General features: G+C 44.0%; 1 protein-coding gene across 1 annotated transcript; it reads right to left on the bottom strand.

Annotated features, from left to right (window-relative positions):
* Positions 1-58,203: 58,203 nt before the first annotated feature.
* On the bottom strand, positions 58,204-120,604 carry LOC147668828 (methionine-R-sulfoxide reductase B3-like; the record flags this gene model as incomplete). The annotated part of the gene is made up of 3 exons (XM_086948424.1): positions 58,204-61,991; positions 102,388-102,465; positions 120,496-120,604. Coding segments are annotated over 3 exons (251 nt in total), but the record flags the coding sequence as incomplete, so codon positions are not given.
* Positions 120,605-128,003: the final 7,399 nt, after the last annotated feature.

Raw genomic sequence — 128,003 nt, 5'->3', positions numbered from 1 at the left:
GGTTAGATGCATGTTATAGTTAGTTGCAAAGTCACACACACTGTAATGTTTAAAAACAAGAAAAAATCACTGAAATCTACTAGTTACAGTTCAGCGTGCTAACAATAAGCTGTGCCCCCACCATGCACTGTGTATGACCTCAAATATTATATCACTCATGACATGTTAAATGACATAATTAATGACATTACACAAGGTACTGCTACTCAAATTACTCTATAAATCACCATATTTTAGAAAACAAAGTGATTGTGATTGTGATTGTGTTCTTATATAGCGCACTACCACTCCAAGGAGTATCTTGGCGCTGCGATTCCAAGATGGTTAATAGAGATGAGAGGTAATGATGATTTAGTGAGCGTGCAGGGAGATGATTATACCAATGCTTTGTAGTCTGATTCTGAAAGGGAGTAGATCCAGGTTTTTAGGTTTTTCCTGAAACTAAGTTCTGTTGTGTTATGGCGTAGAGACAAGGGGAGGTTGTTCCAGGCCTTTGCTCCGATGACAGCAAGAGATTTTCCTCCTTTGGTCGTTAACCTAAATCTGGGGATTTGAAGTTGGTTAGTGGTAGATGACCTGAGGGTTCGTTTCGGCTGATATGCTTGAAAGTACTTCCTCAAGTACAGCGGGCCTTGGTTGTGGTAGGCTCTGTAGGTGATGGTAAGTACCTTAAAGAGGATGCGTTTATGCACCGGGAGCCAGTGCAGTGCATTTAGTGCTGCCGATGCTGAGGACCTTCTGGGTAGTTTCAGTACAAGCCTGGCTGCTGCGTGCTGGACCATTTGCAGTCTGTGCAGGGCCGATTTATTCAGCCCTGCATACAGACTGTTGCAATAGTCCAGTCTGGACGTTATAAGCGCTACAGCCACTGTCCGCCTAGCACTTAGGGGAAGGAAATCAAAGAATTTCCTGAGGCTTTTGATGGTTCTGAAACAAGTCCCCGCTACTTCTTTGGCTTGTAAACTGAAAGAGAGGGTATTGTCGAACTTAATGCCCAGGTTTCGAACAGAATTAGTTGTCTTGGGGGGGGCTTCCACCATTTCCGGCCACCAGTCCTTTGGGGAGAAACAGTTATTGAGGCCAAAAGGAACAATCTCAGTTTTGGCTGAGTTACATTTTAGATGATTTTGGGTCATCCACTTAAAGGTTGCTGTTAAGCACTCTTTCAGAGTTTGTTCAGCGTCAGTTTGATTTTTGTCAAGGGTCAACACGAGTTGGGTGTCATCAGCGTAGGCAATAGTACTGATGTTAAAGGTGGAGATAAGTTCCAGTAAGGGTACCATATAAAGGTTAAAAAGGGTAGGGCTCAGGCTTGAGCCCTGCGGCACCCCAGATGTCAGGAGCTTCTCCTCAGAACGGAAATTGCCTAGCATGACAACCTGTCGTCTCTGCTCCAGATAGTTCTTGAGCCATTTGAACACGGTTCCTGCTATGCCAGCTTTGGTCAGGCGGTGTAACAGGATAGCGTGTGACACCGTGTCGAAAGCCGCAGAGAGGTCCAATAGGATCAGGACAGCCATTTTTCCCTGATCTAAGGCAGCACGAAGGGTTTCTGCTGATGATAGTAGCGCTGACTCAGTGGAGTGGTGAGCCCTGAAACCAGCTTGGCACGGATGTAATAAGTTGTTGTTTTCTATGTGGGCCATCAGTTGTTTGTTAACAAGGGATTCGGTGACTTTGCATATTGCGGGGAGGAGGGAGATGGGGCGCAGGTTAGACAGTGTCGTAGGGTCAGGTATTACTTTTTTCTGTAGTGGTCTGACTGCGGCCAGTTTCCATTGAGAAGGAATATCCCCTGTTTGCAGGGACGCATTAATAATAGAATTAATGCAGGGGTTGACCTCGTGTATTATGGTTCTCAGAAGTGTTGGAGGACAGGGGTCAAACGGGGAACCCGATTTGGTGGCCAATATCCTTTGGTGGGATTCTTCCAGCGTAATATGGTTGAACTTTGTCCACCAAGGATGGGCTGGATCGGTGCCAGGCTCTGCCTCAAAGTTTTTTAGGACTGGTTGTGGGAAGTCTTTCGTCAGGGTGTCGATTTTTTGGGCAAAGTAGTTTGCGATGTCATTGCACAGGGTCTGGGACGGTGGAATTTCTCGTGATAGAGCTTTAGGTTTGTTGAAGCTGTTGACTATTTTAAAGATGTCCTTATGTTTGTTTTTGGATGCTTCAATGCAGGAGGTGAAGTAGGTTTTCTTTGCGTTTTTAATCATAGAATGATAGAGTCTCCTGGCATTTTTATAGTCCTCTTTTGCTTCGTTCGCATACGTCCGGCGCCATTTTCGTTCCAGGTGTCTAACGCCGACTAGATGCTCTTTGAGTTTATCGGAGAACCATGGGGCAGTTGGTAGTAAAGGGCCCACAAACATATAAGGCAATGATTGAATCTTTGGACATTTGAATGTAGGAAAATGAGTAGTGCAGTCCTGGAGACGTAGTCGGATGTACTATTTTTTATGTAAGATAAAGTGTTTTTTCCATACCTAACTAAATTCACTTCCACCTTTGGTCTTTGTCAGTGACTTCATTGAAATGTTTTCTGTTATAAAGGGCCACAGGAATGATGTGATTAGGCAGTGTCTGCGTTTTCCGCATAGTTATGAATATGCCACATTTGCCATATAAGCCATCATCTACTGCATAATCTACAGATTTTAACAAAATAACATTTGTTTCTAGGTCAAACCTATCAAAAGTTACTAAAAACATGGCAAAATGTGTTCCCACCCTGTAGAAGGCATTGGTAAGCTGGTCATTTTCTAGTTGCGTATTACTGTATTTTGTTATCAAACTAGTACTACGGAGGTGAAACATTTGCACAGACAGTGTTACCATGTGCAAAAAGTACAAAATAATGAAGTAACAGTGCATTAAAGTGTGCTGTATTACGCTGAATAATTTTCCTTTACTTGCCACATAAATTAGTCAACCCTTTATATATATATGTATTCACTGAAAAAACAAAGGGTAAAGGGTAGTTATAGTTAGGTATTGTAATAATATTTTACTTTCCAATAGAAAAAAACTCAAAAATTCACTGAAACAACAAAGGTTAAAGTGACTTTATAGTTAGGTGCAAATGCCTGTTTAAAAGTAAACATTTAAACAAAAAAAGAAAAAACACTAAAATTCACTAGTTATAGTTATTTGAAGTAATTATAACTTGTGCCTTCTCCATTCACAGCTTATGACCTGACATATTACATCGGTCATGGCATGTTCTTTGACATCATTGATAGTATCACTGATAACATCTGATATTACATCATTAATGATAACATTTTGCCTTCAGGGGTGCGACTTATAGTTACTTGAAATAACCACAACTGGTGAATTTCAGTGCTTCCTTAATCTTTAACATTTTAGTCTTTGTTTTTTCAAGTGAATTTCTATTTTTTCTATCATAAAGCCATATGCTATAACCATATGTCACTATGCCAACCCCTATGTCATGCTACAGCCAACTGTAGGAAACTGGCTCTCTATATAGTGCAATAAAACGAAGTACACTGTGCAGAGGTAAAAGAAGATAAAACTAATGCTCTTTTTGTGGTAGAGTGGGCCAGCAGTTAGGCTTGTCAGAGGGTAGTGCTAAGCATTTGCTGCACTCACAGAGGCAATAAACGAGGCACACACTCAAGAATAAATCCAAGACCAATTGTATAAATGACATTGATCAGTATTTTTTAAGTTATGAATTTTTAAAGTTTGCAAAAGAAATAACTGTTCTGCGCAATGACGCAAAATAGAAGTCAATGGGAGAAAACAGGAAAAATCATAGAAAATCACAGTGGGTTCTCGAAATTCAGGAGTGTCCTGGATTTGGCTGGGAGTAGGGTGCTGAGGTCAATGGTAGCAGTCACGCTACGAAGAGGGGCCCCATTCGAGGGAGCAGGTCGCAATGGCCTCAGGACAATGGGAGCAAAGCTGGTTTGTTGTTACCCAGGCAGGACCGGCTACGTACCTAGCAGAACGAGCATTTGTGTGTCAAGATGGTCCTCGCTCTCAGGGGCAGGCAGGTTGCAGAGGTGTTTCAGGGACAGCTGGACCACTCACGGAGCATGTCTTATGGGTCTTGCAGTCCCTCAAAGGGTGTCTGTACCCTGCGTCGTTGGAGTCTGGATTGGGCTTTTTCTTCTAGGTCTTTGGTGTAGGTGGTCTGGTACCCAGAGTATTTGCATGGCTCCAGTCATTTCTGGTGCCCTCTCACTAGGTGGGGGGACAGATCTGACCCTTTGGAGCTGATGTACCTCTTCTTGCTTGGGGGCTGACTTCCAGATCAGTGCAGGTTAGCAGGGGAGTAGCTCCTCTACTCCAAGGGAGGTTCTCGGCAATTTGCCAAAGGGTGGAGGTGCGCTGGGGTTCTTGGAAGCCTCACAGTTGCAGGATTAGACAGAACACCACAGATATGAAGTCCTGAAAGCAGCCGGCAGGGTTTTGCTCCAATTTTCTACAGTAGGTCTTCGGCTCTTGGGTGAGCAGCTCTTCTTTGTACGTTGCTCTTCTTATGTCAGTTGAATCTAAGTTGCAGGGTGCAGGGATGCCACCTAAATATAAAGTTTTGGGGCATTAACGGGGGGATAGGTAGTAGACAATGGGCTACCTACCATTTAGATGTCTACACCCTCTAAGTGACAACTTCCTATGGAAAGGGGCACTACCCTAGCCCTTATAGGTTAATTCCTGCCATCTCAAGAGGAAGGCATTGCAAAAGTAGTGTCCACATCACATGCCCCACCTTAGGGGTGGTGCTGGCTAAATGTGGGTACACCTCCTAATCTAACACAATTTTTCACCTGTCCTCTTGCCAAATGTGGAGTAGGACAGGGAGGTTGGCATCCTCCACTATCTGGAAATGCCTGGCTTGCACTTCAAAGGCAGCAGAGCCTTTGAAGCATCCTGCCTTGGAATTTCTTTTCTGCCTGAAGGTGGTGTGAAGCACCTCCCACAGCAGGGATTGTTCCTGGCCTCTGAGAGCATGGCTCTCACCCCTTGAGGACAGAAACATGTCTGGTGATAGCAAGCTGACCAAGACTCATCAGATACCACACCAGTGCTTGTTAGGTTTTCAGGGGACTCTCTAAAATGTCCCCTTTGTGCATTTATTAATAAGTCAAACACTAATAAATCCTCACTGATGCCAATGTGTGGTGTGGAGCGGTATAGAGTGGCATAGGAGACCTGGATGAACGCGTCCTCAGCGCCCGACATCGCCATAGCCATCCCGGGCGGATACAAGATCACCCGGAGGGATCGCATCAACCAGACGGGAGGAGGCATCGCCATCATACACAAGAACACCATCCGCATCTCTACTAACTCCAACGAAACCTTCACCGCCGCCGAACACCTTCACTTCCAGATACACACTGACCCCAAGACCACCCTCCGAGGCACCCTCATCTACAGACCACCAGGACCACGCACACAATTCAGCGAAGACATCGCGGACTTCATCAACCCACACGCCCTGCCCTCCGCCGACTACATCCTCCTAGGGGACCTCAACTTCCACCTGGAAAACAACAACGACAGAAACACCTCCACCCTGCTGGACAACCTCGCCAACCTCGGACTCAAGCAACTGGTGAACACTCCCACCCACTACGCCGGCCACACGCTTGACCCCGTCTTCTCATCCAGCAAGCACATCTCCTTCAGCCACACCACCGGACTCCACTGGACCGACCACAGCTGCATCCACTTCAGCTTCAGGAAAACGGCGACCCACCACCACCCGCAACAGGTTCCCCGCCGAAGCTGGAGCAAGATCACCGCCGAGCAGCTCTCCACCTCCCTCAGCCAGAACACACCCACCTACACAGCGGACCCAAACGAAGCAGCCAGCAACCTCGCCAAGTGGCTGACCGCCTGCGCCGACGATCTTGCACCACTAAAGAACCCTCCCAGCAGAACCGGTAGCAAGAAAACCCCCTGGTTCACCGACGAACTCAAGGAATCCAAGAAGAACTGCCGCACCCTCGAGAAAGCCTGGCGGCTCTACCAGACCACAGTCAACAGGACCGCCCTCAAGAACGCCACCCGCAAACACCACCAGCTGATCCACGCCACCAAGAAGGCGGCACTCAAAGAACGACTGGAAAACAACGCCCACGACAGCAAGGAACTCTTCTGCATCGTCAAAGAGTTCTCCAACCCCAGCACCGGAAACAACGACATCACTCCCTCGCAAGACCTCTGCGACTCACTCACCTCATTCTTCCACAGCAAGATCGCAGACCTACACAACAGCTTCGACACACAGACCACGCACCCTACCGCCGAACCAACGCCCGCCACCTCCACCCTCTGCAACTGGACCCCGATCAACACCGAAGACACCTCCTGCACGATGAACTCCATCCACTCTGGATCACCAACCGACCCCTGCCCACACCACGTCTTCAACAAAGCCGACGCCATCATCGCAACCCAGCTCCGGGACATCATCAACTCCTCCTTCCACACCGCTACCTTCCCGGAGAGCTGGAAGCACGCCAAGCTCACCGCCCTCCTGAAGAAACCAACGGCGGACCCCACCGACCTCAAGAACTACTGCCCCATCTCGCTCCTTCCCTTTCCGGCCAAAGTCATCGAGAAGACCGTCAACAGACAGCTGGCCGCCTTCCTCGAGACGAATGGATCCCTCGACCTCTCACAATCCGGGTTTCGGGCCAACCACAGCACCGAGACCGCCCTAATCGCAGCCACCGACGACATCAGAACCCAGATCGACAACGGGGAAACAGCGGCCCTCATCCTCTTGGACCTCTCTGCGGCGTTCGACACAGTCTGCCACCGCACCCTAGCGGAGCACCTCAGCAACATCGGAATCCGAGAGAAAGCACTGGAATGGATCATCTCGTTCCTCGCCGGAAGAACCCAGAGTGTCCGCCTCCCCCCGTTCAGATCCGAGGCCACCAAAGTCATCTGCGGCATTCCTCAAGGATCTTCACTGAGTCCAACCCTCTTCAACGTCTACATGAGCCCCCTTGCAGCCATCGCACACCAACACAACCTCAACATCATCTCCTACGCCGACAACACCCAGCTGATCCTCTCCCTCACCAACGACCCCACCACCGCCAAGGCCAACCTACACGAAGGGATGAAAAACGTCGCCGACTGGATGAGGAGCAGCCGCCTTAAACTGAACTCAGACAAGACGGAAGTCCTCATCCTGGGATCATCACCCTCCGCCTGGGATGACTCCTGGTGGCCCACGGCCCTGGGCACCGCTCCCAAACCAACAGACCACGCACGCAACCTGGGCTTCATCCTGGACTCCTCCCTGTCGATGACCAGACAAGTCAACGCCGTCTCATCCTCATGCTTCAACACCCTGCGCATGCTCCGCAAAATCTTCAGATGGATCCCTACCGAAACCAGGAAGACCGTCACCCAGGCACTCGTCACCAGCCGACTGGACTACGGGAACACTCTCTACGCCGGAACCACAGTCAAACTTCAAAAAAGACTCCAGCGCATCCAGAACGCCTCCACACGACTCATCCTGAACATCCCCCGACACAGCCACATCACCGGACACCTGAGAGACCTGCACTGGCTCCCCGTCAGCAAGAGAATCACGTTCAGACTCCTGACCCACGCACACAAGGCTCTCCACGACCTGGGCCCCAAGTACCTCAACGACCGCATGACCTTCTACACGCCCGCCCGCCAGCTTCTTTCAACCAGCCACGCCACAGTACCGCAAATCCGCAGAGCCACCGCCGGAGGAAGATCCTTCTCCTACCTGGCGGTAAAGACCTGGAACTCCCTCCCCACCCACCTTCGGCGAACCCAGGACCATCTCTCCTTCAGGAAGCAGCTCCAGACCTGGCTGTTCGAGCAGTAACTTACCCCCGCCCCCAGCGCCTTGAGACCCTCCCGGGTGAGTAGCGCGCTCTATAAATGCATTGATTGATTGATTGATTGATTGATAGTGTGTCATAGACTGGGGTGACTGAGGGGCATACAGTGGAGTGCTGTAGAGAGGGTAGAGTGGAGTAGTGTGTCGTAGAGTAGAGTAGAATAGAGTGGCATAGAGCAGAGTAAGGGGACATTGAGTGGCATAGAGGATGTTGTGTAAAGGGGGAAAGAGTGTAGTAGAGTGTCATGGAGTGGCACAGAGTGGAGTAGTGGACTCTCTGCCCCCTGCTCAGAGATATGGGTGGTGATGCAAAATGTGAGTGGCAATTTAGCAGGCCAATGGATGAAGCCTGCTGATCAAAAGCACTCTATGCATGTATATTATGTATGATATTTTGAGAAAAACAGTAGTCTGAAGAAGCAGACCTCAAAATGTGGATTCGTTTTTATAAATCCTGATACCTGACCTCACCATTTCCAGTCTTTCAAGACAAATGTGACAACTAAAAATGCTAACTTAAGCACATTAACACCTAGGGGTCGATTCCGATTTGGGAAAAACCGCTCCGAATAGCCGTACGGAATGGTTTTCCCATACGAATCGTACCCTGCAGCGTCCCCGTACGTACGACGAAGTACGATTCGTACCAGGAGCTGGACTCCGTACGAATCGTACAGAGACCGTACAAATCAAATCCCCGTACGAATCTCCCTCGGAACCCGCTGTACGCGACATCCGTACGGTTCGCGGCTGCTTTTTCCAACCCGGCAAGTACGATTTGTGTGGGGTATGCACCGTACACCGCTTTTTCTACGGGAGCCGAAAACATCCGGAGAAGCAGAGTTTGCCTCAAAACAGGTACGGAACGCCACCTCCCGGGTACAGCGCATACACCCCATGATCACAGGGGTACGCACTGTACCCCGTGATCTTGGGGTGTACGCACCATACCCCATGTTCGCTGGGTGTATGGTGTGTACACCCTGCGATCGTGGGGTACGGTGCGTACTCCCCATGATCGCAGGGGTATGCACTGTACCCCTGCGAACTTGGGGTGTACGCACCGTTCGGTGTGTATGTGATTGTGTGCTTTTCCGTACGAATCGCCCTTACCTGACGTGGACCGTACGAACCGCGTCCTCATACCCTGGTCCGGATCGTACTCGTCGGGTCGTACGGCATGTGTACCAGTCGTACGGTTCACGGTATCAGCCTTGCAATACGTACAGATCGCGAAGATTCGTACGGATTGACGAAATACGGATCGTACTACGTGACTCGGATGGACGGGTATGATTCGTACGGAGAGGGCTCCGGATACAAATCATACGGACGTTTTTTTTCCAGGATCGGAATCGGCCCCCTAATGTCACCTGTTGCACTCATTACATTTCTATGAATTAGGTTTGTTTTTTTGCACAGTTATTTCTTGTATCTTTCCTAATCAATGAAGGAGAAATTAAGTTTTCAAATGCCCATTTATTAATAATTCTATAGATTAAAAATGCTATTGGAATTAAATATTTATTTTCTTTATACTCTTCCATATTGAGGACAAATATGTTGAAGTCCACCAAGAATTTGAATTTGTCATCATCATATCTCTGGGTGAACACATACAAATTGTGCTAGTATACCACTTAGCATCTGTTTCATTATTCGAGCAAAGATTCTCTGGCAAACACAGAATGCAATCTCCAATATATGTTTTTGAATGTTAAAGTTATATCACACGGGGCACTTTTGTGTCGCAAGTGTGCAAAGTTATGAAGTCAAAAGGACAGCAACTACCCACTTTGGTGAGCTTGTGAAGTGCAAATTCTGCAGATTTATAACATTGGTGAAAAAAAGACTCCTTCAAGGCTGCCAGCCACCCAAGGTGTAACTTTTCAGCAGCCCATGGTCTTTGGTCACACGTTCCCTTGAACATGTGTGGGTAGAGTGGCAGGTCCCAGGGACAGCACAGGATTTTCAGTTGTAGGCTGCCCTGTCTATGTCCTGTCCATAGGACATCCTGCAGGAGGTTGTCCTACAGACAAGTTTGAATATTACCCACTCCTAAATAAAAGTAGCATCCTCATGCATTGCTACTCTGAAATCTAATAAAATATTGTTATGTCAGATGCATGCATTGCATAATGTAATGGCAATTTATACTGAAACTTGAAGAAATGCAATTATGGTAACACTATGACATACTTTGGAACGGCCTTCAACAACATTGTCAGTATTTCATAAGAGTGTTCACCATCGTAGTGTGTACCATTGAGTAATTTATAGTGTGTTACGAGGCACCAATTTAATGCCTCCTTTATGGATTGAGAGAGCAACTGTCATTTTGTGATATCGTCTGTTGTGATCTATTATTTAGTTTAAATCAGCTGTGCTTGAAAGATGTGAACCTATTACTCAGGATCCCCTGTCTGGCCTGTTGGTTAAAGTTATATCATGCCCTCTAGGTCCACTCTGCTTACTCCCATCATTACAGCACTGTGTAACTTATTGTTAACCTTAGCTGCGGTACCTTAGGAGTGGACATCTGCACATGGTATACTCATCCTAAAAAAACAACGCAGATCCGAAGGAGCCTGCCAACTATTGCCCTATCTCTCTTCTCCCTTTGCTACTTGGAGGACTATAATCTTTTAAATTCCTCACAATCTGGTTTTAGGGCCTTTCACAGAATCTGAAAATGCATTACTGACAGTAGTCAATTCTACTAGAATATCTTTAGATGCTGGAACCCCAGAAATGTTGGTCCTTCTTGACCAGTCAGCAGCATTTGCTACCGTCTCACATTCCATCTTGATTCAACGTCATTTTGAGATAGGTATCCAAAGAACAGCCCTAGCCTTGCTCAAAGATTTTCTTAACAACAGGAGCTAAATGGTAGCTTTCAGCAACTTTCAATCAAAGATCCTTTCTCTCTGCAAGGGGGTCACACAAGGCACGTTCTTGAGCCCCACTCTTTTTAGCATCTATAAATGTAAATGTAAATGTCAAGGTATTTCTAGAGCGCACTGTCACCAAGCGGTTTCCTGGCGCTATTACTCATACCGCTGTAGAACCCTTCCTGGCTTTCCCTGTGAAGTGTCCACTCCTGGGCACCCCCAGGCATCCTAGCGCTGTTGGGGCCGGTGTGGAGGTTAAGCAAGCTATTACCCAGAGTTGCAAAGTGGGGCCCATGATTAGAATAGGCACTGAGGCGAGAATTGTCAGGTCCGAGGAAATTGAGCCCAAGATCTATCGAGGCGGGAATTGAACCCTGGTCCCGGGCCAGAACTCTGCATCAGGGTCTGCCGCTCTAACCATTGAGCCACACTCCTCCACTATGTGGTACCCCTTTCCCAGATGGTCAAGTCCTGTGGTTTTAAAATATTTTCCTATGCAGATGGCACCCAACTAGTCATCTCCTTTGGGCATGAAGTTGAAAATGTCAAACAGAGATTTATCATCTGCATGAGGAAAATTGCTACATGGATGACCCTAAATTGTCTTCAGTTAAACGGAGACAAGACAGAGATCTTTTGTTTGGAAAAGCTTAGTTACAATGGTCAGAGGAATGGTGGCCCTCCAAGTTAGATCTTGAGCCTTCTTGTAGTAGAATGGTGAGAAATGTCGGTGTTGTTCTTGATGAAAACCTATCCATGAGAGTTCATGTTATATCCACATGTGGTAACTTTCGAAACTATGCCCATTCTTAAGAGAGGATTTCAGTGGCTTCCAATGAGATCGAGGAGAACTACTACTAGGCATTAATAATGAGTACTATGGAAATTCCCGCTTGGTTAACAAACTTCTGCCAGGCGTGCCATCAACTCGATTCGCTTATAGCCCTTTATTGGCTCCCAATCAAGAAAAGGTCCTTGTTCAAACTGCTTTGCCTGACCCTTAAGTACTTGATTGGTAAATGCCCAGTATACTTACAGGAGAAACACACTTACTAATGTCCTAGCAGTATACTAAAATCTAAAAACAAATTGTTATTACGCCCCCGCCGCATCTGAATGACAAGATACAGCGGTCATTTATCAAGCACGGACTGGCCTTTACCGGGCATTGGCGTGCGCCAGGAGGCTGGAAGGGTGGGGGGCCAGTTTTGCCAGTGGGGGCTCATTTTGTAGCAGTGAAGCAGTTTTAAAAGCACTACAAAGTTCATTTTATATCCAGCAGTTCACAGGCTACAGTTTAAGTGTCAAGATAACTCTGGTGATTATTGTACCTGCTGGTGAGAGATAAGAGTTTTGTCTAGTGGCAGTTTTGACTCATATAAGGTAGTGCAGAGGGTTAATATGCCTGCTGCAAAGAACATGTACCATGCATATCAAAGAACTGTATTTTATGTGCATATCTCAGTGGGTTACTGCTTTTGTCACAGAGATTATTTTGTTACTGTGCAGTTCATATGTTATAACCATAATATAGCACAGTGAGATATGAATTGCCTCCAAAAAGCTGCATGCAAACTGCATGGTACAGTTTAGGAAGTTATGTTTTGCCTAGTCTTTCATTATTCTGATGTTGCTAAAAAAGGTTTGTTTGGGTAGAAATACATTCCTATTATTAGAGTCAACACTAACTACTCTGTTATGTTCTGAATCCCGAGTTTGTGCTTCTCCAGACCAAGCACTTTTACAAAATGCCTACTAGTATGAATAACATGTAAATCCTACACCTTTTACCCCCCCCCCTTTGCCTTATGTAACATATTCTATACACTGTTTTACTCATGTATTATTCATTGTCTTGGTACGTGATGCAAAGTGTGCTGTCACTCTGCAATGGAATAATAGATGCTATAAAACAAATGAATTACATTTGAGAGGGGCTATGGAAAGATGAGAAGCACTGTTGGAAGATGATAGCGAGGGAATCATTGAAGAGCCCCAACAAAGATTGTCGTATACTGGTGCACAATAAGGGCATCATTTACAATGCTTCAAAAGCTAATACAATTATATACATTAAGACAAATGTGTTGTAGAATGCAACATTTACCCAAAGAAATTCCATGGGGGTGGGGGGGCCAAATCCTCCCTTTGTAGTGGTCACGCTCGCACGCAGCACTCTCTATGCAACGTTTGGGGGCTGGTCTGACAAAATCTGCCAGGGCTGCTTTGGGTTCCCTGTCTGGCCCTGCCATTCGTTTTCTTACCTTACCCCTTACCACTGGTACAGGCTCCACTTATGCATTTGTTCATGCACTGATTTCACAAGTAAAAAAAAAAATCCCAAAACTTGGTTGTTTTGATTTGCCGCTTGAAACTTACCTTGCTACAGCGCCTAGATGCACCTCCGGGGGTTAGTGACTGCGCTATATTAAGTGCCCATTAATATAACCTAATATAACAAATCACACTTGAAACAACAGGTAGGAGTGAACTTTTGCAAGGAGCAGACACAAAGCGAAAGAAAAGCTGTTGGTTATTTCAATCAATCAATCAATCAGAGTACTTGTAAAGGGCGCTACTCACCCGTGAGGGCCTCAAGGCGCTGAGGGGAGGGGGTGCCGCTACTGCTCGAAGAGCCAGGTCTTGAGGAGTCTTCTGAAGTCTAGTAGGTCTTCGGTCTGCTGTAGGTGGGCAGGGAGGGTGTTCCAGGTCTTGGTGGCGAGGTAGGAGAAGGATCTGCCGCCGCAGGTCATTAGTTGGATACGGGGGGACAGCGGGGAGGGCGAGGCTGGCGGAGCGGAGCTGTCGGGTGGGATTGTAGAAGCTGAATCTGCTGTTCAGGTAGGTTGGTCCGGTGTTGTGGAGTGCTTTGTGTGCGTGGGTGAAGAGCTTGAAGGTGATCCTCTTGTTGACGTGGAGCCAGTGTAGGTCTCTCAGGTGGGGGGTGATGTGGCTGCAGCGGGGGACGTTGAGGATCAGTCGGGCGGAGGCGTTTTGGATGCGTTGTAGTCATCGTAGGTGTTTGGCTGGGATTCCTGCGTAGAGTGCGTTGCTGTATTCCAGTCTGCTGCTGACAAGGGCCTGTGTCACCGTTCTTCTGGTTTCGGTCGGCATCCACTTGTAGATCCTGTGCAGTATGCGGAGGGTGTTGTAGCTGGAGGAAGAGGCGGCGTTGACCTGTTTGGACATGGAGAGGGAGGAGTCGAGGATGAATCCTAGGTTGCGTGCATGGTCGGTGGGTGTCGGTGCTGGTCCCAGTGTGGTCGGCCACCAGGAGTCGTCCCAGGCTGAGGGGGTGGGTTCGAGGATGAGGACTTCCGTCTTGTCCGAGTTCAGTTTCAGACGGCTGCTTCTTATCCAGTCAGCGACAGCCTTCATTCCCTCGTGGAGGTTGGTTTTGGCAGTGGGTGGGTCCTTGGTGAGGGAGAGGATGAGCTGGGTGTCGTCGGCGTAGGAGATGATGTTGAGGTCGTGGTGGCGGGCCACTTGTGCGAGGTGGGCCATTAAGACGTTGAACAGCGTCGGGCTGAGGGATGAGCCCTGGGGGACGCTGCAGATGATGTTGGTGGCTTCGGATCGGAAGTGTGGGAGGCGGACGCTCTGGGTTCTGCCGGAGAGGAAGGACGTGATCCAGTCGAGGGCCTCCTCTTGGATTCCGGCTTCTTGGAGGCGTGTCTTTAGGGTGCGATGGCAGACAGTGTCGAAGGCGGCTGACAGGTCCAGGAGGATGAGGGCTGATGTTTCGCCGTTGTCTAGTTGGCGCCTGATGTCGTCTGTGGCAGCGATGAGGGCTGTCTCAGTGCTGTGGTTTCGTCTAAATCCGGACTGGGACGGGTCCAAGATGTTGTTGTCTTCTAGGTGGTGGGCCAATTGTATGTTGACTATTTTTTCGATGACCTTCGCCGGGAACGGGAGCAGGGAGATGGGCCGGAAGTTCTTGAGGTCCTTGGGGTCTGCCTTGGGCTTCTTGAGGAGGGCGTTGATTTCGGCGTGCTTCCAGCTTTCCGGGAATGTCGCTGTTTCGAAGGAGATGTTGATGACCTTCCATAGTTGGGATGCGATGGCTGAGTCTGCTTTGTTGAATAAGTGGTGTGGGCACGGGTTTCTATTAATTCATATGGATGATCAGCAGCGTTATACAATGGCAGAGATTTTCAATTTGCTTTAAAAACAAATAACAAGTTGGCGATGCATCACTGTAAATGATGTCACTCCAACTGTTGCCATATACCCGGCCCGTTGTAAAGAAACTGGGACCTACCACCAGCACTGATAGTATAAGTGACCATTACAATGGGTAAAGTAGCTATGTATAGTGCATATTACAGTTGACCCCCTCTAAACCCGCACAGGTTAACGATCCCTCGTATTAGGCTCACAGTGTGCAACCTGTTTGATGGTGAAGAAAGAAGACATTTCATTATATCCCACCAACGAAACATAAAAGGCCAATATGTCCTTGCGGAAGACAGTGCTATTATGTGTGTAGGGCTCTAGTCCAAACAGAGGACTCGGTTTTGCATTGCAGAAAATAATCCTGTGTTTAGGTCCATAGGGCTACCAACATAATGGAAGAAGTATCTTCATATGTCAATCTTATGCCCTATTTTTTCAGGTTGCTAGATTGACCATTGTGCATTTTGTGCGACCACCACCAGCTCAGCTGCAAAATAAGTGGAGATGCACCAGGGTGAAAACCGGGTATAACTGGTATCCCAAGGCACATTTAACATGGCTGCAAGTCTGGCCTTCGTCTTTTCTGTAATGCACTAAAATCCGATATCAATTTTGTTGGGTGAAATGTGGGAATGCATTACGGGTGCATTTAAAATACAAGTTGTTGTTCTATTGAATATTAGATATAAGCACGCGTGTGTGCTTTTTACAAACGCTGCAAATTTAAAAGCATTATTCGAGGAAAACACATGCTCAACTGAGGAGAGAAGTAAATGGGACATGCGAGGTATCATATATCACAGATGCAGAGGTGTCACGATCATCTCTAATACAGTATAACAAGTTCCTCTGGATGGCGTTTCACAAGAAAATATAATTTCTCTCCATAATGGTGCAAAAAACATTACCGTAAATTAAATTTGTACGATATTCATTTCAGTTTTATCTCTTATATGACATAAAATGTGCAGCTTAACTGGTCTCTTCATAGCTTAGGTCTCCCATCCAAAGTTTTGTTATTTCATGTTCAGGCCATAGATTTCTTCTAATTACTGTTTTTCTACTTTAGCTGAATGGAGGTTTTCCGATACATACATATATAATTATATGACAGAAAAAGCCCCATACATAAATCAAAAACAACAGAAGCATAGGGCACAAAAAACATACAGAGAATTCTTAAATGGAAACGATTGTATATCTTCTAGATAGAGTTCTGACAGATCAAGAACTATTAATCATATTAAATTGGATGACTTAAAAGACTTGCATATTTGGGCAGGAGCGTAAGCTTTAACGCTCCCATTGCCGCTGCCTCTGGTTAGGTCAGCATGTAAGGAAAGGAGCATGGGCTTCTAGAACATTCGTCTGAAGAAGAACAGAATAAAAATAATGTCTTGCTGATAGTAATGTAGTAGATGCTTCACAGAAGGCGCAAAAACATTCCTCGCAATTAAAATATTCTGAATGTAGTGTTCACTCCAAGGAACTTGGGCAAGTCATCAGAGAAAGAAGCAGGGTTCAACGATTAGAGTCTATGGGTCACCAGCCCATTTACAGAATACAGAACTCGGACCAATAGCACGCAGGCCCCCGAACTCTCAAAATCTGCAGAAGGAACCACTGGAAACAGGCTCTTATATTAATGCACACATTTTATAGCCAATATAAATTCCATAGTAATCTCTTTTAGGGATTGATGCTTTGTCTGTGTTTAGGTCTTAAGCCCTTTCTCTCCTACATTAAACAACAGAACACATCATGTCACCTTTGCTGTATATATACATAATATACACATATATATATATTATATTCACTCAAAAAAGCAAAGGTTATAGGGACGTTATAGTTAGGGTCATATTTTACTCATATAAAACCAGAGAAATTGAGCCGTTATACTTACCTGAGCTAACTAAAAATCGCTCCACCTGCAATTCACTGCTTATGACCTCACATATTACATCACGCATGACATGGTCAGTGACATCACTGTTGACATCACTGGTGATATCTCAAGTGACATCCCCCGGGGCCAGGCCATTTCTTTTTTGTTTTTAATGGGAGAGAGGACAAGTGGCCCCCTACCGGGTCATTTTTGGCCAGGGGACCCCTTCCCCCGGGCTAGCCAGCTAGTTGAGGTACACGGAGAGCCTGAAGGCCTTCGCGGTACTGACTGGGCATAGCTTTTCACACCCAGGGAGCTGCTGACATGCAGCTCCTTGCGTGTAAAAAGCAAAGTGTGCTCTGCTTTGAACAAGCGAGAGCAAAATGCTCTCACTTGTTCCCTTGCTTCGCTGCATTCGATAAGTTTGTAATCAATCTGAAATTATTGTTCACATCAATCTTATTTGTTCTTGACTCTTCTTTCAAAAGATCTATTCTGCTTTAACCTTGTATTCTTTTCATCTCTCTATTCAAAACTCCTTTCTGGTACACCCTCACTTTAAATCTCAGTATGTTTTCATGTGCATTTCCTATTTCCATTTGTGTCTGAACCAGCATCGTAAACCAGGGATACGAAGGATTTTCTAAAACACATCGAGGGGATCATATGGGATTCTTAAATAAGATCGATGTGAACAACAATTTCAGATTGATTACAAACTTCTCGAATGCAGCGAAGCAAGTGAGAAGGATTATGCAGGCAAATTGGCGCATATTGAAATCTAACATAGTGATAGGAAAAAATCTACCGTCCTATTCATCTATGACTTTCAGAAAAACTTGCTCCATAAAAGACCAGAGTTACCTAACCCCAACGAAGATGCAGAAAGGACTAAAACAAATATCTGGCTTTTATCCTTGCGGTAAATGCAAGGGTTGTGCATCTAGTAATAAAGTCACCTCGTATGAGATCCGTGGTCTACAAGACCCGGTTCACATTACTAAGTTCATGAATTGCAATACACCCTATGTAGTATATTGCCTAACCTACCCGTTTAATTTAGGGTACAATCAATCAAGTTGATCTGGCGGTCCATTTTGACCTCTGAGTCCAGGATGATTCCCAAGGTACGTGGGGAGTACTATCCACCCTGCAAAGATACGTATTTTAGAACATCAAAGAACAATCAACAATAAAGATCCCAGCTACCCAGTTGCGAGACATTTTCAAACCCATCATCAGAGCAATAGGAACCTGCTCAGATTTTTCTGTGTGGATCATGTGCCAGGGGACATAAGAGGGGGTAATGGAGAAAAAAGGTTACGCAGATTGGAATTACGACATATATTGGATATGGTAAACAAGTCACCTTTAGGATTGAATGTTGGGGAGGAACTGGGGGTGCACCTATTATTGAGAAAGAGGCAGGCAGCAAGAAAGTCGATTAGATACATGAGTAGGCCAAGTGTTTCTATGAAAATGTAAATTTGAATGATAACAGGCTGAATTGGATGTAACGCCCATTCAGGGCTGAATTATGTGAGAATAAGTTTTTCCATGACATATAAATTCGAATGACAAGAGGTTGATTTAGATATAATGCCCATTCAGGGCTGAACTGTGTGAGAACAATTGATTGCATATCTATAATTAGCAGTCATTGCCCATACAGGGCATAATCCATTTTAATTTGAGTTCTTGGCCATTGAATCCGCCATCATATGATTAATATGAATAATGAACAGAAAATGAATTTAATAATTTACCGCTATAATATGGCGGGACCCGGTATCCAATTTTAGTGACGCTTTATAATCATGTGGAAATGACATTTGCGTAATATATCAAAATGTATAGGATACTTGTTGAACAATGTCATTGCCGGTTTTTAAGTAATTGGAAGTAAACAAATGTTGCATGATGAAATATTGGATGAATTATCACTCCAAGATGGTGGCTACAATACTGCCGGACCTGTAATTAAAACAGATGATGTACAAAGAATAAAAGAGGTACCAACGCGGCGCTCGCTGACACTGAAAAAGGAGGGCAGCGAGCAAGAGAAATAGGACTACACATAATGTAGCCATGTATATTGTCCTATACCAAAACTAATCATTAGGCTGAAAGTCAAGTGGTTTGCAAAGGTCACACGAACCCCAAGATAGTAGTAACACGTTGTGAAAGGTTACCTTTTATGAGTTTTTCAGAATACATGTTTAATTGAGACATTTACCATCAAAAGGTTGTTTTAAAAAAAAATTAACAAAAGTAAATGGTTGTTGAACACAGTCATTGAAACACTAGGCTATACCATGTTGATGACTGCAGTAACAAGATAAAATTGCAAATTTAAGTAGTTAGGATTGTAGCGTTTTAGAAACAAGCACAAGCTTAGCTTTATTAAAGCACATTCTGTCTGTAGAATGAAAACATGTTGAAGCTGGCTCTGCAAGGTGCATCTAACACTGGGTTTTAATAGAAATTTGAATGCTCAGGTTTTATTTATCCTTCATGAATAGAATCTGGATTAACCATTGGACAATGATAAAGTTCTGCAGAAGGGTTGTCATTTCTTTGAAATACTGAAAATATTTAATTTAACAGGCATGTTATCTTGTGAAATGCAAGGTTTTATACTGATGCATTTTGTGCAACAGATGCAGCCAAACAGAATTACGGGATGCTATTTTTTAAACATTTTTATTGGAGAGTTGATATTCATGCAAACATCTTACGTAACAACTGCACCTTGCAAAATTTAGTGAATCTGTGTAAGTAACACGAGATCAATTATCCACGAGGTGAGAAGACCCTTTAGGGTGAAATGCTTGCTACACACAAGAGGGAATAACTTAAGCAGTACTTATAAGACAAGAATAGACCTACAGTACTGCTTTTACAATCAACAATATGAAACACAACAAAGTCAACCAGACTCGGAGGACAAAACTAAAGTACAGAAGCAGTGTAGCCACAGAGCCACCAACCTGATGCTAGACCTCGCACTATGGAAGTTGGTCAAACAGCGGATAGTTTAATGAAGGTCTGCTGCAGTAGACGGAAGTAGAAGAGGATGCAAAGAAACAAAAATGTAGATTAGGAATTGTGTTAGCATGGTCGGATCTACGGTGGTAACATATCATCTTTGATGATGTCTCTGAGATGTAATAACACCTCATCCAAATCCAAAGCAATCATGTGTTTCCTTAGACCCCTAGCTTCCTCTCTATGAATGGCCATACATTCAGCCTCAGCCTATTTTGCGATGTCATTAGAGAGCTCACCAGTGATGCCACTGACAATGTCATGAGTGTAGTAATATGTGAGGCCATAGGCAGCGCATTGTGGGAGTGTAAATTCTAGTTAGATCAGGTAACTAGAACTGCTGAATTTCACTGGTGTTGTAAGAGTGAAATCTAAGGCAAACCATAATGTCGCTGTAACCTTTAATTTTTTTCAGTGAATTTCTCAGGTTTTGTTAATTCTGTTTCCTAGCTATAACGTCCCTATGGCCTTTGCTTCAGAATTGAGGAAAGTCAGAATGTTTGTCTAGACTTCAATACGGTACTTACTGTTGGCAAGCAGTGTGTTGCTGTAGTTTTGAGACAGCAAAACATCACACAGTAATTTTTTATTATTACTTATGCCACTAGTTACATTGTTTTTGAATTTCTGGAGATATTGTTTTTTTCCAAGTTAACATTTTATTTAAGAAAACAAATACAAAAGGTTTGAGAACTAAAAAAAAAAAGTTCAAGAAAAAAAGAAGAAAAAAGGGTAGGTGTTAGAACCACCTTCATGTAAAAAAAAAGAGATAAACATATGTCTGTGTATATATAAGAAAGAGTGACTATGTAAGTACATGACTGGGTGTTTAAGTGGCTGCGTGAGTGAGTGACTGCCTCTGTAAGTGGCTGTATGAGTGAGTGAATGGCTGTGTGAGTGCCTATATGATTGAGTGAGTGTTCGTGTTAGTGGCTGAATAGGAGAGTGAGTGGGTATAATATGAGTGACTGACTGGGTGGGTTAGTGCCTGTATAAGTGAGCGACAGGGTGTGCGAGTGACTAGGTGTGAGTGGCTTTAGGAGTGAGCGACTGTGTTTGTGGATAGTTATATGGATGAGTGAATGTCTGTGTGAGTGCTTGTATGATTGAGTGAGTAGTTATGTGAGTGGCCATATAGGTGAGAGACTGGGTGTGTTAGTGCCTGTGTGACTGAGTGACTCTGCATGAGAGTGTCTATATGGCTGAGTGACTTGGTGTGTGTGACTGCTTGTGTAATTGAGTGAGTGGTTGTCTGAGTGTCTGTATGGGTGTGTGACTGGGTTTGTGAATGGATGTGTGAGTGAGTAATTGGGTGTGCGAGTGGATATATCAGTGTGTGAGTGGCAGTATGAGTGAATAAGTGGCTGTGTGAGTGGGTTTATGAGTTAACAAGTGGGCGCGTGAGCTGCTGTATGAGTGAGATAGTGGGTATGTGAGTGGCTGTATGAGTGATTGGCTGCAAGAGTGGCTGTATAGGTGACTGAATGTCTGTGTGAATGATTGACTGAGTGAATGGTTGTGTGATTGGCTGCATAGGTGACAGATTGTGTGTGTTGTTACCTGTGTGAGTGCCTGGGTGTGAGAGTGTCTATTTGGGTGAATGAGTTGGTGTGTGAGTGCCTGTATGATTCAGTGACTAGTCGTGTAACTGGCTGTATGGTTGAATAACTGGGTTTGGTAATGCCTGTATGAGCTAGTAACTGGGTGGGTGAGTGTCTGTGTAAGTGAGTGACTGGGTATGTTAGTGGCTGTAGGGGTGATTGAATGGATGGGTAAGTGTATGTATGTTGGTCACTGGGGTGTAAGGGGTTGCATATTTGACTGAATGGGTATGTAAGTGACTGTATGAGTCAGTGACTGGCAGTGTCAGCAGCTGTGTGGTTGAATAAATAACGGTGTGAGTAGCTATAGGGGTGAGTGAATGTCTATGTGAGTAGCTGCTTCAAAGAGTGAGTGGCTATGTCAGTGTGTGTGGATGTCTCAGTGGCTGTATTATTGTGTATGTGGGTGTAAGAGTGTATAGAACAGTGTGTGCCTAAGTGTAACAGTGTATACACAAGAGTGTGTCTGTGTGTGTCAGTGAATGCCTGGGTGCTTTACTGTATCAGTGTGTGGGTGGATGCATTAGTGTATTAACGAGTGTGTTTTTGGGTGTGTCAGTCTTTGCATGAGTGTGTGTGGGGGTATGTTAGTGTCTGCATCAGTGTGTGCCTGTGTGTGGTAGTGCATACAACACTGTATGACTGGGAGTATCACAGTCTCTATCTGTGTGTAAATGGATGTGTGAGTATCTATATAGATGAATAAGTGGGTGTGCAAGTGTCTGTATCAATGAATAATTGACTGTGTGAGTGACTGTACAAGTGAGTCAGTGACTTAGTCAGTGCCTAATATTGAATATGTATGGTAGTACCTGGGTAAGTGACTGACTGGCAATGCTAGTAGCTGTTTAGGTGAGTAAGTATGTGCCACTGTTTAGAGGCGTGAGTGTATGTCTTTCTAGCTGCATGGTGAGTGATTGGGTGTATTAGAAGTTATATGGGATAGTGACTGAGTATGTTAGTGATTGTATGTATGTCTGACTGGTTGTATAAGGTACTGTATAGGTGAGTGAGTGCATGTTTAGTGCCTGTATCAAAAAGTAACTACGTAGATTAATATCTGTATGGGTAAGTAAGATCATGTAGTAGTAGAAATATTCATAAGTAAGACAGGGTGTTATTGTGTCAGTGAGATAGTGGGTGAGTGAGTGGTTGAATGGATGAGTGGCTGGGTGTATGAGTTGTATAATCAGTGTGTCTGTGAATGTGTCCGTGGCTGTATAAGACTCTACCTTGGTGTATAGTTTTACAGTATACAATTGCTGAACTACACTGAAAGTAATAATTAGTACATCAGCAAAACAAAGTGGTGGCAAGGTATGGCAAGTGCTGTTCATGCATAAAAACACTCTCCAGGGGTATGACTAAGAAAGATTTCTTTGGTACAACACTATTTTGAGACATCTAAAGATGTAGCACTCCTGTCACTATTAAAAAAGAACATAAATATATGTTAATATTTAATTTTCAAAATTGGAGAAACATAACAATACACATTGGTTATGCTCAGGCCTCTGGAATTATGTGATTGTGGGGCTGGGCGATTTTTGCATAGTTATAGATTTGCCGCATTTGCAACATACTCCATCATCTGCTGCATAATCTGTAGATTTGAACAAAAAGCAAAAAAACAAATTGTTTCTCAGGGCTTGGAGTCTTACCAGTGGCCAGAGAACAAATGGCCTTCTGAATACCAAAGAGGGTAAGGAGGCCACTGAGTTCTGTTTTCTATTCTAGCATCATTTAGGGGACAACAATACCAGATAAGAACATGTACACATCAACTGCAGTGGCAGTGGTCGCTGACTTATATAGGAGTGAGCAGTGTTTTGTTAACTCAGCATGTATGATGATTTGTATATGGAGGGTATCCCCATGGGCTGCGCATAGTTCCATTATTGGTTGACAGGGCTTTTCCTCTTCTCTAATAAGCCAAGCCAGGAAGGACCCGGATTTGTCTGCCCCGGCATGTGTCCTGCCCGAATGAGCCGCATAGTTGAAACAACAAAGGCTCTCCAACAGTGCAGTGTGCTCCTGTTGTGCATGTGTCAAGTGAACCCGGTGGGCAGGAGTCCGCAACGCATGGGTCTCATGGCTGAGCATATCGTGCTTGATCCTCGTGATGCCTCTATCCAATTGGCAGCGGATTTTCCAGGTAGTGCCAATACACTGGCCCCTTATTGCCAATTTCAAAGCATCCCACTGAATTAGATAGGACGACGAAGTGTTACAGTTGACATTAAAGTATTCAGTAATGGCAGTGTCTAAAAAAAGTACGAAAGGGGGGTCCTCCAGTGCCACTGGTTGCATGCCTATGAGGGAATGGGGAATTTCCCAGTCAATTTGTAGTAGCTGGGAATTATGGTTGAAATGTGTATGCCCCAAATAATCAATGTATGTGGCATGTGGAAATAAATCGGGGAGCCAATGATGTGATTGATGAAAATGTGCAAATCATGTGGAAATTAATATTTGGTGTAAACTGTGGTAAAAGCATTGCGTATGCACCAGGCGTCAGCCAAATGCCAGTCTCCGAGACAGTCCGTAATGTTTTGGCCATTTGTTGCAGTAACCATGTGCGGGGAAGAGCAATCCAAGTCAAGTTGCAGTGCACAATTAAAGAATCCCCAACGGACCCAGGGTGGTCTGCTCCAACTTGATAGGACATCAGACAGAGATACCCAGGAATGCTACTTGATCTGTATTGGGGCATAAATGCTATCCAGTACCATGTAGTGCCCATCCAACCTACCCTTGAAGAAGGCATACCTGCCGTCTTGATCAACTCTGATGGTCTCCCCCTGGAAGGGAACACCAGCTGATGCACACCAGTACTTCCCTTGCATGCGTTTAAATGTTGGTGGAAAACACCTGATCTTGCCATTGTTTCTGCAATTTAACAGGTTTAGTGGCAATTAAGTGAGATTCTTGTAAACAAGCAATGAGGGTGTGGTAGCGACTCAGGTAAAAATATACTGCGTACCTGCGAGAAGAGGTATGCATTCTCCAAATGTTCCATGTTATAATAATGCTGGTGCCTGCCATGTCAATAACTGTGGTGTGTTAAGGGGTCTGCCCGTGCCCGGAAGGGCAGAAGCCAATATTTGTGTAAAGTGCATGTCGTCAGGGTGTGAACAAAAAAGCCAAACAGAAAACAAAAAAAAGAAAAACTATGTAAATCAAATGCAAAATACCATGGGGTGGATCAGCAATATGCATCAATCCAAACTACATAATGTTGCATACATGAAGTAACTGACTAACCATCTAGGTCAGGCCAATGTGTGGGGTGCAAGCGAGTGAGACCACCCTTACTTGCAATAGCATGGTTGACCTTTTACACAAGTGCGTGCAGTTCCCATGGCAAAAGTAACATAGCTACAATGTATGCTCATCAGGCTGATTGTCAGGTAAATGTGCTGGATAGCAGAAAGGGGAGTGTAGCAGGCAAAGTTGGAAAAGGGAGAAAGGGAGGAAGAAAGGAGGGGAGAAAAAGGGGAAATAGAGAAGGAGAAAGGGGTCAAAGAAAGGGAATGGGGAAGAAGGAGATGAAACCAACAGGGTTAATCCTAGTAATAGCCAACAACCAAGTAACAGTAAATGGTAAAAAGACACTCTGCCACAGATTGTGGGAAGAGGTCAGGAGGTAAGCAGCATCAGATGTCCGGCGACTTCAGATGAGTTCATCAGCTGTTTGTGGAATCACATCTGGTGGTGCTATGGTGTCTGGTTTAGAAAGCCAAGTGGCAGATGAGCTGTCTTCACTTGAGGACCCAGCTGAGTCCCTGTCAGCATCAGACTGGAGTGTGCTGTCACACATGGTGGCAGTCATCTGCACTGCATGCTGCTTCTCCTGAATCATCTGCTCCAGATTAGGTGTGGATTGAATTTGCGGGGGGCTCTCCTCCCTGTGGTGTTTCCAGCGGTGTCTGTCTATTTTCGGGAGCACCAGCACCTTGTCACCAGGATGTGAAGGGTGGTACGATGAAGGTCCAGTCATGACGATTCCATCCAGGGCCCACTTGGGGTCCATGAGGAAACAGGACTTTCCATCCATAAGGATCCTGAGTTTGGACAGGAACAGGATAGAGTACTTCACATCAAGCTCACACAGTGAGCGTTTGACTGATGAGAATGAGCCCCTCTGGTGCTGCTCAGTCAACGTACAATCTGGGAAAAGCATTATACTGACATTGTCTACAGTGAGGTTGATTAATATATAAGCTTCTCTGAAGATAAGTTTGCAGGCATAATAATACAGCACCCTAAAGACCAAAGGTCTAGGATGGGCTCCTGGCGGAGGTCTCCGGGCCGGCACTCTGTGTGCCCGTTCAACTGAGAAGAATGGCGATAAGGCTGAGGGAGGAGAATTCCACAGATCCATTGTTTGATGTAGGAAATGGCATCTTGGCCCTCAGAGTTTTTAAGGAGGCCCACAACTCAGATATTGTTCAGCTTGGAGTTGCACTCTGTATCCTTTGCCCTCTCCTCTAGTATATGTATCTGGCCAGTAAGTTGATGGGCTTGCGCTCCTGTCGCTTGCGCCTGAGGTTGCAGCATTGTGAGTTATTGTTCTGTTTTGTGTATTCTGATGATTAGCATGCAGGAGAGTAAGGTCTGCTATAACTGTGTCAATCTTGTTTTCAAGAGAGATTCTAGATTTTTCAATAGCTGCTAATACAATATCCATCAGTGCGGGTTGAAGGGTCAGTTGTATCAGACATCAATCCAAAGACAAAAGTTAAGTGGCACACCCGTGGTGTCAGAGCATGGCGGCCCATGTGTGTTGCAGGCAATTTGGTGATGCAGGGGTACAGATGTGCAGTGAGGGTGGGTCCGCTTGCTAGTGTCTGGGAGTAAGTTACTACACAGCAGCATGAGCAGCACACATGCCGGCTTTAGACATATGGTCTCGGAGAAAGGCCCTGCAGGATCTGCAATTTCAAGACAGCAATGAGGAGTAGGAGTGAAGGTGTTAGTGCTTGGCGGGGCAAGATTGAGAAGATCAATGGTGTAGCCATAAAAGAAGTAGCGATGTGTGGGGCATGCTTGCATGCTGGAGGCTGTGCTGCATGAGCAGTCCCAGTATATCAGGCAGTGTAGAGTGATGGTACACCCCCTCGATGATGAATCTAAAGCATCAGTTGACCGAGCCAGAATCTCAGTTCAGAGCACATGCTTGGTAGGAAGAGTGAGTCTTAGCCACCTAATAACCAGGTGCATGGTTGAGGTCCACAATATAAGCGATCCCAAGGATCAGCACAAGAATGCAAGGTGAGTAGGCCAGAGCGCAGCAGCAGGGTGCCTGAGCTGGCATAATGGGTGAAAATTGGCAGGGAGCAAGTTCCTAGGCAGTACTGAAGGGCAACAATCCCAATAAAGTTAGAGTGGCAAGGGTCTCAACTGGAGGCAAAGCATGCCTGGGAGTGCTTACAAGGTGCAGGTGATTGCCAAAAATGGTACAGGGTCCGCCAACAGTTTCTCAACCACATTTATAGCAGGGTAGGGGATCGAGCGCGTAAGTGGTGACCACAGTTGCAGCCCATGTCCCAACGACAGCTAGGCAGTTGGATTATGGATGTGCTCATGTCTCATCCTGACTCCTTGCCAGCCAGATTTTTGTGAGGGAAGAGAAAACAGAGTTAAAGAGCATCTGCCATCTTGGACTCTCAAGCCACGCCCCCCTACTGTTCTTACTCATACCGGAGTGTTACTGTCTTAAGTTGAAAAATCAGTAGTAAGCTGGCCTCATCTGTGCTTCTGCAGTTTAGTGGCCTTTGCTTGTATGACGTAGGACAATTGGATCAAGTCTAATGGGATCCCCTTGTGCTTACGTGGGGACTACATTCTGTGTCATTTATTTCTCAAGGATATCCACCTGATATTCCATGTTATAAAAGAAAAAACAATTAAGTGTGCTATGAGGAAGATAATATATGAGTCCATGCCCTAACTCCATCTCCACTGCTTATAGAAGCACTATAACATCTCTCCTGAGTCAAGCAATGCTTTTGTGTGACCTCCAAGCATAGAACCTGAGACAACTGTAATCTTAATAGCAACATTAAGGATGGGAGGCAAATTGCGGAACATCCAGAAAAAAAGGAAAAGAAAGATAGCATTTGGTTTTTTAGGGTCATTGAGCAGCCTTTCCAAATTACCGAACTTGGCCCAATGAACCCCTGAGATTCAGAAAAAGTGTAGGTTCATGGCCTCTCACCAGCAGGGAACAGCTGCTGCAGCCAGCAGCCTACCATGGAACAGGACCCCAGTCGACCTATGGCTAGTGAAGAAAGAAGGGAGGTATGGATCCTGGAAAAGGAGTGGGAAGAATCAGCTGGAGGAGCCCAACATTGAAGCTAATATAATAGGTCCCTTTGGTGTGGGCCCAAAAAAGGGATATAGCTTGGCACATTCAGGATGGAAATGTTCAACATTAGATCGAAGTGAAGAAAAAAGTATCGGCTTGAGCAGGATAATATAAGGAAGGAGAGACTCCCATTCATATAAAGTCATCTGCTGTTTGTCGAGTCAAAGCCGGAGGGATTTCGGTTCCCAGAGGAGGGGATCGGGAAGGACAAGTCAAGATCCTCCTCAGAGGCTTAGGATGAGCTGACCTTTAGTGCCTCAGTAAGATCACAGAATGAGGCTACCACTACCAAAGCCCACAGTCTGCCTTCACGTGCCTGTTTCCATGACACAACCACAGCTATGATAAGGGGCATCCCATGTCTTACCCTTGAATGTCTGTGTTGATATCTAGTCATCTTGTGTCACCATTTGAAGAGTGAATCTGCTTGCAAGGTAGCTCCCTGACTCTTGGCCCAGTCCCAGGCTGTTTCCTGCTCAGTGAAGAAGAAGCTGTCAAGAATGATCTTGAGTTTGACTGAGAACAGTAGGGGATAATTTAGCCCCATTTCTCGAAGTTTCCTCATTACATCCAGGAAAGATGTCCTGTGATGCTGAGTGGCTAAAGTGTAGTCTAGGACAACAGTATTTGGTGCTTGTCAATCTTGCGGGCCCCACCTTCCACACCAATCATCAGTATTTCATTTCGATCTTTGTAGCGAAACGGTTTGGAGATAACTGGCCTCAGCAAAGTACCAGGTGGAGGGAGGGGAACCGGAACCTGTGATCTCTTTATATAGAGGAAGAGTATATATGCCACAACAAAGTTCTTTATCCAAGTTTCAAGGAATGGGATGGGGTCCAGTCCCTTACAGCCCTCTGGCATGCCCACTACCTTGTCATTGCTAGGCCATGAGTGATACTCCACTTCCTCCACTAAACCTTTAAGGAAACTGACTGGTTCTCTGACTTTAACTTACTGTTGTAAGACTAAGTCTGGGGTTACAAGTATTTTAGCATCCACTCTGACAGGGTGACTCATTTGGTCATCCACTTATGATCATCCCACAGCCCGCTGACGTCGATGACGAAAGGTTTTACTTGAGGGGTCCTGGTCATTCCTATGGCCTCCACAATCATTTTGAGTTGATCTGGCTCAGTAGCTCTGGGGTCCTCCACCGAGAAATAATGTGGGACTCAGGTTTTGTTCACAGGTGAGTCCAACAAGGACTGTGGGGTAGAAGCAGAAATAGTGTGACGCCCCCAGGAACTCCAACAATGTTAGTAAGATGAGCAGTGTATCTGTTATGGTGATCCAACACCTAGGGTTCACCTGTACTGAGCCAAGTCAGCTGGGGTCACATGGGCTGTGGAAGGAGTAACACGTCTATAGGTCAACTTCCCAATACTTTACAGAGAGGTGGAGGCACTAAACCTGCTTGCTATCCGTGGCACAACTAGTGATCGCAGCACAAGCAGTCCAGCCTGGATAAACACTAGATTTGAGGAATCGTCATTGTGAGGTAACCACATAAACTGTATATCAATTGGCCAGTTCATAGTTTATTTGGGGCATCTTGTGACCTCACATTGATGGCACCTCGTGGCCCCTCCATCCCAGTGAAACAAGTTCCATCGAGGACTGTGCCCCCTGCCACTGCCTCTCAGTTTAGGCCAATTATCACTAGCGTCCAGCTGTGAGGCATGAGAAGAATTCTCAATGTGGGTTGAAACATCCAGAGTAATGTGGCTCGGTTAGTCAGGCCAATAGTTTTCGTCAGTGGATGGAAGCTCTGATGGTAATGTACACCCAGCCTCGGTCACCCCCACTCCCTGCCATCAGTGATCTTGCTTTTCCTTTGGCCTCTGCAGGGGACCTTCCACAAGTGCCACCCAGGACCTCTCCAGCAAGAAAAAAAGGAAAAAGTCTCTTCCACCTCCCAGCAATAGCCAAGTCACCCCCAAGCAGCCAAGCACTGGTATATGGGGGTGGAGATTGAGGCGACTCTGCTTCTTCCAAGGACCCTATGAGTCCAACAAGCACCTACCACAAGGCGGTGTAAGCACAGCCTCCACGCCTGCCACACTACAATTCATTCGGCCACCGTACCCCCAGGGGGGCACATCGGTCAGTGCACAATCTTCCTCTTCCAAGGCATAGAGTATGCAGGTGGATGTGGTGTGGCTGTATTGACTTTCTGGGGCACAGGGTCCAGAGCTCGATCAAGGTGCATCTGCCATGTTGGCCTTCGTGGCCACTTCTCCTTAAGTGGATCCACCAAAAATCACCATCACAAAATAATTGCATGTACCAGGCAAGATGTTCTAAATCAGGGAACCCTTTCTACGGGTGCACTCTGGCAGCACTCTTTTTCCTGGACCTTTGTGCAACATTTTATACTGTAGAACATAAAACATGGCACATCTGAGTACTAGAATGATGGAGGTGAAAGACACCATTCTATTCTTTTTATTATTCAATATCTACATGCCTGTGCAGGATAAGATGATCGAACAGCACCATATGAAGTTACAAATGCATTCAGGCAGCATTCAGCTCTACAAACTGATACAAGAAGGCCATACTGGAAATTTCACATGCTCCCCATGATTGAATGAACACAAAACAAATTTGAAGGAAGTGGAAAAGGGAAACATAAATAACTCCACTAAAACTGACTTCCATAGCTACGCAGTATACATATATCCTCACACCCCTTCCAAAAATCAATCTTGAATTCAATTCAGAACTTCTGTTCACCCAACAGATGAATCAGTTGTGAAAGTAATAATTATTCAGTTAAACACCAGCTCCTGCATTGAGTGGTGGTCACAAAATCATTGGCAATGCTGAGGCTGGACTCCTGCAGCACCTTCCACATAGGCCCAGCCATGAACTTGGACCACAAACTTCAGAGGGTATCATATTAGGCAGGGATCACAAGACATCAGCCTCCAAATGGCTCTACTGACTGCAGTGCATAATTTATAAAAGAAAAAAAGTAAGTGCCAGGAGGTCACTGGAATTTGCACCACCGATTACCCTTGCCAATGACAGTGCCAACACTATTAATAACCATCACACTCTTACAAGTTTAACAATTCAGGCTATTCCTGGCTTTCAAAGCTTTAAGAATAGCTTGAGTATCACCTATTAGTCATTTTTTAAATATATTGAATTAATAAACAACTGTAGTTGTGCTGATCTCTGACTCAGGCAGACAGTGCCACCATGTGGCAGACTGTAATATGTCCTGGTGGTGGCAATTAAGTGCGGTTCCGGGCACCGGAAAGCACAGGCTCAAATTAAACACTGACTGACTTCCAGGGGTGTACTTGGGAATGTTGCAAATAATGTTTGCCATCACCAAAGAGCTGTGAGGCACAAACTCTTTCTAGAACCAGCAGCACCTGTGCCGTGTTGCATTCCATCAAGGAACTTCAGAATCACTTGTTCCTTTCAACACGCAAAATTCAAATTGGCAATGCATACAAATGCAAGTCCCCGCAGGCACTGAGGTGTTAACAGACCTTCTAATCTTCACAAGGCAGTGTGAGTGCCCATACTTAACAGATCTCGAAAGCAGTAAAGCGCACTTCACACTGCATTTTAAACAATGTAATCCTTTTTGTACTTTTAGTTTCCTAGAAGTCAATATCTTATCTTTTGCAGTTGTGTTATCTTTCAATCAATGACAGTCAAGCCTGCTCTGGCTCCACATCACAACTACTGCCAGTCTGAAGCACATCTACCTATCTCAATCAGATGACAAACTTTACTGGGAGTTTGATTTCTTGCTCCCTTCAGGTACTCAAAGTTTGATATTATTAAATGCTTTTCACTTGAGATATTCCTGGTGCATGTTAATTAAAACCGTGATGGATATGGATCATTGTGAACATTCTGATTAGATTGTGTTACCATACCGAGGTATGTCTTATTCTTTGTTTTCAGAATATGTCTGGAATTTCTAACATTAGGCGAGGGTAGGCATTATAACAGATTGGGCTTCATTGGTATGAAGGCCCACAATATGCCTACAATTACCACATGACTACAAGAACCGCATTTATGCCATGGGTGTCCATTATTATAAATGGCAGGCCCACAACATGTAAAGAATTACGGTCAATCTCTCCTGGCTAGCATTACATCAAAGGAAAGCAACATCATAATCAATGCCAACTATATGCTTAGTGTTATTACCATTATCCCAGGTCCAGCATAATGCTCTGGTTAGACAATGAGAAGCAGTCCCCAAGCATGCATTCACTCCACTAGACATCAGGTATCTCTTTGAGGTGGGAGAGTGACCTTTCACCCTAACCCCCTGCCTCCCACCAGCACTGAAAATCTTTCTGACCCCTAGGGGATGGATGAGGGTACATACCTTCAATGAACCCCCGTGGAGGCAGAAAGCCCACTAGACACCATGGATGAGTCATGCAAATTATTCAGAAAGGCTGAGGGTGGGCATAGGGTAATTCCCCCATAACAAAGGGGGAAATACAGACGCTAGGCATCTCCCAGGAATGCAGGTAGTTTACCCCCATCCTCACCACCACCACCAGGAAGGGAGGTGGGGAGAAGGTCCACTAGACACCAGTCACATGTTTAAAAATATAAACCAATAAGAGGTGCAATAAGGCCATGCCCCCACCTCAAAGATCACAATACGGTGTGTCTCTCTCTTGGGAGGTGTATTGGGAGGTGTACCCCATTCTGCCAATGAGGGTGCAGAAATATTGCTGGACACCAGGGATTTGTCATGTAAATTATTTGGAAGGGGTGAGAGCTGCTCATCTTGGCATTTCTGAAAACTATACACCCAGGGGAGCCAGAGAGGTGTGACTTGCATGGATCCCCTAATATTTTCGTACACATTTTCCTCACGTTTTGCAAAGAACAAATGATGTGTAGCATGGTTGAAAGTTTTAAAAAGTTATGACAGAGCCAGCATTGACCTCGTCATTGCGATTTAAAAAACAAAACTTCAGCCACAGGTGCAGTCACATCCTGGTTTCTCCTGTAGGGGTGTAAGCATGTCCACCTACATGGTATTATACTCAGCCATGGCCTGGGGAAGAAGTGCTTCTGGCATTGCATGAAGAGTAGCACATGAGTGTTCATGGGGCACCAGAATGACTGGATATTAACCTCCAGTATGTGACATTATCACTAGTAGCCATCTATTAGAGGCATTAAGAAACATTTTCTTTGCATACGTGGACTCTGAATTCAAAAGAAGGTCATAATGAAGGGACATAGTACAGCTGTTTATAAGAAAAATACTATACACCATGTCTTATCAGACCATAACACCTGGTTGCCCATACATCACCTAAATTCTAAAGCAATCTATCTACTCGAGTTGGTCAGCATCCCTTATCATTCAACTTGTATAGCAGTTTTATAACAACCATATTTAACAATCAATACAATACATTTTATGATGATTGCATGACATCTTTGGAATTTCCATATATAACATATTGTATGATAATTTACAGATGACAAAACTGTGTGTCGAACAACATAACAGAATGTAATTCCAGTTACATGTCAAATTCTATTATGTTGTGCACATTCAACAGAGTAGCTTGCTATCCATCTGCAAAGTGCTTGATAAACTCATCGGTGGTAGTACCCTAAACATCCATGTGACACTTTTTAGAGCAAAACATGAGTTTAGCCAGACACCCACATACTTGATGTGAAGCTATGCACAGGTTTTGACAAATCATTTGTGTCTATCTGCTTTAAGGTAGTGGGGACTTGTATTAGCTAATATTTAGAAGTGAATCTCAGCTTAGTGCTATAAAGTTGGGAAAGGGCTACATCACAGCGTTTGGCAAAGTACGTCTCTTAAACACCGAAAACAACCTTACCAGTCATGAAAAATTAATCGAGTCATGCCATGTGAAATCCAACCCTTTTAAGAGCAAAAAAAAAGGGTATCCCAATTCACAAGGTCAAATGCTTTTTCATCATCGACCATCATTAAAGATGCAGGTATCAGGTTAGTATTAAACAAATCATTAGCATGTATTAAAAAAGTGGTATTAGCAGACATTTGCAGCACTGGCAAGAAGCCAGTCTGACCTTTATGAATAATTTTCTGGGCGGCAGGCGTGATTCTGTTGGCCCAGACTTTCATTAAGATTTTAGAATCTAAATTTAAGTGACTGATAGGTCTATATGAATTGACGTTAAACAAAACTAACAATAATTGATTCCTTAAATATTTGGGGGACCTCTTCACCATTTTTTACCACATTAAAGAGCTCAACTAGAAACAATATTAACTCTTCCTGAAAAACTTTTTTAAAACTCATTTGGAAAACCATAGTTTCTGCAGGCCTTTCCTGATGGCATTGCGAGAATCAATTAAAGAATTTCTAATGCTGTAATATTGCCATTAAGGGCTAGATGTAGGTAAAATAGATTTACCGATTTTTAATTACAGAATTTTACCGATTCGGTAATTAAAAATCGGTAAATCTAAGCTGTGGACATGTAGGTATTCCAGATGTGCTGGATTACCGAATCGGAAGTATTCGGTCTTTACCGATTCGGTAAATACTGAATCGGTAATGCCCATTCATTCCTATGGGCTTTGAAGCCCATAGGAATGAATGGGCATTACCGATTCGGTATTTGCCGAATCCGTAAATACCGATTTCCACAAGGGTGCAGGGGGTGTCACTTTGACACCCTCTGGCACCCCCAAAACAGGCTCGGGTGCCATGTGGCAGGCATACATGCCCTAAGGGCAGGTCTGCCTGTCACATGGCACAGGTGTGCATGCACACATGTGCATGCACACCGGAATCGGTATTTTACCATCAAATTGGATTTGATGGTAAAATACCGATTCTGTAAGGCCTCTGGGACTCAGAAGAGTCCCACCTACATCTGGGAGCCTCAGATTCGGTAAATTTACTGAATTTTTATTTTACCGATTCGGTAAAATTACCGATTCGGTAATTTTACCGAATCGGTAAAAAAATGCCCCCTACATACCTGTCACCCATTTACCGATCGGTAACAGCCAAAATCGGCCGTTACCAATCGGTAAATGGCCTGAAACGGTCACCTACATCTGGCCCTAAGTCCTCAGCTTGATTAGTGAATATTTCCGGTAAATTGATATCTGGAAAATACTGATGTACGGCTTCTTGTGAAACTGTATATTTAGTGGCATAGGGTTTTTTATAGTGGGCAAAATATATTTCTGCAACCTCCTCCTTATCAGAGTTCAGAAGCCGCGAGCTGGGTTGCTGTAATTCAGTTACTAAAGCAGCTTCCTGCTTCATCCTGGATGACCAAGCCAAAAATCTTCTCACCATCTGGCTTTCTTCATAAACTTGTTGTTGTTAAAAGTGAGAATGCTTTCATCTCTTACAGGACAAATAATTTCCTCAGTTCTTGTTTAGCACTAGACTGGTGCTGCTCCGTAACAGTTTGCTCGGATAGAAGAGTTTGCCCTTAACTGAACAGCAGTGTCAAATGCAAGTTGCAGTTCCTAAATATGTGCCCTCCGCATCTTAGATTGAGCAGCTGTCAAAGCCATCATCTGCCCGTGGATAGCTGCCTTGAAGACACCCCAAACAGGAAAAATTATTTAATCCATATTTTCATATTTATGAGCCATTCCTGGTTGAAAAGAAGGAGACGATCCTGGTTGAAAAGAAGGAGACGATCCATCTGCCACCTGGATCTTTCCTCTCGCCTAACGTCTAATTCTATCTTAATAGAGATGGCAGAGTGGGCGAAAAAAGAGTTTGCCATTATTTGACAATCAAGACACTTAAGAGAATGAGAAATAAGAAAGTAGTCAATGCGCAAGGCCGACTGGAATTGCTGAGAATAATAGGTATATTGTGACATTTCTGAGTGGGCTCTACGCCAAGGATCGATTAATTGATAATCTTGAATCGTAATATCCAATACCTTCTGTTATATCCTTCATTCTTTGTATTTCCCTTTTAAATCTGTTTCCCTTTTATGCATATTGTTTTCCTTTAATTATGGCACATGCCTTACAGTTGTGTATGACATCACTCAGAACTGTATTGAAACCATTCTGTTTGTGAACCTGGCTGTATGAAGTACTGTGCTCCCGAAGATTAAAACCTATTTCAATTTTTCTTGGATTTATCTTCTTCATTGGAATTAATGGATTTTGCTTCTAGTCTGTTTATACTCTACAGTAGGAGCAATATCATCCTTACTCAGCTGTGAACACTTATCCTTAACAACCTTCTTAAACCACCAAGGACATAGTTTAGAAACTGGATCTCTACCTCTGAGTAAACGGAAAGGTGAGACCTCAGTGGTGGTATGGGGAGTTTTCCGATACAACCACAACGTCACCCTTAATTTGTTTTTCCATCAGCACCAAAGTTTCGCGCCCAAAGTATATCCTGCTTAAGAACTGTATTATACCTCTCAACTTGCCCATTTCCTTGAGGTTCATACAAGGGTGTGGTTATGTGACGAACATTTTGTGATTTAAGAAATTCTTGCATCTCACAGGACTTCAACTGCACGCCATTGTCAGAAATAATCACTTCTGGATTACCTTCCCTGGCAAAAACTTCTTTCAAAAACAAAATAACATTACTAGTTGTGACTCTTGGGACTAGTTTGACTTCTGGCCACTTAGAATGGTAATCCACCATAACAATGGCGAAGCTAGAATCTTGTGGCAAAAAATTAAAAGGCCCTGCAAAATCTATACCAATTTTCTGCCACGGAAACTCAGTCCACTTAACAGGAATAAGAGGAGCAGGACTGCATCTGAGAGATTTCTCGCTACTAACACACTCCGGGCACTCTCTAACCAACTTGTCAACAAACCTGTCAACTCCTGGCCACCAAAACAAAGATCTAATAAGTCTTTTCATTAAGGAGATACCAACATGGCTTTCATGACTCAAATTCAAAATGGTATCACGTAAAGAAACTGGCGGAATACACTTTCCTTGTCTGTAAATGAAATCACACTCTATAAAATTTCATCTGAGACTTTCCAAAATGGGAACAACTCCTCTGGAACATCACTCTTAGAAGGCCATCCTTCATGACAGTACTCCATAACCTTCTTTAAAACTTTGTCTTCTACCATACTTTTTTTCCACAATTCCTCTGAAATATTTCCAAAATTCCCAGGCATCACATCAGCAATTCCAGCAACAATCTCAACATTGTCCAAAACTTCACTATACACACAAGGAAGACGCGACAAACAATCTGCAGTAACATTGACTTTTCCAGGAACATATTCCACAGTAAATGTGTATTCTTGTACTCGTGACATTACCCTAGCAATTCTTGCTGTGGCATTCAAACCTCCTCCAGGAGACAAAATGGAAACCAAAGGCTTATGATCAGTCTTGATAATAAATCTTGCTCCCCAAATATAATTTCGAAAGTGTTCCAGTGCCCACACACACGCTAACAACTCTTTTTCAATCACTGCATAGCGTGTCTCTGTTGAATTAAGTGTGCGTGAGGCAAACGCCACATTCCACTCCTCTTTACCAGAAAACTGAGAAAGAACACAGCCTAAGCCATACAGGCTAGCATCGACAGTAAGAACACATGTCTTTCCAACACAAAATGCTTTAAGAGATGGCGCAGCAATCATGTCTGCTTTAATCTTTTCAAATGCTTTTTGTTGACTATCTCCCCATTCAAATACAACATTCTTCCTTATCAATTCCCTTAAAGGTTCCATTTTTGACGCAAAGTCTTTAATGAACTTACTGTAATATTCACAAAGACCAGCAAAAGAAAGAAGTTTCTCTTTAGAATCTGGCGCAGGTGCTTTGAGAATGACATCAACTAAAGATTTCTTTGGAACTACGCCATTTTTAGAGAGAGTATGTCCTAAGTATTCAACAGACTCTTGGAAAAATTTACATTTGTTTTTTTTCAAAGTCAGACCATAGTCCTTGAGGATCCCACATACACTTTTTAAATGTTTCGAATGACTTTCTACATCAGGTGAAAAAATCAAAATATCGTCCTGAAAACACTTCACACATGACTGCATTCCCTTGAACAGATGACACATTGATCTTTGAAACACTGACGCCGCAGAGGCAAGTTCAAATGGCATTCTTTTAAATTGAAACAGCCACTGCGGCGTTATAAAGGCAGTCAAATGACAAGATTCCTTAGCCAACTCTATTTGATGATGAGCCGATCTTAGGTCTAACGTAGAGAAAATCGTGGCACCTCCCAGTGTACTAACAACCTCATTAATATTAGGCAAAGGATGGCAATCTATCAGAATATTAGCATTTAGGGCACGAAGATCCACACACAGCCTCAGGGAATTATCCGATTTGCGTGCCAAAACGATGGGCGAAACCCACTCAGACGATTCCACTTCTTCAATCACTCCCTCACTCAACATTCCATCCAACAACTTTCCTAACTCATCCCTCACATTAATGGGTACATTCCTGAGTCTTTGTTTGACAGGAGAAAATCCAGTTTTAAGTTTGATTTCGTGACAAAAACCCTTAAGTTTCCCTAACGTGTCTGTAAAAACTTCAGGAAACAACTCCTCAACTACAAAAGAATTATCATTCACCACAGAACAAAAATCCATATCTTCTACTAACATAACAGGTTCTTTACTTCGTGGATTGAGTTTGATCCCTAGTCTCCATTGATCTCTCCAACCCAGAACATTGATACCTTTTCTAGCAACCTACATTTTTATGTGAGCTGATCTCCCTTTAAATTCCAAATCTGATGCAATATAACCAACAAAATCAATAGTAGATTCATTAAAACATTGGGCAACAATATCAGGGCTAGGTAAATCATCAAGGGACAAAGTATCCTTAAACGTTTCCTGAAAATATTCTAAGGTTATAATGGTCCATGGAGAACCGGAGTCAGCCATAAGAATTAAAATTTCACCAAGAAATTTGACACAACATTTAGGAGAAGAAAGGTACTCCTCAACAGCACTCACACGTTGAATTGAAACAACCATTCCTCTCGCAACACAAGAATCCTCATCAGAAGAATATAAATCCCTCACAACTGAAACATCTCTACTTCTAGGCCCTACTCTCCTCTGAGGTTCAATAATCCTCTTGCGATCATCCTTACAAGCTTTAGCAAAATGCCCAATTCTACCACATTTGACACACTCTTTCCCAATAGCAGGACAAAACTTGAATGATGCTACATGATTTGTACTTCCACACCTATAGCAGACAATATTCCTAGTATCTTAAAAATATTGTGGTGTAGATTTCTTCTTCAAACTACACACTTCATCAATACTTTTCCTATTGTCTCCTTTGACATTGACATCATCAATAGTTTTTCTCCATTTCTCCGATTGTTCAAAGGCTTTTGCTGTAGAGATAGTGTCATTAAGATTTGGATTTCCCAAAATCCATAACTGCTCTTGTGTTTTTTTGTTCTTCACATTTACAATCATTTGGTCTCTTATCATCTCGTCTGCTAAGTTACCAAATTGCATGAAATTACAAGACTCCTGAGAGCAGTCAGAAAATCATCAAACGTTTTTGATTCTCTCTGAGCTCTTGTATAAAACTTATATCTGTTAAGAGCAATACCAGTTGAGGGTTTAAAACGGGTTTCAATACGCATGAGAGCTTCATCAAATGTTCCCAAATCACGACTAGCAAGAGGAAGAGTTCTGAAAATGGCTTGTCCCTCCGACCCAAGACAATGTAAGAAAATATTCTTCTTCCTTTCATTACCCATCCTTTCTCCATCAATTGCTTTTAAATAGGTAAGAAATTCTTCCTTCCATCTAGACCAAGGGATAGGTGGGTCTCCTTTAGATTGTAAAAACTTAGTAGGAGGATCAAATTGCATAGTGGTAAGAACAATGAAAATACTAGTAAAAGTAAAATCAATAAAACTTAGCAAAATGACGTTACAAAAGATGTGGAAATCAGTAGAATGCCCTTATAAAAATAAAATAAAAGAAATCATACTCATCACAGAGTAGTTGAAAATGTAGCCGTGTATAATCGTAAAGAGAATCAGTACTGTACACACTGGCGTAATGGAAGGGCGAATCCTTGCAGAAATATTCAAAATCAAGTAACATTCAGCCGTGTGCATTAGCGTTATGAATTTGATGAAGCTCTCATGCGTATTGAAGGTATTAAATTCCAATGAAGAAGATAAATCTTCTTCATTGGAATTTAATACCTTCTTAGTTATAGGCTTCAATTGTTTTATTTGAGGTATCCCTAGCCAAATCCTGAATATAACTGAAATCCCCCCCAAATATAATTGAACCTGCCACTCCTCTCATCAGGTCATTCATTTGTATAATAAATTTAGGATCATCTACTATTGGGGCATAATAATTGACAAGATTACAGACGCAACCACTTACGCTGACTGTGATCCATATCCACCTACCAAAGGGGTCCCTCTGGACCGGAATACTGTCCCAGTCTATTCCTCGCCCAAGATAAATTGCAACGTACCGCACAGCCAACCCAGCATAAGCAAAGTATGCCTTTATATAGTTCTTGGCAATGTATAATTTTGGAAAATTTGACTTTACATAAGTCTCTTGAAGAAATAATTTTGAGGTGCAAAAGAGGTAAGCCACCTTAGTAAAGCCCCATACGTTTTGCTATGCGAAACCCCATTTACATTCACCGAGATTATACGTACTTCAACCCCATCTCAAAAAGAAAAAAAAAATGGTTTTATTTCCTTTCCATTTTTTCTCCTTTATTCCAACAATACTGTCCTAACTACAATTCTGCTCTTGTTTCATATCCGTGCCCCCCACCACCAACCCCACACTGATCCCCCCCACCCCTGGACGGAGGGGAATAGCCCACGATACCCTTTTCAATCCCCCCATCAAAGAGCCTAGATAGATGCTCTGCTGGGTGCCATGTTGGAGCCAACCCACCTCCCACGCAAAAAAATAATAGTATAATTCAGCCTTTTCTTACCTTTTGCCTCTCTTCTCTCACTCTGCCCCATCCCTCTCCTCCTCATCTCCTCCCTCCTTCTTAAACTCCAATGAAAGAGATAGATTGAAACATTGCTCGAGCTTCTTCGAGATTTGTAAACATATGAAATTTGTCCTTAACTAAAACCCTAAGTTTAGACTGTTGGGCGATGGCAACCTGCGCACCTTGGACCTTGAATAGATAGATGAGTTTCACAAATTGCTTCCGGCACCGTGAAGCTGCAGCATACATATCAGAGAATATTCAACAACATGGCACTTCATTCGTGGAAAATTGTTTTTTTGGTTGGCTCTGGAGAGTATCTGTTCCTTAATACGATAATCGGCAAAATTGACCAAAATTGTCCAGGGCAAGTATGTGTTTGGAAATAGATGCTCCGGTACCCTGTGAGCTTTTGTAATTGATAAGTCACATGAAATATCTGGTACCACATGATTTGTGATACATTTATTGACCCATGGCACCATTTGGGCCCCTTTGCAGCCTTCTGGTACACCAACCAGCCATAGATTAGAGCATCTTGAATGATTTTCCAGTTCATCAATTTTATTTTCCAATGACGATTTGTCTTTCCTTGCTAAATTGGTCTGCTGATGCACGTTAGCCATTCAATCCTCGAGCTGCGAAATTCTATAGTCAGCCTTCGGCATCTTAACCAGGAAGCTAGCAATTGCTTCCTCGATTTTCGTCAAGCATAGCTGCAGGGATGTGTTCTCAATTGCTTGTATTGCTTTTAAATCTCGTATTTCATCCAGTATTAGATTTGGCATTGATTTTAAGTCCCATTGCTGAACGTGCGGATTTTCCGGCACTAAGATAGGCAGCTGAGTCTTAGAGGTACTATCGATTGTAGACTTCAATTGAATCCTGCTTAGATTTGGAAGGAGCGGCTGAGGTGACGGCTGTGTGTCCAAGGTGCCCTGGTTAGGAATATAAATCTTAGGGTTGCTTTCAATCGTGGCCTGAGATTGCACCTGTGAGGTTTCGACCAAACTTGGATTTATTACTGAAGACTGAGTTAGCACCTGCGGACCCACTATAGTTCTCTGCTGGGCAAGAACTGGATTTAGGAGAGCAACATGTTTTGGGGAAGAGGCAATAGCTCCCATATTTAGTGATTGATTATTCTGCTCGATCATAGAAGGCTGGAAGGGTGGATGTTGTCTCTTTCGATTTTAAAAAGAGTGAATATTCTTAAAGTTTCCCTTGTAAAGCATCCGTGGAAGGATTACATCATACCTTAGTAAAGATATATTCCTATTCTAGTCCCCCTGAGGATGCCCCCTGAGGATGCCGTGGATGCTGGCTTTAGTGGTGGCTAGTCGTCCTCCTCATGCACCCTGCCCTCATTGAAGGATATTGTCAAATCATTTTGAGCAGGGCCCTGCAAAATATGTGACAAGGCCGTCTGATTAGACCTGAACCCCAATCCCAGATTCCCCAAATCTTCCTCGGAACCTAAGGGGCAATTGACTGCTGCTGACCCACAACGTGAATTATGAGGTTACGTTAAAAAAAAAATCAGGCATCTGCTTGATGGATGGTCTCTTCTCCCCTTTACTCTTATTGACCAGGTCACCCTCATCAAAATGTCAATACTGCCTTTATTCGTTTTTTCATTTACGAATGTTTTGATAAAAATCAACTCGGCCTACTCCAAAGAGCTAGATGTTCTTTCTCAACAGTTTATCTGGAACCGAAAGGCACCCAGAGTTAAATATCCAGTTCTACAACTCTGAATAAATCAGGGTGGGTTGGCATTGTCTCAGATACGATTAAACTATGAAGCCTCTCTCCTTGATACATCAGATGCTGGGTATGAATATCTGCAGTTAAAGGGATGTAAAGTTTAAGGTTTACATATTCACTCCAATCATTTAAGGTTTTGTATCACTAATGGCTTCAGAGAGCTGGGCCATTTTCTTCTGGGAGGGAGGTGTTTCAAATGGCAGGAAATTCTAGCTAGGTGTGGGGATTGTAGTAAGCCGTTTTTGGGGGTATTTATACAAATTATCCACTTAGCCACAAAATATTGCCTTGTTGCTTGTTCCAGCCCATCACTACTGGCCTCTCTTTTTAAAGCTAGGCTGAGTGGGGTGGGTAATTGGTATAGACTTCTGCAGAGTCATGGGAAAAACCATCTAATAAATAATTTTTAGACAAAAATGTCAATGATTTCTGCTTTTTGCCCGAGGTGGAGTCGCAGACAATTTCTCAAATTGGTAGGAAAGCCTTAAGGGCTACAAATGTCAAGCGTATGTCTTACCTTCCACGATGGATGGCGATTACACCCTTAAAACCCTCCTCAGAATGTACCCAGAATTGGAAGATAGATGCTGTAGGTGCCAGCAGCTAGGTGGCGGAGATTGGCTTCATACTTTCTTTACCTGCCCATTGTTGGCTCAATTTTGGGAAAATATTTCTCCCGCCCTTAGTAAAGGCTTACAGAGCCAAGTCGACCCAGAGCCCACTGTGGCACTTTTCGGTTTGTCACAACAGAGGTTAACCACCCCAAAGATTAAAATCAAGCAAATTTTTATTTCAATAACCTCATTGGTGGCACGATCCTTGATTCTGCAGAATTGGAGGACAAGTAGAGTTCCCAGTTATTCAGATTGGCATAAAAAAATGCTCCACACAAGTAAATTTGAAGAGGTCTATGCAAAAAGGGATGGTGCAATCAAAAGGTATACGAGTGTTTGGAAATTAAAGGAACAACTCAAGGAGGAATGGGTTGTTTAGAGCTGTTTGAATAGAGCTTTGCTCAGATTTTTTTATGTATTTATTTTAATTCCTCTTCATTGACGCAGGAAGAAAGGAAAGGAAGCATTATTGAGATTTCAGTTTTCTGTATCAAGAAGAGATTCCATAAATTTGCACTTCCAAAAGGTTTTAACAATACTCAATTTTTATTAAGGATAGGTGAGCCATTGTCGATTAATGTATATCTTCTTCTCTGTCATGCTTTAAATATGTTACCTAAAGGCACTAGGATTGAACTGCACTTGATCGTTTCATAATTGATCCTCGTTGTTTATCCCTTCATCATCTTACCATGAAATGTATTGCGTTTAGTATTTAAATAATATGATTATATCTTTGCTTATGATGCAATTAACTATAACATCATTTAATCCTGAAATGTAGGGATGGGTTTAGCTAATTGATGATGGACATCTTACTTTTCGTTAACATGGTTCAAATATCCTGCTGGCACATTGCACTTTATCCTCTTTTTTTGGAAGGCCGGAGATGGTTTGGCCGCTGTTATTGCTTGATCCCTTTGTCATGTATGTTTTTCCTACTATCAATATTAAGACTTGTGTATTTACTGTGATATAATCAATTTTTTTCTATTTTTCTGCTGAATCATTTTTTTTTAAGTCATGCCATGTGGTGTTTAGTACTAGTAGCAAGTTAAGGTTCTGTTTGTTTAGTTATATTTGTTTGCAGAGTGTAAAATGGAGCCACCTTTCAACTTCAGAGCGCAAATATTCCTTTTGTAGACCAGTTTGTACCATGCTCACCCCTATGTCAGCAACGCTGTATCCTGCATGTAGATTGCAATTTCATGCAATGAGGACTAAAAACGAGAATTAACAAACAAAAAGCAAGCACGGTGTTGCAGCATGTGTACTCACACCCACCCCGCACACATCAAACTCTTTGTTGTATTTATTTTATTTTTTGCAGTCATTTCTTTAGTCTTCTGCTTTCAAAGAATGAAATTCCCAAGTCCGGAAACATAAGACAATATGACATCCTTTCTGATTCAAGTCTCTTAAATAACCCTTTTTTCCGCTAACGATCTTGCACAACACTGCTCGGAAATTACACATGCCAAGGGCTCGTGATTTCCATATCAGACCAGATTACCACTGCTTCACCCATCCATGTGGACTGGTCTGACCATTTCCTCATTCCCTTCTGTTTTCACCTCTCTCACATTTTAACTCTCGGCCAACCCAAAAGAGCCTCTATGTGGTTCCGCAACACAGAAATCATTGATCTTGAGACTCTATGTGATTCTGCTATGCAGTCTCTTCTTAGTCTAGACCCCAATACAGATGTCAACGATCTCACTCCCCTTTGCCTCTCAATCCTCGCAGTCGAAATCGACACGGTTGCTCCACTCCAAAGCAAAAGGAAACGACCCACCCCATCAGCTCCTTGGTTCAACAAAGCTCAATATGACGAAAGGAAAAACCTTAGAATCTTAGAGAAGCACTGGAGACAATCTCCATCCACCCCCAACCTCTCTCTTTTACGTTCAGCAAGATCCATATACCACAAACACAACTTCCAGGAAAAAACATCACACTTCAGATCCCTCCTCGATTCAGCTAAAAGCAGACCCCAAAAACTTTTCAACCTCATCAAAAACCCAAATTGTTCTCACCAAACCATCAAGCCTGAGGATGCATCAAAGAAAGCAACTGAGTTTGCTATATTCTTCAATCAAAAGGTAAAATCTCTGGTGGAACAGGTCACCCACCCCACCCCCATCGAGGAGCGAAAATCCTTAGTCACTTGGCAGAACTTTGCCGCCATCTCAGAGGTTGATCTCCTCAAATGCATCCGCGAAACCAAACCCTCCAACCATTCCTCTGACCCCATTCCCAGTGGCATCGCCATTGATTTCTATAATAACACTCTCTCCTACTGGACCAGGCTAGTCAATCTCTTCCTCAGTCAAGGATCCCTCCCAAGTGTCCTCAAAACAGGACAGGTTACCCCCTTCTAAAAAAAACCTCTGCAGATGCAAATGACCTCAATAACTTCCGCCCCATCACCAATCTCCCTTTTCTTTCAAAGATCACAGAAAAATGTGTTGCAAAACAACTGTCCCAACACATTATGGACAATAATCTCCTTGACATGTTCGTCGGGCTTTATTCAAAACTGCAGCACTGAAACAACCATGCTGCAAGTGATCGATGATGCGCTGCATATTCTCGATTCAGGGGAATCGTGCCTTCTGATTCTTCTTGACCTCTCTGCAGCTTTTGACACTGTTAATCACACCACCCTCCTTAACATTCTTCAACAGAGAATGGGCGTGGAAGGGACAGTACTCAAATGGTTTGCCTCTTTCCTCACAGACAGATCCCAAATGATCAAGATTGCAAATAGTCTCTCGTCTCCACTGGTGGTTGGCCAAGGCGTCCCCCAAGGTTCTATCCTTGCTCCCACTCTGTTCAATCTCTATCTGGAACCATTAGGGAACCTTCTTAGCAAATCTGTAATCCTCTACCATCTCTATGCGGATGACACCCAAATCTACCTCAAGGTGTCTTCCCCTCATGATCTCTCACTACTCAACTCTACCCTCAACACTATTTACAACTGGATGCTAGTTCACCAACTCATTCTCAATCCCTCCAAAACGGAATTCCTCCTCATATCTAGCTCTCTCTCTCCGCCTCCTGTTCAAGCCTGGATGGATCAATCAAATCTACTCAACAGTAAACCCATCATTGTGGACTGCGCTAAATCCTTAGGTGTCATACTTGACAAAAGACTCAACCTAATCTCACACATCAACTCCATGGCCAAGAGGGCACGTTATCAACTGCGACTTTTATGGGGGATTCGTCGGTTCTTCCCGGAGAATGACCTGAACACCTTGGTCCAATCGCTAGTTCTCTCTAGACTTGACTATTGTAATTCTCTTCTGACTGGCCTTCCCAAATCTCACCTCTTCCCCCCTCAAATCCGACCTCCATTCAGCAGCTCGCTTCATTTCAGGGTCCAAACGAAGTGACCACATCACTCCTATCCTGTCTTCTCTCCGATGGCTTCCCATAGAGGCTACAGCTATCTACAAAACAGCGTGCATCACCCACAAAGCTTTGCACTCTTCCTCCCCTCGCTATCTAGCGAATAAACTCAAACTGTCTGGAGGCTCAAGACCTTCTCGGAATGCGGAAAAGTTCCTTCTTGAACCCCCCTCCTTCAAAAGAGAAAAACTGTTGGCACAATCGTTCTCAGGTAATGCGGTGAGAACCTGGAACTCGCTTCCTCCTTCGCTCCGTGCCATCACCTCCATCCAGATCTTCAAAGCGGACCTCAAATCTCTTTTATTCCAAAGACACTTTCAGAACTAATTCCCTCCTTCTCAGACCCTGCCAGGAACTTCTTTAGTCATTGTAAATTTGTCACATATGTTTATATTTTTGCTTATAAATCCTGTGCTTGCTGTGTTTGAAATTGTGTTCCTTTTTCCTGCGTTGTTTTGATTCTATGGCCTGCTATTGTTCGCCAGGAAGTTCTTTAGTCATTGTAAAATTTTTCATATTTATTCTTACTTTTGCTTGCAAACAGTTCTCTCATGTAACGTAACTGGTTCTATTGTGCAGTGGGTAAAGTCCGCGCTTTATAAAAATGCATTAAATAAATAAATAAATAAAAAGACAAGGCATCGCTGCTCTGCAGAGTGGGCCTTCATCTCAGCTCTCACCAGCGAGGTACCCTTCTGTCTTTCACTCTGCCGCACACATGCATTTGTGGATTCACTAAGCTCAATCACTTGTCCCTCTTTCTTGAGAACCTGTATTTTTGCTCCAGTGAGACTGAGCAAGGCCCATAATGCATGAATTCATCTTCCCTACCTAGAAACCCACCCTCTTGTATCGCACTTGAAGTCGGCTAGATCTGAAAAACTGCATACCATGCATTTCTTTACAAAAAAATGCCTTTGAATGTCCCAATACCAAACAAGAGATGCTAGTGTTTGGTGACCTTTTCCACTCACACTCCAGTCTCTTGTGTGCTGCAATCGGTCTTCCAGTACCCGATATACAAGGCATGGGAATGTGACCCTTGACCTTTGAGGTGCTGCACCAGAAGCGAAGCAGGCTCCCAGCAAGTATAATCAGGAGCAGAAGTGGAAGCATGAGTGAATTAATGAACGGAAAAGAGCAGGCATGGTCAGAGGTGAACTTATTTTCTAGATGCACGTGAGTGATTTGCACTGATTTTTAATGAACAGCAAAGATAAACGAGAACGACCTTTATGCTGCTCTGCTAATATGCTATGGCCTATACTTCTATTTAGTGTCCCCACAGGCTGGTGCTGATTCGTTACCGGCTGAAAGTGAGCCAGACATTTACTGCGAGTAATCCAGCCATTGCACACTTCTAGTAAGTGTGCACACAGCCTGGTGCTGACTCGCCAGCTGCCGAAAGTGAGGCAGACATTTACTGTGAGCTATCCGTTGCACACTTCTACTAAGTGTCCCTGCAGACTGGTGCTGACTCGAGTTATCCAGCCGTCGCACGCTTATAACAAGTGTCCCCGCAGGCTGGTGCTGACTCATCAGCTGCTGAAACTGAGCCAGACATTTACTATGAGTTATCCAGCCATTGCACACTTGCAGGGCCGGACTGGCTCTAGGGGTCACCGGGCATTTCCCCGGAGGGCCGCTAGCGTGGGGGCCGGTTTTGGGCTCCTGGGGGCCTTTTCTGTTACATTTTGTTGCATAGCTGCAACATAGGCCTCTGCAACAAAATCAGCCCAAACCGGCCCTGGTAAACAGCTTGGGGCACCCCAACCCCCCGGGGTGCAGGCCGAGCACTTTCCCAGGGCCACTTTTGGTTTCCAGTCCGGCCCTGCACGCTTCTAATAAGTGACCCTGCAGGCTGGTGCGGACTCGTCATGCGGCCGAAAGTGAGCCAGGCATTTACTGTATTATCGAACCGTTGCACGCTTCTAGTATATGACCCTGCAGGCTGGTGCTGACTCGTCAGCTGCGGAAAGTGAGCAAGACATTTACTATGAGTTATCCAGCTGTTACACGCTTCTAGTTAGTGTCGCCACAGATTAGTGCTGACTCGTCAGCTGCCGAAAGGGGGTGTGCCCACTGACTGGTGCAGACTCTTGTTTGCCTTAGCATGAGATATTGTTTTCTAAACCATCTTTTGCAATAATCACTTTTCAAAAACATCTTTTACAATAACCTCTCTTACCCCTTAACATCTTTGACCAAGTTTAGCATTGCTGCCTATGGATTGAAAAATAATGTGTACCATACATGTGTATGTGTATATATATATTAGTTAGGATGTAGATTCCATAGGAAGAGGGTTTTTTCATTTACCAATAACTTTGGCGAAGTTTGACGAATCTTCGCAAAATTTTAAAAACTAGCTTGATGCTCACTTCAGCTGCTGTCTTGAAAGTTTTGCGGTGAGCCGTCCAGCTAGGGCTAAGAAAAAGGAGGGGTCCCGAAACACTTTTTCTCCATGTTAGTTTCTATAGCAAACTTTATACACGGCTACAGCCTAAACAGCTGGACGGAATTACACCAAATTTGGCAAATAGGTAGCTCTTAGTCCAGAAAGCAGTCTTTTTGTTAAATGGTGTTTAATCCGTTCAGAAGATGCTGAGAAATGTAAAGATTTCTCAGATACACAACTGCGATTGCGGTGGATACACGACCACTCCCGATCTCGTGCCTGAGATCTGATTAACCCTGGGCGTAGTTTGCATAGTAGCGCTACATGAAGTGCACTTCGCGAGCTACGCGAACTGCATAGTGCGGTAGGAAAAATGCTGTTCGCACTGCTTGCACAGTGCGGACAAGCATCCAGCACTGTGCAATCATTGCAAACGCCATACTGCACAGTGCAAACGGTCATTTTGTACTCTAGCTGCAGCTTTCTCGATGCGGACTGGTAGTTTCTCATCGTGAGCGGTCGCGAGCATACGCAACCACTCGCAATGAGAAACCTGACCTCCCGGGATGAGAATCCCCCCAGAAGTTTCATTTTCCACGCTCGCGATCGGCAACTTGATATTTCTTATCGCGAACGAGGAAAAAGTTTCTCCAGGATGTTGATTTTGCTCGCTCGTGGTTACTAACTTGAAGCTGAGGACCACGAGCAAGCAAAAAATGCAAGCCACACTACGTGTTTTTGCACAGCGCTACGTGCAATTCGCATTGCGCGAAGTAGTGCAAACTAGGCACGCTCCGCGAGTATAGCGTAGTCCTACGCCCAGGGTCAGATCTGATTGGCTGCCAACACTTCCAACCAGGAAGAGTTGGCAGCCATCTTGTGACTCGGTAGAACTGAGTCTGAAGAAAACAAAAAGAAAGAAAAGGAGGCAGGGTAGACACCCTTGACCCACTATGCCTCCTGTTTTTCATTTTCTTCGGGAGTCGTGTTGGATTCCCACTGACAATTCGTTTAATTTAGAGCCCTAGGTGGGCTAGGCGTGGGGGCAATTGAAAATAATGATTGGGCGCACAGACTTCCGAAACCCTGTGTTCCACCACGCCCACCCGCAGCCCCAGGAACCGCCACCTCCATGGGGAGAATTCAGACAAATGTGTGGGGGCCATGCAGCCCCCCTCAGCCACGGAAACCGCCACCTCTCTGGGGCTATATGAATTATTAATGTGTGGGGAGGCTCCAGCACCCCCCACACAGCCCGGGGACCGCATCCTCCCTGAAGTGACTCTATTAAATTACATACGGAGGTCACACAACCTCCGCAGCTGCAGGAACCACCACCTACCCAGTGCTGAATTAATGTTGGAGTGGGGCAGGCAGCCCCCCTCATGGAGCCGTAGAAGCCCCTGGGAACCGCCACTCCCCAGGGATGGCTCCAGCAATGTCCTGGGGTGCCCACCCCCAGGACATTGCAGTTTGCGATGGCATGGTGGGAGCACTGCTCCCGCCATGCCTTAGAAAACAGTGCTCTGTTTTCAACAAGCAAGAGAAGAAAATGCTCTAACTTGTTGAAAGCAGAGCATGACAGCAAGCAGGGAAACAGTCATTGCTTTGGGACCAAGGGAACTGCATATTCAGCAGCTCCCTGGGTCTCAAAGCTATGCCGGCTCTCGCAGGAGGCTGGGGGCCGGCAGGGACCACAGGGGCCTTCATGCTCCCCCGTGGTCCCATCGATGAGTGGCTGCCTTAGAGGCACCCACTTTAAATGGGCAGGCGCCGGGCGATGGTGTTTCCGGTGCTGAAAATGGCTCAGGAGGGGAGGCACTCTGCCTCCCTCCCTGTTTGTTTTGTATTAGAAAAAATTAATAAAGGGTCAGGCCCCACAGGATGGAGTCCCCCGTGCCCAAAATTATCTAGGGAAGGGGGCCCACACAGCCACCCCCTCCTCAAAAGTAAAAGAAAAAAGTCAGCAACTCGCAGGAGAAAGGGGGCGTGGCCTCCTACCAAGTCTCAGTAATCCTGCTTTGTATGACTTACTGGAGATAACAGAAGGGGTAGTTGGCCCCCAAGGACATTCTTGGGGGCCAACTACCCCTCCTGTTATCTCCAATAATCTTCATACAGCAGGATTGCTAAGAGGTCTTCAGGGGCCATGCACTCTTTCTCCACCATTCTGCAAACATGGCATTAAGTGTACTACTGGTTGGGGAATGAAGTCCACCTTACTTCTAGGGGACCTTGAGGTCCAAAAAGCCTCCTGTAATTCCTACACAGTGGGATTCCTGAGAACTGGTCGGAGGACTAGCCTCTTTCTCTACCACTCTGCAAATGTGACTGCTAGTTAAAAAAAACCTTAGAAATTCATGGGGAAAAAAGGTTACAGGGACGTTATAGTTAGTAAATAGACTTTTTTTTAATGTGATTTTCACTAATAAAACAAAAGTTACAGGGAGACTACAGTTGGGTCACATTTCTCTCATACAAAACCATTGAAATTAAACAGTTATAATTACCTAAGCTAATTATAACTTATGTCCCCGCAAAGCACTGCTTATGACCTCACATAATACATTGCTCATGACATGGTCAGTAACATCACTGATGACATCATTGATGGCATCTTAAATGGTATCAAATCAAATGGACAACATCCCCAGAACCACTCACACACCCATTCATACGCCCATACAACATTATAAAACTTTGTTTTCACTGTATCACACCCCGGCTAGAATAGCTAAATGGGGAGGCTCGACTGGCACCACGTGCCCCCGCTGTAACGCTGTAGATGCAGATATTGTCCATATGTTTGCCACCTGCCCGCAGCTACATACTTTGATTAAAAACATAGAAGAATTTATGGGTAATACGTTAAAAATACGAGTTCAATTGACATCATTGTTAATATTGTTGGGAAGGGATATGGGGGAAGATTATACCTATATAGAATTTATGTTTAATGCCACCGCAGTATTAAGATTGTCAATAGCAAGAGCATGGCTGGATAAGACCCCCCCAGTACTCCAAACTTGGCTTTCTAATTTACTAGGCATGTACAATTTGGAAAAGGCAATATATTCACGCAAGGGGAAAAGGGGAAGAAAGCTAGGATTAAAAATTTGGGAGCCAATCGCGAAATGGAAAGAGACCATGGTATTATAATTTATTTGTTCTGATTATGGACTAGGAAATGCAGACACACTTGTAAATCAAAAGCCCAGGTGGATATTGAGTAATGTAAAAGTATTTTTGTATTATTCTTTGGTATTATTCCTTTGTATTGTATAGTTGGAGATGTTTCATCAAAACAGATGTGGTTAAGTATTAGTTTAGAATTATCAACTGACAAACCTAAAATGTATGTATAAAATATGTGATACAATGTGTAATGAAAGAAAAATAAATATATATTTTTAAAAAAAAGAAATTAAACAGTTATAATTACCTAAGCTAATTATAACGTATGCCCCCACAAAGCACTGCATATGACCTCACATAATACATTGCTCATGACATGGTCAGTAACATCACTGATGACATCATTGATGGCTTCTCAAATGGTATAAAACCAAATGGACAACATCCCCAGAACCACTCACACACCCATTCATACGCCCATACAACATCTCATACACTCACTCACACACCCACATAAACACACACATATCCATTCATAGTCCCACACAGCTACTGAAATACATACACACTCACTCATTCATACAGCCCCTCACACAATCACTCACTCACCCAATAAATCACTCACAGACCTATATAGCTACTCAAACACCTACAACCACTCACAAACACATACATCCACTCACACACCCATTGACACACCCACAGAGCCACTCACACAACTACTCACTCACCCATACAGCCACTCACACAGGCACTCACTCTTCCACACACCTACTAACAGAGGTACACACTCACCCATACAGACACTCACACATCCTTTCACTCATCTACCGAACTGCTTGCATGCCCATTCACACATCAATACAATCACTCATGTGCCCACTCACTCATCTATAGAGCCACTCACACAAATACTTACTGTGCAAAACAGCCACTCACATACCCATACACCCAGTCAGTCACTCACATAGTCATACATCCAGTTACATACCCAGACACTCACCCATAAGGCTATTCACACAGCTACTCAGTCACCCATACAGCCACTCACACAAACACTCATCCACCCATAGAGCAACTAATACAGCCACCACAGTCACTGATACAGCCATTCACACACACACTCACACACCCAAACAGCCACTTACACAGTCACTCACTCACCCATACAGCTACAAACACACCCACTTATTCCCCCATACAGTCACAAACACTCCATTCACACACCCATACAGACCCTTAGACACCCACTCCAACACTGGTACAGTCATAGTGCCACTGAGATGAAATGTATTAGAAAGAGCATCACTTATTACTAGTGCAAAAAGAATAGTATTTTTAGTTATGCAGTACCATAGTATATATGTTAACTCTCAGAAACATTTACGAAACTCACTCAATGATGTTACTGACCATATCATGAGTGATGTAATATGTGTGGTCATCAGCAGTGCATTGCTTGTTCGTAAGTCATGGTTAGCTGACTTAACTATAAATGCTGAATTTCAATGGCTTTGTACAAGTGAAATGTTAGCCTAACTATAACGTCCCTGTAACCTGTGCTTTTTTCAGTGAATTTCTAATATATTATATATACATTTATATATATATAAACTGAAAAATACAAAGGTTACAATTACATTATAGATAGGAAACAGAATTCAAAAAACTTCAGAAAACTCACTAATAAAAAAAGGTTACAGGGACATTGTAGTTAGGAAACAAAATTAAATATAACTTAGGAATTCACTGTAAAAACTAAAGGTTACAGGGAGGTTATAGTTAGGCTCAGATTTCACTTGTACAAAACCATAGACATTGTGCAGTTAAAGTTACCTGAGCTAACTATAACTTATGTCCCCGCAATGCACTACTTATGACCTCACATATGACATCACTTATGACATGATTAGGGACATCAGTGATGATATCTCAAATGATATCACTGATAACACATCATTGATGACATCATCAAGTGAGTATAAGTGTTTTCTAAGGGTTCATGCGTGTTAAACATACATACTAACCTACTATAAAAGTTAGATTTCTATACTTGTGTACTACTGAGTTATACTATTTCAAATATATGTAACTTGAGTGGCTGTATGGCAGAGCTCCACCTAACTTGCCCTGGCCACTGTCCTATGGATCCACAAGACCAGAAACGGAGGAAGATCCTTCTCCTACCAGGACCTGGAAAACCCTGCCTCTCCACCTCAGACAATCCCCGGTGCTGACCCAATTCAGGAAAGATCTCAAGACCTAGCTCTTCGACTGAACCCCAGCACCAAGACAGATCAGCAGCCCCCTTCTCCCTCTCAGTACCTTGAGACCCTCACCAGTGAGTAACTGGACTACTCAAACCCTTGATTGAATGATTGGTTGACTGTCTGTATCAGTGTGTGAGTGGTGTCGGAGTGGCTTTATGGGTGTGTGAGTGGGTGCATGAGTGGCTGTATGGATGAGTGAGTGGGTTTCTGACTAGCTCTGTAGATGTGTGAGTGGTAGTCTGAGTGGTTGTATGGGTGTGTGAGTGTGTGTGAGTAGCTGTATAGGTGTTTGAGTAGGTGTGTGAGTCACTGTATGGGTGTATAAGTGGGTATGTGATTAGCTGTGTAGGTTAGGGAGTAGCTGTATGGGTGTGTAAATGGCTGTGTGAGTGGCTGTGTGAGTAGCTGTATGGGTGGGTGTTTTGTTAAGCGAGTTTGTGTGTGAGTGGTTGTATTAGAGAGTGAGAGTAAGGGTGAGTGGGTGGATATGTGAGTGCTTGTATTGATGTTTGAATGGGTATGTAAGTGGTTGTGTGTGAGTGCTTGTATCGGTGAATGACTGACTGTGTTGAGAAGCTGTATGGGTGAGTAGGTATGTAAGTGGCTGTATAGGTAAATATGTTGGTGTGTGAGTGACTGTATGGGTGAGTGTGTGGCTATGTGACTGGCTGTATGGGTGAGTGACTGGTTGTATGAGTAGCTGTATGCATGAGTGAATGGCTAAGTGAATGGCTGTGTGAGTGGGTATGTGAGTGACTATAGATGAGTGAGTGGTTGTGTGAGTACTTATATGGCTCTGTGAATGAGTATGTGTGTGGCTGTGTGAGTGGGTGTTTGAGATGTTGTATAGGGGTGTTAGTGGGTGGATATGTGAGTGGTTCTATGGATGGTATTATCAGTGATGCAATTTGAGATGTCATCAGTGATGTCACTGGCCATTTCATGAGTGATGTATTATATGAGGTTGTAAGCAGTGCACTGCAGGTGTGTAAGGAATAGTTAGCCCAGGTAACTAGAACTGCTGAATTTCTATGTTTTTGTATGAGTGAAATCTGAGCCCAACTGTTACGCTCCAGTAACCTTTTTTGTTAAAGTGAATTTATAACATTTTTTAATGTTATTTCCTAACTGTATTTTATTTCCTGACTGTAAACAGTAACCTTTGGCATTGAGTGTGTGAGTGGGCGTATGAGTGTCTCAGTAGGTCTGTGAGTGGGTGTGGGAGTGTCTGCGTGGGTTTGGGAGTAGTTGCATAAGTGTCTCACTGGTATGCGAGTGTGAGTCAGAGTTAGAGTGGGTCTTTGAGTGGATCTGTTAGTGGGTGTCAGAGTGTCTGAGTGAGTTTTGCGAGTGCCTCCATAGATCTGTGAGCCAGTCTGTGAGTGAGTGTCTGAGTGGGTCTGTAAGTGGATGTGTCAGTTTCTGAGTGGGTCTGTAAGTGAGTGCATGAGTTTGTGAGTGGGTCTGTGCGTAGGTACGTGAGTCTCCCGACATAGGCATGTTAGCGGGAGAATGAGTCTCTGAGTGGGTGTGTGAATGTCTAAGTGGGTCTGTGAGTGGGTAGGTGAGTGTCTGAGTGGGTATGTGAGTGTTTGAGTGGGTCTGTGAATGAGTGCATGGGTCTGTGAGTGTGTGCATGAGTGTCTGATTGGCTGTCTGAGTGGGTGTGTGAGTGTCTGAGTGGGCTTCTGACTGGGTGTGTGAGTGTCTAAGTAGGTTTCTGAGTGGGTGCATGAGTTAGTAGGTCTTTTTAGTGGGTGTGTGAGTGTCTGTGTGGGTCTATGAGGTCTGCTAGGTTTTCTGTCCACTATTTTGCCTTTCCTGCTCATGTATCTCCCTCTGTTTTTCCCTCTCCTGTTCTCTTTTGCCTTTCCTGCATGTTTTTCTGCCCACTGTGTGCCTTTTCTGGCCTCTGTTTTGCCTTTTCTGCCAATTTTTCTGCCATCTGTTTTGCATGTTCTCCTTGTTCTTCTCATCAAGTCAAGTCAAGTCAGAGAATTTGTATAGCGCACTACATACCCAAGGGTCTCAAGGCGCTAAGGAGGGGGGGGGGGCTTTTGCCTTTTCTGCTCATTTTCTGGCCTCTATTTTGTCCTTTTCTGCTCTCTGTTTTTCACAGGGGAGGGGTGAAATTTATATTTTTTTTGTTTAAAATGCTGTGTTGTCACGGAAATTTTCATCTAACTATAATGTTTAACCTTTACTTTTCACTGAATTAATGAGTGTTTTTTTATAATGTAAAGCATGTTATAATTACAATTCCCCACTATAACGTCACTTTAACTTAAGTTGTTTTGTGAATTTCTAGGCTTTTCTTTATTATAATACATATCATTTTTATTACCATACATAACGCCAATCCCACTCCACGCACTGCCTTTGGCCTGCTCAGGCAGACTTACTGACTTTGTCAAAGAGTCATAACACCAAAATATAACATTTAGGCCTATTGGTTTTATCAAGGGGTGAGCATATCAGTATATGTAAAAAAGATCTATAATCTTTCTCCAAAAATCACCAATGTTTTAATCTGAAGTATATTTCGGTAATTCACAAAATACAATGTGTAATAATAGCGAATTTTCAATAAAGTTTTAATTAAAAATCAATCAACATGTCTATGAGTCTTTCTATTTACATTGTTTTTCTTATTGCATTTTATGGTCTGAAAAATGTTGAAAGAAAGCATCAGGGACTTTAAAAAATAAATTTAAAAAAAGATGTATTTGAATTTTTCTGTTAACATTTTTCAGCCCACAAAACGAAATCATAAACATAATCAAAAGAGCTCAGTAAATTAATACGTAAGAGCACAGGTGCACCACATAAATCCAGAAATATAATATCAATAATCACAGACGTAGGTTTCTCTTAGTTGTGATTTTATTTATTCCAAAAAAGACGGTATGCAGTCAAAACACGGGTGCTTGCAGCCGACGCGTTTCGTCCTCAAGGGACTTCTTCAGGGCAAGGACTTTTGATTTTGTGCGTAAACGATGTAGAGTTTCTTTGCGGGTGGGCGTGTCCAACTGATTTCTAAATAGGAAGTATTGAGAAGCCAAAGAGTCGTCTATATATGCAGATAGAAAATCACAATGTATATCATCTTCAAAGTTTTTCAAGATTTTGCGGGTGGTCCTCTAATTATAATATAAGTAAGAGTTCCCTTGTCCGGGAAGGAAGCCGATCCTTTGCGTGATGCGGTACTAGGAGGAGGATGTGGGGATTCTTACACTTTATCAAGAGTCATCCCTGATGGAACACTTATCCTTCAGTCCATCCTCCTCTGAACTCTTACTTATATTATAATTAGAGAGGTGCACCTGTGCTCTTACGTATTAATTTACTGAGTTCTTGGATGAACTATCATTGTGACAGTGGGTGTTAACCAGTGTGCACACATCGCGCCAAAACAAACTATCTAGGGCTTGTTTTGAAAATTTTGGGGTGATTTGGGTTAGGTGCTGTAATTAGGAAGTTTCCACTGTCTCCTCAGTTTTCAGAAATAATCAAAAGAGGGCCTTGCAGTCCAGGCGAAAAACATAGGCATGATTTGCAAAAATGTGGTAAGTTCTCCTAGAATCATGAATTCAAAGACCCAGGAGACTTACTGTATTTTTAAAATAATTTGTTTGGGGGCTGCACACAAAGCTCAAAAATTTGTTTGAAGAGCCCTCTCAGAACATTATGGGGCAATCCTTCAAAAAGGAGTAAATGATTAATGTGCAGCTCCTGCCACTCATTCATTCATTCTTCTTTTTTTTTTGTTTTTTTTTTGTTTGGGTGTCCCAGTGCCCACCCACAACACAAGTTTTAGACTCCTCCCCAAGCCTTTACAGGCTCTGTGATATCCTTCTCCTGGGGTCGTACACAGTCATAATTTGTTAAGAAAAGGGGAGTGCGCGGCCTCCCTCTCAATCCTCCATGAGCACAATGGCCTATTTTTTTTTATTTATTAACGGGAATGGAGGTGTATGGCCTCCGTGCTTGAGCCTCTTTGGGACCCCATCTGCTGAAGCCGTTTTATCTTTTATGGGAGGGAGCACATGGCGCCCTTCTCCAAGCTTCTGTATGCCCCAGGGAACTCCATCTCCAGGGTCTTTTTTCTTAAGAGGATGTGGGCTTGGCCCCCTCCCTGAGCCTTGATGGCCCTGAGAGACCCATTCCCCTGTGCCTAATGTGGGTGCCCCAGTGCCCACCCAGGGTACCCACAAAAACAATGTTGGGGGCTGCGGGGGGATTTCCAGTAACCCGTGGCCCAGCCAGATCCCTGCATGCACCCAATCTCTGGTGCAGCGGTAGCCAGTGTTGCTCCCACCAGATGGAAGGAGGTATTTGTTACTGCTCCCACCATGCAGGAGCAATCTGAGTTTCCCTGCACACACAAACGTGGAAAGGGAAACAAATGTCTACTGCCACAAGCCAGGAGCATTTTTGAAGCTCCTGCGGGGTGGGTCCCGGGGATGGAGTTCCTGAGGCCACAATCTGATTAGAGAGGGGAACCATGTGCTCGCCGTCCCTTTTGAATATTGTGTCTGTCCGGGGGAATCGAGTCCCTGGGCCCAGCAATCAGCGCATCGAGGGAAGTGCCACGCTTGTGTCCCTCCCCAATATTTATTTTAATTGACCCCCGGGCCCTTACCCACTGCAGGGGTCATTTTAATAAAAGAAAAAAATTGCAGCCGCTCTTTTGGATAACCTGGTGATCGCAACAACAAAACTCAATTTGTTTTCAATCTTGGCCCCAGGAGGGTCCCGCTGGTACCACCCATAAGGGGCAGGGACAACTTATTCCTACCAGGGCCTCTTATATATTTTTTAAAACATTTTCATGATAGGGGAATATGTTTCTGAGTCCTTTAATAGCCGCCACAACATTTGAGTTCATGCTGAGGTCAGCCAAACAGAACGCTTGCTCCCACAAGACCCTCACTTCTGACGTGGGTTCCTGTGATGCACTGCCACCATGCCTCTGCCCGAGCTTGGCGAAGCTTGGAAGGGAGTGTACAGGATGGAGGGTGTTTCCAGAGTGTGCTCTCCACAGGACTGGGAATTGCAGCAGAGCCTTGTAACTTAGGGCAATCTGGGGCCCCTACCCGACAACGACTACAGCAGCTGGGGTTGACCAAGGTATTCAGAGGGGTTCGTGATGGCCGAGGGAGGATTGAGCTCTCCCCACGTCCACTGTGCCCAAAGTGGCACCGATGTTGCATCCAGCGGTGGGTCTGCACCCTTTCCCTCCCCTGCCTGGGCGATGCCACCGATCTCCTCTCTTGCTCTGAGCCCCTGCCCTAAAAACAGAGTCAACCAACCTGCATTGCCCCTAGAGTGTCCAGGAACTCTGTAGCGCTACTGCAAGAGGGCTTCCTGGATGGAGAAAACCACTGTGGTGTCACCATGCTGGGCTCCTCTTGATCTGGAGTTGCTCTCTTGTCCCACCGCACTGTGAGTTGGGGCTAAACCGGGGAATCCCGCGAATTTCGCTGCATAGATGTTGCTCCAGCCAGCCATGGCATGTTGGCCCCGAATGCAGGGGGCATCCACAGCCCCAGACTGATCTATTGCTTTCGGGCAGCTCAGTGACTCAACACCCCTGCCTCCCTGCTGATGGCTCTTGGGTCAGCCAGGGACAGCCCTCTACAAAAACACCTACCCCACTCCTGCACCAAAGAGGAGGGGGGCCTCGGCCCCCTACACCATTTACCACAGATGTTGCCATCGCTGACAGCGAAAACGGACTGCAACACTGGATGGCGTTGGCAAGCTTTGTTTACACAGTCTTTCCCCCTCCCTGCCCACTCCAGCCTAGACATACTCCAACTAGGAGAAACCTTTTCGAGTAATGGCACAAAAACTGTTAAAGGCCTACTCCTTCTCGGGGGTTTATTGTAATGTGTGTCTGCCGCAACCCAAATAATGTAGGTATGGGAGGCACAATCCCTAATCTCTGCAGACAAAAGAACCGCAATGTATATAGGTCCACCATCTGTCTGAAAATGTATCATCATATACTTCCATTGTATATTATTTTATATCCTGTCCTTTGTCTACTCTCTGTTCATACTGTTACCTTTGTATATCATAATGCTGTGCTATATATTATCATTATGCTTTCTATATTGGTTACACTCACTTGCTGCCAATCCCCTTTGTGCTCACTTCCCGCCAATATTGGCAGATATCTACGCCTTTTGTATTTGGACGCATGTATCTGTTTCGTATATTGTATGGAATCCATGTACTGTGATGTCCTTATGTAACATAACTGGTTCTTTAGTAAAGCTCTCTGACACCTTCAGGTAAAATACATGATATATAAAAATGCACAAATAAATAAATGAGGTGGAAGAGCCATCTGCCGGTTTACAGTGGATGTCCTGCTCTTCCAAACTGTAATTGACCTCCATCGTCTAAAGGCAGAGTCTGGGAATTGGGCAATTCCATGGCAGCAGTGATTTCAACATAAATATTTATTTGCAGCACATGCCAGAAGATCCTTCATTGCGGCATCATTTTCACATCTTATCAAAACATTTGATTCAGCCTTAAGTGGCTCAAAATGTACTAATAACCATAAAGCTGCAGTGCAAAGCATCCTTTAATTTTTCATTGTCATATTCAGACAACGAGGTGACACATTTGCAGTGATGCTGTTAATATCCCTAAACGAGGTTCTGCGAAAAGGCTTTATTCCTCCAGCATGAGGCAAAAGCCCTACACATTTAAAATGCAATTCAGATGTCATAACAAGTTATGTCCATCATTCATAGAAATCCACTTTTACATCACAGTGTTCAGAAGCTAAAAGTATTTCAGAAGTGCACACAGAGTTTAGAAAAATCACAAATATTTTGCATCGCTGTCTCCATCGGAACAAATATATAGTAAATATGAAATGTTCAATATTGGACTATTTCTTGTTGAAAAGAGTTGTATCAAGTAGACTTTGAGCATGGAACCAGAGAAAATGGAAGGCAATTTTTAAAACACAGCTGGGGTATGAATAATAAAGGGGTGTATCTTGTCCATATGTAGGCTTATTTTCAACCTAGTGCAACATTTTTTATGTTTTACACAAACTGTTTTACTTTGAGAGAGAGAGAGAGCGAGAGGGGACAGTATGACAAGTATCAGTTAATGTGTACATTTTTCTATTTCTTAAACTTATTTTTTCATAGTGTTGGAATTTATATTTATCCTAATAGGTCTGCTAAAAAGATGAAAACAAAGTTTGCTAAAACTACAGAATTTGTCGAATTATTTAACTTTGTTCAAATAATGAACAGTTTAATTTGCTTTTCCATGTGGCATAATTAGTCAAGCCTACTACATATTGTTATTTCCATTGCCAAATAATTCACATGACCTTGCCTTAAGGATATCTGAACGCATGCTGGAGAATCCATTTTCAACACTGGAACCATTAGCAAAGTGTGCTTGAAACAATAATTATATCATTTTTGCATGACTTCATTATGTAATCTAAGAAGGCACCAACAGACACACATATTTTACTCTTGAAGCAATACTACAAACCATAACATACCAGAGCTGGAGTCAAACTTCGTTTCAGATCTGTAATGAAATAAAACAGATGTTGATAATCCAAGAAAGTAAAAAGAACATGAAATGATACAAATCCAAGCATTTTTCTTCAAATTTATTATTTGTTAATTTGATTAAAGGGCAGGTTGAAGCAAAACTTTCCACATCTATTTCTGGTGATCGCTCTATTCATTTTTTTATGTGCATTGCTATTTTGTTTAGACTGATCTGCAATGAGAGAAAATAGTATATATTTTTTTCCCAATAGTTCACTGAAACATTGTATCAAACATAGTATTTTCTCATAACTCACTTTCAGTTAGTAGGACAAACAATATGAAAGTGATTTGCTCAGTGTTCACTGTATGAAGTTCATAAAAAATGCCCGGTGTCAATTAGTTTGTTAACAATCTACACTGTGTGGCTAATGCATGTCCAAAGAAACCTTAATTTATGGCATTTAAGGATTATATATTATTTCGAATTGCATCAGGCCACAGCTTTTTGGTTTGCATACGGAATACAGTATCCCCTTGTCGTACAGTATCAGGATATTACAAATCACTGTAGAGTTTGGTGACCACGTAGATGAACGAAGCCAAAGGTAAGTAAGTTTTTAATGTCATGGAACGCCAAGGTGACTTCCAATACCCTTTTTCTATTGCTTATAATACATGAACAATTGCCTATAATACATAACCATACTATCACCCTTCCTCCAAACCACTTAATTCTTTGATCTTTTGCTCTTTGATATGAAAGTGGTAGTATGGTCCCGGACAAGAAAAATAAAAGCAGAGTCTGGTGTGCAAAATTAAACACACAAAAAAGCATTAACATATAGTTGCAAAAATGTATTAGAATCAGTTTAATATAAATGGGATAAAAAAAATGCTGCAGCTCGGAATGTATAAAAATATACATTGAGTGTTGTTTATAAAAAAAATATGCCTGTCTCAAAAAAGAATAGAAATTAAGATGAAATGTTGATTTATTGGAAATGTCCGATTATCACCAATTCCAAATACCTTTCCATTATTTCATTTGGCCTAGCTTGAAAAGGGAATGACACAGGTCTTTATAAAAACATTTCATATACCAACAAAGATTTATACCAGAAATAATAATACATTTTAGGTAAACTACACATATAAGCAAAATCTACTATGGCCATTCCAAACTGAAATGTGGCTAGAACTGCATAATTTTCTGTGGAGTTGAGATTCCAGTCTCCTCCTAGACCCAAGGCATGCAAAAAAAAGCATTAGCAAAGCCAATTGGTCTCAGCAATGCGAGAGCTATTAGCTTTGACAATGTCAATGTATTTTAGCCATATTGTGTAGCAGTATGGCTGCTGTTAAAAAGTGGTTGAAAGTCAGGGGGGAAAGTGCTATGACGCTGCTATGCAACATAGCTAAAAGACATTGACAAAGCCAATAGCTGTCATATTGCTGCGGCCTATTGGTTTCGCTAATTCTTTGTTTATTGCTGGTGGGAGTGGGAGGAGGACAGGAGGCAATACGGATGGAGGGCATGTGGGTGGGGCATGGCAGGCAACAGAAGGTGGCACTGCCCTGAGAAGCAGTGTTGTTGGTACTGTACACCTAGTCCTTTGAGCCAACCATACCACAAGGAGGCTGACTTTGCAGAGGTGTACTATGCAAATGAATTCACGTATTTACTTTAGAGATAAATGTAATTATGTACGCTTTTATGCAACATGGAAATATTTCATACATACCGTCAAAATTCTGTTCATCCACTCAAGTAATTGTGGAATTTGTTTATTCATGCATTCAATCAGTTGCCCGCATGTTCGGCAATTCATCCATCCATATATGAAGTGAATAATTAATTGGTCCGTCAAAGCTTGCATTCATTCAAGCATATGTTTATGTGCTCTGTTTCTCATTCCATCACCCATCCATCTGTTTATCCATGCGTTCAACAACTCACTTGTTCAGTCATGAATTCAACCATTCATTCATGCATTCAACCATCCTTCCAAGCATTTATTTAAATATTGATGCTTTCATTTACACATGTATTTATGCGCTTATTCATGAAATCAATCATTCATCCCTTCTTCGACTTCTACCAGGTCTTTCAACTACAAAGTTGGAAGACCAGTCCGGAAAAAACGTAACCAGCTGAGCCGGGCTTCCTTCCTACTACTAAAAGTGATATTTCTGCTCATTAACCCGCTGCTCTTTATATCAGATGGCCATTACCCTGTTTCAAAATGGCTGTTGCTGGTGCTGCTGGGTATTCTTATTTTATTGGGACTGGTTACCATCAACTCACTAAAGTATTATAAATAGTGTGAACCGGGCCACAGATCACTTTACAATGGAACCATTCAAAGTTACACGTCCTTTGAAGTACAAGGAGGGGGCGTGGTGTTTTGAGATGAGCTGTAGCCTAGGCGCAGGAGTGTTCTACTTGGGAACAGGAAAAGTAGGTTCAAATCTCATCCTTATCTCACCCATCATGCTATTCTAAGGAAATAGCTTAATCGCTCTTGACTCAAAATGCGGTGAAAGAAACAAATTTGCATACCGGGGCTGAGCAAGTCAGGGACGTCGTACAGAAATAAAAAAGTAATCCAAAACAATGAGATAAAATGGCTGCTGCGTATGTTTAGCAGTACATGGTCGCTGGGCTCAGGGAGGGCTATAGTCGAGAAGAGGCATGAGGCAGGCATGCCATGGACCAATGGGAAGAAGGAATAACAGAGCGATGTGGAAACCTATGGACGGGCTGAAGCCCACAACAGTAGATACAACATGTTTCTCTTCAAGACAACGCATGCATGCCGTCTAGAGATGAGACCTAATTTCCTCTGTGCAAATTGGGAATTGAGACTTTGAGAGGCAAAATTTAGCAAGGCTACTGAAAGCCCAGGATATTGCTGTTTTCATTTCTTCCCACCATTTTAGAAACAGCTCACCATATGCCGGACATGAAACTCTCCCAAGTCTACAGTGTGATAGAAAGAGATACTTCATTAGTACAAATAGTAACAAGTGATAACCTAGCTTCAGACCAGATGCCTTTTACCAGCATATCCTTTAAGAGTGAACACAATACTGTTACAAAACAAGGAAAGTAAAAAGAAAGAGCTTCTTTTTCTGGATTCCTTTGTGAATTCTTTTTTGGAAAGAAGTCTTTATCCAAAGCATTTTATGCGAACAGATTTGCTAACAATAGCAACGTCTGCCATATGGCCTTGTGCCGAATGTACAAAAGTCAATCCTATCGCAGTAAACTTGACAGCAAAATAAAAGGGCTTAAATAGTACCATTTTAAGACGTTTGAGTTGTAAGAGCTTACATAGTTATCCAAAATGTTTTAATGGCTAGACAAAAGCTTTTTAACAACCAAATGATGTCTTTCTTTTTAAACAATGGATTCATAAATATCCCTAATTTCTAAAGCAGGGGTGCCCAACACTACAATTTTATATTCAACAATGCCTGGCCCTCCTATAGTGTGGCTTAAAATAAAATGATAGGTCCTCCACGCAAAATGTGTTGAGGGGGTCTAAGACTCCCATGTGTCACAGATATTCACACTACTGCGGTTGCAAGGGGGGGCCTTTCGAAAGGTGGGGGCCCCACTGCTCCTCTGGGGCTGCAGGGGCCTGTGTTACTCCCATGTCTGGGTCAGTGCTGAACATTCTATCTATGCTGTACAAAAGGGGGTGGTGATGGACGGAGCATCTGAACCAATCAAACACTCACACCCAGTCCACAGATCTGGGTTTAATCCATAACCGTTCTTTAGCACACTCTGCCACCCCAGTTCAGACGTTGGTTCAGATGTTCCGTCCATCAACACCCCCATTTGTACCGAACATTCTATCTATAGAGCCTTGCAAGCCTGAAGAATACAGCCTGTTATGCTGTTACAACGGAGTTGACAGCTTGAATGTCTGGAACAGAAAGTAAAACCCACTGTAAATAATTCTTTCCAACATAATTATGTAGCTAATGCTTAATTGGGCCTGTACTGTTATACAGTAAATAGTTTCATATAATCTTTCTTTGGACTGGCCGGGTCTGAAAACATCACAACGGGACATCCTCTGCATACTTGATGTCAGCATACTTCCTTTTCATAACATTTTGAAGCTGAACTCAAACAACATAGACAATTAAACATAGCAGACACCTGTAACTGGCTTCAAATAAATATGGTTTCCATTTAAAAATGTGTGCCATCAGCTAGTGATATTCATAAGCAGTCTCGCGCACTGAGGCTGCTAAGAGATGGATCACTGTATCAAAATTTGTTAGCACCTTCTTTTTCACATCCTGTTAAGTTCTTGCCAGCTCTCCATGCCCTTCTACTGAAGACTCCTGCTGGTGCACAAGGGAGACTCTTGGATAGTTTGGCATATAATCACCCAGTTCACATTTACTGTGGGGAATCTGTATTGGCTACAAGGTAGGAACTGCCACCGACTGTGTGGTTCTCTCCCTGGTTACTTGTATCAATATATCCGGCTGTTGGCCCCTGTACGTCACTAACATTCCTTACTCCTTCCTGTAACACTGTTTGGCGAAAGTCGCCTGTCAACCAATACTGTCCAAAGAATTCCCTAACTTTGAAATGAGTCTGTATGCTTTTGTAACTCCCACTCAGGTACTCCAACCATCCACTGGCCTCATAGGGTAATACTTTTTTAGTTCAACTTTAAGTCAATAGCTTCACTGAAGAGACAGCAATGAACACAATCGTGATGGAGGATGTGTCTCTTTGATGACACTCAAACTAGAGATATGACTGAGTAAAATCACAAAAGGCACCTTATCAAATGACTGGATAACAAGATGCAAATCATATTAGGTCATGGTTAGAAATGAAGTAATATTTGAGACAAGTGCGAGAGAGAAAAAGGTACAAATAAAATGCAGATTTCATTGCTTGACCTGATCCAGTCCCATCACATTGTCAGAAGAGACGTTCGACACTGTAGCACATAACATCTTGCTACAGTGTCTGAACAGAGGTGGCATCTCTGGCACCGCGCTGAGATGGATCCAAGACTTCCTCAATGAGAGAAGTTTTCAAGTCAGGCAGGGAGACTGCTATTCTAGGGGGGTGCCTCTGGGCCAAGGCGTGCCGCAGGGCTCGTCCTTGAGCCCTACCCTCTTCAATTTGTATGTCGCGCCTGTTGCATCGATCGTGGAGAGTCATGGCCTCCAACTGGTCTCCTATTCCGACGACACGCAGCTGGTGATCTCCCTGTCGCAGGCGCCCTGTCTTGCTGCCGATGGCTTCCGTTCGTGTATGAAAGATCTTGCCGAATGGATGGCCAACAATTGCTTGAAGCTGAACGGCAGCAAGACAGAGGTGCTGGTGGTAGGGAGAGCCCAGTCTGCCTGGTCGCCGGCATGGTGGCCCTCCTGCCTTGGCCCCACCCCTACCCCGTGCCTAGAGGCGCGCAATTTGGGGGTGTGGTTTGACGTAGGGCTCACTTTTGGCCCCCAGATTAATCGGGTGGTGGGAGTCTGCTTCGGGATTCTGAAGAAGCTGAGAAAGGTCCTGGACTTACTCCCGCTGGAAGCACGTCAAACCCTGGTTCATGCCCTGGTAACAGCTAGGGCGGACTATGGGAACCTGTTGTACCTGGGGGCGCCAGAAAAAAGCATGGCCCGGCTGCAAGTGCTGCAGAATGCGGCAGCACGTCTGATACTCAGACTGCCAAAAAGGGCGCCATCTAAGGCGGCCCTCCAGCAGCTACACTGGCTCCCCGTAAGGAGAAGAGTGGAGTATAAAGCTCTCTGTACCTGTCATCGTATTCTGAATGGCAGGGCACCCGCCCCCCTGACGAATTTGATCAAAGCGTACATACCAACACGGGCGCTTAGATCAACAGGGGGTGGCCTATTGAGGACCCCAAGAATTAAGAAGGCCCGCATGGGAGGCAGGTCTTTCAGACACTTGGCGGCAACTAACTGGAACAAACTGCCAACGGACCTGCGTTTGGAACTAGATGAGGCCAGATTCCGGGCAAAATTAAAAACTTATCTTTATAGCAAATAATGGCCCGTGCTGTTTTTGTGCTCCCTATCATCTGCCTACTCCCACTTTCAGCGCGTGGACACGCCGGTGTGCGTAAGCGCAGCGCTCAATAAATGTCCCAATAATAATAATAATAATAATAATAAGACCTTCCTGTCACTCAGATAGAAAAGGAGTCATGGGGGTCCAGTGGGTGGATTTTGGGGAGGTTACGTAACAAGCAATACGTGGAAAATGTTGACTAGCACTGAAATGAAAACATTTGCACAGAGGAAAAAGTGTGGTGAAAAAGTAAACCCAAAACACTTTCAGAAAACGCTCATTGTGAAATGCAGACTCTTTCCCAAACTTAAATTAATATTTAGAAAATGAATAAAAGTACAAATTAGCTTCGAGACACGTAATTGCATTGGATGTATAAAATACAATATTAATTATCTCTCTAACTTTACATAACACATTGTATACATATGCTTCGAACTTCACTGACCTTTGATATTCAATTTGATAACAGTTTGAGTTCATTTGCTAGATTCAAACCTCCCACTCTCAGATTTGAACAAATGGCACAGCTACTATTTTAAGCACTTGGTGGCCATTTCTGGGAATCCGTGGTGCAAGCTGCGGCCTCCACCTGACTTACCATTAGTGCAGCTGTGGGATGCAACATGCAAATGTTTTGCTTCTTCTATAGTGCTGTCACACTGCATCCTTAAGGAACGCCATCAAAGAGCGGGCGAAGGCCGAAGGCGCCCTGAGCCTGCATGCTTCATAGCTGGGGAGCCAGGGCGCTTGTGGGAACACTGTGGTCCATATTCACTTCAACACTCGCTGTGGGTTCAGAAGCCTTTGAAGCTCTCAGTTCGGTGGTGGGAAAGCTGCAGCTTTGTAATTACTCTCATGATGGTGCTGATGTGCTGTCAGGCAGAATTAACTCTGTGACTGGGCCAATGTGCCCAAGCTGCCGTAAGACAGCATTGTCCGCAGCAGCCCCCGACCAATTAGCGCGCCGTGCTCCAGTCAGACTTGCACTGCGCGCTGACAGTCGCTTTAATAGCACTCAGAGCTGCCATCAGCCGCCACAAGAACTGACCAGCAGGAGAGCTCGGAGGGGGTAATACCACACAAAAGACCGCCAGGGGAAGTGGTTTTACAACACAAGGAAAACATCATACCTTTTTTTAAGCAACACGTTTTTGATGGAGGGGAGCTTTTTGGTCACTGATGCACTGTTATGTTTGTGCCGACAGAAAATGAACAATGCTACAATTTAAAAACCTTCACATGCCAGAACGTCCATTTCCAATGGCACGTCGATTGAACAAATCATCAACCCAAAATTACACTGTTCAATGCAAAGAATGTTTCAAATGGCGACACTTTTTCCCACTACATGGCAGAAAGGTTAACCTCAGCGGTGGGGAACTGAAGCACAACACTACATCATAGAGTAAGGCAAGCGATGGTGCAAGAAAGTCTAACATTCCCACAATCCAGGGGCCGATCAATGAGCCACTGGAGGTAGCAGGGCTTTGTCTTTTTTTTTTTTTTTTTTTTTTTTTTGAAAACCTTTATTAACAAATGCACAATACACAGCGTCTGCCTACAACCCCGCAGGGCCGGCCGCTATGACAAAAACTGGCTGAGCAAAAAGTGCAATACGAGGCAGTACGTTGCTGAAGCAATCTTTCACATCAACATTATCGGCAAGAGCGTAATACCATACAAATAGGATAAGAAAGGTTTAATTTTATGTTTTTGTCGAAATAAACACAAACAAACAAACACATGATATCATAGTGGCAAGGGTTGCTGGAGGTGGGAGGGGGGGAATGGATGTAGGAGAAAAAACGAGGGTGAGGGGGGGGTGGCGCGCATAAGAGAGCAAAGCATGTGGTAAGTAGAGGAGAGGAACGTAAATCACGGAGAGGAGGGGAGAGGGACTTCGTAGTCAAGTGGAGGAGAACAGATGTCTCCACGGTAAGTATTCCAGGGAGCCCAAACTCTGGACCACTTCCCTGGGCGCCCCCGGGCTTCATATACCGTCTTCTCTCGAAACATGGACCAGTCCATGTTCTCTTTCCAGGCACTGAGCACTGGCGATCTCGGGGAGCCCCAGAGCTGTGCGATATCCCTCTTCGCAATCATATTGCCTAGGGTGACCCAAAGTGTCTGGGCAGCAGTGCAGTCAGTCGGTTCCCACACATTCAACAGACAACGACGCGCCTCAGGAAGCAATGGGACCCCCGTGACACGACTCATAACATCATGCACCCTCGACCAATACGCTACAATCACTGGACATTCCCACAAAACATGAAGAAAAGTACCATCCATCCCACACCCACGCTTACAGCGTCCGTCAGCAACCAGACCCATTCGCACCAGACGCGTTCCAGTAAGATACACGCGATGAAGGATTTTCAATTGAACAAAGCGAAGTCGTGCCGGAATAGCCACCTCCTTAGGGGAGGACACAGCGGACTGCCAGTCCTCGTCGTCCAATTCAAGTCCGTCAGCCGTCCAGGCAGCCCGGAGCTTCTCGAGCTGGTCAGCTCTGTTATGAATGAGCTTCTTATAAATTAAGGAGATGGTACTGTCTGGGACATGGCCATCTAGAACTCGATCCTCCAGAGGGGAGGACTGCGGAACGTCCGTACCGGAGGGGAAGACCGAAGACAAGGCATGTCTCACCTGCATATACCGGAAGTGCTCCCTATCATCGAGCCGGTATTCCAGCTTTAGTGATTCAAAGGACTTAACCGCGCCACGTGTCCAAAGGTCTCCCACAGTACTAATCCCGATCATGTCCCATTTCTCAAACCCTTTCGTCTTCCACAGGTTGCCCAGTCGCTCCGAGTCATACAGTGGCGTCATACGTGTCAGTCTACCACCCCAGCCCGTGGCCACCGTAGCATCTCGCCATGCCCGCACTGCACATTTCGTGGGGCCCGTAAGGAGTCGAAAGGGTGCCTTAGAGTATAGCGCCCTATTAAAGTTGCCGCCGGGCAACAACAGTTTATCTAAAGCAAAGGCAGGGGCTGGCTCCGGAGAATATGTCGCATGGTTGATGGCGCTCAGGTGTGAGGCCCAGTAGTACCGTCTAATATCCGGCAGCGCAATACCTCCGTCGTACCAGGAGAGCGTGAGCTTAGATAAGGCAATGCGGGCACGGCCATCCCAGATAAGTTGCCGCTGTAAACTCTCGACTTCATGGAAATAGCGGGCAGGAACGGGGTCAAAGAAATTTTGCAGGGCATAGAGGAAGCGGGGAAGCGACATCATCTTAAAGAGCGCCGCCCGGCCCAATGGAGATAAGGGCAGATCGCGCCATCGCCGAACATCCTGCTTCAGTCTGCGGAGCGGAGCATACAAGTTCCGCTCATAGCGGACCGAGGAGATCATGGATACATGGACCCCCAGATACTTAAAACCGTCAGTCGCTACCAGAATGGGAAACCTACGGGGGAGAGGCGGTAGAGTACCAGCTATGGCGTAGACACAGGACTTGGTCCAGTTAATGACCAGTCCCGAGTTCTTACCGAAGGACGTGAGGACGTCGAAGAGGACATTGAGTGACTTCTGAGGGGAAGTAAGATAAAGGAGGATGTCATCCGCATACAAGGAGACACGATCCTCGAGGTCAGGGGACCATCGGATCCCTTTGATCGAGGGTTCCCACCGGAGCCACGCGGCAAGAGGTTCGAGTGCCAAAGCGAACAAAAGCGGAGAAAGGGGACATCCTTGTCGCGTGCCGCGGCCCAAAGGAAAGGGGTCTGAGCACCTCCCATTCACAGCAACCTGAGCTAGCGGCTGTTCATAAAGAAGCTTGACCCATGCGATGAAGTTGGGGCCAAAGCCAAATTTGGCGAGGGCTGCCCATAGGTAGGGCCATTCAATGGTGTCAAATGCCATCGTGGCGTCAAGGGAGGCGATCACTGCTGGCTCGGCGAGAATAGAGGCTCTCGCGAGGACACTGTGGAGCCTACGCAAATTAAGAGCAGTGTTCCTGTGAGGGATGAAACCGGATTGATCCGGATGGATCAAATCACAAATGACCGCAAGCATCCGATTGGCCAGCACCTTAGCAAGGATTTTGGGTTCCGCATTAAGGAGGGAGATGGGGCGGTACGAGGCACAACGGTCACGAGGTTTGCCATCCTTATAAATGACCACTATGGTAGCAAGGCGCTGCTCAAGGGGGAGGCATCCAGCCTCAACCGCCTCGAGAAACATGTGACGCAGGTGGGCGGCCATCTTGTCGGGACAAAGTTTGTAGAGTTCAATGGGGAGTCCGTTAGGGCCCATTGCCTTACCCGAGCGAAGGGAACGGATTGCGAGGGCAATCTCGTCGACAGTAAAGGGGGCTTCCAGAGCGAGGCAGTCCGCCTCAGACACAGTAGGCAGAGCAATGTCACGCAGGAGGAACCTGGAGTCGGCCTCATCTCGATCACTAACAGGCGTATAAACCATACGAAAGTGGTCAACAAAGCACTCAACAACCTCACCCGGATCCGAGACAGTCACACCAGAATCACGAACAATGGAGGGAACAACACGACTCGCACGCTCAGTCTTGTCCAGCCACGCAAGAAGCTTGCTAGCCTTGTCACCCACATCATACAGTCGACCAAGTTGATTTGACCGCATCAATTTAGCAGCATCCGTGACACAGGCCTTATAATCTGCTTGTTTCAATTCCAATTCATGCAACAGTGCAGGCGTGTCATTCCCACCCAACTCACTTTCAAGCGCAGTGATTTCAGTTTCAAGAGCCACAACAGCCTCCCTCTTGACCCTACGCTCAGTGGCAATGAGTGACAGGGCGGAACCCCGAATAACCGTCTTGAAGGCCTCCCAGAGAACAGTGGGGGAAGTGACAGAGCCCAGATTCTCAGAAAAATAGCAATCTATTGCCTTAATCAGGTCTGAACGGAGCCGGGGGTTTTTAAGATGCCAGGGAGGGAGCGGGGGAACTCTGTTACCATGCAAAACACCCACAGAAATCGTGATCAGCAGGGGGGAGTGGTCCGAGATACCCCGGGGGAGATGTCGAATCTCCCGAACAGTGGACAAAGTGGAGGCTAACATAAGAAAGTAATCAATACGGGAGAGGCTGCCGTGCGCGCCAGAGTGAAAAGTGTATTGTTGGAGCGCGGGATGTAGTGAGCGCCAGACATCTACTAAGCCAAAGGTGTCCGCCATTTCACTGAGCCACATCTGGGACTGTGGCAATACTCTAGGGGGTAGTCGGTCGCAGTCGCCGGACATGACAGAATTGAAGTCCCCGCCCAAGACCAACAAGCCGTCTGGCAGCCCAAGAAGAGTCCTGCCTAAATCAGCATAAGTGGTAGCCTGCAGTCCCGGGGGGATATAGACAACAACAAACACGACCTGTTTACCCTCCCACCTCCCCGAAACAGCAGCATACCGCCCACGCCCATCAAGGATAACATCATCAATAGCAAGAGCAAGGGAAGACTTTACCATAATACCCACACCCCGGGAACCCGAGGTGAAACCCGCATGTGCAACCAGTCGATAACCCCGGCGGTCTAGGGCCTTGCAAGCATTACCAATCAAGTGGGTCTCCTGAAGGAACACAACATCAGGGGCGTGGCGCCTCAAAAATTGCAGTACAATGCCCCGCTTAATCCTGTCACCCAAACCATTTACGTTCCAAGAAAGAATCCGCATTTCACCCCCCCCCATTACGGCAAAAACATTCCACACCCACCCCCCAGCAGAACCCACTATAAACAATCATTGCAAGATATGAAATACCATGAAACAAAGAACAGAACAAATTGAACGAGACACAAACCAGTCCCCAAACACCGACCCCAGAACCCAAACCCGTTACAACACCCCCCTCCCTGCACCCCTGCTGACTAAAAAGCCACCCCCAACTGCAGTGTGCCTGTCGCCCCATACTTCTACACAAAGAACCCCCCGAGGAGGAAGGGAGAAATCACCCGTTACCACACCGCCACGGGCAGAGTCATTAGGGAATAAGTCAATATGTACAGTACGTTGCATAGTCTCAATCGGAACCTCCAGGGCGTCCGTTACTCCTGGGTCGCTGCACCACCTTCCGCACCACCAGGGCCTCCGCTCCCAAAGTCATCCGCCGGCAACGAGTCCAACCAGTCGGCCGCACGTTCAGGTTGATCAAAGAAATAGGCTCGTTCCCGATATTCAATCCGGAGCCGGGCCGGAAACAGCATGGCATATTTCAGTCCCCGGTCCCTTAGGCGACGCTTCACTCCGAGGAAACCTGATCTTTGCCGCTGCACTTGAGGAGTGAAGTCGGGATATATGGAGACAGAGTTATTGTCATACTTCAGGGGACCATGTTTACGGGCGGCCTGGAGGATAGCATCCCTGTCCCGGTAATGAAAAAGCTTGGCGATGATAGGCCTCGGCGGGTTCCCCGGCTTCACTTGACCTCCGGGGAAACGATAGGCGCGCTCCACGGCAAAGAACTTACTAAGTCCTGCCGGAGCCAGTTGGGCGACTATTAGTTCCTCGACCAGAAGATCGGTCGCTACCGAACCATCGCCTTCCGGAACTCCGACAAGGCGTATGTTGTTCCGCCTGGCCCTGTTATCATAGTCCTCCATCCGCTTGAGCAGTAAGTCGTGCGATGCGCGCAGATTGCCAATTTCGGATTGCGCCTCAGCCATGTCGTTCACCAGGCTCGACGTTTTAAGATCCAGTGCCTTCACCCGCTCATTTGTTTTGGCCAGGTCGGCTCGAATTAGAGTTACATCCACCGCCACCGTGTCTATTTTGGTCACTACGGCCTCAAATTGTTGGCCCATGTCGGCCTTGAGTCCAGTGATGGCAGCCATTAGGTCTTGGAGCGACACTTCCGACGTAGACGATGTGTCCGTTTGAAGTCCTTCAGCACCCATGCATACGGCCCCGGGGGAGCCTCTCGGCTGGGTATAGCGTTCGATCATGTTCGTCTGGATCGATCCCCCCCGGGTCGCAGCCTTCCGGCGCCTTTCGGCCTCCACTTTCGTCGCCATCTCGCATTCAGAGTTGACCGGTTAGCCAGAGGAGGTGATGAGCAGGTAGAAAAGTCTCGAAACTCCGATGCGCCAGTGAGACAGAGGTGTAGCGGCCTCCTTGCCAGTCCAACGGAGGATCATGCAGATCAAGAGGGCAGCAGGCGAGGCAGAGTAGGAGGAGACAGGAACAAAGGGAAAGAAACCGAAAGTGAAAGCAATACACCTCCGGCGGGCCAGAAGCCAGGCAGCCGTTGTTGTTCAATTACAGGTCGGCCACAGTGGGCAGCCAAGTCCCCGGTCGCGCCCGCGGGCAGGCCAGAAAGTTCCAAGTTGCAGAAAAATGGTCCCCAAGGTCCGATTTCGACCGGAAAAGGATCAGTAGCATCAGCGATGATAGCGCTGCAAAAGCCCGTCAAAACGACCAGGATAGGTAAAGGATAGATAAAGGAGGACGGCGCGGGTCTCGGGAGCTCTCTGCTCACGCGACCATCTTGGATGCCCGCGTAGCTCCTCCTCCTAGCAGGGCTTTGTCAATGCCAATGGGGCATGCTCTGTGTACATTAGAAATGCTGTGGCTACAGTGTCACAGTATTGCCCCGGCAGGTGTCCCTGCTACGCTTCTGCCCTTGTGCAATTGGTGGTAGACCACTACTGGCATTCTGTTACCACATGTGCGTCTCTGTGCAATTGGTGGTAGGCCACTACTGACATTCTGTTACCACATGTGCGTCGCTGTGCAATTGGTGGTTGGCCACAACTGGCATTCTGTTACCACATGTGCGTCGCTGTGCAGTTGGTGGTAGACCACTACTGGCATTCTGTTACCACATGTGCGTCTCTGTGCAATTGGTGGTAGGCCACTAGCGACATTCTGTTACCACATGTGCGTCGCTGTGCAATTGGTGGTAGGCCACTACTGGCACTCACCCATAGAGTTACTCACACACCTAGTCAGTCTCCCAAAAGTCAATCACACTGCTATTTACTCACCTGTACAGTTATACACACACCACCTCACTTATTTATACAGATACTAACACATATTAACTCTCTTATACAATCACTGACGCAAGCACACACTCATCCATACAGCCACTCTCACAATCACTCACTCTCACATAGTCACTTATATACTCCAAAAATCACATATACTTCCTTTCATATATGTAGTTACTCACACATATACGACTGAGACATCCATTCACTCACTAACACAGCCATATGCACACTCACTCGCTGATACAGCCCCTCGCAGACACACTCATGAACCCATACACCCAGTGAATCACCTACTCACACATCCATGCGGGGAGTCACACATCCTCCACCCACCCACACAGACACCCATACAGGTACTCAGACAACCAATCATTAACCCAGATAGACACTTATGTAGCTACTCACCAACCCATGCAGCCACTTACACACCAACTGACAGGCTGACACAGACATTCACACAGATTAGCCATTCACCCATGCATTCACTAAGACATGTTAATCATTCACTTATACAGTCAGTCACGCACCCACATAATCATCCATACAGACATTCATACACCCACTCATTCTTCAATACACCATGGCGTATATATGTATATATATATATATATATATGTATATATATATACGTGTATATATATATATATATATATATATATATATATATATATATATATATATATATATATACATATATATGTGTGTGTGTGTAAACATATATATATATATATATGTCACTGGATGATGTCATCAGTGATGTCATTTGAGAAGTCATCAGTGATGTAATAGGTGACGTCATCCGCAGTGCATTGCGAGGGCGCAAGTTATAGTTAGCTCAGCTAACTATAATGTCAGCCTAACTATAACATCCTTGAAACCTGTGTTTTTTTCAGTAAACCAATATATATATATCTCTCTGTGACCGCCAAACTTCCTGCATTGGTCCCGATCACATCCACCTTGCGGGGTTGGTGCCGGGCACAACGGGCGCAAGACCTGTCTTCTATGAAACAATTTGCTTGCACCGCTACGCTAGCAAGAACACCCACACTCCAGGGTGATTCCTGACAAGTTTATTTCAGCTGATGGATTTCGAACACTAAGGTCTTTGTCAAAGCATAAAACAAAGTGTTGAACTGTGCCCTATTTACTTCAGAAAAGAAAACATACCAGTGCCCAAACATAGTGGAAAGAGTTTCGGAATACATTTCCTGCATGTATTTCAGTCCAAAAAGCAAGACTTATTTACAAATGTGAAAAACATAAAAGAGTGCTGAATACCGCTAATCATATTACAAAACTATTTTCCTGAGTTACAATTAATATAGTGTACATGAAATGAATGTTTTTTATGGGATCAAAATAAATTATACTAACACAGAATTCTACTATCATCATTATTCCATAGCAAGTGTAGACAGTCTAAAGTGTCACTTACTGATTTGTGTTCATAAGCAAACTACTATCAGGCAAGTGGCTGATAATGTGTATTACAAGAACTTCAGTCATTACTGGAGGCTTCGTTGGCAATATTCTACCCATCTGATTTTGCTAAACATTTGTGAGAGAGGAGAGACCATCCCACAATGAAAGATGACTCCTCCTTCCTAAAGCTTAACCCCTTCGATGCGGATGACAAAGCCAGCTCGTCATGGGCGTTACCTGCGCTGCGTGCATGACGAGCTGGCTTTGTCACGTTACCCGCAATTTTTAAATTTCAGCGCGCAGCGGGAATACCCGCTAGCGCGCATGCGGTTAAACAAGAACCAGCTCTAGCAGAGGGAATCCACCACCAGCACACATGATCCATTTGCAAGACCACAGAAAACCACTTCTCCAGCTCCAGACTTTTCCACAACCTCAACCACCTACACATCCACACTCTCACTCTGTCTGGGCCATCCATATCCAGCCTACTTGCCTTACTGAAGATTAGCACCCTCCTCATATCGTCAGTAAGAACACTGTTTCAAAGAAGGCCGGGGCTGCTAGAGTTCACAATGAAATTATGCAAACCTTAATGAAAAGTTTATGGCAAACATCAGCAATGATGCAATTAAAATAATAAAACGAAAAAAGGAAAGTACTACACAAGGGAAAGATTGTGGTATAAATGTTAAACCTACTCAGGCTGTCGCCAGTGACCCATCCCCAAAAGCAAAGGAGGAAACACCTGCACTTGTAGTGGGAGCTAGATGTTGAGAAGTGCGTTCTTGAGCAAAGCGCACAAGAAACAGAGAACTTAACACCGTCCATGCTGGTGACAAGCTCAGCTCATCATGGAGTACAGCTGAGCTGTACTCATGACGAGCTGAGCTCGTCACGGCCGTTGGAACGTTCGCACGCGGGGCTAATTTCCCCGCTGTGCTGAACGTTCTAAAAACGGATACGGCCGTGACGAGCTCAGCTCGTCATGAGGGCAGCTCCGCTGTGCCTCATGACGAGCTCAGCTCGTCACCAGCATGGGGGCGCTGTGTGCGCCCCCCCCCCGCACAGCGGGGGGAAAACACCCCACAGCAAAGGGGTTAAGAACACAGAAGTGGAAGGCAATGGGGAGGGGGTGGCATGGGAGCTTCCATTTGTAGAAATGAACATAGAAAACAACTCAATGTAAGAGCACGTAGCATCAACGTTTTTTAAAAAATTGATTAGTCGAATTACTTCTCAAGTTGGCTTTCATCTGGGTGACGTTCGCCCAACTCAAATATGCTCTGAGGGCACCATCAAAAATTGTATCATATTCCTCTATCTTGGACAACTTCACAATGTGGTTTGAACACTCAATCTGTTCAACAGGTGTACAGACCGTAAGATACTGCAAGTCAAAACTTAGACACCATCTTCACTGCACACAGACTCAGATCAGTAGATCCCAACTACCATCACGCCTGAAGAGACCACCTAGCATTTTATCCTGCAGAATCCCCTTTGGCCTAGTGTGCATTACACATTGAGTCTTCAAAGTAGCAGTCCTCAAATGACTGCAAAACAAATTCAAAGGCGCTCTTCACCAAGCTCCTAGCGTTGTGCTCAGCTCTCCTGACAATCAACTCCCATCGAATGCAATGGAGGGGGGTGTTTCTTCTCAAAGTCATCAACTACTGTTTGGAATGAAATTCCAACTTTACTGACTATCTAGCCACCTGGAAAGGTCTACATATCTAGCCCTTTGCTCCAGAGTACCAATTACACCTTTAGAAGATCAGTGCCATCACTCAGACAGAGCTGAGTGAGTCTACCCTAAGCAGACATGGTTTGCAAGTATATCACCCCTTCACTTCACCCTCCCCACTATTGCAGACCTAGCAGCCCACACTGTCTAAAAACCCTAACACACTTTCCAAACATCAGTCAGTCAATTCCTACATATAGCTTTCTCTGGCAAAGCTCACTCCATGTAACCCCTTGATCTACTAGATAAAGCACACCTAATGAAATGCCTGACACAAACATGCACTACTAGACGATACACACAGCCAATAGGCCATATGCGTATAGCATAGGCTGCACTTTACAAATCCTGCTAATATCACATAGTAGAATATTAGGACATTTCCTGTTCTTTCTAAGGTGCACTACATCATAGCACAATCACGTAATGTGAGAAGTTAGCCTGGCATATGATGTCCACTAGTTCTAGTGGGCACCTTGCACTAGTCCAATCAACCCTTATTGATGGTGGTTGTAAAGTCAACCTTATAGAAAGCTATCCTAGTGGTAGCATGAACCAACAGTCATCAGGCTAAGACTTCAGTGAGGGAGTTAACCAAGTTGTTTTACCAATTATAATCCTTTGAATACCAAATGAAAGGACACCACACAAGGTATATATCAAATATATATATGTTTTTAGTCTAAACACTAACCCTCTGCACTCTTTATGAGGTCAGAGGTAAAAATACAATACAAGTCACTGAGTTAATAAATGATAAGTTGCAAAGTATACGTTATGCCCTAGGGGCCTCACAAACCATATACTAAAATAGTGGTATAAGAACCACGAGAGAATAAGAAAGCAGGCCTGGGGCCTGTAGAATCACTGGGGCTACTCTAAACAACCAAAGGTTAGGAAGTAGGAGGCTCACGGGAGATGCGTGCAGTGTCTAAACACAGGCGTGGGTTACCATTGACTTTCCATGGTGATCGTAAAAGTTACAAATATACAATTTAAGGACACTTCCGGATTGACTAGGATGGAACCCTTTTAAACTAGGACACTTTGAGAGTCAAGACCCATGGGAGCACTGGAGTACTTGTGTTACCTCACCCAGGGAAGCCGGGTGCATAGGTTTCTTTTCGTATCGAGTTTCGTCGTCATTTTCTATGGAGAGCTGCAAAGAAGTGATGCAGGCGACCAGAGGAAAAGTGTCCGGGTGGAACCAAGGGTGGATCGAAGATCTGAAGAACCTGAAAGCAGAAGGGACAGAGTCTGGGTCACTACCCTGTGAACAGGAAGGAACCAGGAAGGAACCAGGCGATGTCGGGTGATTTCAGGTGAAGAAGTCGAGTTTGTCTCTTCAGCCACGAGGTCTAGGAGGCATCGACGATGGCCAGGCGCTGGATTTGAGCTTTCCCACAATGGATCTAGTTGACTGCGGTGTTGGTTTCGGGATTGGACCCAACAGTCTTGGTAACCGCAACCCATGCAGGATGTCAAGATTGGCTCGGTTGCAGACCAGCAAGGTCTGTGGCACTTCTTCTTTGCAGGGAAGCTGGAGCAAGCCTGGAGCAACCAGGAAAGCAAGTTAAGTTCAAAGAAAAGTCTTCAGGGGGCTCACTAGCCAACAGGCAAGGAACCGGGAAGACGCGTCAAGCTCAAATGCAAAGGCGGGACCCACAGAACACTCGCGGAGTGAGGGGGCCTGGGCATTGGTGTAAATGGTGCTCGGGGCTGGGGCTTCAAGCACCCCAAAGCACAACTTTGAAATACCTGGTTGAAGGAGTGCAGCTTGCAAAGTGCAGGATGTCCAGGAGTTCTGGTCCCACGTCTCTCGTGTCCGCCACGTGTCTCAGCTTTCCTGTGGGTATGGGTCGGGGTCACAGATGTCTGGAAGTCTGTGTCCTGTGTTGCAGATTCTTCGGGATCTGGTGGGAGCCTTAAAAATGCAGACTGGCAAGGTTGCTGTTAGTGCCTATTTGAACAGGGTGGTCACTCCTTGACCACAAGGGAGATGTCTTCCGTCTTCCAGTCGAAATGGAATGTCGAAGGTCCAGGATTCTGTATCAAAGTTTCATCCAGGGTAATCTAAAGTTCTAGGGACACAGCTCCCATACTTATACTAAGTTTGTGGGCTAAACTGCCTGGCTAGGTCCCACCAACGGGTGGACCTGGGCAGGGGGTGGTTACACCTTCTTCCCTTTGTGCAGTTTCGCGCCAGAGCTGGGGCTGAGTGCCCCAGCAACTGGCTTGAACCGGGCTATGCATGGAGCACCTTGGGTGCCCCAGGCAGTGTCTGGAAAGCATTCACTGAATGCAGGCCTCCCTGCACCAAAACACTACAAGCCTGTCTGGGGAGGTGCTGGCACCTCCCTGGACAGGAAACCTATTGCCCAAACCTCCACTGCCGGAGTTTCGTCCAGGAGCAGGAGGTCAGACTTGTGTCTGTGGCAGCAGCATCCAAATCGTGATGCTGGGGCTCTGTTTAACTTTAACCGGGTTGAACAGTAACTACATGTCTTCTCCCTCTAGAAGGGTGGAATGCTACCCCCGCCGCCAGGACTAGCGGGGGGGGGGGTGGTAGTATTCCAAAGTGTTTGACACCTTACACGACATGTTTTGATAAAGCCAAACCAAAGTTAGAATTAACCGCGAGGATTATAATGCAAGATTATATGGTATGACTATATCATAGAACAGCTATAAGGAGATGGTTCCAAAAGCTGCAGAGGGGCTCAGCTCATTCTAGGGCACCCTCTCACATAAAACCAAGCCCTCTGCCTCCAGGATTGTCGAGGCCTACCATAGGAGTGGCTTGTAGGTGTATATGTATGTAAATATATATATATATATATATATATATATATATATATATATATATATATATATATATATATATATATATATATATATATATATATATATATATATATATTTTACCTACTGGCGGTTGCCAGTAGGTAGTTGTAGTTAGGATTTTTTTCAATGCAAAATCTCAAAATTCTATTGTGAATAACTTTGGCACCGGTTGACGAATCTGCCTGAAAATTTCCTCAAATTTGTCTCGCGGAGCTACGGTCCTTCCTTGAAAGTTTGGGGGGGGATTTGTGAAGAGAATAAAAGGGGGTCCCAAAACGTGTTTTCCCCATGTTAATTTCCATAGGGCGGTCGAACTCACTTTTAGCCCGAACAACTGAATGGATTTCCACCAAACTTGGCAAAATTGTAGGGACTGGTAGCACGATGTGCCTTTGCTATGTCTCAAGATATGTGTTCCAGTGGTTTTGGAGTAATTTAGGTTCAAAAAAATATATATATCTATGGCCGCGCCCCGGTACGCGCACCGGGGAGCGCACCGGGCGTGCTACGCGACTTGTGTGCGGAAAGCAGAATGGCTCTCGGGTGTATGTAAACATTCCAAACAGTCCGGAGCGGCCGCCATCTTGTGTCTCGGTAGGATCGAGACACAAGAGGTGGCAAAAACAAAGGGGGAATTGACCATAAGGAGGCAGAGTAGACCCCCCCCCCCTAGGTTTGATGTGGGGGCCATAAAAGGGCCCCGCGGGGCAAAAAAAAAATTACTTTTTATTTCGATTTGCGCGGGGGAGCGCCCGGTACGCGCACCGGGGAGCGGACCGGGGAGCATCCCATTGGGAAAAAAGAATGACAGAGTTTTTTAAAAATGTAACCTTTTTTTATAAATTGGAGGTAGTTCTAAAAAGAACTGTTTTTTTCTTCTTTTTGTTGTCTTTTTTTTTTTTATTGTTTTTTTGAACATTTTTTTACTTTTTTGGGGTTTTCTGAACAGTTTTATATTTTTTTGTATTTTTTATGGGGAGAAACAAAAAACAGGGAATTGGAAATGGCTCAACTTGAGCAAAAAAACAAACAAAAAAAATTAGGGTTCTTTCAGGCACTTATGGTTATCCCCAGCACAGATGATAAGTTTTATACTTTGCTCACCATAGCAAATTAACTTTCCACAATATTTGCACATGATTTTTAAACCGTTAAATTTTGGTTGTATGATAGGCATTGTCTCTGTTGCCTCTGAACCCGACGGAGTTGGTTCTTTTGATGTTGAGGGTCTAGATGTTGATGGGGGTAGCTTACTGCAGAGGTCCCTTACCTTTGCAGCAGAATAGTTGATTGGGTGCCAACAGATCATGTGCCGAATCATGGTATGATTCCCAAAGGAATATTTTTTGTTCGGGTTCCCCCTGGACAACTCTGCATCACAAATCAGACAAGTTACCTTCGCAGCGTTCACTTTTTTGAAACCCCTTGGGATTTTGTAGAACTGCCATACGAAGTGCTCTTTTGGTTTGTAGGGCTGATTAACTTCAGGCAGGAAATGCCTTGTCTGTCCCTCCTCTTCATCATCCTCCTCCTCTTCTTCTTGACCACCAATGTGATCTTCTGGTGGTCTTTTTGATGGTGGTGGTGGTGGTGGTGAGGCAGATGCTCCAGCTGCTGCTGCTACTGTAGCCATTTTAAAGTTTTAAAGATTGGAGACAGATCTTCAAACAGGTCTTCTTCAGTCAAAGGACAAAGTCAGAATAAGGAGAAAAAGGTGGGGGCTTTCATCATTTGGAAAACAAAACTGTTCTGGACCAATGAAAAGTGTTATTTTCAAATCACATGAGCAGGGCTTTCATCATTTGGAAACCAAAAGTGTTGTGAACCAATGAAAAGTGTTATTTTCAGGTCACATGACCCGACGCGCTTACGCTACGCGCCCCGGGGCGCGCCGCGTAAGCGCTCCAGGACGTTTCTCAATCGTATGCGCTCGCGTGCTTCCAGGTGCGCTTACGCTGTGCGTCATATGACGCATCACGCGGCTACGCGATACGTCACAATGTTGTTTTCGTTCGCGGCAATAGCGTTAACGGGAAGCTCACCGGTACGCGCCCCGGGGCGCGCCATAGCACTGCGCTTACCGGTGAGCGCATCAGTATGCGCCCCAGGAGCGCACCGGGGCAAAAAACAAAAAAAAAAATATTACATAATTATACAATATAAAATTCGGAATAAAAAATATTACATTTCATACCTATAGAGATTTGCTATTAAAAAACCGATGAAATTCACTGAAAAAACCATAGGTTTCACACCAGTTATAGTTAGGAATTAGCATTTAAAAAACCTATTAAATTCACACAAAAAAACGTAGGTTTCACACCAGTTATAGTTAGCTGGAAATTTTACTCGCATAAAACCATTGAAATTCCCACGTTATAGTTAGTTGGACTCACTATAACTTGCGAGTGCAATGCACTGCTGATGACGTCACATATTACATCACTCATGACATGGTCAGTGACATCACTCATGACATCACTGATGACACCATCCTTGTGATACAGTGACAGACCTCCTTTCACTGTAATGTAACCCTTAAAACACATATTCAAAAATAGAACCTAAAATTTTCTAAAAAATGGAGATACCCATACCAGTTACAACAACCAATTCAATAATTCCACCATCTATATACACATCCACTCATTCACCAACAGTTCTATATAATCACTCATACGTATACTCACTCATCAAATATAATGATACACATATATATCCTGTTACACACTGACAGTCATCCAAAAGATATTCTCACACATACTAACGCCTGCAAATAAACTATTGAACATCCATTTATTTGCATATACAGCTATACACACACTACCACCTTACTTCTAAGGAACCTTACACATACTTACTCTCTTAAACAATCACTTATAGAAACACATACTTATTTAAATAGGAACTCTTACAATCCCTTAGTCTCACATATACTCACTTATATACATCAATATTCACATATACTACATTAAAACATATGTAGTTACTAATAAAGACACTAGTGAGACAGTCATTCACTCACTAACATACACATATACACACTCATCCACCCATACAGTCCTGCACATATGCTGTCTTCAAAACACATACAAAGAGAGAGTCAGTCATTCATGCATCTATGTGCTAAGTAATACCCCCACCAAACCATATAAACACTCATACTGATACTAAATAAAACATCTAATTATCCATATACCTACACATGTAGCTACTCACCAACCCATGAAGCCACTTATACACAAAGTGAAACACTAACACATATATTGAAATATTTAAACATTACTCTCTAATATATGTATTGACTAACAAACACTCAATAAACCAGTTAACCAATCAATTTTTTTTTAAAAAAGCATCCATATAAAAACTTATTTAAACATTTATTCTTCCATCATTGTATTCTTTATTACTGTTAACAACCTTAAAAGAACAGTAAAAAATTACATTTCTTACATACTCCAGTACAATATTTAACAATATTTGACCACCCGAGGAAAGTTATAATTAAGGAGGAATCACTATCAGCAACAGTGCCTCATAGTAAGATTAACATCCATAAATCGAGGAACAGTTAATAGATAAAGTTAAATAATTAATAAGTTAATACATAGCTTTATAAAAACAAGGCACCAGGATTAAAAAGAAGCACAACACTAATCACTACTATCAGACCAGTTCCCTTTGTCGCTATCCTAAATTTAGACAGTAGACTCTAAACACACTAAAGGTTTAAAACATTTTCCATTTCACGCCCCACTAATAATTATCAATCTGGTTATATTTATCATTACATATAGCACACCTATTTCAGCTTGCATTGCAATTGTAATGATTGGTTCGGGTACAATATAAAGTGCAAATCAAAGTGCATTTCAGTAGCTGTTTTTCGTAAATACCAGCTGTCTATTTACATTTGGTAGCCTTTCCTCTTTCTAACAATCGCTGCCGATAGGAGGAAACGGCTCAAGCTAAACACTATTGGTCGTGAAGTGTCTCCTTTAAAGACTCTTTCACCATCTTTGATATGGCGGAGGCCCAGAACTTGACATATTGGTTTTCGCCATTTTTTTCTTGCATGTAAGTAAGCAGGGCATATAAATAGCACATGAGCCTCATCTTCCCTCAGGCCCATTTCACATAGTTCACATAGATCAGAACCAAAACTGCCACCTGGGCCTTTGTTACAGTTTCATTTTGAGGTCCTATATTTTATTTGAAGGACACTGTAACAAAATTTTAGATATAATGATTTGGCCATAGGCGGATAGATTTCATCCATAAAGCTTTCTAATTTCATATCCATTTTTAGTTCAAAAAACTTAAGTGTCAGTGTCCCCAATTTGGAATTTTCCAATAGGGAATCTCTTTTATATTCCCAATATCTGTTCTTAAGCAGTTTTTTTGAGCTATGTGTAATTGAATCCGGGTCTGACCAAAAGCTACTTAGCCCCAGTTTTATGAACCACTTTTCAATGTAAGCCAGCCAAGCTAGGTGCGCAGAATTTCTTATAGACATTATCTCCTTTAACGCCTCTCTGTAATCAATTAGCTCGTCAGTGGACCACAGGCGAACCCAGTATAACAGAGGACGGAAAAGGGCATGGTCATCAGAACGGCAAAAATTAAGGTCCCATAAACGAGGGATAAGGGGAGTGGAACCAGGTACACCTAAGAGCTGTCTAATAAAATTATTTTCTGGAACTAAAAAGGTGCTTTTCAAAATATGTCCCCACAGTTCTGCCCCATAAAGAGAAGCCAATTGCACTTTGTACTTAAACAGACTAATTACTAGCGAAATTGACTTAAGGTGACTATTTCTATGTTTCCTTAAAATAGGGCCTTGATTCTAGACTAATCTGATCTTCGAAATTTCTAATTGTGGTTTCCAAGTTGTTTTGCTGTCTAAGGTGATACCCAGGTATTTAAAACTTTGGACTTCCTCAATTTTTTCATTATTTATAGTGAAAATGTTATTAAAACCTTTCTGTGGGTTGATTGTCATTATTTTAGTTTTCGAGGAATCGATTTCAAGTTTCTTATCCTGGCAATACAACCTAAATTTATTAAGAAGGTTCTGAAGTCCCTTAGGGGTTTGGGAGATTAAGATCGTATCATCCGCAAATAATAATGCCGGAACGGCTTGACCACACAACTTGGGAGAGTCATGCTCGCAGCCCAAGAGGGTGTCAGGGATGTCATTAACATAAAGAGAAAATAGGGTTGGCGCCATAACGCATCCTTGCCTAACACCTTTCACCATACCTATTTTCTCACTAAGCTCCCCATTGGGCCCCCATCTCACTCTTGCATAATTATTTTCATGTAGTCTAACCAGCTGTTGAAGAATGTTCCCAGGGGTACCCATATCTTTTAGCGTTTGCCATAATTTCCCCCTGGGGACAAGATCAAAAGCAGCTTTTAGATCAACGAAGGCCACATATATGTGGGAGCTCTTTGTGTTAATGCATTTCCAAAGTATGCATAAAAACCTAAAAACCTGGTCCACTGTACTGATGTTCGCTCTAAAACCAGCCTGGTACTTTGTAAGAATAAAATGGTCCTCGACCCATGCATTAAGCTGACTAAGAATTTGGCGGGCAATTTTTTTTTGCAGAACATCGATCAAACTAATTGGTCGATAGTGTGATGGATTAGACCTATCGCCTTTCTTAAAAATTGTCACGATTTCTGCACCCTTCCAGGTCTCCGGGATTGGAGCCCCCCATGCTATTTTATTTGTAAGCAAGTTAATATAGGGTGCCCAAATGAAATCCTCGTGCTTCCAGAGGTCCCCGGGTATTCTATCTGGACCTGGAGCTTTGCCTGGTTTCACCGCCTTAATTGCTAGGATAGTGTCATTCAAACTATATGTTAAAGGGCTATCGTAAGGGGCTAACTTAATTTGTTTTATTGCCCAGTCTTCCTCATCTACTTCACAAGAGTAAAGCAGGGAGAAATGTTTAACCCAGGTACTTTCCATCAACTTTTACATATACATATATAACACATTTATTTTTTTAAAAGACACACATTCACTGGATGGTGTCATCAGTGATGTCATGAGTGATGTCACTGACCATGTCATGAGTGATGTAATATGTGACGTCATCAGCAGTGCATTGCAGGCGCGCAAGTTATAGTGAGTCCAACTAACTATAACGTGGGAATTTCAATGGTTTTATGCGAGTAAAATTTCCAGCTAACTATCACTGGTGTGAAACCTACTTTTTTTAGTGAATTTAATAGGCTTTTTAAATGCTAATTCCTAACTATAACTGGTGTGAAACCTATGGTTTTTTCAGTGATATATATATATATATATATATATATATATATATATATATATATATATATATATATATATATATATATATATATTACCTACTGGCGGTCGCCAGTAGGTAGTTATAGTTAGGATTTTTTTAATGTTAAATCTCAATGGAATAACTTTGGCCCCGGTTGTCGAATCTGACTGAAAATTTCCTCAAAATGGCCTCGCGGCGTTCCGGCCCTTCCCTGAAAGTTTGGGGGGGATTCGTCAAGCGGGGGCGGAGATAAAAGGGGGGTCCCAAAACACGTTTTCCCCATGTTAATTTCCATAGGGCGGTCGATTTCTCTTTTAGCCCGAACGGCTGAATGGATTTCGACCAAATTTTGCAAAATTGTAGGGACTGGTAGCCCGATGTGCCTTTGCTATGTCTCAAGATATGTGCTCCAGTGGATTTTGAGTAATTTAGGTTCAAAAAAATATATATATCTATGGCAGCGCCCCGGTACGCGCCCCGGGGAGTGCAGCGGGCGTGCTAAGCGACTTGCGCACCGAAAGCTGATTGGCTCTCGGGTGTCTGTAAACATTCGAAACAGTCCGGAGTGGCCGCCATCTTGTGTCTCGGTAAAATCGAGACACAAGAGGTGGCTAAAACAAAGGGGGAAATGACAATAAGGGGGCAGGGATAGACCCCCTGATGCCCTAGGTTTGATGTTTGTGCCAAAAAAGGGCCCTGCGGGGCAAAAGATAATTTTTTTTTTTGGATTTGCGCGGGGGCAGCGCCCGGTACGCGCACCGGGGAGCGTACCGGAAAGCTTACCATGGGGAAAAAAGAATGACAGTTTTTAAAAAGAAGTAGCCTTTTATTAGAAATTGGAGGTAGTTCTGAAAAGAACTGTTTTTTTTCTTCTTTTTGTTGTTTTATATTTTTTTTATGTTTTATGAACATTTTGAACTTTTTTTGGCTTTTCAGAACACTTTTATATTTTTTTTGTATTTTTCATGGGGAGAAACGAAAAAATAGGGAATTGGAAATGGCTCAACTGGAGCGAAAAAAAAAGAAAAGAAATAATTAGGGTTGATTGGAGCATTTGTGGTTGTCCCCAGCAAGGACGATGAGCTTTACGCTCTGTTCTCCGTAGGAGATGGTCTTCCCACAATATTTGCATGTGATTCTGAAATCTGCAAATCGTGGCTGAACGCAACGCATCGTTTCATTTACTTCTGGTGTTGAGGGAGTGGGTTGCTTTCTTTTTGAGCTGGTTCTTGTTGATGGGGAAGGGTTACTGGCCAGTTCCTTCATTTCTGCAGCAGAATAGTTTATAGGATGCTTGCGCTGCATGTGGCGGATCATTGTGTGATTTCCAAAAGAATATTTTTTGAGAGGGTTCCCTCTGGAAAGTTCCATGCCACAGATTAGGCAAGTCACCTTGGCTGCATTTACCTTTTTCTTCCCCTGTGGAAGAGAAAAAAACTCCCAAATAATGTGTGGTCTAGGCTGGTATGGGGTATTGTGTTCTTGGAGAAATGTTCTTGTCCTTTCTTCCTCCTCCTCCTCCTCCTCCTCTTCCTCCTCTTCTTGACCACCAATGAACACTTGTGGTGGTCTTTTTGGTTGTTGTGGTGGTGGTGGTGGTGCAGATGCACCAGCTGCTGCTGCTACTGAAGCCATTATGAAGATGAAAATTGTACAGAGAGGTACAAGCAGGTCTTCCTCAGTCAAAGGATAAAGTCAGAAGAAAGGAAAAAGGTGGGGTCTTTCATCAGAAGGAAAAAAAAAAAGTTAGATCCAATGAAAAGTGTTATTTTCAGGTCACATGACCAGGGGCTTCATCATTATCAAACCAAAACTGTTATGAACCAATGTAAAGTGTTATTTTCAGGTCACATGACCCGACGCGCTTACGCTACGTGCCCCGGGGCGTGCCCGGGGGAGCGCCCCGGGTCGTGTCGCGTAAGCGCGTCGGAAGTTTACATTGCGCGATCGTATTCGCACAAGTGCTTCCGGGTGCGCTTACGCCGTTCGTTTCACGCAGACGCGGCTACGCGATACGTCACTATCATGTTTAAGAAAACGATAACGGCGCTTACGGGACGCTCCCCGGTGCGCTCCCCGGGGCGCTTCAATTAATTACGCTTTCTGGGGCGCACCCCGGGGCGCGCTCCGGGAGCGCACTAAGGCAAAAAAAAAAAATTATAATAATAATATATTTATATATTTTTTTTTTAAAAATAGGCAAAATTGTAGGGACTGGTAGCCCGATGTGTCTTTGCTATGTCTCAAGATATATGCTCACGTTGTTTTTACGAAAATGAACTTTGAAAAATATATATTGGGCTACATTGGGCTATATATATATTAGAGCCAAAATGTAGCCCAATGTAGTCCAATGTAGCCCAATGTAGCCCAATGTAGCCCAAAGATGGCCACCAGAGACAAAAAACAAAAAAAAATGTAGCCAAAAAAACAGCCAAAAAATAGCTCAATAACAGAATGTCCCAGAGAACAACTAGTGCGCTAACAGTCTTACTTATAAACTGAGATTTATAGTTAGGAATTAGCATTTAAAAAAACCTTTGAAATTCACGGAAAAACCATAGGTTTAACACCAGTTATAGTTAGGAATTAGCATTTAAAAAACCTTTGAAATTCACGGAAAAACCATAGGTTTAACACCAGTTATAGTTAGGAATTAGCATTTAAAAAACCTATGAAATTCACTGAAAAAACCATAGGTTTCACACCAGTTATAGTTAGGAATTTGCATTTAAAAAACCTATTAAATTCACATAAAAAACCATAGGTTTCACACCAGTTATAGTTAGCTGGAAATTTTACTGACATAAAACCATTGAAATTCCCACGTTATAGTTAGTTGGACTCACTATAACTTGCGCGTGCAATGCACTGCTGATGACGTCACATATTACATCACTCATGACATGGTCAGTGACATCACTCATGACATCACTGATGACACCATCCAGTGAATGTGTGACTTTATGAAAAATAAATATGTTTTACATATGTATTTGGGAAGGTCGATGGACCAATACATTTTTAAAAAAGTGTCTTAAAGGATGTTTTTTTTAAAAAAAATGATTGGTTAACTGGCTTATATTATAAAGTGTATTTTAGTGAATACATATATTAGGGAGTAATGTTTAAAAATTAAAAAATATGTATCAGTGTTTCACTTTGTGTATAAGTGGCTGCATGGGTTGGTGAGTAACTACATGTGTGTGTGTATGGGTTATTAGATTTTTTTTAGTATCAGTATGAGTGACTGTTTTGTTTAGTGTGGGAATTACTTACTACACTGACTCTTTTTTTGTATGTATTTTAAAGACTGCATATGTGCAGGACTGTATGGTTGAATAGTGTGGATAAGTGTATGTTAGTGAGTAAATGACTGTCTCACTAGTGTTTTTAACAGTAACTACATATGTTTTAATATAGAATATGTGAATATTGATGCATATCAGTGAGTATATGTGAGAGTAAGAGATTGTAAGAGTTCCTGTTTAAATAAGTATGTGTTTCGAAAAGTGATTGTTTAAGAGAATAAATATTTGTAATTTTCATTAGAAGTAAGGTGGTAGTGTGTGTATTCCTCTATATGCAAATAAATGGATGATCAATAGTTTATTTGCATGTGTGAGTATGTGTGTGAGTAACTTTTGGATGACTGTCGGTGTGTAACAGGATGTATAGGTGTATCACTTCATATGATGGGTGAGTATATGTATGAGTGACTACAGAGAACTGTTGGTGAATGAGTGGATGTGTATATAGATGGTGGAATTACTAAATTGGTTGTTGTAACTGAAATGGGTAAAATTACAGTGAAAGGAGATCTGTCACTAAGTCACAAGAATGGTATCATTAGTGATGTCATGAGTGATGTCACTGACCATGTCATGAGTGATGTAATATGTGACGTCATCAGCAGTGCATTGCACGCGCAAGTTATAGTGAGTCCAACTAACTATAACGTGGGAATTTCAATGGTTTTATGTCAGTAAAATTTCCAGCTAACTATAACTGGTGTGAAACCTATGGTTTTTTAACAGAAGGTGCCTGCACAAAGGAAGAGACCACCATCAGGTAATTCATTTGCCTCACTTTATTGGATCACAGGAAGCGATGCGGGGGACAGCCAAACCCGCTGGAATCACATAGCCCTCCCAACGCGTTTCACGAATCCTCGCTTCTTCAGGGGCTCAGGCTAGGGCAAGGAACTCGGCGGCAAATGTTTTTCGGCACCTGGTAAGTCTCAAATACTCCGCCCATGGTGGGCGTGGCCACCCCAGTGGCCTGTGGTACTTGTGGTGCATTCAGTCTCCAGTGAGTTGCCGTCAAAGTCCTTGATTAATAAAGTTCAATATTATCCAAGTGGATTGCGGTGTTCGGATGTCATGCACCGCATCAACTGTTCACTCCTCCAATCCGGCTCCCAACGTCCCTTGAAGACCCACCGGGTGGCGTGCCTCCGGGACTGCTGTAAACAGCAGCCGGTCTCTTCCCGCGGCTCAGGCTAGCCGCTATACAATCCATCAGAAGGTGCCTGCACAAAGGAAGAGACCACCATCAGGTAATTCATTTGCCTCACTTTATATATAAATAGATATATAGATATATAGATATAGGTATACTACATCTAAGTAAGGGGTGTTTACACCACCTTACCCATGCTGTGTGAACAGACCTGTGGTGTCAGTTTGGAAATCAAACCAGGGGTGGCACAATACATGCTGCAGCCCCTGGTAGGCCTAAGGTGCACCTATGCCCTGGGTACCTATGGTACACTATACAGGGGCTCACAAGGGTGACCCAGTAACCAATCTGGTATGTACCTAAAGTACATTGTATCAATTAAAAGAGAGAACAGCTGGGCTGTGGGTGTGATTGGCAGGCCACAGCCACACTAAAGTGGAAACACCAGAGAATCACAGCAAAAAATGGGGGTAACCATAGGAAGCAGACACTACTCTCCTACACGTAACAGCTTCAGATATTTTTTTAAACATGGGCAAAGTGGGCTCCCACCCCCACCAAAGTAATTTGTATATCTATATCACCTCCATTTGTCTATCTGAATTTCTTCTCTCTGTCTGCCTACTTTTACCATGTGTATTTTCTATGCAACAAGCATGGTTAATAGCTACCGTGCCAAAACTTAGCCCTAAAAAGAGGCTATATTTTATATGAAATGAAGTTGTTTTGTGCATTTTTTCAATTGTTTTAATCAAATCAGTGCAAAATAATACGTTACTTTGTAGCTTTTCGGAAGCTGCCGAATGGTAAAATGTTTGCATCTTTCATGAACTGGTCCAACCTCTCACCACTGCGGGAAACCCATGTGAATGATGTGTTTATTAGTAACTGCTTAAATATGTTCCTCCCTGTTAATCGTAACTAATGCAGAGTGTTTTAATGGAGTTCTAGTTACTGCAGTTTTGCTCCTTCAGAGCATGGTGAATAGCAGATGTTATTATTACCCAACTGCATGATACTTATTGGTTTTTTTTCACTTCAAAAGGATGGAAGTCTAAATTAACCCTGCGGAACAGGATTTGACGCGGACCTACAAATGATCATTATTTGCAGGACAGTGAAAGACAATTCCCATGCTTGAGCCAAACACTATTCACACTTTAGCATCTGCAGGTCACACTTAACAAATCAAGACACTCAGCGCAGTTGCTCTGATACGCCGTGTTACCTAAAACAGGGCTTATAGTCTTAAACTATCAGTGGCAAACAGAAGCAGCTGGAGAGCTTCCGGGCCTCTGCCCCGACCAGGGTGGCACAGTGGGCCATTCACTGCGATGACAGAGGAAGCAGGGGACGAGGGGCACTTCTGCTCAGCGTTGCCAAGAAAGCCATCCGCGCAGCGCTGTGGGCACATTACTACAGCTGCGTGACGTCTCTGGTAATCTGGGTAAATGGCCGGCATTATTGCACAGGGATCATCTGCTGGGCCCAGATGCCGCAGCAGTGAGTCACTGTGCCAGCTGTGCTGCGGCTTCCGCTTAAATGCAGTTTAGAGCAATATTGTGGACATATGGCGCATCATGGGCCCCAACTACTGTGTTCTATCAAGTACCCACAGCATCCAAAACATGTTACAACTGCAGCTGAATGTATTGAAGCATCAAAAATACCCGAAAATATGTCTTTTTTTCCGCAGTGGCACTGCACATCTACAACAAAAACAGATATTAAACTTCCAAAATGTTTACTTGTCTTATAAGTTAAATAGCAAGTCACAGTGAAATTACATTAACGAAAAACATAACAAAGACCTCTACATAACAGTAACAGACCAAAGAGAGCACTACACATCTGTAATGATGATCTTAAGAAGTCCAAGAAACTCTGCCGCTCCCTTGAAAAGGCCTGGAAAAAAGACCCAACCACTAGCACCAAGGACGCCTTCAAAAACGCCACCCGCACACACCACCAACTAATCCGAAAGGCCAAGAAAACAGCATTCAAGGATCGACTTGACAACAACGCCCACAACAGCAAGGAACTTTTCAACATCGTCAAGGAATTTACCAATCCCTCGGCCAACTCCAACGACATCACCCCCTCCCAAGCCCTCTGCGACTCCCTAGCCTCATTCTTCCACAACAAAATCGCAGACATCCAGAACAGCTTCGACAACCAACCCGGAGACCAACCCACCCAACCATATGCTGAACATTCTCCCCCCTTGAACACCCTTAACGACTGGAACCCAATCTCCACTGAGGACACCATCCGCCTGATGAACTCCATCCACTCAGGATACCCCCCACAGACCCATGTCCTCACCACATCTTCAACAAAGCAGACTCCGTCATAGCACCGCACCTCCGAGACGTCATCAACTGCTCCTTCAACTCCGCCACCTTCCCGGAAAGCTGGAAACACGCTGAACTCACCGCCCTTCTGAAAAAACCCACATCGGACCCCACCGAACTCAAAAATTACCGCCCCATTTCGCTCCTTCCATTCCCGGCCAAAGTAATCGAGAAAGCTGTCAACAACCAGCTCGCCGCTTTCCTCGAAGCCAACAAATCCCTCGACTCCTCACAATCTGGCTTCCGAGCAAAACACAGCACTGAGACCGCCCTCATCGCAGCAACAGACGACATTCGAACTCTATTGGACAATGGAGACACAGTCGCCCTCATCCTCCTCGACCTCTCTGCAGCCTTCGACACAGTCTGCCACAGCACCCTTTTACAACGCCTCAGAAACATCGGAATACAAGGAAAAGCACTTGAATGGATCACCTCGTTCCTCACCGGAAGAACCCAGAGAGTCCGCCTTCCACCATTCAAGTCCGAGGCCACTGAAGTCATCTGTGGCGTACCACAAGGATCCTCACTCAGTCCCACCCTCTTCAACGTATACATGAGCCCCCTCGCAACCATCGCCCGCCAACACAACCTCAACATCATCTCTTACGCGGATGACACTCAACTGATCCTTTCTCTCACCAATGACCCCAGCACCGCCAAAACTAACCTACACGAAGGAATGAAAGAAGTTGCCGAATGGATGAAACACAGCCGTCTGAAACTGAACTCAGATAAAACAGAAGTCCTCATCTTAGGTACTTCCCCCTCTGCATGGGACGACTCTTGGTGGCCGGAAGCCCTTGGAAAAGCAGCCATTCCGACAGACCACGCACGGAACCTAGGCGTTATCCTGGATTCTTCACTCTCAATGAACAGACAAGTCAGCGCCGTATCCTCATCCTGCTTCAACATTCTTCGCATGCTCAAAAAAACATTTCGCTGGATCCCCACAGAAACCAGAAAAACAGTCACCCATGCTCTGGTCACGAGCCGACTGGACTACGGAAACACCCTCTACGCAGGCACTACCGCTAAACTCCAGAAGAAACTCCAACGAATCCAAAACGCCTCAGCCAGGATCATATTAGACATCCTGCGCAACGAACACATCTCTGGTCACCTGAAAGACCTCCACTGGCTACCCGTCAATAAGAGGATCACTTTCCGACTGCTAACCCACGCACACAAATCACTCTACGACATCGGACCAGAATGCCTCAACTCACGACTGTCCTTCTACACCCCCTCCCGCCAACTATGTTCTTCCAGCCAAGCCCTCGCCACTGTACCTCGCATCAACAAGACCACCATGGGAGGCAGATCCTTCTCATACCTGGCTGCTAAAACATGGAACTCACTCCCCACTTACCTTCGCCTTACCCAGAACCACCTAGCATTCAGAAAGCAACTTAAAACGTGGATATTTGACAAGTAATCCTCCTCCCCTCCCTAAGCGCCTTGAGACCCTCTGGGTATGTAGTGCGCTATATAAATTCTTTGACTTGACTTGACTTGACTAATGCAGTTTGTATGCAACAGGCCGCACCTACGAGCAAACACTGAAGCAGTTTAAAACATATCATGAACAGGGCGCACGTTAACACACACAAAACCCCTCAGCTCCACTCCACCATCAAACTGGAGGCCTAGGGAGCGCACCCTGGGGTTTGTAAAGAAACTGGATGTCATGAAAGACATTGTTAACTTAACAGCTGCTTACTCTTGAGTTGGTTGCTCTGCTTAGAAATCAAGCTTACCATGGAGAGTGAGCACAAAGACAACAGGTCTCTTTGAGGGCACCATGTTTTTGGTGGTGTTGAAAAATAATGCTTTTGCAAGGAAAAATTAAACATTTCTGTTAAGGTTTGGAAAGGGGTGTTCGTCCCCCGTCCCCCGAATTATCCTCTATGTTGGTGGGCGCCATTATCAGCGTAAAATGGTACTTGAAATATTTGCTGAGGAGTTTGTTTTGCAGCTCTTCAAGGAGAGATATCCTTATGGAAAATGATAAGCATGCCCTTGAAGCTAGTAAACATTTGAGTGGTCTAAGTGGCATGAGGGCAGGGCCATCGCAGGGGGTTGGGCACCCGGGCCTGTTTGCCCCAGGCCCTTCTCTTGGTCATGCGCTTACACTGCTAAATATAGTGTACATCACAAAGGCAGGCCGAGGTTGCTTTTGTGATATATTTTTGACGAGGCAGGTAAGCTAGTTGCCACTAGGAAACACGTGTTGCAGCAAATTTAGTAACATTTTATATATTTGCAAATTATGCTGCACTGCAAAGTCTGGCTTATATTGCAAATGAATCTATACTTATGCAGAAAACGCAGCAACCACAGAATGACATCATTCCAGTACCCCCACCTATAGGCTTGTTTGAGCAACATATATGTAGAAATCATACCAGAAGGTATAATTCAAGGGCAGTGGACGCAGATTTATAGAGAGAGCGAGGACAAGTAAAGCCACTTCTGAGACCCTAGAACAACATTCTCCTAACAACAAGGGTATGACGATCTCATGAAAATATTGAACTCTTTTATCTGATGACCTGCTTTATTGCATGTATATCTTCAACCAAACTGGAGCTGGGTTGAAGATGATTTCCTTTGGACATCGCCACCCTGCCTGGAGATACCAGTAACATTCACAACAGGCACTAACCAGGATTGAGTTACTTCCTTGCACTCTCTCAACAATCAACTTTCTACTTGTCCACGTTAGAGCAGAACCATTTTGAAAACCCCATTTAAAACTCAGAGCCATCTGTAGGTTGTCTGCACTTGCTCCTAGACTAAGGAAGACATTGCAGCTGGTAATCTAGCATCTGTCAATAATTATGACCTTAAGGAAGGTGTGAAAACAAGTAATACAAAATATTGTGTTGTACCGTTGGTTTAGTCACAACTCCTCGTTTGGGATAACCTTGTGAGGTTCTGCCTAACACATGAATACATAGAAATAAACAGAATGAGTCACTTGGGCTTTTAGGGCGTGTCCACAAATAGCACTGAGGGGAAGATTTTCTGATTTAGATTGTTGTTATGTTAGAAACAAACCTCATAGGCGCATTGCTAAACAACATAAAGAATAAGATATCTGAAAAATTATATATATAATATAATATTGTTATATGCAATATAGCCAATCAATTTCTTATTCATCTTTCTAATGACCGTAGAAATAATAGATGATACAGGTTATAAGAAGTCTCTGCAGCGGGAAGTCAAGCATTCCTTAGAAACAAGGGCTTGTGGCTGTTCGCTTAATGCTAAAAATTTATTTGAATAATCGTTAACCAAAATCTGGTCACTTACATGCTTTGAATATAAAAGGTCAGGATGCCTTATGTCAATGCCAACAAAACAGTAGGTCAGTGAGTATGTGAGTAATGGAGAAAGTTTAGTAAAGTACATTACAAGAGAACTGATCTATACCTTTCTTAAAGGAGGAGAGTTCCCGTACATTTCTGGTCATTCCCAAACTCTTATTTTTTACGCTTTTTCACCCTGAAAATAGTGCGAACGTTACTCCTACCAAGGGCTGAAGTAATTCCCCTTCCAGTATGGGGAATGGAATACCCCCAATATCTGGTCTGCATGTAAGGGAAGGACTTCCTCCACATGGATACAACAAAGTTTGTATTTGCACAGGGTGCTTCATTTTCTCTTTGTGTAATTGTACACTATGTAGAATTCTCCTTGGAGGAAATATGAGGCCATGGGATTTGTCACATGGAACTCTTAGTAGTTTGTTATGAATATTAGGTCTATTCTGCGTATTTCCCCACTTGAACTGCATGTGCCAGTCAATCAATCAAAAATGAATGTGTGCTTAATATGATGGACGTTGAGTTATTATGTTCTGTAATGTGATACTTACGTTTCTGTGAATATATTCACAGCATTTAAACTACATTCTGACTACTTGGTTTGCAACCATTTTTTTTTCTAAGAGTTTTTCGAAAGTTGACAACTATGGGTCTGGATTAGATGTTGTCATACGGGATACTCCGGCACAAACGTGATGGGTGTGCCATCAGCAATATTACAAGTGCCACTGGATTTAATGCACTTGTAATAGGGCAGGCAAGATCTCCATCACTTTTGTGACAGAGTAACCCGTCCGCCGAGCTCTAAAGCAGGCCATATCCATCTCTTTTATTGTTGTTATTCAAAAGAACATAGACTGAGAGAAAGAAAATACGTGAAAGGGCCCGAGGCTACTTTCTGTTAATGGTTTATGCTAAGATTTTTAACAACAATGAAACAAGGTTATAAAAACGGAACGAAAAGAGCGAAGGGCTAGGGTAGAGGGGAATCGTCATGCCAGGCGATACTGGGACAGGCATAGCAGAATCATATCTCCGGATCCAATTGGATACTAAAGCGACCGGAGGAACATAGCATTCGATCACTGACTTATCAGTGCAGCCATCTTTGCGAGATGAGATTAGCAGCCCTTTGAATTGCTTTGAAAATAAGCTCCTTTGCTCAAACAGGTATGTGGGTGTGTACCATCTCTTAAACTCTTAATAGATTTTTATTTTCTGTGCTTAGAAGTGACAAAACGAGGATAGAGTGGCAATAAATTCCTAACCACAATCATGTTGGAGTGATTTATTCAAGCTATTAATAAATCTTGTTGCTGCCATTTTATTTGTCTTCATTGTGGTTACGATTCATAATGTGTGCACTATACTAGGATTCTTTTTTAAAATACATTTTTACAATGTATCCCTCATGTTCTAGTGTTCTTGAGTGTGCAATTCATTAATAAAAAAGAGTTTGGAGTTCCACTAAGTATCCTTGCAGAACAGTAGGCAAATTAGCCTCTCCTGAGGCATTATGGGGCGTTCCCAGCCAGGGAGCAGTGAATATTTTAACTGTGGGTCTCCTGCTGTGTTGCAGAGCCTGAAGTTTTATTTTTATTTTGTTTCCTTTCCATTTAAAGGGTGTGCCTGGTCCCACCGGGACACCCCCTAACCTTCCTCCTTGTCGGACTAGTGCAGGGAGCCCACTTACGTGCTGCCTTGCCGGCACTTCGGCTCCCGCCTCAAGCAGGAGCCAACGATTCTCTGTTAGTACTTCTGTTGGGGCAGGAGGGCTGCTCATGCCTGCAGGTGGGAGCAAAGCAGACTTGTTTGCCGCCTCATCTGGAGACAGAGGATGGGGTCCCTGCTCCCTGAACTCAAAACCCATGAGTTGGGGTCCCCAGGCCTCACTGAGCTCTGCGAAGGACCCCCATGCAAACCCCCTTCTAAGCTCAAATTATTGATGAAGCTTGAATCGAGCACTGGCCCACGATGGAGATGGAATTAAGGTGGGCAGCGGAGACCCACAAGCTCTGTCTCTCGCATAGGGGTCAAAGTTCAAGAATCTTTAAATGTGGATATCTCAGGTCTTGATGGGACGATTTTAACCATCTTGGGCTCACTTTACTCCTGGTGGTGCGATCTAGCCACCAGAAGCAATTTAAGCAGGAGTCCTGCCTCAGAGACGGTGCACTTTGCAGGGATCTGCCTTCACTGGCTCCCTGCACCAGCTTCCTCCTCTGTTGTGCCCTCCACACACCCCATGGATTTCTAGCCATCTTATTTTTTCTATTAAAGCCAGGCATTCAGCTCTTCTGGGATTGCGGACATGAAATGGACAATAGTAGAAAAAAGTCCTTGATCCAATGTGTTGCACTTTTTTTTTTTTTACTTGGGCGGCAAAAAAATCACTTACTGTCATACATGTACATCATGTTTGATATTTTAACACTTTGCATTAAAAACACAGTTAAGTAATTTCCCTAATAGGAATGTTTTAAGCAGACAATTATCATGTGCCATCAACCACCCCATGATGTCACTGTGTTCCTGTTTATTCAGAACCTAACATAAATAAACAGCGACTGCTGTTTATTCTCGAGTATCCCGTATGCATTCATGTTACCAGAACGTGTGCTTGTGCAGAAGTGCTGGTTGAAACACAGACTCTCATGCATCTTCATTCTTCAGTGTGATTCTTAGACCTAAAAACATATTTATTTCAGTAGTGCACAGACCGGCAGCTACTTTCACCTGCAATCTTACCATGGAATCCAGCCACCAATAATGTTCACATAAAAAAGACCATACAATTGGCTCAGTTTGACTAGCTAAGTGTTCCTAGACTACCGGAAACTGGTTTGGAGTTTGGACCCCAACAAAAAATAAATTAAATACCATAAACATTACCTGTGGCAAGCACAAATGCATACAAACTCCCATACCTTGCACAACACTTATAGAGTATGTCTATTAAAGTTTAAAACTGCCCCCGATTCGTTGAACGTAGGCCAAAGCTGTCTGATTAGCTAAAGTGGGCCACTTCAAATTTGATGTATGGGCTTATTTTCTGATCCAATCTGACCCTGCTGTTTAATGACTAAAATCCATTTTGAACTCCCCTGATTAGCACAGCTAGAACAAGTGATGTTAAAGAGTAAATCTTCAAGGACACTAGTAACTATGATTCATAGTAGTACAGAGAGTCAGATGGTTCCTTTTTGTTCAATCTGGTAGTATGATGAGTGTCTTGTTAAGCTCAGGCTACCTGAGCTGAGCAAACCACTTAAAAAAAAGAATAGGGTAAGGTCCCTTGGACACCAGTGTACAAGCTTATTGTTAATTGTATTTATATAGCGCTTAATTCCCATGACTTTGAAGTACTTTTCGGCAGTAGTACTTTACACTAGAACCCAAAGTGGATTAGTAGAGTGAAAATATAAATTGTTATTGGGAGTGGTAGAAATGTGCGCCTGTTAGTTGAAGGAATAAGAAGAATGGAACATCCTCATCCCTCATCTCTGCTCAGAACTGGTTACCTTCATTTCAGGAAACTCAAAAAAGACAAACTTTTGATCCAGGCTTTTAACTAAGCCTACAGCTTCATGGGAGTCACTACAGAAAGGCAGGTCGAGGTCCATCCAATGGACCTGCTGTACTCTACCTCCCCTTCTGTTCAGCCTTCTGACGTGAGCTAGATGACAAGTAGTGCTATACAAGACTCCTAAACAAATACACAAAGAAACAAACAGACTTGGCGCAGCTGCAAAAGGCTGCACATGAGTCTGAGGCAATGTATGCAAACTAGATATTCACTGTGTGGCACTGACAACCACATGTGCAGGGCACAGCTACATAATTCCACTACTACAGTACTTTATTATCATTCTAAACCAAAGGCTGCATAGGTTTCAGATGTACTTACTTAAACAGGGCAGTTCCGCACACCACACATTTGTACGTTCCTTCCGCCTTCTCATGTGTGTACTCTCCTGCAAAGGCGCTTGAAATAAAACGGCAAAAGTAGGATTAGAAAACAAAGTAAGATTTATTTCCTCTCAAATTACTATTCTCATGTCTACACATGTCAATGTCATTTTCTAAGCTAACAGGTTTGACAATACTTCATGACATTCTGGCTCTACCAACACTTACTCTGTTTGTAAATCAATATTTTTTAATGAGGGCATGCATTCTACAAAAGCAAACATAGCCCAAAAAGAATATATGTATATATTTTTATGCAACATACATTGTATCATTGTTCCCTGGTACTGAAGAGGACTTGTGCGGATGTGTACATTGTGCAAGAGCAGAATGCCATCAGTCAAAGGCTGAAGTGGGCTTACCTTGTGCTCCCTATTGTTTATCAGGCTTATTAATCAAGCTAAATTGCACTCGCAAAGGGCCAGATTCTGAGAATCTGAGAATCTGGCCCTTTGCGAGTGCAATTTTTGCATTTGGAATTCATCAACCCAAATGCAAAATTCGCTAATTAAGAATTCGCACATTTGCGAGGAATTGCATTTAAGGAATCTCTATTTGAGATTCCTGAAATGCAATTCAAGATCCATTTTAAAATTGCGAAATCGCAATTTTTGGCCGCTATTTACCGCGAGGTCAAACCTCGTGGTAAATAGCGTAAACTTAGAATGATTTTAAAAGCATTTTTCTAAGTTGCATGTTACACACACACATGTCCTTTGGACATGTGTGTGCGCAACACTAATGTAGATTGCATTACAGGGGTGCTACAGGGTGTCCTTTAGATACCCCTGGCACCCTTGGAATCGCTTCCTTATTTGCGATTAGCTAATTGCTAATCGCAAATAAGGAATGACTCCCCATTCATCCCTATAAGGAATAACTCCCCATTCATTCCTATGGGCCTAAAGGCCCATAGGGATGAATGGGGAGTCATTCCTTATTTGCGATTAGCAATTAGCTAATCGCAAATAAGAAATCAGTAGGAATCGCAAATTCTATTGCGATTCCTACATGAATCCCGATTTGCGAGACCTTAATAGCGATTCCTTAATATTCGCTATTAAGGACTCGCAAATCGGGACCATGATGAATCTGGCCGTATATACTGTGTTGTGTGGAAGCAAAATGTGCATGACACTACAGCAGACCAATGGATGAATACAGCTAACTGAGCACTCCTATAAGTACATATGTTTTGAGTTCAAAACAAAACTTTTTGACGCACCCGGACCTACAAAAGGGCCATAACATTCCTATGAACATCTGAAATGGGCAGTAAAAGATCTGTTTAATTGCTTCTTATTATTTTTATCGCTTCAAATGCAAACCGTTTACAGAGAAGGAAAAGTGTAAATTGCAACATTTTTAACCAATGTTTTTGGCAGAGATCGAGATTTCCCATCTGTGGTGTGAAAACTTTTTACAGTACAAGTGTTTTCTTTGATTCTGGTATTTGCATTTTCAGTTCTGTTCCAATTCGAAGTTCCTTGAGCAGAATGATTGCCGTACTAATGGCAACCTTAGTCCACCCAGAAAACGCAATTTAACTCCCAGATGGTAGTGGGATGGTTTGGACAATCTGCTTGGGCGCCATGTGATCGATCGAATTGACTGAAATGCCCCCTGCATTCATGCCATTCTAGCAGGGGGCGGTGTAGCTACCGAACTCGGTTGAAAACACCAAGGAGCCCAAGCCCTAGGGCATGAAGGCTCTCTGGTGTCCCTTGGGTGGCAGTGCCAGTAGGGAGACACAAGCAGAATCTTCAACAATCCACTCCCGGGCAAAGTTGTTTAAGATCAACAGATTGTGCATTTACTTTTTTTTCAGACTTGGCTGCCTATAACTACAAGAATACATAGAAAACACAAAATACAGCACGGTCCATATTAATCACACCGCCATGGGACTTCTTGAGGGCACGGCGTTATACCCATTCCTTAAAAAGAGAAAATACTGACACTGCTTTCATTTGAGGAGATTGTATATTTTTTCGTATTTTAGAGTTTGTAGTTGGGAGCAGTAGGGTAGATCTTCTATCTTTCAAAATTAGAACAAAAAAAACCCTAAACCACCAGTCCAAGATTTCACGCTGTTTGACTAGTTATTTTTTTCTGGTTTCAAAAGGAATATTGCCGGTTAAGTGGAATATTCTCCTAAGTTAACAATTCTTAAGGGTAGGAGGTCACCTGCCTAATACAATTCAGCTGCTCTGACCCAAAAAACGATGTGCTCTGCAGCTTGCTTTTATTATCCTTTCACCGTTTTATGAGGCTCCGTTTTTCTCTTTTTTATGAACTGGATTCTTCAGAATGACCTAATGTTGGGTTGTTTTTGTGCATTAAATCATTTTTTTTGGTTAAGACGCCCATGCAACACTGAGTGAACTCGGTGGGCGATGGTGGGGGGTGGGGGGGTTGAGTTGTCTCGGCCACCTTAGCTACCTTTCTGGCAAGTTTGGGAGGTAACAGATCCCTTTGCATGTTCGGAGTGGGGGGGGGGGAGGGAGAGCAGTGGTGGAGTAGGTCCCTCTTGCAAGTTGTGCAGGGCTAGGAGGCTTTGTGCCCAGTTAGAGTCAACTCTTTCAAGTTAGGCGAGGTGGCGTGGCGTGTAGCTGGTGGGCTCCCTGACCCAGGCCCCGTTATCCCTTTTCACTACGCCGCGGGGTGCAGCATGGAGCCTTGAATATGTCACAGAGCTGATCCTGGAGCATTGGCTGACACCCAAGAGGGCGTTGGATGCCTGGTTGGCATCTGAAAACACCAAATTCTTGTCACCTCACTGCGCGGCTAAGATGGCGGCGCAAGTCGAGAGGTCCTGAAGTTTGTGTTGACTGCAGATGGTGTGACAAAGTGGCTGTCCTAATGGACTACGCATGGATCTCCATCTTCCCCAACTACACGATTAGTGTTTAGCGCAAATGTGCATCATTGCAAGAGGTGAAGAGTATTCTGCACACACAGTTGGCCTCAAGTCCGCTTTATTGTTCCCAGCTAAAGTCAAAGTACTGCATGGTCAATGCGCTCATTTCTTTGAGACTCTGGAAATGGCCTGGAAATGGTTGGAGTAATATTTCCAGGACTCTCAAAGGCCATTGACTGTGAGACCCACCATGGCTAAATCACAGCACCCCACCACCCCCGGCATAGGCGGCATGGCACAGTTGTCCGAGAAAGAGCCGGCGGTACCCCTGCACCACAGTAGGCTTTTCAGGGACAATTGGCAGCAATCAGGTCAGCGACTACACTGCGGGCAACTAGACAGTTTGTCAGCTCCAGTTCCTCACATGGCAGTGCCTCGTACTTAGAATCAGAAATACCAGCTTGGCCCTAGTCCTCTCGATTTCTCCATAAACTGCTAGTGATCTATTAGGTTGATTGTCCGTACTGCTGCATGACTGGTCATGTTTTTCTTTTCAAGTGCAATTCAGGTAGCAAGTGCCATTTGGCATTTCTTTGTAGAATTCCTTGCAGCCTACTAGTGTTTGCATTTTGCAGGGTCGTTTATGATACCCATAACCCTAGATTTGAACATGTCTGGCATCGAATGACGAAGAATCGCTGGACTGAGTAATATGGGAAAGCTTTTCACTGTTTGACTTTGTCACCTGATGCAGAAGTTACAGGGAAAATATGTGGGAGGGTGGATTCTCCACTGTTTTTTTAGGTCAATTATGTCTACTGTAGCTCATGATTACAACATAATGACTTGGAATGTACAGGAGATAAGGTCGATACACAAAAGCACAGAGTATTGGCCCAATTACATATGTGCCACACTCAGATTACATTCCTACAGGAGACCCACTTGGTGGCTCCCAAAGCCCAAAAATGACGTAAACGATGGCGAGGCCAATTATTCCATACCACTTACTCTGCTTACTCTAGGAGTGCCGCAATTTGGCTGGTATACCATTCACGGAGCTGGACACTAAGATCGATACACAGGGCCGCTATGCCCTTCTCAGAGGAACGCTGGATGGTGCCCCCATTGTACTGGGCTGAATCTATGCATCCAATACTGACCAATACACTTTCCTTGCTCATTTATCATTCGTCCTGTCTAAATCGGCTCCTTTCCATTGGTGCTAAGTGGTAATTTCAATGCGGTATTAGACATGCCATTGGATCGTTGTCACCAGCCTTGCCGGGAGCTAGGATGGATGGGGTCTTTTGGACTTCTGTCAAGCCTGCAATTTAGGCTTGTGAGAATATTCCTTTTACTCTCCCCTGCACACACTCCATTCCTCTCCCGACAGATTCCTCTGCCCTATACACCTTCAATCAAGCATCACACATGCCATTGACCTTGGTAAGACCATAATAACAGAAAAGTGAAGGAGAGAACCACTGATTAGTGACTGAACAACCATGTTTTGAGACTTTTTTTGAATAGCCCAAAAGTAGGGCTATTACAAACGCTTCTTTTGGAGGATGTAGTGTTCAGCTTCGACCATCAAAACCAACTTTTCTAAAAATGCTGGAACGGCTTCACCTTTGGTGGAACGGGAGGCATTTAAAGTGGTGATACGGTGAACATCAATAAACACTGCAGTGGGAGCAAAGAAGGTGGTCCTTTTGGAACTTACATGATTGGAGAATAGCCTTGGCCCCCTAGAGAGAGCAGCGGCCAAACACGTGGACATGGCACCCGAACTGCAGGAAGCTAGATTTTCACAAGCAGAGCTCTTGGAATGCCTCAGAGTGCTGGACTCTAGCTTACACACAGAGAATTCACAATGGGTGGACAAAATGGGCATGCTATTGGTACGCCTGATTCGACCTGAACCATCGCCTACCCCAATCCAGGTGATTAACACACCTAACCATAGGCTCGTGGTGACCCAGTTGGGGATCAATACGGTGTTCCGAGACTTTTGCACTGCCCTGTATACTGTCCCCCAAGCCCCAGACCCAGCTGGGTTAGCAGCATTTCTACATTACACAACGCTAACCCAAGCACAGGCCACTTATAGGGAGGACCTAGTTGCCCCCATCACATAGGATGGAATATGTGGGGCAATTGAAGAATTAGGCTGAATTAAGACGCAGAGTGCTGAAGGGATTCTGGGCCATTTTATTTGACATTTGCTTTCTAACTAGTCCCAAATCTAGAGAAGAACTATAATTCCTCCCTGGACTTAGGCTCATTACCCTTTTCCACCAAAGAAGCGCTTGCAATGTCCCTGCTTAAACCCAGTAAATCCCCCACTGAGCCAGCCTGATATATGCCATTATTGATTCTGAACACGGAGTACAAAATACTATCCTGACCCTCCAGTTACAACTCTTACTTCTGCAATTGATCCATGTGGACCAATGTGGTTTTGTCCAGCAACGTAATACATTCATGAATATATGACAGCTATTTAGTATAATGGATGCCACTAGAGACCTTAAAATGTCAGTTTCTTAGTACTGAACATTCAGCAATAATTTGATACCAGGGGCTGCAATTTCTTGCTAGCAGCCCTGGGTCGGTATGTGATACCTCCCACCTACATCAGATGGGCTAAGTTGCTGTATTCAGTGTCTGCAGCCAGAGCTAGAACTGGGGCTTATATTTCAAGCTGCCCCCTTCTACGCTTCTTCTTATATTAGCAAATGAACCCATAGCACAATGGATAAGGCAAGAGTTGTGGCATAAGGGGATCCTCATAGATCGCATCAATAACTATGTATCATTATATGCGGACAATATGATTTTGTACTTCAAAGATCTTTGGGAGGGACAAGGGGAGCTGGCTCAGTTATCGAAGTTCTGTAACTTGTCTGGACTTCATATACATGCAAAAAAATTGTGTACCTTTACCTTTCCTGATTCCTACATAGAATTCATGCGATGGTTCAGAGAAACGCGAATGCCGGAGGCACCACGCACTTTTCGTTACCTAAGGATTAAGATATACTGTGCAACACAAGACCTATTGGAAGGTAACCTCATATGCACGTGAAAGTCACTCAAATCCCAGGTTGTCTTTTGGGTCACGTTACCTATATCAGTGGCGGGCCGTTTAGCCCTGGCGAAAATAGTGAAGCTACCGCGCCACTTGTACCACTTTATGGCCCTGCCTCTTGTAATTCCAGCATGGGTGTTCCGACTATTGAACTCTCTTCTAATCAACCTAATATGGGCCACTGGACATCGCAGAATCAGTCTGGCCAAATTGTAATTGCTGACAACCCAGTATGGTATGGGGGCTCCAGAGTTCAAAGCACAGACAGTTCCAATGCTTATCCTATTGGTTTGCTGGCCACAACCTGCTGGAGATCGGTTACACTATGGCACAACTTACACTGGTTGATCTGCCCTGGTGATTCACCCTTACACACTGGTTCACTCTTACTGGGTACAGCTCTCGCCTCCTTGAAGATAGCAGTGAAATACACTGCGTCACCAACAACCTATTCACCAAATATCCTGTTATGTGGTTTACCCACTTCTTCAGCCAAGCTGACTGCTCATAGATTGGGCCTTCGGGAGCAAGTTGGAGTGACCACAGTGGGTGTATTATTGTCTGATGGTGCCCTGTTGTCACTACAGACTAAGTGCATACTCATGGACTGCCTGAAAACTTGTTCTTAACTCATGCCAGTATTCTCCAATATATCCGAAAGAATTGGGTTGCCGATGGCACAGAGCCAAGGACCCAGCAGTTCCTACAGGCGTTACACACGATGGGATACGATAGACACCTAAGCAGATGGTTGTACAAGAGACTCCGAGGACAGCTTCTGATACAGCTCACAACATTCAAAACCAATTGTGAAACAGATCTGGCCAGGGAGTACACAGATAAGGAATGGGCCTGTATCCTAGAATACTCCAAGGCAATCTTGCGAAACTCAAAATTGAAATTCATTCAACTCTCCATACTTCATAGAGCATATCTCATGTCCCTCAAAATCAACAAAATGTTCCCCACATCTTCGGTGACATGTCACAACTGCCAGAACTAGGAGGCTGACCTATTAAACATGGTATAGCTGTGCCCCGTACACTCTGAGTACTGGGAAGGGGTCTCAACAACTCTAGTTGAGCTATCAGGTTTATACCCGCTACCTAAGTGCTCAAAGGTCATGGTGTGCTTCATGAATCTAGCATTATTGCTAGTGAAGAGATTAATTACGAGGTGCTGGGAGTCCCTGCTGGCCCCCAGGGAGGATGCATTGCGGGAGGAGGTGTTACGCTGAGGCCTGGCCAAGAGCGGGCCCTGAGGAGGGAAGAATACAGAGGCCCTCTTAAAATATACATATCAATGGAATGGGACAAGTTTTTAGAGGGCTTCAGACATCATGATGAGTAACAGTGAGGGGGCGAGTTGTACAGCATTATATTGAAACCTAGTTAGGTTAGCTTTCTTTTTGGTATGGCAATGACTTCACCGTCACTAACAATGGGTTTTCCATATATAAGACATGCCTCCTGCACCCCATCCTACACCCCGATTGAGTCGGCCTCTAAGTGCCGGGTGATCTGTTAGCTTCATGACATCCAAATGATAATCAACACCATTAAATTCCAGGTAGATGATGCTTTTTCTGCACATGTTCCTCTCTGACACAGTCTGGTTTAACATATGTACTACTACTATGAATTGATCCTGATGTGATGTTGTGTATCTCTCTTTGATAAACTCAATCATAGAGGTAAAAAAACGTAACTTTTTAAAGTTAGGGACGACCCTAATTTCTCTACTAAGCAGAAGAAGGATATTATCGTCCCTTGCCTCCGCTAAGAAGAGATCTTGGGTTTTACACTAAGTAGCTGAAAGATGGGGACAGTCTTCTGGTTTGGAGGACACAGGATTTTTCACCAAATGTGGTGGTGCTGAGGACACTCGGCATATTCAAGAAAGGGAGGGTCTCTTCCAAATTGGGGGTTGGGGTGAGGACACGGTTCTTTCTGCCTTCAATCAATCAGAAATTTGTAGAGCGCACTACTCACCCATGAGGGTCTCAAGGCGCTAGGGGGGAGGGGTGCTGCTACTGCTCGAATAGCCAGGTCTTGAGTAGCCTCCTGAAGGTTAGTAGGTCCTTGGTCTGCCTTAGGAGGATGGGGAGGGTGTTCCAGGTCTTGGCGGCGAGGTGGATTCCTGTGCCAAGCTGGGGCAGGCTTGGGTCGCTCTGCCAAGCTGGGATGGGTGGGGGCCCTTTGCCAGGCTGTCTCTGTGTGTTTTTAAAATGCCAGTGAACTCCATTCAGTGAGTTCACTGAACAGTGCAGTGCGACAGGAAAAGAGCGCAGCCTATGAACCAGAGCCCCATGTGTGGTTCGGGGTCCTTCCAGCTCATGAATGAGAACAAACAGTTACATCATTAGTACATTTGGAGCAGAGGCGAGGCAGGGCCGGCTGCCAAGCTCCCTGCTACAAATTAGACGGCAGGATGCCTAAAGCTTGGCAAGCCCCGCTCCTGCTGGAGTCAGCTGAGAGACACTCTATTCACTTAAAAACAGCCTTGGACTTGAACAAACATTTTCATCCCCTCTCTTCCAAGGACGAAAGCCATGTGAGGGCAGTTATTGAACATTTTTGGCATTCCAGCCACAAATGAGCCAATAAATACTTTCTCCACATGTGCTTCAAAAAGAGAAACCCGAGCAGGGTGGAAAGGAAACGGAATTATGCTGCCTTCCTCGCCGCAGCCAAGGCGTCTCTGCTTACAATGGGCACTTTCAGTGCGGGCCCCCCTGGCACCGAGGTCGCTCACCTCATGGTTCTGCTTACTGGGAAGCCTTGCTCCCCCCTCCCTCGCCCAAAACACTGCTAGGCCTGCCACACATCTCTGTAGTAAAGTGGAAACAGTAAACACACAAAGCAGAAGACTTTATTGAGCATTCAAACGTACTTGTAAAAGACGGAGCAACGGTTTGCATTTATACTTTTTAATCAAAACCTTTAAAATGTGAGTTTTTTACCCCCAGACAAGACAGCATGGTTGTTAAAGAGTCAGGCAATGATTTATAATTTGGGTTTGTGAAATTAACAATTTCCTTTTCAATAATTATACGGAATTCCAGAAAAAAGATTCAAAATTAGACGAAACGTAAATCTGACATGTTGTTGTGGTATTTTCCTTAAGCGTGAAGTGTGCCCTCGTGTCCAACAAAGGGGATTTGAGGATGCACTACGCTCTGAAAAAAGAAATAGTACGAAATAAACAATTGTCATGATCAAGAGTTCGTGGTGTTCTGGTGCTCCCGCGATAGGATGGTTTACCCAAATAGTCCCCAATTATGCCATGTGGCATTATTTTATATTATACAGACTTGTAGAGCTCGCTGTGATCTATAAGGTATCCATTTGCTGAGTAAATGCTAGTTCTAAAACAGGAAAATAGTAAGAAAAAGTGTAATAATGGCCCATAAAGCGAGGTCTTTAAGGCTAAACTGAATGGGAATACATCATGGACCCAGATGGGGCTGGCACAGATCGCGGTGGCGAGTAGAGGTGGGAGGGGGTAAAGAAAAAAAAACGTACCTCCTTGCCGCGTCTTGTCTCTCCTCCATCGTCCCTCCTCGTCGTTCAACGCTGGTCTGGTACCGAAAGCACCCAGGCTCCCCTGACCAATCACCACGCTGCAATGCAATGTCGTGATTGGTCTGATCACTGTGGTTTGGCGCTCAGCAAGGGAATGCGAGGCTGGGCATGTTTTCCACCCAGGCTGCAATGCTGCCTGGGTGGAGAACATGCAAAGTGCACAGTCCGAGAGGGCCAGTCAAACAGTCACTGCGCACTTACAGAGTGCCTACCACTCCTCACCCCTGTTCTGAGAGCAGAGCAGCCCCGCCCCGCAAAGATGCCGCAGCAGGAACAAATAAAATGGTAATAATAACGAGCTATTATCATTTTATTTTTCCTTTACTTTTACTGCTAAAAGCAGTGGGGCAACACCCTTCCGACTTTAGAGGAGGAGCCGCTCATGCATGCACCTTCTACGAATTACAGAGAAGAAAAGCTCTGACCTACGTCTGTCCTACCCACTTACAATTTGGTATCGCGCCCAGAAGAGCGTCATATGAGCGCTTTTTTTAATACACGTAGCCTTGCTACTACTCACTTACCATGACACAATAGGAGTGTGTGTGATTACTCCACTTCTACTATCCACAGACCGATGTCTAACAACAAGCACGCTAGCCTGAGAGAACTGCAAGCACATATGACTGAAAAAAACTAGAACAGGATTACGCATAAGCACGCCGTTGCGGAACGGTACGGCTGCCTTGTGTTTCACATTATTCAGCCATTTGACTGGGAAGAGTCTTGAGTCATAGCTGATACCGTGAAAGCTTTGTCACAAGGTGCAAAGAGAATGCAAGTATCACATCTACTCGCAATGTTTACTTGATTTTCCCAGAAAAACAACCCCACATCTCGCCCTTTCCTTTATTTCTTTACAGGTTTTTTTCCAGATTCAAGGAGAAGAACACCTTTTGATCGAATCACATTTTGTGATTTGTACACCACGGAATCTAGGGCAGGGTACACCTTAGGGCGTGTACACCACCCAGATCCCACCATCCTGGTCCTGACGAAAACCTCACAATTACACATAGGTTGAAACATGTAGACCATTTTAACTTTTTTATTTCATCTTAGCACACGTCTTCATTTGACACCAACAGCCTACCTAACCAGGCAAAGGTGTCCCACTGTTTTTAACATTGTCCAATCACTCCGGAATAAAATCCAAGAGTGGGTAGAATTGGGCAATTTTTAAACACCCTCACTTACAGTTAATTACACATATAAAATTACAGAAACCAGCTCCACTGTAGTCAGGTGTTGCAGCACACCCAGATGGCACTTGGCTGTCTGGGTGGGACCCTGATGATGAAGCATGTCACCAACTAGGTTGGTGAGTGAGGGCTCTTCTAAGGACAAAGGTTGTCCCTGATTAGGGGTACAAGAAAAGCACCTTATAATTTTGGGGTTGCAACCAACCTCCAAGAGGGCACTCCTCCATTTGTTGTTATATGGAGACCCTTGAATGACATCTAATGTAGCTAGCGTATTGATCCTATCTCCGGCAAGCACTTTATTAGCCAGCTTCACACACTCATCAAAATCACCCAATAGAAAAAAGGCAGTGAAATTAATACATTCTTTAGGGGGTTGTTGATAACAAAGAATGCTGCCAATGCAGTCTGTGAGGAAAAGGGAAATAGAAAACCCAAGTAGCTCTGCCAAAAAGAAAAGGACTAGGTTATACAGGGTGAACCTTCAACCCTTCTTTAAAGATAATACTTACCCGTCCACCTCTTCCAATGCTGCGAGGTAAATGAAAAAATATTGGAGTCTTCAAGACAGGCAGCAGTTCAATCAGACTGGGAACCAAAGCTGGCCCTGGCAAAGAGCTTGGCCGGCCCATCTGGGAGCGGCCGAGCTCTTTTCCAGGGCCGGTTTTGGCCGATTTTTTTACAGGGGCCGATTTTGCAGCTATGCTGCAAAAATGGACCTGTAACAAAAACAGCCCGCAGGGGCCCAAAATCGACACCCACCCTAGCGGCCCACCAGGGAAACGCCCGGTGCCCGCTACGGCCAGTCCGGCCCTGTGCCAAGTCCTCCAAAGTCCAACATTCAGTAAAGGAAAGGCTGACTGATTTACCTGTGACAATCGCTTCATATATTTACGCCAAGTGCTTGACTAATGAATGCACAATGATAAAACACAAAACAAATTAACACCTTGGTTCACTGGTGATGAATCAAAATGGTTAAATAGTGGCTGAATGACTAACTCTTCAGCATTAGCCTGAAAATGGTTTACTCAACCCAAAACCTGCTTGACTGCTGTACTGAACTGGCCAGAACCTAACCATGACTCACAAATGTTTAATAAGTCATTGCTACAATAAACAAGAAGTCCAATGTTTCCAGCTGCAAGATGCAACCTGAATTCAATAGCAAGAAAGGAAGTTTGGCTGGTGCTCTACGTAGCTGGTGTGTGGATGGGTGCAGACAGGCTTCTTTTTGGCACCCCACAAGCTCGTACACTGTGTGTTCCCCCTCAACTACACAGACATTCTACAAGCAGGCCTAAATAGCCATCCTGTTGCATACACGACTAAAAGAAACTATACAGCAGTGAGACCACCAATCAAGATGGATACTTGACCACATCCAGTGTGCATGGAGGAAAAATGGCATCAGGATGATGAGTACTTACCTCAGATCAAACAGCATTACAATCAAAGTGCAACAAAAACACTTTCCATATTCATCAATGAAGTAGCATAACAATCAATCAGCACAAAAACCAACAAGCAACTCCCCAACTATTCCCATCAAAAACAAGTATAGGGACCTTAAAAAAACAAATGTATGACGTTACAACAAACATTTACAATGCATGACTTTACAATGCAGTTTTTACATCTCAACATCCATTACAACGCATGATTTTACATCGCATGCCATCAAAACGCATTTTTAGAAACTATATTTACGACGCATTCCATTATCACGCATACCTTTACAACGCATACCATTACAATGCATATACAGTAGGGTAACTGTTGGATAATGTAGGAGAAAAAATGACTATTCCCACTCCAGTGAGTGCAACAGTAGGGTACGTATTGGATAGTGTGGGGTTAAAATTACTATTTCCACTCCAGTGAGTGCAACAGTAGGGTAGGTATTGGATAGTGTAGGGGTTAAAATTACTATTTCCACTCCAGTGAGTGCAGCAGTAGGATAAGTGTTGGATAGTGTAGGGGTAAAAATTGCTATTACCACTCAAGTGAGTACAACAGTAGGGTAAGTGTTGGATAGTGAAGGGGTAAAAATTACTATTCCCTATTACTGACCGTATATTGAGTTGTAATGGCATGCGTTGTAGTGAGATCCGTTGTAATGACAAGCGTTGTAGTGACATTTAATGTAATGGCTGCGTTGTAATGGCATGCGATGTAAAGGATGTTGCGTTGTAGTGACTGCATTGAAAAGGTAGTGCAATGTAATGACTGAGTTGTAAAGGTTGTTTCCCTAAAAAAACAGTTAGTGTGCAAGAATAGTAGATGATAGGGATATTTTGTAAAAGAAGCGGAATGCGAAGTGATGGAAATTATATGAATTACAATAGAGTAATTGAAATTTGGCTTGGACCTAGATGAAATGAGAAAAGTAATTGAAGGAAATACAGCAGACAAAGGCTGGCATAGGTCCCAGACAAGTAGGGCATCCAGCAAAGCCGCCACAACGCACGGAGGTCACATTAAGAATCATTCCTAGCTCAAAGTCACAAAATAAGGCAAAAATCTCAAATGCCACTACAAAAAAATTATGAAGGACTGCTAAATTGTACATAATCCAAGACTGAGGTTCATAACATGGAATGTGGCAGGAATCACAAGCACACAAAACAGCGAATCAGCAATTGAAAAGATCCTGGAGGGGTGCATTCTCTGCCTACAGGAAACCTGGGCATCCGAGGAGGTCCATTTACAAGGCTTTACAGGTATCCATGTACCAGCCAGAAAACTACACTCATAAGGCAGGCCCTCGGGTGGCCTTGCAATTTATGTAAAACATGCAATAGAAGTCTCAATACAGAGATTGGGAAACCACTAGACACGTTGCAGTGCGTTGTGATAAATGGACAATTTGATGGCAATTCCAGAAAGGAACTCTTAATTAACAATGTTTATCTCCATAACAGCAGCCTTCTCGAAGTTGGCTATCACCAAGCAGACCATTGCAATCTTAGAGGAAGTACTCTGTGAATACGCCAATATGGACCTGGTCATCACTGGGATTTCAACCTCCACCATCTGAGTCCAGACAATGAACATGGCACACCCGCTGAAAGAGCATTCAACAACTTCCTAAGCTCAGTTCAGGCCCGGACCAAGCAACATAGTCCCAAGGAATCAAATCTTGTCACCTTTAACAATCAAACAACAATTGACTATACCTTGATTAGAAAAAGCATGAGGCACAGGATCCTCTGCTTCCGGACATACCAACATGACACAAGTGACCATGCAATGCTTATCTCAGAATTCAATCTCCAGTGTGAATGTTGTGAAGAACTGGTGCCCCTAAGCAACACACTAGGGTTGGAGGAGTATAAATTAGTGAAGAGGATTAGATGGAAACAGTTCACGGCTGTGAAGTGGGAGTCTTGGAATCAACGATGCACACTCAAGATACACAGCACGCCTCTATCCAGAACTGGGCCACTTGGATTGAGAAGCTGCAAGCGGCCCTTTTAGGAATACAGCCCACAAGACGGTGGGGAATCCAGAACAAATCAGAAATTACAACAAAGGGCTGAAGGACAGTGCACACACTCTCAGACAGGCTAAATGGGCATACCGCAAAACTGGCACCCCAGGGTTAAAGATCACTTAGAAAGAAGCACATTGGAACCACAAACACTTAATATAGCCTTATAGCCCGCCGTAGAGGGCTATACCAGCTATTAAAGGCCCTCTCCAGCGTTAAAGGCCCCGAGCCGAAGGCGAGGGCCTTTAACAAGGGAGAGGGACTTTAATGGCGATATAGCCCATCTACGAAGGGCTATAAGGCTATTAGAACATTCTGTCACTAGAGGACAGAATGTTCTAACAAAAAAACAAAGCCTTCTGGAAGCGTGAGGGGATTGGAATCCCCTCAGGCTCCCTGAAGCCTTTGTTCACAGCCAGAGCTGTGAACAAAGAAACATTGGAATGTTGGAGCTCCAGGCTTATACCAGCCATTATAAGCCCGGAGCACTCCATTGTTTTCAATGGAGCTCCCAACATTCCAATGTTCAAATATGGAAACAAAAATGTCTGACAGTTGAGAAGGAATGGATCAAGCTATTTGACTTGTGCAAACCCACCAAACAGAAGCAATTTTGGGAGTATATAGCCAAGATGGAAAACACAAAAACGGACAGGCTGGATTCAGTTAGAGCGGAAGTCTGGCTTGAATACACCGCAGAAATCTACACAACGAAATCCAGAGGCCAAAGTATCAGGAGGTCCCTATGGCCAGAGAGGGCTGTTGCGAAGGAAGAAGACTAGACACACAAGGTGGGCATAGCACTGGAATCTAAAGAGATCATGAAGGTCATAAAAAGGATAAAAAGTAACAGAGCACCAGGCCCCAACAGCATACTGGGTGGCCTGTTTAATCAGGATCCCAAGGGGTGGGCTGCTATCATCCTTGTATATGAAATGCAGAGCTTTGAGGGATGTACCAGATTCCTGGCGAGGCTCGTTCCTGCAGCCAATATTAAGAAGGGAGTAAAAACAGATCTAAACAACTATAGGCATATTGCCTTGTTAGACATCGAAGGCAAGGCATAGGACAGTATTTGGATACAGGAACTAACCAGCTGGATCTAGGACAATGGATTACTACCTTTTTATCAAACTGGATTATGAAAGGGCTGTTCCACTATAGATAACTTTATGGCACTCCTGTTCCTGGCACAACAGCATAATTCCAGAAACAACCTGCCGGTATTTTCATGCTTTGTCGACTATTCAGCAGCTGAAGTAAGCTATGGCATAAATTGTCCAGCGGCAAGATCCCTGGTAAATAGGTCCTTGTACACCAACACCAGGGTGAGAATCAAACTGGCAGGGGACACGGTTACACATAAACTGCAAGCACATCGAAGTCTAAAGCAGGGATGTGTTCTAGCGCCAACACTCTTCAATTGGTATACGGATGACCTGGGGAAAGCCCTACAAGGCGCAACCTTGTTAACCACGAAAAACGGACAGCAACGTCTACACGTGCTCCAGTATGCAGGCGACCCAGTGATTCTCAATCACAACAGAGTAGGCCTGAAAAGAGGATTGAATGCACTAAAAATCTACAATAAGGCAAACAGGCTTGTGGCCAATCCATACAAAACAAAAGTCGTGGTTTTGGGAAAAACTCTGAAAAAAGTGTATTTAAAGTGGAGACTGGGCAGAAATAACATAGTAATAGAAAGAGCATACCTCTATTTAGGAGCGTGGTTAAACGATAAAGGAAAGATAACCTTGCACCAGGCTAAGACGCAAGCCAAAATACAAGCCACCATCTACACACTGGGCGAGCTACAGGATAAATTGCACAGCCCTACTACGGAAACTATAAGGAGAGTAACAAAACGTAAATTGCTTGCTGTTAATGGGAATGAATCACACAAATTCCTAGGGGAGTTGGAAAAGACCGTGGAAAAAGTCCAGTGCCAGTGCTATAAATGGCTTTTCGGACATCTCAAATATACACAAAACACCTTGATCCCTAAAGTTTGGCCTGCTACAACAAAAATATGAATGCAGGAGCATTCTGGTAAAATTTCTGGTTTTAGACACTAGAAGCACAGAAAGGATCCTTTAAGGAGGTACTGAAAAAGATATACGAAGGAGGACCAAACCCATGGCAGAAGTACTGTATAGAGACAGTGGCTGAGTTGGGTCTATCCACAGCGTGCTGGTCCCATAAGGTAGTAAACTAGCCAACCACTAAGAAGGCGTTAAATAACCAAACCAGCCAGTTATCAAGGAATGAGGACATAGCCAGATTCAAGGATATTGGGGTGTTGGCAGGTCTAATGAAAGCATATGAGTCATACAAAATCCGACCATACATGAACAGCTCCTTAGGAAGGAAGGGCTTGAAAGAAATTCAGTGGGCGCGCCAAATCCCACTGCCAATTAAGGAACTGAATCCTGGCTGAAAATCCCTGAGTAATATAACCAGATGCAGGCTGTGCAACCACAGGGAAGAATCGTTGGCACATCTAATATGTTGGTGCCCCGCCCTTCTCCAATACCGCTGTAAATTGTTAAAGCCAATGTTTCTAAGGCTCGGGATCAGAAAATGCATTAATGCAGTTGCCTTGCTCTTGTCCTGCACAGTGCCCTCAGACCTGGCAAATTTGGCAAATTCATGAACATGGCTCGAAGGGACTTGATTGAGAAACAATATAGATGCAAACTGTGCGGCAGCAGCTTCGTGGAATCCTGCCGGCATAGAAGGGTACGAACATTGAGGCTTCCCCCAAGAAACTGGTCCATGAGGGGCCCATGAAATACTGTGATGCATCAAGTAGACGTTTTGACAACAGTCAACAATCATATGAGGGACCCAGCAACTTTTTTTACTGAAACTTTTAACTCCTGCATTTTATAGAAAAACTTATCTCACGAAAGGTCTGAGACCGGTTTTTAAATGTAAATTTTGGTACATGATTTGATACAAGAATAACAAAAGGCTTGAGACCTGTTTTAAATGTTAATTTTGAAAGTGTCACAATTTTGTAATGATTTTAAGTGATTATGCAATACATTAATTAATTCCTAGTTGAAATACAATGTATATATTAAGTTTGAATGAACATCTGTCTACAAAATAAAAGACAAAATAGTGGAAAACAAACACAAGGAATGAATGAAGGTGTCGCCATGACAATAATAAAGGACATTTGGTCGACCAAGGCATTTTTTACCAATTTTGGTCCAACAGTGAATCATTGGGCATTAGAAAATGCATGACCAAAGGGAAATTGGCCACAGGTGTAGGTCTATTCCCATTATGCGATCGATGCATGTCAACTATGTGCATAAAGGTTTTAACTCCTGTGTGACACACAACACATGTACATGTGATTTCATGTAAGAAATGGTGATTCACAACTAGTGGACAGTCATAGAACTTCAATAGGCTGCCACATTCTTGGTTAAATTAAGCATGGCATGGGATCGCTTGCCAGCTAGATTTTGTTTAGTTCTTGAGCTAGTTCAGTTGAAAATTCTGTAATTCTGTAAAAACAACAAGAACAAACTGTCTTGCATTTTGCTGTAGTTGTCCATAGTGTTTTAATTTGGCTCCATGTCATGCAGCACACGCTTATCTTGCACATCCTTATTCACCTGGAGGGCTTTGCTTTCTCAGACTTGTAGTTCTATTTTTCTGTTATGTATGCATGCCTACATGGGACCATTTAGAAGACGTTTGTGAGAAGTCAACAATTTGGGAGGGGGGCATGGTGGACAGGCAGGTTGGACAGGAAGGCAGGAATTTGCAGAGACTGGTTCATTCATCCCACCTTACCTTTCAGTACCTTTCTCTTGGGTGACATGGTACTGCAGGGGTGTTAGCCTCTTCTTCAGCTCTTGTTGCGTGAAGACCACCTTGCAATTCTTCTTATCTCTACATGACCCTAAAAGGGAGAGGCAAGTGGAGAAGAATGTTGTTATATTTATATCTGGATGAACACCAATGTCCATTGCTCAAATCATTGGTAGCACGGCTCGTCCCCAAAGCACTACAAAAGCACTACAATGATTTAGATGAGTAGCGGCTCGTTATTTCTTCAAGCCCAGTCTTTAGTAAAGAAGGTGTGTAAATCTATGCATCATAGCTTTACGCCAACAATTTGCCAAGACAAATCATTTTTGGGTGATTCATTAGTTCTTATAGACGTGTGTACATAAACCGAAGAAAATCATACTCTTCCAGACCTACTGTTAATTCTCTGTGGGCGGAACTTTCCAAGTTGACAACAACCTACAAAACGTTTGTTAATATTTACACACTTACAACTGAGTGGTTTGTCCCTAATATTTTACTGGACAGTTGGCCAAGAATGCTCTCAGTCCCACCCCTGGCTGGACATTTAGTACAAAGGGCAATCTCGAAAACTGGCAGACAGTCCACAGGATTAAATTTTGAGATCATGGAATTTCCACCTACAGATACGTTTTTTTAATATCTAAATTCACTCAAGTGTGCACACAATGTATCAAATAAAGCAATCTGTGTCTTGGTGATAAAATCAAAACAGGTACCATGTGCTGCAGCCCAAGCCATGCGTGTTTGCTACTGCAGTCCTTCCTACAATTAGTGAAAGAAATAATACCCTAAGATTTGCATTACCTATAATCCACAGGACCCCACCCTTTGGGTGCATTGGCCAATCTGATTGGCCAACGCACGCCCTATCAGACTTGGCAAAACTTCCACACTCCTCTGGGACGAACGAGAGCACCGATGACCTGAAAGTTGAATATTTCACCCAAGGTAGATATCCGGAGATGGATGGAAGGGGGGCTCTTTATGCTGTTCTTCAAGAACCACGTAGGAGGAAAGTGCTGCTATTGTAACATTCTTGAAGGTGCGCAGATTCCTAACAGTAATTGAGTAAATAATGGAGGAATCATAATTCATTTGAGATTACTGTTTGTTGGGAAGGGATGTATGTCGTTACAACGCATGCTTTTTCACGCATGCCTTTACAACACATGTTTTCCAACGCAAGTCGTTACAACGACTTGCGTTGGGGGGCGCTAGATAGTGAATAGTTTAATTTACTATTCCAACTCCAGTACCCGTGGATAGTAGGGAAGGTTTTGGATAGTAAATTAAACTATTCCCTATCCTACAGCGCCCTCCAGCGCAAGTCGTTGTAACGACTTGCGTTGTAATTCCTGCGTTGTAAAGGTACTGCGTGGAAAAAGTTTTGTTGTAAAGGATGTTTTCCGTTGGGAAGTGTGTAAAGTTTCTGGTTACACTAGTGCCTAGTGCCTAGAATGCCCAAATCCTTAGTGCCAAGTGATTCTTGCAAATACATTGTTATGTTACGTAGTGGTCCTTGTACAGTGAAAACATAGCACTATTCAAACAGCAACATTAGTTGCTTTGTTAGTGCTTCTTTGCTTTTGTGTATTGGGCCATCCCTAGACCGGAGCAGCAGGTGCACTATGCCCCAAATTCAATGCTTATACAGTGCCCCGCACGTCTGCTGCAAAACATATTTATAGACTTACTAAGCAAGACTGAGATTTTTATTTATTAATGATAAGGGAGCTAACAAGTACATGCCCCTAGATGGGACGGTGGTGTAGCTGCTGTGCTTTCAAATTCTTTATAGGACACGCTTTATCCGAATCAGGTGCTCTGGGCACCTGGCATATGTGGAAGAAGTATCGGTGGATCCCCGTATCATTTTCATCCCATGCACTGCAAAAACATCTGGCATGCCTAGTTATGTTAATACATTTATTAGCACTTTATGAAATATTTTTTAAAAAAGCACAAATGCATTATGTATGAGCACAGTCCCCTCTCCACCTCCAGCCTATTTTTTTTATTCTAAGGAGAAAATCTGATTAGCAAAGAGGAATGGAACACTTTTTTTGGAAGCTACGTTAGGTACACAAATCCAGATCAAAAACCAGTGATCTGATATAAAAAAAATATGGGAAAGCATGCGGAGTGCGTAGTGGCCTACCACATTCCCTGTCAGGGCCAGCCCACATCACAAATACGTGAAAAATGTAATTTCTGTGGAGAAAAGTATGAGGTCCATAAACATAAGCCCAAATCTGCAGACCCAGTGGGTGGTCTAAAGCGGATACTTTTACTTTCCTGACATATAATCATTGGGTTATATGATTATTCATTATATTTATATAGCTTCGTCTCCTGTGAGAACTCTTGTGGATAGAACGAGAGCCTTTTGTGGCTAATTTCTGGTCAGTAAAATTATACAGTTTTCTCGCTCTAAATAGCCCGTGTCAGTTTAGCTGAAGAAATGGTATGGTTTTCATGGGTATTTGGTGAAATTGACATGGATATGTTAGAAAGATACAACTGATTATTCTGAAGTGACACATGTAATCGAGTTTCGAATTGAGGTCAAATTTGAGTTACAGCAAACTCTAGTTCAGTCTTGCTTTAGGGTTAGTTGAAAATTGCAATGTGTTCAAAAGAACAATGCGAAGTTTTGGCTAATTTCTGGTCACTAAAAAGGTTTTACCTCTGTTAATATGAGACGTCACAGAAAGTACAGCAGTATTAATGTACTGATTTATTATGTATCTGGATTCACTGGTCAAATGTCATCTGATTCCACCCACAGGACCCGCTAAATAAAAATGACCTGTCACAATAGAACATGAAACCGAGATGAGTTTTGTTAATTTTACTCTTCATTACATTGGATTTATGATACACCCAACTAGGGTGACGTCCTCACTCAGTCATTAGTAAACAATTCTAGTAGTGAGCATTTGTGTGTCATCCAAGTGCATTCTGGGAGTTGTAGTCCTATTTTGCTAACTTTGAGCTATTTAAGCTGACACCTGAAATCAATGATTTGTCGGTGAAAAGTTCAGGACTCGAAACCGTGTAAGTGATGACAAAGTAGGGTAGTCACACTAAACACAGAATATTATTATTTGTTGGTAGCTCATAAGGGTTATGCATACATTCTTATGTACTATTTTTAATTATATACACAGTGCTGATGTTTATAGCTTGTGGGGGTTGCAAAGTTCTCAGGCTTATTTGCCCAGGACAGCAGACTTGTGTGTTACTTGTAGGGTATAGGTTGAAATCTCAGAAGATTGAAGCAGTCTTTCATCTAACAAGGTCAGACTTTTAATAGCCAGTGAAGCTCCTTCAGATGTGGTGGGATGGGAATGTGGGGTGGGAGGTTGAGAGTGATTCTGGCTCCAGAGTTCTGAATGGTCTGCAGTCTTCAGATGAGCTGTTATTGGTCTCAGCATAGAGGGTGTTCCAGTAGGCAAGCTTTCTGGTGACGAGGGAATGCGTGACGGGTTTCTGAGTGTTGACGCGGACGGGGATGCTGAACTTGATATGGGTGTGGTCTTTCCAAGAGACTGGTTTGTACTCTTTGAAGTGTATGTTGCCGAAGATGATGAAAATAGGGTCCAGGAGGTCTGCGGCGATGTGGCTAGGTCCCTTTGTCCGTTTGGTGAGGCCCAGCTTTCAATGGTCTTTGATGAGTGCTTTTGAGTTGGCTTGGTTTTCCAGGTGGAATTTCCAGTCTCCAAGTAGAATGTAATTGCTAGCATTGAGGGCAAGTCATGTGACAAGTCCTTGATGGCGTCGGTGAAGTTACCACTTAGGGTGAAGTGATTGTGACGCGAATCTTGAACGACAGGCATTCAAAGTTTCAAGATGATGTGTCGTGGAGGTGGTGCAGCTGATGGCATTCTTGTGGATGATGGCGATTCTGCCTCCAGGCTTGTGAAGTCTAACGTGCATGGCTGTTGTTATGTCTGGTGCCGATATGGGGTTTAGTCCGGTTTCTGTGGTAAAAGTAGTCAAGGGCATTGTCAGGCAGGAGGTCTATAGCGTGTTTCGTGAGTGAGTAGGTGTTGAAGAACATGCATGTGAGTGCAGTGTGTTGTGCGGGTGGTTGCAGGACTGTGTGAGAGTGGAGGGTATTGGGTGCTGTTTGTGTAGATGAAGTGAGTGTTAGGTGTGAAAGAGAGCATGAAAACTTGCAGGAAGTGCAGGCAAACACTCCCTCTGTGTTTTATGGTGTGGCAAGATAGTATAGGGAGCAGCAACTGGGATCGAGGGCGTGGAGGGTTGAAGCAGGGTAGCGGTGGGAGAGGAGAGGACCAGGATTCCTTGCATCAGGCGTGGCCCCGGTGGAGACAGGCTTGCAGTTGATGTGTGCGCCTTTAACCCGTTCCGTGCTTATGACAGGACTACGCTGTCATGTGCCACGGGCAGCGTGTGCTAATGACAGCGTGGTTCCGTCATGCGGCTGCCGCTCCGCCCACGCGGCATTAATTACCTGCCTGTGCGGGCAAATTAATGAGCAGGTGGGGCTGTGATGGAACCAGCAATCATGAGCACACGCCACCCATGACTCATAACGGCATGGTTCCAACACAAGCACGGATGCGCTGTGCTCACCCCCCACCCCTCTCGTGCCACAGCAAAATTCACGCCGCAGCGAAGGGGTTAAGTAAGTCTGCGAGGGGGAGGAGTAATTTCACTGCTTGTGCATATAGATAATGGGAATCCAGTGTTGTCGCTTCCAGTGCAGATGGATGATGGGAAATCCAGAAATGTAATTTCCTCTGCAGATGGATGATGGGAAATCCAGTGATGTCCCTTCGTATGTAGATGGATGATGGAAATGTCTTTGTCCTTCTTGGCTTCTTCCATTAACACTTTTGTTGGACAACCAGTGATGTCACTTCCTGTGTAGATGGGTGAGGAAAATGAGTCCTCTTGGTTAGCTTCTTCTTTTAAAGACTGTTTTGGCATCAAACCAGTGATCTCCCTGAGGATGCACAGATTCATTTTGAACCCATTGTAAGGTTAAAGTAAATGAACTGTACCCCCACTTTCTTTGCACTTGGATAAGCACAGGGCAGTGGAAGAAGTATTCTTGTACCAGCTCTGCACTGACCTCTAGCAAATCTGGGCTTATCGGACACTGTAGTATACATGAAGCTACTTAGATGTTAAATCTAATGTAAATAATCTTTTTACAAGCACAAAAAACTTTTTTTAAATTCACAAGTCTGATTCACTTACAGGTTTCCATGTGGGTAAATCTTTTTCTGTAGGCAGGAAGTGAGCATTACATTGAGGAAATTCCAGCTAAGTTTACTAACACCTCAAAGAAAGATTTTTGGGCAGTGGTGTAACAAAATCTTAGGAAGTCCCTCTGTAAGGAACAGAAATTGACCCACCACATACCCATTCCATCCTCGTGCCCCACCTCCCATCTTCATGATGCCTCTGAGAGACTAGCAAGACCACAGATGACACAAAGCCACAGACTCTGGGTTTAAAATACAGAGCTATTCTTCAGCTGAAACATAACTTACATACTTAGACCCATCATGACAGAGCTATCCGTCAGGTTTCTCAAATGTAACAATGTGAGGCCCTAGACAGAAGAGCTAACCTCAGGTTACAGGATGTGTAGCCGATTGTTTAATTCACACATTAACTACTGCTGAGCACTGTGTCAGCAACACTTTTGCTGATTGTATTATTTAAATGTAATGCATGGTTCTCATAGAGAGCCCCTATCATTTCTTTCAGTTTCTGAAAGCCATAAATCCTTGCTATGAAATCACAACAGTCGATAACAAAACTGGTCATCAACTGTTGTGCTATCATAAAGGCCTTCCAGGCCCGACTGACAGGCGTCCCTGAGAGCCCGTCAGTGCTTTGACCGAAAGCACAGCTGCAGGAGGGGGAAGGAAGACAGGGAAGGTGAAAGGTTTTTGTTTAAGAGAGCTGGTAAGATATTCGTTTTTCACATTTCCGACAGGGAGGAGAGGGCATGTTATGTATAGCTCTCCCATTATCATCTGCCCCTGAGCAGTAGTTGAAGGCAGGGGCAGATGATTTATGGGCTACACAGAAGGTTAAATATAGATGGGTAGAAAATGGATTACGGGTATGTTTTTCACCTCTGGGTTCTGTGTGACATCATTGACAATGCGAGCTTCGCTCTCGTTGTCTATTTGACATTACTCAGAAGCCCTCTGTGAAAAACATCCCCATAAATCACTGTTACCATCTATAATTCTATATATTAGACATAGAAAATACAGAACTCTTTCATTCACTAAGAGGCTTATGTTCACATTTGTATGAATTTGTTCGAGTAATTTGACTAATGTATACAGGTTGGGTATAGGTATGTTTCGGGCAAAAAAAAAAAAAGAAATCACACAGAACCATTGTTCAATGTTATCAAACAAATTGTTGGTTAAACTGTCAAATACTATGGCAATGTTTTTATCATCTTTCACATGGCTTAATCGTTTTCCATGACATGTGCTATGATTTTTCCACAGAATACATGTCCCTAATATCACACTACTGCACAGTACATCTATTGCATTACCATAAAAAACCTCCATGTTCATCATGCTATGCTGGATTATGCCAATGCATTTCACTTGCATCTACTTCATTTAGTGTCTCTCCTTTTTCCGACTCACTTTTCCCTTTCCCTCTCCCTCTCCAATTTCTCGTGTTGCTGTTATCCTATTTTCAAGTCTCTCCTTCTCTTTCTCTACTATCCCAATATTTCCCCATCCTGTCTCACACCTCTCCCTGTCTTGAGTCCGATTCACAAAAGTTATCTGAGACAAAATCCTAACTTTACGACTTTTGGTATTCACAAACTGCATTCAGGAGTTGAAGTTTTGGTCTTCTTACGACCAAAACTTAAGTTTAACTGAGACAAAATCCTAACTTTATGACTTTTGGTATACACAAAGGGCATTTAGGAGTACTAAAGTTAGGATTCCTAACTGCAGTACTCCTAAATGCATTTTGTGAATACTGAAAGTTGTAAAGTTAGAATTTTGTCTCAGATTACTTTTGTGAATCTCTACTCATGTGCCATGCCCAGATTTCTCCTCTTCCTGCCTGTCACCTCTCTCTCTGGTCATCTTTCCTCTCTTCTTTTTCTAAATCACTTTCCTTTGACACCCTGATGCATCACCTCTTAGCTGTCTCACTCTCATTCATCTCTCTCACCTGCTCTCTCTGTTCTCTTCTCTCTCTCTTTCCGTGGCGCTCATACTCACTTTCTCTCACCTGTCTCTTCTTGTTTAAGGTATTTCCCTTCTCTCTCTTTCCTCTCGTCCTCTTTCTCACTCTTTCTCTCTCTTCCAATCATTTGCCTCTTTCTCTGCCTATCCACGTTTCTTTCAATGTTCAGTGGCAGCAAAAAGACACAGGAGTGCCTTTTATTGGGGCCATTTCTACCAGCACCAACTAAATCAAAAAATGTTGCAAGCCTGTTATTTTCTTCTCAGTGA

The sequence above is a fragment of the Lissotriton vulgaris genome, unplaced genomic scaffold (genome assembly GCF_964263255.1).
Source record: "Lissotriton vulgaris unplaced genomic scaffold, aLisVul1.2 SCAFFOLD_5420, whole genome shotgun sequence".
Classification (NCBI taxonomy): Eukaryota; Metazoa; Chordata; class Amphibia; order Caudata; family Salamandridae; genus Lissotriton; species Lissotriton vulgaris.
Note: the sequence above shows the minus strand (reverse complement) of the source record. Positions and strands in the feature narration are given on the sequence as shown.